Raw genomic sequence first — 144,179 nt, forward strand, 5'->3', positions numbered from 1 at the left:
TGGTAATTACTGTGGCTGAAGGAGAGGTATATAGAAGTTTAATCCAGTTAATGAACGACTCCCAAGCCAAACCTCCCTAATGTGGAAAAACAGGAAATTCCAGTTCACCCTATCAAAAGCTTTTTCTAAGGTCCAGAGTTGCTATGATGGTATTATCTTGAAAATTTGTAGAGTGATACATTATATTTAACAGTCTAAGGGTGTTGGTGGATGAAATTCTACCTTTAATGAAGCCTGTTTGGTCTGGGTGGATAATGGATGGGGTGACCTCTGCTAATCTGTGTGCTAGCATTTTTTGCGATTATCTTATTGTCCACATTGAGGAGAGAAATTGGTCGGTAGCTGGATGGCAATATTGGGTCCTTATTGGGCTTGAGGAGCAGTGAAATTGAGGCTGTGGTGGAACTAGTTGGAAGACGTCCTTTCTGTTTTGATTCATTAATCATTCTGATGAAAAGTGGAGCTAAGATGGTCCAAAATTGTTTGTAGAACTCAGCAGGAAAGCCATCCGGACCTGGTGCTTTATTATCGGCATCTGTTTCAGAGCATCAAACAGTTCTTGTTGAGTTATAGGTGATTCTAGGTTTTTATTTCGGTCTCATTGAGTTGTGGTAATTGATGCTGTTTAGGAAAGAGTCTATGAATTCCTGGTTGGGGTTTATTTCTGAAGAATATAGTTTATTGTAAAACTGGTAAAAACATGATTTATTTCTTCAGGTGAGCTGGTTAGCTTCCCCTGCTGAGTTCTTTATGACCGGATTGTTGATTTTTCTTTGTTACGCTGGATTTGATTTGCTAAGTATTTACCTGATTTATTGCTATGGTGGAAGTTTTCCTGCCTTAGACGGTGAATCATAAATTGAGTGTGTTTATTGAGTATTTCATTGAGTTTGAATTTATGTTTCCTAAGTTTTGCCTGTGTTTCTTCAGTTGGGTTGCTTGCATTGGTTTCTTCTAACTGTTTAAATTTATTGTTGAGTTCTACTTCCTGTTCTTTTTCCTTCTTTATTTTGTATACTGAATATGAGATGATTCTTCCTCTGAGTACTGCTTTTCCTGTTTCCCCACAGAAGGGAAGGAGATGATTCAGGGAGCCGCTCATTTCTAGAAAGAATGCCCACTCTCCCCAACAAAACTGATGAAATTTGGGTCTTGTAAGAGGGATGTATTAAAACGCCATTTGCTAATTGGTCGCTGTTGGTTCGTTATGTTCCATTTAATTGTAACTGGGGCATGATCGCTAATGACTATGGGATGAATAGTTGAATCAGAGATATTTTTCATTATAGAGTTGCTGGTTAGAAAATAATCAATACGGGAATAGGAGTGGTGGACCGGAGAGAAAAAAGAGTAGCATTTGGAGTCTGGGTGCTGAAGCCGCCAACAAAACGCCAAGGCCAGAATCGCCATGAACTGTTTTATTGTTTTTGTGGATTGCCAGATTCGTTTGCTTTTAGAGTGATCAGATCTGTCAAATGTGGGGTCTAACACTGTATTAAAGTCGCCTGCAATTATGATGGGACAGCCCGATAGAGTTGAGATGGAGGTGAAGAGGTTCTGAAAAGAAAACTGGGTTGTCTGTATTTAGGGCCATAAACATTAACAATTGTTACAGGGGTATTGTGAATTGAGATGTTTATGATGACAAAAACGTCCTTCTGGGTCTGTGATGGTGGCGCTATGGATGAATGAGATTCTTTTGTTAATCAGAATGCAAACTCCCCTTTGTTTTGTATTGTAATGAGATGAGAAAATGTGATTGAATTGTCTTGATTTGATGCGGGTGTAGTCTAATTCTGAGAGATGAGTTTCTTTGTAGGAGACATATGTCAGCTTTTAAACTATCCAAATGATTTAAGATTTTCAGCCTCTTTGCCTGAGATCCAATCCCACGGATGTTCCAGGTCAGGAATGTAAGTGTTACCATGTTGTGATTGTACAGTTATGAAAATGTTTGATAAGGTGGGTATTGTGTGTGTGAGAGTGTGTGCAGGTGTCAGTTAGATAGGAGAGGGGGAAGGGGGGGTGGAGGAATAGGTGTGTAATGTGGTGTGCGAATGAGATGTAAAGGGTAGGGGCTGAGAAGAATATAGAGCATAAAGAGGTAGGAATTTGGTTCTGGAGTGGTGACAGCATGAACATTTCCTGTTTAGCATTGAAAACATACAGATCATAATTTGACTTTAGCCTATAGACATAATAAACAAAAACAGACAGGACACACAAGCAAACATGTATAGACAAAACACCATGAATAACATTAAACATTGAGAGAGCAAAAGAGAATGGGTGGGTAGGGGGAGCAAAAGGAATGAAACATAAGAAGAGAGAAGAGAGAGGTGATCCAAGCATCAGTAGGCAGTGGGTTAGAGAGAGTTGAGGGTGACAATGTTATAATCAAGATGTATGTTGGCATGATGTATGATGTGCTATAGCCAGGTGGTGATATTGGGGTTGCGATACAGAGTTCCATTGACATACAGTTTATCGACTGACAGTGCTGCTCGTTTGCCCTCTTGCCTGAGTTGTTTCATTATGGGCAAGAGGGCTCTTCTTCTTTCCTGTATTACTTGTGGAATTGGTCGTTTAGTCCGAATGAAGTGCCTTTCAGTTCTTTCCCTTTGCTTTTGATGAGTTCTTTGTGTTTGAAGTGTTCGAACTTGGCGATAATTGGAGGAGGTTTCTTATTGTCTTTGGAAGTGAGACGGTGTACACGGTGGAAGGTAATCTTGTCAACTGTTTCTGGCGGTAGTTTGAGAGATGACTGCAAGAATTCTTTAACTGCTTTCTCTGGGTCGTCGGGTGTATCTTTAGAAGTTGGCAGGGGAATTCCGGAAAAAATGAGGTTATCGCGCATGCTGCGGCACTGGAGGTCTAGGATTGTTTCTTTCATGATCCGATTTTCGCTGGTGAGTTGATTAACATGGTCGGATAAGTTTGTAATATTTCCTTTGAGTTCACGGTTTTCTAATGCGAGTGTGTCGATCTGTGATTGGGAAAATTCGAGGCTGGCTTTTAAGTCCTTAATATCTGCGTGCAGATGTTCCAGTATTGCAAGTTTGTTGTTTATGGATTGTAGTAAACTGACCTCGATGGATGTAGAAGTAGCGCAAGCGGTAGGTGATTCTGGTTCAGTCTCTGTTGAGTAGTCACGGGTGCGTTTCTTGCTGGGTTCAGATGACATAACGTCCAGAATGAAGAGGTTGCCGTTGGAAAAGGTGGAGAATATAATCCGGTTTTTGATGAGAGTTGTAGAGAGGTAGTGGTTGTTTTTAGTAGAAGAAAAATAAAGTTTTGTATTTCTGTTTACAAGCGTCAGTGTTCAGTGCGCTGCCATTTTGGATCTCACCCAAAGTCTCGCGATGTTCAGTCAGATGATCATTTATTCACATTTTAAATGTAAAGTTGGATGTTGGAAACCCAAAATACCCGTCCTCTTCAATAAAGTATTCATAAGTTACTTTGTAAATATTTATTCATATTTTAAATGTAAAGTTGGATGTTGGAAACCCAAAATACCCGTCCTCTTCAATAAAGTATTCATAAGTTACTTTGTAAATATTTATTCACATATTAAATGTAAAGTTGGATGTTGGAAACCCAAAATACCCGTCCTCTTCAATAAAGTATTCATAAGTTACTTTTAATACCAAGGTCAACTACAAAATAATAATAAAAATAAGTGATAAGCACTGTAGCCACTCTCAGGTATACTTGCTTATTGCATATACTTTTATATATATGTTTTATATGCTTTTTTTCTATGTGTGTGTGTGTGTGTGTGTGTGTGTGTGAGTGTATATGTGTGTGTGTGTGTGTGTGTGTGTGTGTGTGTGTGTGTGTGTGTGTGTGTGTGTGTGTGTGTGTGTGTGTGTGTGTGTGTGTGGGTGTGTGTGTAGTGTGTGTGTGTCTGTGTGCGTGTGTGTGTGTGTGAGTGTATATGTGTGTGTGTGTGTGTGTGTGTGTGTCTAACATATCTGACTTCATTCTTCCCCCATGTGTCGCTATTTGATCTGAGCTGTAGCGTAATGACCCCAGAGTAAAGTCTGAGAAGTCTGGATACAACACAGAACCTGTTTGTGTGAAATGTGTGTGTGTGTGAGAGGGAGAGAGAGAGTGTGTGAGAAGGGTGAAGTGTATGTGTGGAATGGGGTTAGTTGTTGTGTGCATATGTAAAAAATGCACACAGATAACTCTTTGGAATGAGTGATACAACACGACAGCCATTGAAAAAGAGATTGGTCTCATAAAACACCTGTCATGTCTGCCTTGTCTGACTCTCTCCTGCCCCCTTGTGTCTCTAATATGCACTGCAGCTTGATGTCACTGGTGGACCGGGTGTGATGACCACCACATCAGGAACAAACCTCCTGCTGGGGACCAATCAGGCTCTGAATAAGGACTATAAAAATACCGGATACGACAAAGGCCATCTGTACCCCTGCTGCAACAACTGCGATCAGAAACAGCAGGAGTCCACCTTCACCCTGACCAACGCCGCACCACAGAGAAATGCAGATAACATACAGTGGTACCACCAGGTGGAGAAGTTACAGCAGAATATTAACACTTTGTGTAGCAAGAACACAGCCTATGTAGTGACTGGGGTCATTCCAGGGAACAATGTGATTAAGGGAGGAGTGAACATTCCTATTCGTTTTTGGTCAGCTTACTGTTGTAGGGATGTTAATAATAAGAACCAGTACATATCTCAGGGCTACACGCTAGAGATGACTGGGGTTGGGAAATCAAAGGCTACCTATCCAACAGTAGCTCAGCTGAATACTGATCTCACAGCTATGTACAACACCTTTAAGGTGTTTGGGACAATCCCAGGCTGTTCTTAAAGCCTATGTGTGTGTGTGCGTGTGCGTGTGTGTGTGTGTGTGTGTGTTTGGAAATATTCCAGGCTGTTGATTTGAGCAATGAGGTATAATTTCCGGAATCATTATTCCAGTGTGGATGTAATGCACAGTATAACAGTGTTTCCTATGTTAATTTTAGCGGCCCGCCACGGCTAAATTAATGCCGCCACGGTATCAGAATCAGGGCAGATGCACAATGTAGTTGCGGTTGCCTGTTAAATAATCCTGTCGATGTATCCTCCCCCCGCTGGCTGCCTGTCACATTGCAATTTAACAAAAAGTAAAACTAGTCAGAGGTTATTATGGCCAGTCCAGTTTCACTTCACATATCACATATTGTATTATTGTAGCCTATTTAAAACATTAACTTTCTACCCAGTGTTTCCTCTTCATTTTGTAGCGGTTTGACAATAAACTGCAATACTAATCAGAGTTACCTGTCTAGTTTTATTCCATATATATAATGTTTTTTCTAAAGATGTTAGTGGCATGCGCTATCAAGTGCTTCCATGTGCTACACGTTTGTCAACGTCACAAAAACTGCGGGTAAAATTTTCACACAATTTGGTGGAAAGTCCATACAACTTCATTTCAATTTTTTTTTTTTTTTTTTTTAAACGGCAACGAAATTGTGAATTTCCAGAGCAAACTTGGCAATCGACTCCTACAGCAGCAAAGATGGCAACATTTCCGGAAAGGTACTGGCTTGATGAAATTCTGGACTCTATCCGACCACATAAAGACCTCGGGATACTTCGGTTTGGCTTTAGGGACCCTCTACTCACTACCACGTAAGTGCAATGTTGTTTGGAACTGTAGAAGAGGTATAAAAATAGCGTTTTGTAGCGGCAAAATAATATGCCCTTCTCACTTCCACGCTAACGAGCTTTGACTAAAAACTGTAACATCGAACTTTCTCAAAACACATCCGAATGACATGATTTGGATGTCAACTCAACGTATGTACTCCCAATCATCCGTAAATCGATCTAAAGTGCATTTGACTCCGGATAATTCCTTTAAGGCAGGACAGGCATATTTATATTTTAAACATCACAAAGTTCAAATAAATTAAATAAAACGACCCACAGAAATGTGCACAATACAAATCCCATACAAAGCTGGCAGTAGACATCCTTAGGCGGTAGATACTGCTGCGTAGGCTACTGAATGCAACGTTACCGTAAGACAATAATAGACGCGCACTCCAATAGGAGTGCACTGGAATTATTTGCAACGTTACCGTAAGACAATAATAGACGCGCACTCCAATAGACGCGCACTGGAATTATTTTCTTTCATTTCCCGTTTCCCGTCATAACATTTCCCGGGAATCGGGAAATAGTTTTGATCAGATTTCCTGGGAATCCCGTCTCCCGGGATTAAATCCTAATACACACCTGTATGTGAAAAATGTGTTGTGCCTAATTGGTCTATTAAATCAGTGGTTCTCATCCGAGAGCAATAAACTAGACTACAGAGAGACTCCTGAGGGGTATTTCATCAACGTAGCTAATGCAGGTGGTGTTCAACAGAAATAGCCTGGATTGAACTAGCGTAAACTGAACTGCATCTTGCCATCGTTTATTCAAGTGAGGTTTAAGTCAGCTTCATCTCAAGAGGTATAAAAAGTAGACCAAAATAGTACTAGATTGACAAAAAGAGGATATATGTTGTAAAAGTAAGGGAAAACTTGAGGAAAACATGCAGGCTATAATCTTTGCATGGAAAGCGGATATGAGACCGAGCAAGAACGACCGCTCTGATATACTGTTGTGCTACTTATTGCACCACTATATGCAGATAATGGACGACTGCCATTCAGTGCATGTTTGATTTTAGTAAACATATGCCTTGTCAAACATTGTTTTATGTTATTTCACTCAAGGGACTCCAAGAAGATCAATCTCTAGGTTCATCATCCCAAAGGCTCGTACAAAAATAAGGTCGATCTCTAGGTTCATCATCCCAAAGGCTCGTACACAAATAAGATCGATCTCTAGGTTCGTCATCCCAAAGGATCATAGAAAAATAAGATCGATCTCTAGGTTCCTCATCCCAAAGGCTCATACACAAATAAGATCGATCTCTGATCTCTCATCAACGCAAAAAGAACAAGATCCGCACACAAGTAGCTCATATTCACCCGTATAAGATCCGCACACAAGTAGCTCATATTCACCGTTTAATTGATTTTATTTTGTTTGTGATGTTTCAAACACGTTTAATAAATGTGAATCAAGTGCAGTATTGTAACATTATGGCTGCTTTTTATGTAGATGGAAGAATTGCACCAAAGTATACAGGTATATCTTAATATATATTGCAGAAAAGTTTTTTTTATAAGCATTATGAGCACAATCCTTTGCAGCAAGCTAAATTATTACCATTATTTTAACAGCGAGGGATGCTATCAATGGACTATATAGCGTCATAAGCAGTAATGGAGGTTGACAGTTAACAACCACACTAAGAATACCTGCAACAAAATTACTAGGCCCTATTGGCTAACACCATTCAAAACCTTCAAAACTTCTTGGCCTATGATTGGTTAAAACAGAAATATAACCTTCAAAACTACTATGCCCTATTAGCCTGGCTAGCGCCACCACTTCTCAATGAGACGTGGTCTGGGAACCAAACGTTCATTTTCTCGTATTTGAAAAAAATACCCAGATCCGTTTATTGGGTGCCACGGATGTCTATCAAAATGCGCCTGTGCATAGCTCATCATCGTCTTGCTCTTCCCCTGTTCTGTGATTGGTTCCCTATCTCAGGCGAAAATTTGCTCCATGGTCTCCAGGCTGCCTTAGCAGCGTGAATCAAATCGCGCGCAAGGCAGCATGGGAACACCCAGGCTAATGCCCTATTGGCTAACACCGAAATATAAAGAAAACATAAAAAAAAAAAAACTAAAAGTTGTCTTCTACAACTCTTGTGCAATCGGTTCAATTCTGAATGGCTGTGCAGGTGGGGGGCTAATCCCCTAAAACTGAAGTTTCTTACGCAGGATTAAGTACGTCAGCAGAGTAAATAAAAGAAAATAGGAGTAAATGTGAGTAAATATGAGTCGCACCTCTACTACATTGGTGAGACAATAGGGTCGCACCTCTACTACAGTGGTGAGACAATAGAGTCGCACCTCTACTACATTGGTGAGACAATAGGGTGTGTGCATGTGTAAGTGTAACCTGACTCTCGCCAGATGAATTTCGTTCTGCCTAGCTCCACTCATCCACCTGGGATCGATCCATTGGAGTGGTGCTTCAAAAGGCAGGGCCTTATAAAAAAAATCCTTGCATAAGATTGGATAAGCCACTTGTCCATCATCTATTGACGTGCTACTTCAAGTACTCACATCGAAGCCAACCCGCTGATGCTGATAACAGTCTCACAGTCGCTTCTATGCTACGTCACATCTATGAAACTCCCGCCCTGCTTCCTGATTGGCTCTACCATACAATCTTGTGCTGAAATCACTCTCAACGGAACCGATCCCAGATGGATGTGAGTGGAGCTAGGTGGAGCTAGACGAAACGAAATTCATCTGGCGAGAGTCAGGTTAGTGTAAGTGTGCCACCTTTTCAGGGTGGTTGGATGTGTAAGTGTGCCACCTTTTCAGGGTGGTTGGATGTGTGCATGTGCATAATCAAAATCAAAATACAAAATCCTATTAGGCTCTAGGTCCAAACCTATGAGTCTAAGCCTTAGTTAAAAAAAGAAATCGTAAAAAGAAAGTAATTACTCAAAAGAGCCATTGCATTCTATGTAATATAGAGGTTAACAAAGATACTCTAGTTTGTAATATAAATGTTGGAGACAAATGGAGTCATACCACACATCTAGGGGAGCATGAAGGAGTTTGTCTCTTTGTGAGTGATGCTGCAGGAAGTGTGTGTGTGTGTAAGTTTGTAAGTTTGTGTGTGTGTGTGTGTGTGTCTGGTGTGTGTGTGTGCAGTGTTTCCGCTAGATTTTTTTTTAACAGTGGCGGCGGCGGCAGCGCCCCCCCTGCCCAAGAAAAAAAAGGTTAGTATAAAAAACTGGTCGGGTGTCACACCATTTAGCCTAACGTGATTTGAGAGGGACAGGATTCAGGAACTAAGACAGGCCCATCTTTTGTCTGACTCACGTCAGGGTAACCCATGCATTAAACCACATTGTCACTTGAACGCTTGAACATACCGGTAGTTCACGGTGACAATGGAGAAACGCTTAGCTTACTTCGTTTATGACAGAAATTTCGTTTTGTGCCAACACGTTGTAAAAACACAAATCAAACACAAGTTGACAAACATGCGTAGCACATGGAAGCTCTTGATAGCGCATGCCACTAACGTCTATACAAACAATATATTTATGGAATAAAACTAGACAGGTACCTCGGATTAGCATTGCTGTTTATCCATAAACTGCGATTTTCAGCAGCCAGTGGAGGGCATTTAGCCTACTATGCGTCCAGACAATATTGTGCTTCTCCCCTAATTCTGAAGCAGTGGCACCGCTAAATGAAGAGGAAACACTGAGAAGCAAGTTAATGCTTTAAATAGGCTACATCAATACAATATATAATATGTGAAGTGAAACTGGACGGGCCATAATAACCTCTGACTAGTTTAGGCTACTTATTGTTAAATTGCAATGTGAGCGGCAGCCAGCAGGGGAGGATACGTCGCAGGATTATTTAAAAAGCAAATGTGCGTCTGCCCTGATTCTGATACCGTGGCGGTATTAATTAAACCGTGGGGGGCCGCCATGCTGAAATAAACGTAGAGGAAACACTGGTGTGTGTGTGTGTGTGTGTGTGTGGAGGTATAGGTGTGTGTGTGTGTGGAGGTATAGGTTTGTGTTTGTATATGTGAGGGTATAGGTGTGTGTGTGTGTGTGTGTGTGGAGGTGGAGGTATAGGGGTGTGTGTGTGTGTGTGGAGATATAGGTGTGTGTGTGTGTGTGTGAGAGGTATAGGGGTGTGTGTGTGTGAGTGAAGGTATAGGGGTGTGTGTGTGTGTGTGTGTGTGTGGAGGTATAGGGGGTGTGTGTGTGTGTGTGTGTGTGTGTGTGTGGAGGTCGAGGTATAGGGGTGTGTGTGTGTGTGTGTGGAGATATAGGTGTGTGTGTGTGTGTGTGTGTGTGGGAGAGGTGTAGGGGTGTGTGTGTGTGAGTGAAGGTATAGGGAGTGTGTGTGTGTGTGTGTGAAGGTGTAGGGGTGTGTGTGTGTGTGTGTGTGTGAAGGTATAGGAGTGTGTGTGTGTATGGAGGTATAGGGGTGTGTGTGTGTTTGTGTGTGTGTGTGTGGAGGTAGGGGGTGTGTGTGTGTGTGTGTGTGTGTGTGTGTGTGAAGGTATAGGGTGTGTGTGTGTGTGGAGGTATAGGGTGTGTGTGTGTTTGTGTGTGTGTGTGTGTGTGTGTGTGTGTGTGAAGGTGTAGGGGTGTATGTGTGTGTGGAGATATAGGGGTTTGTGTGTGTGTGTGTGTGAAGGTATAGGTGTGTGTGTGTGTGTGTGTGTGTGTGTGTGTATAGGGGGTGTATGTGTGTGTGTGTGTGTGTGTGTGTGTGTGTGTGTGTGTGAAGGTATAGGGGTGTATGTGTGTGTGGAGATATAGGTGTGTGTGTGAAGGTATAGGTGTGTGTGTGTGTGTGTGTGTGTGTGTGTGTGTGTGTGTGTGTGTGTGTGTGTGTGTGTGTGTGTGAAGGTATAGGGTGTGTGTGTGTGTCAGTGTTGTATAAAGTACTAGAAAGCAATACTTGAGTAAAAGTACAAGTATCGTACTAGAAAAAGACTTTGGTAGAAGTGAAAGTTACCTTTTAGAATATTACTTAAGTAAAAGTCTTAAAGTATTTGATATATACTGTACTTAAGTATCAAAAGTAATTTTCTTGTATTTAATGTACTTAAGTATTTGAAGTAAAAGTAAAAAGTAAAAAGCAAGGGGTTTTATTTTGAACTTTTATTTGAACTTTATTTTGGCTTTCTTACTTATAGTAAAGCATAAAGCATATCCAGGGTTCCCATATCTTCTTAATCTCACTCATCAAATCAAAATCACATTCTTTTCTAGGACTTTTCAGGCACAATTTTCTTAAGTTCAAAGAACAAACTGCATATTTTTAGAGCTGACATCAAAAAAAAAGAAACAGAAATTTCACTTTTGTATGAACTTCAGGTAAAAATGAAAAATAAATAACTTATTTCTTTAAAAATGATCTGCTGGTAGGGAGAACATTTTGGTCATGTGGTATGAGCATTTCTAGGGCTTACTCCCCTTGTGTCTACTGTAGGGCCGGCTCGGCTATCCGTATCTGAGAAAACTTTTTGGAAAAGACTATATGGACCCAACCAACTCTTTTTGGGAGAACTCCCTCACGTAGGCTACAACCCATGCAGAGACATTGCATTGGTGTCATGCACAGAATGCGGAACGTGTCCTACTTTAAGAAAAGATAGACTAACGTGACAAATGTCAATATTTTTTCCTCGACCGGCCCAAAAGTGAAGCGACCCACCGGGAATTCTCCCAATTCTCCCGATTACCCAACCTGGGCCTGATTCAGTCTTACTCTTCTTGGACTGAAGACAAGTCCTGCGATGCTAAATAGCCTTTCACAGGCCACTTGGCAGGTAGTAGTGTTCAGCTTCACAGAAAGCTGCCAATGTACAGAAACATTTCTTGCAAATACGGCCACGGGTGTATGATGTTCACTTCACCACTACCCTGTTCACCGAGTTAACCATTATCGTCGGGGTGGTCGTCTATGATAACGGGAGGTCCTCCAGTAGGTGCTCGTGCTTCCATGGCGGTTTCAGTTGTGCGTCCTCCTCCTTTAGCAACAAACAAACGCTAAAATAGAGCGCGCAGCGTGCATAATGCAATCTAAGAGCAGTGATTCGCCAAACCTCCCTTATTGCAGTCGCACACATTTCTTCTAATTTTATGTTTTAGTAACGAAGATGCTTAGTGGAAATATAACGGAGTAAAAGTATACATTTTATCTAGGAAATGTAGTGACCATTACCAAACATATATGACAAGATATATAAACTCACGCTATTGTATTATCAGGGGCATCGCCAGCTGATTTTGCCGGGGCTTCAGCCCCGAATGTTTCGAGTGTAGCCTCGAATGTATTTTGCAAAGTTGACTAACACATATACCATTATTCGGATCATGCATTGGAACTCTGAGAAGAGGTGGACCTATTTGTCAAATATAAAAGCAGGACACGGGTTTCCTCTCACTCTCCTTCATGCAGCAGATCTAACTTGAACGTTACCTTAGGCTACCATAATTTGAAACGTAGGCTGCTTAGAGCACGCACAAGAGAGAGAGACAGAGAGTCAGTCAGTTCCAGTGTTGGGCATGTCATTGTTTGCATTTCCTGTTTAGTATTAGAAAGTTATAAGGAAATCATAAAGGCAACAAGGCAGGGGCGCCAGAATTTCCGAGTTTCAAAGTGCAGCCCAAAATCGCGTGTACAGTATTTTCTCTTTCTTGCGTAAACAAAATGTGCAAATAGCCTGCGTACTTCTGCTTCATAAAGTTGAACAAACGCATGTGGTAAATTTACAGATAAATAGAAATAGCCTACTGTCATGCAGTTTATGGGGTAGGCCAACTTGGAGTGAACTTACACACGTGGAAGCAGTGGAAAAACTGCTGACCACCACCCTCCGAAAGGAGATTTCAGAGTTCAGGTCCGAGAAACAGTGTGCTAGCCTGCTTACTGAAAACCAACTTCTCCACCAGAAAACTGATGACCTCGAGAATCGTTCCCGTAGGATTGTTGGCATTCCTGAGGGTTCAGAACACGGCCGACCCACCGACTTCATGTCCTCATTCTTTGTTACTTTATTTGGGGTAAAGGCTCTCTCACGACGTCCAGCTATTGATCGAGCCCATCGCACCCTTAACCCTAAACCTGCAACCGGGTAACCCCCACGAGCCATGATCGTACGCTTCCACCACTTTCAGATGAAGCTCGTCACGCTCGGAACCATCAAGACCAGCTCTCATTTAAGGACTCTCCTATCCGAATTTTCCCAGACCTCTCCGCCGACCTCGCCCGACGCCGAGGGAAATTGTAGGAGATAAAATCCCAGCTGTACGACGCAGGTATCAAGATCCGTCACAGATATCCTTCCAAATTATTGAAGACGAACAGAAATGTGATATATGAAAGATTTGTGTTTAATGACTGCAAACAAAGCCAGTGTGAAACAACAGAGCAGTATGTGGCCAAAGTGAGAAAGCTAGCAGACACATGTGAATTTGGCGCGCTTAAGGAAGACCTCATTAGGGATAGACTGGTCATTGGCACAAAGGATTCAAGCTTAGAGAACCCAATCTCACCTTGACGAAAGCTATTAACACTACTCCAAATTAAGAAAATAGGAGGAGAACAAGAGTCAGTACATTACACATCCCGGAGGAGAACAAGAGTCAGTACATTACACATCCTGGGCACAGAATTCAGAGTCAAGCCACAGATATGCCTCCCGTGAACGTCAGTCAGAACCACGTACCCAGAAGGGGCCCAAACAACACAATGTAACCGATAACAACAAGGAGAGGCAAGATAAAGAATCAGTCTGTCAATACTGTGGATCGATGCACACAAGAGGCAAATGCCCTGCATATGGAGTCACATGCAAGGTATGTGGGAAAATAAATAATTTTGTATGGGTGTGTAGGAGTGCACAAAACAAACCTCAGGTAAATCTTGTAGAGGATGACAGCCAGTCAGAAGAATCAAAAACAATGTGGTACATATGTCAAGTGAACTGTCTAGACAATGTTCCAAACAAATGGTTTATAAATCTCAAGCTAACCACACACAATGAAGAGTCACTGGACTATGATCCTGGACAGACTTTAAAATGTCAGCTGGACACTGGATCTACGTTCAATGTAATGCACTGTAACAAGATTCTGTGATTTTCACAGCATCACTGCTGTTTTTGAGGAAAATGTGTACTGTATTTGTGAATACAGTATGTTGCTATATTTTGCTATGAATTATGGTCAAAAATGGTCAAACTACAGTAATAAAAATTTGCTGCGAATCATAACACAGTAATAAATCTGACTCCTCCCTCACTTGTCAGCTTTTGAAAATTTTGAAAAAAAACATGGCGGAAAAAATCAGTTGGGGTTTTCTGTTTTCTTTTTGCACATAAATACAAAGTTAAGCTCCCAGATAGCAAGGTGACATTGATATTATGTTGATTTTCCATCCAAATCATCATTTTGAAAAGATATTGAAAAGTCATGGATTTATGGTTTACTGGGAAATTTTGACGTGGTGATTGAAACGTGCACCGCGCGGCGGCGTTTGAACTGTCGGCGGGGAGATCATTTTGAGCAACAGTTCTGTCAGTCAGACCAAAGGTGTTCAGCACTCTGTCAAGTTAAGCAGCTCCACCTTAATGGTAAGCAAGCATTTATTTATGTAACATTAATGTTTCATTGTGAAATTGTACTACATTAAATTCGGGCATGTGTACAGTCTATGTACGTTGTACTGTCTAACTTACAAACTCATCCATGCTAAGTCATCAACTAAGTAAGTAAGGTTAGGCTAGCTATCATAGTTGCTGTTGCTGTGAAGGTGGCATTAACGTTAATGTTTTATGTTACGTTAACGTTTTGGCAGTCTCATTTATATTAGGCCTAGCTGCTACCTTAGTTCTCAGTAAGTTACAGTTTATTATATTCATATAATTTATATAAAACATTAAGCTAGTAGTGCTAGGCCTAGTATGTTACTGTCACAATGTTAGGCTGAAGATGATGTGCTGCTGGTTAGCGTTAGCGTGGAGGTTTAGCTGCTACCAGCTAACTTATGTAGCGTTAACTCATCGTGAATCAGTACATATATCTATGTGTTGCTGCAAGCAAACATCATCAATGAGCTCACCCAGCTGGCTAACGTTAGCAGCTAAATATACCTTCTGCGAAACTGAGTTATGCTAACACCATCTTCAGCCTGGCATTTTGACAGTAAACTCAAAAACATACAGTATATATATAAATGATTATTCTAAAGTTTCACTTGTAAGTAGCCTTCAGTTTCAGTTGAAAATTGTTATCTAACACTGTTTATCTTTTTTTTCTTCTATTTCTGCTAGGTGCTGCTTCACTCTGCTACTGGTGGTGGATCAGGCTGACTGCAACCGTTGGTCTAACGTTAGGATGCAGCACCACGAGAATTTCTAAACGGAAAAAAGTGAATAAATGTACTTGCTTTTCAAACTGATAACAAGTTGTCAATGGTTATTTATTCAAGTTTGTGTAGCCTAAACCATACCTAGGCCTAGTCAAATTTATCCTGGCTGTAGATAAAGCAGGATATGAATTTCCCAAAATTACTGTATATAATATTACAGCACTGGTATTACTACTGTACTAAGTTACAGTATGATCCATAAGTACTGTGATTAAAAATACGGTAGACAATTCAATACTGTATACATTACAGCACTGGTAGTACTACTGTAGTTTGCATTTACAGTATCAGGCATAGGTACTGTGATTTCATATACAGTAGGTGTACTGTAGAGTAAAATACAGCAACTTGCTGGTTATTTGCTGCCAGCAAGTTGCTGTAAATTTTACGTTAAACTTTTTACAGTGTGGGCTTCACTGACCTACAACGCATACTACAAGACGGTAACCCAGCTCTGTTACCCAGTAAAGCAATGCTGAAATTGCATGATGGCACATTGATAAGACCCAGAGGACAATATGAGCTCAAAGCAGAACATAATGGCACAACACACATCCTCAAGTTTCAGATAATGGAGACATCACAGATACCGTTACTCTCAGCCGACACCTGCCAGAGACTGGACCTAATCCACATACAGTGGGTCCCAGTTAAAAATTGACACTTCATTCACGATCATGGTGATTCACACAGCTGGGTGAAATGTAAGTACAACTGCATCCGCTTGGGGGCAGCATAGTCTGCTGTGGCGTTCCACGGTCGAACCGGACGGCGCATTCGACAGCAAGGGCTGTGATTGGCCGAGTTTTCAGCGTTTCTCTGTGTTTTTAGCAGCCCCTGCAACATGCTAGTCCACTGTAGCCTAAGCTTTGTACATAATGTTTAACATAGTTTTGGATTCAGTGGCAAGATTTCTTGATTGTACAGTGCCTGTCTCTCAGTAATGTTTTAAAATGAGAGCTTAGTCAGCTGGCAGTAGGCTACTTTGTCGGTAGTCATGAGAAGTTAAACTTGCTAACAGAACATAAATATGCTGCCCAGAAACCTTGTGAATAGTTCTGATTTTTTTTTTACTACACTAAAGAGGTTGAAATAAAGCCTTTGCCTACAGCATCTCCTTAACAGTAATGTTAACAAAATGACAGCATTCATATGACAAAGGAAAACGAATTCGGTCACTCAAGACTGTGCCACAGCAACCAGTGTAGGCTACATTCCTGCCTAATAGGCTACTCGAAGCAGAAGGCGTTGTCTGACAGTCGAGTGGGTTAATGCACGTATATCCAGAACAGGTCTGCAACTTTCAGGCAGTTCTGAGTTCGAATCTAGGCAGGAGCAGAGCCATATAAAGGCCTAGGCCTATTGTTATAATTTTTTGCAAGGTGTTGCTCCTGGCAATACTTGTTTATAAGACGTTTGGTGATTAATTGATAGCTGTTTTTGGGGCACGTTAAACGTTCTTTATAATGAGCGCATACGGGGAGTAAAACGACTGTTACGCGCTGTTACAACTGTAGGCTACAATGATTGCAATACAAAAATATGTGCGTGTTAGTTTAGTTAGTTTTGTGATTTTTTGCACTTTTGCCTCATGTGTTTTCAGGTTTGAGGGCTTTTTTGGCAAGATTGACCTTGGTAGACTCTGCATATGTTATTTCTCCGTATGGAAAATAAAGACAATTTTCGACACACGTCTGTTATTAGTTCAATAAGAAGTGTTGCTTGTTAAAACATGTGACTAGTGAAACTCAAATGATTTTAGAAATATTTAGCCAAAACCAAAAGGTGTTAGTGAGGAGGAGAGACGCCGGTGCAGCTCAGATGTCTTCTTAATTTTCTTTATTCTTTAGTAAAAGGTGCAGAACATTATTAAACTTTAAAGACAGAATACGCACGCAGGCACAACTAGGCTACTTGTTGTTTTCTTTTACTTGGCTATCTATATATGGTTATCAGCACACAATGTTGGGCTAATTCACTAGTTATGGATATCACAAGTTTAAACAACGAAAACAGAAAGGATGGAGACAGCAAAGCTAGAGGAGTTATTCCAGATGGGCAAGAACAAGGTAGGCAATCTGTGTGCTTGTCAGAACGTTAGATTACAGCTGTTTAAAGCCAGAAGTCACGCTAGAACAAAACTAAAGGTAACTTTAGCTATAGGGCTGTATCAATTTGTCCAAATGAATAGGTCATCGTAGACGTTGTTGTTGTATTATTGCATGTGGATATTGTTATGCTATTGTTATGCACAGACCTAAAACCGGGAAACGTACAAATATTGTACACGCGTGAATTTGTTTTTGCTGGGTGGGGGTGGGTGGGTGTACGTACCATAGCTCTCTCTCTCTCTCTCTCTCTCTCTTGCTCTCTCTCACACACACACACACACAGTACCTTTCTTAGCCACAGTTAATTTTAGTGGTGATATGTGTTATGGACATTGTTATGCACATTATTGACTGCAGTTTATTCTCATCAATGTCAGTCCATGAATGCATATTGATCAGTTGTTAACTAATACTGTAGGCCTAGAAGTTGCATTTGAAAATGTTACTGTTGTAGGCTGTTTGTTTTTTATTTCAGCAACACTGTTTTAAAGTGGTTATGACCATTACTCACCAATTTTGAATAAGCCATACTGCAATACCGATTTCATGGTTGCACCATGCACATGTTCGCCGATTATGTGGCCCTCCATAACCTATAAATTCAATGATGTGGCGCTCTATGAAAATGAGTTTGACACCCCTGCTCTAAAATATCTGTCCTGGCCTGGTTGCACCGGATTGTGGCCAAACGACAGAAGCGCGGAGAACCCTCCTTTGTCTACCAAAAAGTGTTATTTTGTAACCCGCGCTCCCCCACTGCTTGTGAAAGAAGGGGGTGGGGGAGGGGGGCTTAACGTGAAAAAGCTTAATGTCCCAAAACGGCAAAGTCATAATGGTAGGCTACAGGAAGTGGGGGGAGGGTATGGGATGACCAGAGCCGTCTTCGCTGTGCTATTCAGAAAGCATCTTATTGTCTTTCCAGGCGCAGTTTGTTAAATAAAGCGATGCAGATTACATTATTTATTTCTGATTAATTGCGTCTTTTTTGCAACATCTGCTTGTTAGGCTGGGCTACTGTCAATGTCCTGTACAGGTATATGTTCAACAATTGCTGGTGTAGGCCTACAGGCTATAATCAATTAGGGACTGTTCGTTATTTATTTAAGGGGCTACTGGAGGAGTTTTGGGAGCGTTAGTCAAAAAAGACGTGACCCTCCCTCGCCAGCAAGACATTTTTCTATGACACTCCAATGTGATTGAGAAAAAACGCATGACCCTCCCCAGTCCCAACAATTTAGGCTATTGATGCCTTCTGTAGGCTACTGGGTCAATTTGGGAGCTTGCATGCTACGACTCCTTCCTTGAAATGCCTTGAAAAGGCTGTCGTTTGCACAATTTCACAAATAATCACTGGGACCGAAACAAACCTGTCAACTTTTCCCGGGTTTATCGCGTATTTTAACTTTTTCCTCGCTGTCTTAGGAGGAGCTGCAGGGCCGTCGCAAGGGGGTGCGAGGCCCTGTACGAACTTGACAGATGCATGAACTTACGTGCATGAAATCATGCGATAGCTTACTTTACACATAGCCAAGGCTACCGTCGGTGCATTTTAATAGTAGCCTAGTCTAATAAGCTACACCAGATTGTCTTTAAGAGGGGAAATTGTATAGCCTATAACATTAGCTGAGTATTTGGCTGGTGTTTATCATAGGCTACATCATGAAACCAAATAGTGTAACAAAGGCGAACACTTTAACAGGGGAAATTAATTGGGCATGAATCATTGTGCTGAACGGTATTTGTCAATGCAGAAACACACGACATTCAAACTGTTGATAAGATGTGCACTATGGAAATTGGTCTGTAGGCTATCAATGTACTTGTACAGATAAATGTTCAACAATTGCTGTACAGGCTATAATCAATTAGCTAAATCATTTGTCAAGCTGTTTGAATTCGTGCTACATTCAAACGCAAAAGGTGCTTTGATATATTTTTCGTTTGAACGTCGGCAAGCAGGCATGCTGCGGTTGCAATGAATGAGGATAATTGGTTTTATCTGCGGATTTATTTTTTGCATTATTTTGAATATGACTCGCTCCAGTTTCAACAGCACTTTCCACACGCATCTAAGTTCTAACACATATCCCCTCTCGCGTTCTCTCTCTCCATCCCTGCACACGGTGCTTTCTTAAAGGAGCTGCACCATCTTACAACAATTGCATCTACATTTTCATATTAGAATGTTTTGTCAAGTGTAAGCTTAAACTACCGTGATCAATTTAAGTTCCCGTGCCCCCGCTGAAAGTCTCATGCGCTTATCGTTACACTATCAAATAAGTAACCGTGACAAATAGGGTATAAGATATATAAACTCACGCTATTGTATTATCATATATGTTTGGTAATGGCTCAGCTTTCTCTGATTGTTCTACTGACTTGGAAAATGCATCATGGAAGCAGTAAGTCAAGTCGTATCAAAAATAGTAGTGGCAGAACTCCAAAGTGACACCTTGTGGTTGTTTGTGTCAACTGCAGTTTGTGCCATTTCTGCTGAGAAAATGGGGTGCGTGATTCCTGAAGGAACCCGTCCAAACTTAACGGGGACCCACTGTAGACCCCAAGCATGTCATACATAGTGTCAACACCCAAAATCTCCCAGACACAGTCACACCCAAAACAGCGGAAGAAATCGTCTCCACATACGAGGACGTTTTCGACGGACTGGGATGCCTCAGGGGTGAGTTGCACCTGGAGATAGACCACAAGGTGAGGCCTGTGCAGCAGTTACCTGGGCAGACGCCAATCCCGATAAAAGAGTAACCACAGCCATAAGGGAAATAGAACAGAAAGGGATCATTGCCAAGGTCACAGAGCCGACACCCTGGATCAGTAACATGGTGGTGATGGAGAAGAAAGACAAGCTACGTATATGCCTGGACCCGGGTCTACTGAACAAGGCCCTACTGGCCCTATTCTATATTTCCTATAGAATTGATTTTAAGGTTATGTTAATTACTTACAAAGCTCTGAATGGCATAGCACCTTCATATATCTCTGAGCTTTTAATATCTTATCAACCACAAAGGAAACTTAGATCATCCAATTCTAATCTTTTAATGCATTACCCAAAGTGCTCCACAAACAAAGTGGAGAAGCTGCGTTTATCCATTATGCCCCAAACTATGGAACACCCTGCCTCTGTACATCAAGCAGGCGAGTTCAGTAAATATTTTTAAAAAGATCTGAAAACATACCTGTACAGGAAAGCTTTTAGTTAACTCATCTTATCCTGTAGACTACATTTTCAGATTATTCTACATCTGCTACTATTGGAGGGCGCAGCCAGCCAGAAGCAGATGGGCTCCCCCTATTAAGTCAGGTTCTGCTCAAGGTTTCTTCCTGGAATATGGGAGTTTTTCCTTGCCACAGTTGCCATATGGCGTGCTTGTGGGAGGTAAGAGGGTTAAGGCTGCCAGTCTTATGACGTCATTTTTTCTATATTTTTGATATGTTGCTGAGTATAACATAAACAGCAAAGACAAGTGATTGATAATGACTGACTGACTATTATTGTGTTACATGCTTCAAATGTAAAGCACTTTGAGCTGCATTCTGTGTATGAAAGGTGCTATACAAATAAAGCTTTATTATTATTATTATTATTATTATTATTATTATTATTACTGAGATCACACTACCAGATGCCCACAGTAGAAGAAATACTGCCGGACAAAGGCCAAGATATTCGCAGTATTAGATGCTAAAGATGGCTATTGGCAAGTACGACTAGATCAAGTGAGCAGCTATCTGACCACATTCTGGACCCCAAAAGGACGATACAGATGGGTGAGAATGCCATTAGTCATAAAACCAGCAGCGGAGGAATATCAGAGGCGGCAACACGAGGCACTTCAGGGCCTGAAAGGCGTAATAGCGGAAGACATCTTGGTGTATGGATGTGGAGATACCAATGAGGAAGCCATGGCAGACCATGACAACAATCTTGAAGCCCTATTACAAAGAGCCAGAGAAGTCAACTTGAAGCTCAACAAAAAAAAGCTAAAGCTGAAACTTCCCAGTGTCACATACATGGGTCATCGCCTCACATCAGAGGGCCTGCGTCCAGATCCTGACAAAATTACAGCTGTGCAGAACAGGCAGACACCAACAGACGTCAAGTCTCTCCAGAGACTATTAGGGTTTGTGAACTATCTATCAAAGTTTCTCCCTAGCCTATCAGATGTGTGCGAACCTCTCCGACGTCTGACCGACAAAGATGTAGACTGGACATGGCTGCCAGCACACGACGCAGCGCTGGAGACCATTAAGCGCCTAATCACGCACCATCCAGTCCTCAAATACTATGACCTCCAGGAAGAAGTCACTCTGCAGGGTGATGCTAGTGAGACAGGCTTGGGAGTGGTCCTTCTACAGAATGGGCAACCAGTGGCGTTTGCATCGAGAACACTGACGGACACAGAACAAAGGTACGCGCAAATTGAAAAAGAATGCCTGGCCATTGTTTTTGCATGTGATAAGTTTGACCAATACTTGCTTGGCAGAGAATATGTCACAGTTCATACAGACCATAAACCATTGGAAACTATTTTTAAAAAATCTTTGCTTTCAGCACCAAAGAGGCTACAGCGGATGATGCTCAGGCTACAGAGATACCAGCTCAGAGTGATCTACAAGCAAGGTAATTAACTAATGAGTGGCTCCCCCTGGTGGCAAGGAGCTACACATCGCAGACTTCCTGTCCAGGGCACCTCTACCGAATACAGAACACGCCCAGATGCTAACCCCGACTACAGTCTATGCCATGGGTCTCACCCAGCCAGAGCTGGAACAAGTGAGACATGCCTGTGATATAAACTTCACCACTCAGACACTAGAGACTATCAAGATGCACACAACACAAGACCCAGTGCTTCAGACACTTCAGGCAAGCATCAACAGAGGCTGGCCTGAGAATAAAAAAGACATAGGACAGTCACTACAGCCTTTCTGGACATACAAAGACGAACTCATAATAGACAAGGGCCTCATTTTCAAAGGGACCAGAGTGCTCATCCCTGCAACGCTGCGCTCCGAGTTCTTGACAAAGATTCACACGGGCCATTCAGGAATAGAGGCCAGCCTCCGGAAAACTCGCGAGACTGTCTTCTGGCCAGACATGACGAAGGATATAAGAAACTTCATAAACAGCTGTTCCACCTGCAACTCTGTACAACGACGACAACAGAAAGAAACACTAGTACCCCATCAAGTTCCTCGCATCCCATGGTCTAAAGTGGGAATGGATTTGTTCTCTCTAAACAAAAACACATACCTGATCATGGTGGATTATTATTCTGACTATGGGAGCTGGAAGAACTGACAGACTACACCGCATTCACTGTTATTGACTGCTGCAAGAGACAATTCAGTAGACATGGAACTCCCCACATCGTTTTCACTGACAATGGCCCACCGTTTTCAGGAATGGACTTTCAGCTCTTTGCCAAGGCTTGGGACTTTAAGCATGACACATCATCCCCCTATCACAGCCAGAGCAATGGAAAAAGTGAGTCTGCCGTCAAAATCGCCAAAACGCTGCTCAAAAAGGCATACCTGGAGGGAAGTGACCCATGGAAAGCTGTTCTGGCATGGAGGAACACTCCAACGGAAGGACTGGGTAGCTCCCCAGTACAAAGGCTCATGTCCCGACGGACACACACACTCCTGCCCATCATAGAAACACAACTAAAGCCCAAAGTGGAACAGAAGGTCACTGAAAGTAAGCTGGTAAGGGGACAGACAGTGAAACAGCACTATGATGCCCGGGCACGGAACATGACTGCTATCATTCAAGGGCAGACGGTGAGAGTCCTTCTTCACTCCAAGGACCAAGACAAGCGGTGGTCCCTGGGAATGTGCATAGACCAACTCAGTGGACGTTCCTATGTAATTCTAGTGAATGGAAAGACATATCGTAGGAACCGAAGGGACATTCGTACCAGAACAACTTGAGATATCTCCAACTGGAGAACATACCACTCTGGACAGTGACTGGTATCCAGAGCCTTCCACTGAAACAGAACAACAAGTTGCAGAGGGGGCAGTGGTAACAGAGGGTTCACAGGGCACAGAAGGACTGCACACTAGGACCAGATCGAACATACGGAAACCCTTGAGATACACAGACTATGTGCCCTGAGAACGACAGGAACAGTGGGGACACTGAGGAGGGTTGAGTATTGAAAAAGTGTTTCGTAAATAGAACATACCAGCATCCTCTGATGATAAGTGGATATGTTACACCAGTGTAAGATACACATGAATTGTTGTTTTCTGAATGTGAGTTTCCAATTACATGTTCATGTTAACCAGGCTTGTTCTAATAATAGCCAGAGATACAGTTATAAAGTTGGTAGACATCTTCAATTGTTATGTAAAGAGAGATGTTACAATACCATCTGGCCAGCGGATGGCGCTAGAGGCCTGACAAGTACTATATAGGTTCTAGAGGGAATGTAAGCATGGTCAATGTGATGACAGCGATGTGTTGATGTATTGTCGTGTGCTGCATTAAAGCTAGTCCACTTGCTACTACAAGCCTCCTTATTTCAGAACACAAAACATGGCCCAGGATCATGTGTGTATGTCAGGGGACATGGGGGCCCATATTGTGGGGGGGGGGCTGATGACTTCGGTACGTTCTGACTCGTTCTGAAACCGGCTTTTATGGATAATGTGTAGCATCCTGCTGTTCTGTTCAGGTGTCCTTGCCATTTTGCCAGCAGACTGCTATCGGACAATGGCAGAACGAGGGGGAGAGCCCAGTAAATAAAGGGGGAGAAGGCCTGCGGAACTTGTTGACCCTGTATGTAAACTCATGAGTCCAACAGTACACAGAATAAGTTTATACCAGAGTATGTACTTATTAGCCTGGCCTTGGCCTGTCTACGTACTTCCGGTCGATTTCTTTTCCCTACAGTACTCCGTCTGGAATAGGTTGATTCGCGCTCGTTTACTTCGGCAGTTGGGCAGCCGACTCCGCCTTAACAATTTTGGACCAACCAGCGACCAAACAGAGGGCGTCCCTGAGAGCGATTACATACCCAGGCATGGTGTTTCAATTACTACGTCCCTGCCCCCGAAGCAGATCGCTTGGAATACATCAACGTAGGGAGAGAAAAGGGCTTATACTTATGAAATCTTTGAGCAAATGTGAATAATAGTTTAGTCTATTAACAAGAGTGTCACGAACGAAGTCACAGTGGAGTAGGATGTTATATCGTCAGCTAAACTTTAGTCATAGATTTTGTCACTTAAAAAGGTTACGAACATACCCGAGTCAAACTGTAGTTTAGTACGCTACATGGTCGCGTCAAAATCGTTATTTTTCAAACACTAAGAAGGCTCGACATAATTTGAAACTTTGATGTTTGAAAAATAGCGATTTTGACGCGATTGTATCAAAAAAAGTAGTGGCCCATTTGAATCCCATTCAAAAGGTCATTTCACCCGAAAACGACAACGCATATAAGCTTAAAAGTGGCGCTTTGGACGTACTTATGCATTTTCATGAAAGTTTGACTTGGGTACATTCACAAAACACTATATGATGCATTTTGGCGAGAGTTACGCAGATGAAACGTGTGATTGTTTGCTGATAAGATGCACCCGTGCTTGTTATGGGCGTGCTGCAGAGAAACTTCTCTGTATGACGAAACGCCGGTTATTAGTGATTGGTTCAAAGGAACTCTGAATGATTTTAAACCTCAAACTGTGCCCTCCCACCCGGAAATAAACGTACGCCTATGGAGTCTGGTTTCCAGGCTATGTACTTATGAGTCCAACAGTATTTTAATGCTCTTCCGGTCAAATCTGACCGATTTACAACTTTCCTAATGCATTGCAAAGTACCTCCAACATTTGGCATTTAACGGCGTATTTGAAAGAAGGCTGCTTGCGAGACTGTATGGAATAGTCATTCCTAAACCATGCTTTACTAAAACCTAGCATAGCCTTCACGCATTTCCACTCGTCTATTATTTGAACTCATTGGCAAAGTGAAACTTCACCAAGGAGTCAGTCAACGACAAGACAGTTATATGCAGTTACTTTCACTTTTGACTGACAATGGGTTACCACCGAAAACATAGGCTGGAAAAAGCAACACTTACCCTAATATTGCTCAAATGACTGAATAAAACAACATTTATCCTGCAGAGGAGTTGCTTATATCTCGTGACCGTGCGTCTTCAGCTGTGCTCCATACGTGTCTCTCGCCTCTCCCCTAATCACTTTTAACCGTCATTACCAATTTGCAAATGATGGTGAATAACTACTCATCATGAGATGTACAGTATTTCATAATATCTTTATTCTAATTATGTTTCCCATTGTAATCGTGCAATTTGTAATGCTTTGCATGGACGTGCGCTGGTGTGCGTTCATGAATGATAGAAGGATGGTGCATGCACCTGCCAATATGACTGTTGACATGCGCTCTTAAAATAGCATATGAACAACTCGCCATTGACTTCTGACCAGGTTTAGGTGGTGTACGATAGCGATTTTTAGACAACACGCTAGGACCCTCCCTAGGTTGTTAATTGCCACACCCCTGGGCGCAATGCTTAAAAAATAAACGTGCAAAATACCGAATTCAACTTTGCGCGGGTGAAAAACGAACTTTACGCCATGCGCTGGTGCCCAAAATACAGCCCATAGTATAGAGTATGTTAAGTTATGAGTCCAACAGTCCACTGATTTACAACTTCCCTAAACCACAGATATTGCATTTCTCATCTGATTCTCTTAAGACCCTTTCACAATGGGCATTTGAACATAGAATATAATAGGTATAATATCCTATGAGAATATGTTTTATTATATTTATTTCTAAATTTAAATTATATGGGTTTTTCATTGTACTGAGCAAGACCATATGCTGTAAACATCTTGTTTTCTGTCTATTCTTTGACCATTTGAGTAAAAATGGTTTAAACAACCATTATTACAGTAAAGTAGAGTATTAAATCATTATCCATATTCATTGTTTTGTACATTATTAGTATTTTAGACAAAATACTGGTTACACCAATAAATCGTTTACACCAGTTGACCATAAAACGTTTATAGCAATAGGACAGAAATTGACACAGAAAATAGGCATCAAGGTAAACTGAATTGGATATTTTGATATGTATTCATGTCATTCCTCATTTTCTATATCAAATATAATTTCATAACATCAATGAAGAAACTTGTGTTCTATTTGATTTCAATTCAGTTCTCATACAATTTCAGTCTATCTCACCCCTTATTTTCAAAGAGAGTGAGATAATGGGCCCTATTTTCGCAATGCAAAACCTGGCGCCAAGCGTATTATTATTCTGACGCAAAGTTTTTTCCTATCTTACACTTCACTTTTATTAAATAATGCGCCCAGGGGTGAGGCAATTACCGACATACGGTGTGGTCTGGCACATGATCTAAAAATCGCTATCTTATACCGTCTTAAAAGCATTATGCCACTGACCAAGAAAAGCTTGGTCTATAGCGAAAGGCGCATATGAAACACGTCACTGTCACGAGATGTAAGCAGCAATTCCTCTGCAAAATAAATGTCCTTAGGTTATTTATTCAGTCATTCGAACATTATAGGGGGAAGTTTTGCTTTTTACAGGCTATGTTTTTGCTGGTAACCCATTGTCAATCAATATTGAAAGTAATTAACTGTCTATAACTGTTTTGTCGACTATGACACCACAGTGAAGTTAGTTTCACTTTGCCTATATGTTCAATTAATAGACTAGTGCAGATGTGTGTAGCCTATACTCTACTCGGTTTTAGTAAAGAATGGCTTAGTGGAATACCTGTTCCATACGGTCTTGCGTACAAGCAGATTCCTTCAAATACACAGCTGACTATCAAATTACTGATGCGCTGTTTAAATTTGCCCTGCTTGCTGTTAAAGGGAATGACAGATGTCCTGCTCATTGGTTTAAAGGATGTTAAGCCCAAAACACACCCATGACTGATTAAGAAACATAAGAGCCACCTTTTTGCGCCAGACACCTGACGTTTGATATCAAAACCACCCCGAATGTGGACTGGGCAAACCCCTAAATGTATTTACACTGAGAATTTCTTAACAACCAACCAACAGCAGGATCTGCGTTCACATGCACTCTGTGGCGAGACAAGTTTTTCTTGCTTGTAAGTGGCATCCATTGGGGGACAAGAGGTACATTTTATATATAATAAATGTATTTATATTATTTATTTATAATTTGAACATACTATTTACATACATCATAATAAAATATAAAAAAATAATTATGGAAGTTTAAATTTAAAATGAACCGGTTACACCATTTGACATTTCTATTTAAAAGCAAAATTTGCAGGCATTATTATGGACAACTATGTACACACTTCACCTTTATGTGAATATTCAAACACAGTTTTTACATTAAATTGAATATTTTATGATTATTATGATTTATCAACATTTTTAAAAGGTCATACCATTTGACATGTAACCTAAGCTTGCCTGGCCATGGCCTAAAAACACTATTATGTTACTTTAAGAGAGTTGCTAACCTTGACTCATAGCAGTTGGGGTCTTGAAGGGTCCTTCTCTATTACATAATTTCCTGTCACATGATTCTCTGACATAATACATACAAAATTGCTCCTTAAATGGTGGTTACACCACTTGACATTTTAAGTGGTTGATGTGACAGACACGATTCCCCATATTAATGCAAACATTCAAAACAATGGGGTTTCATTACTTGTATTAAATATAGAAAAGTTCTTGTGCAAGATCATGCCAGATTATTTTAGCCCTTTCGTGCCCGTGCCAAACATTCCATTTTTGGTGCTGGATGACCTCCTTACACAAAAAACCTTATTTCTTGAGTATAATACATACCATCAATGGGATATACATACCATTGTAATCAGAAGGGTCAGTTCTATCAAATGATGTAAAATGCATATGGTAATGTTGATATAGTAATGAACAGTCTTTGAAAATCCTCTCCAAATGTATACCGAAATTCGTTAAAATTGAATTTCATTCGCATAAAAATGAATTTTCATCATATTTCTATACGAGATAGAGAAAAATATAGAGTGTATGACATGTTCAGCAAGTTGTGGGTTATTTAACAAAAAAGACTGAATTGGAATATCATTAACCTTTCAAAAGTTATGATAAATTAAGTGATAAGTGTAAAAAAATGCAGGAAACGGGATTTAGAATGTTGACAGAATTCACATTCTCTTTCTCACCAAAAACATAAAAGTATGCATAAAAACTAATAATGAAGTCAGACACAATGGTTTAGATTTATTTGGTCCATAAGAATAAACCATTTATTTGTATATAAGCAAATGCTACAGTCAACAATAATGATATATAAAAGAAAAACATGTACCTTACCAGTAATACAGGAAGTAAGTATACTGTATATTTATTGAAGATCAATTCTGAAGAGACATAGAATACATTTGATTCAACAGATACAACTTCCTTATATAAATTAGTGTAATATGAAAAGTATATACATCTATAAAATGTATTATTTATGAAAAGCTAGGAATACAATCAACTTCAACATCACTCAAAAATCAATGTGTCTAAACATTTGAAAGTGGATTACATAGAACAAGCCTGTTGAGAATAAACACATACACACATATAAAACACAAACTCACACACACACACAGAGGAGGATAGGGAAGGTGGGGTGGGGGACCTGAAGGTTAAACACAGAGGACCTATGACTCATAACGAAACGCATCCCCTTCTGTAGAATGCCAAATCTGACAGCAATTTTGTTTACCAAAAAAGCAGTCACCTACCGCTAAACTCCAGGCCATACAAGCTACTTTAGTGTTATTATGTATTGTTTTTATAACAAAGCCAACAATTTTTCTTTGGCTCCTGCTGTACAGGAATATGTACTTGATGAAAAGATGACAGAGTAGTAGTTGGAGCAGCTGAAGGCGAGGCTGAAATTTTGACGGAAATGCCTGCCAGCTGTTGTGATAGATTTTAAAAAATCTTTCTGGCTGTAGCTACCAAACCTAGGTTCAACACCAGATTCTGCATTGCCAAACTTGAAATAATAAGAAACTATTGAAACAGCAATGTCAATGGAGAAAAAGTGTACACAATATGTATTTCTCATTTGGTCAACGCTCCCTGATCCTTGAGACTTGGTTCCCCAGTAGCAATGGATATTAGGGAGGGAAGTGAAGTCCCATGTCAATGATCAATCCCAGAAAACTGTGAAACTCTTCTGGGGTCTCTTCGTCCCATGCCCCTGCACTGTGTGTTTTGCATACAACGGCCTACTAAGCACAACCTCCCACCCGTTCGGTTGGTAAAACCACATATGCCTGGGACAACAACATAAAAATCAACATAACAAGTCTATTTCACAGTGTTTTAGTGGCAGTCTACACCACCCTACGCACGCCACCTAAATCTATACCTTCTTCCTCCATCCTCACATGGTCTTCAACATTGTGAGCGCAAGCTCATCAGCAGTCAGCCACCTCTTCAGGCCTGCAAGGAGGTCTGTGTAGGTCTTGTCATCCTCCATCTGAAACAACAGTAAAATCATACAAATGTAATACATTTATTAATTAAAAAAATAAAATCACAAAACTACAGATGTGTGCGTGTGTGCACATACATACACAAGAAGAGGTAGCCTAAACTATTGAAGCATTTTGAGTAACTCAAAATATTTAGAAGTATGAAAAGTCATTTTATTACACATGGGTTTAGCTACCCTAAATCTGATTGCCTGGCTGGCATTAAGATAAAGACAGATTACATTTCACCTAGTAACTAACTGCTTAAATGCAATAATGACATTTCTGACATAATATGTGATTTCACATCATGTTTTCTATAAAACTACATATTGAGAAGAGTAGAATATCAAGTCATGCCATCTTAGAAAATGTTGAGACAAGCACGTCTGATGTTTTTCATTTAGAAGCAAGGTAAAACAGTTCACTACAAACTGCCTAGCGAGGTAACAACCCGATGAGAGGCAATACGTTAATTAGCACTACATTTCTGACAGAATCCGTGATTTCACATCTTGTTTTCTACAACTACATATTGAGAGGAGTAAAAATATCGCTCAACTTATTTCATGTAAGAGAACGCAACTTAGAAACGCGGCGCCCATTGATTTATTCAGCTTTGGTATGCTATACTGACTTGCCAATATAATGCTTACCTAACAAGCAAATTGGTACTAGAAAACAAACTTACTTACAGGTTATATACTAACAGGTTTTTAAATGAAATTGTCAAATGAAAATAACTGATATAAAAAGCAAACGAGAATACTGCAAGCAGTTCAGAGTAATGCAGCTAGCTAAAGTTACATGACGATGCACTTAGCCCCCGCTATGCCATAATGTTGACGCTGATGAGAAAGCATATTACTGTCAAATAACATGATTTTATGACTACAAATTAAGATTAACCATAACTACAAACGATGTAAAATATATATTACCTCAGTTTATCCAGCTGTGTGGTTTCCAGTCGAGGTAAACTCCAACGAAGTGCAGGTGGCATCTGGCGGTCCATGTTAAAATGTACGACTGAAGTGAAAAGTTATTTTCACGACTCATCTTCAAGTATCCAAAACATTTCGCACCATAAACCCCTTAACCAATCATATCAAATTGAAGCTTATGTTGTCAGCATTACGGGGAAGATTTCAGAAATAAAATCAGTCATTGGACAGCTGAGATATTAGATGATTGGTCATCGTTAAAATTTTAACGAAATTAGAACGGTCGGGCTTGTAAGGGTTATTTTAGAAGGGATTTTGGAGAGAATTTCACATTTTTTTCAGCAAGTGTAATTATTTGGTTCGTGTTTTTGTGGTTACACCGTGTTGACAATTTTACCCAAATTCAGTTAATACTCTTTCAAAATTAAATAAATCCAAAACTTTAAGATTAGGGTTTGATGAAAATGATATTTGATATCATTTGTCAAATTATTCTCAAATTTTAACCATTTAAAATGTATGTAACCCATATGTACACAAAAAAACGTCATTGACCCTTAAACGACCCCTCACCTTCTAAATCTATTTTGTTCCTCAGTATAAACCTAAATCTAAATTCTAAATTATTTTGTTTCATATTCAGCTGATTTTATTTATACAGAGATCAAGAAAAGACATTTTCAAGAACTTTTCCTTTTAATTCCTTTTCAGTCCAATTCAACTTAATCTAACTTGTGTTCTTTATCATCAATCCTTCTCATGATGATCTTCATCCAAAAACTTCAGATTAAGCTTATCGCCAACCTTGCGTTCTGTTGAAAGACACAAAAACATTTACAACGTTTATAAAATGGAGGAATGATTCATCATTTGAAGCTCACATGTGGCTAGATATTAATATCTACCTCTTGAGCAGATGATGGTAAGGTAGTGGCAGACAATGTATCCGATTTCAGCATCTTGTACCATAATAGTATAAAATATCAACATAGATTTACAGACTACAGACTGCCATCTGATTGTGTGTTATATTAGTAGGTTCAGTCAAAGTGATCACTACATCATACAGCAACCACAATACACAGTTTAGAATTGTAAACATTGTGAAGACAGCACAGTGGAGGGACAACTTAATCTACTGTATACAAATATTAATAATATACTCACAAAAGTGACATTGAAAAACATCAGTAATGATGTAATGACATTAAACATGGAAAATAAATCCCATTCCTAATGTTCAACAATGTTTGTAATGTCTTCACCAATATATATACACAATAGTATCACTCACTGTTGTCCACAATAATCACTCACAAAGTGGAAAGGGTTTTAAATAACCAACAGACAAAGTGAGTGCAGAGGTGAGATTATCTCAGTTAAGAGAAGAATTTGCACAGAATTGCAGAGAACACACTGGCTTGTGTGGTGTTTTTCTATTACTTAAAGGATGCATTTATGGTTTTTATAAGCTTTAATATTACTGCAGTATTATGAGCATGTCAAGGCTATTACACATCTTGAACAGACCAGACCAACAGTCAAGGAGTGGGGTGCCGGAGGATACAGTATACAGTAGACACTAGGCCTCTCATATGAGGGAGGATACAGTAGACACTAGGCCTCTCATGTGATGGAGGATACAGTAGACACTAGGCCTCTCATGTGATTGAGGATACAGTAGACACTAGGCCTCTCATATGGTGGTCAAGAGAGAGGGGATGATGCCAGCTGGTCAGGATAGGAACAAGGCCAAGTAACAGGTGGGCATTGGATGCTATGAAGTAAACACGATAAGAAAGCCCTGCTTACACCCAACTGGATAGAGCCAGAAAGACCCAAAACTATACAGTTTTGCATATATGTTTATGCATGATGGGAAGATGGTTTCCACCAATATTAGTAACCCTGTCAGATGCTGATTGGCCAAGAGATGTCTTTCGAGAATGGCGTGAGGAGAGGGCACTTCTCGAAGGCCAAGGGGTATAAAAGATAGGCCGCAGTCATCTTTTAGTCAGATCTCATCGGGGGGCGCCAGCTGATGACATCTCACCTTACCCTATTGCATGACTGGTCTGGACATTGTTTAGGCTGGACTATCACTGCAATACGGTGAATAAAGATCAACAGTCTTCAGAGATCTCCTGTCTGCATTGTCTCCTTCGGACGCCTTGTTCCAGAGTGCTAATTAGTAAATAGTTAAGTGATTGATTGTTAATTGGATTCGAGAGTGGACATTTTTTCCACAACACTTGCTTTCCACAGGGCTTCACTTCAGAAAGGACATATTTGAAAAGGTAATATTATCATCTACAGTAATTTTATACTGCAACTGTGCATGTTTTGGTGAAAGTGGGTTGATCTGTGACCATGATGGTATTGTACTGGAAATTTGTTACCACACTGTGTGCAGGGCCTACAAGAGATTAGTCAATATTTATTGATTTGCCATTCAGATCAGAAACGATTAGTTATCCATTCCTAAACATCATGCAAGAGACTTGTTTACTGATCTTATTTCTGACGTTTTGGGCAGGGATAGAGAATATTTGTTTACTGATGTTATTTCTAACGTTTTGGGCAGGGATAGAAGAGACTTGTTTACTGATGTTATTTGTAACGTTTTGGGCAGGGATAGAGAAGACTTGTTTACTGATGTTATTTCTAACGTTTTGGGCAGGGATAGAAGATGGCATGGGTGTGGAAATTGTTCACATGATTACATCATAATATTGCCACACAAATGCATACTCAGAAAGCAGACCAAACATGCAAATATTGCGCACTCAAGTCTTTAACCCAATAACTTTCAGTGTCCCGCCGGCGGGACGGTTACCCCCCTCCCCCACCTCCCCCCAACATTCTAAATCAATTGTATGCACCATATTGCTATGTAGCATAGTAATGTTATACACCATTTCAAAGCTTTGACTGTTGGGAATCCAAAAATGACAACTTTTTTCATGTACAATCTGTATAGTGCTTTACATTCTCAGATTAATTTTATTATGTCTCAATTAAATTTGATCCAAAATGCCCCCCTCCCCCTCCTCCGCTTTTGGTGCTACCCTGACTTCTGGCTGCAGTGTAGCTGCAGCACAATAAGTAGATGCAACATTGGGTACTGGAATTTTCACAAGAATCCATAGAAATTTAATCTTCATGTTGTATTATCCAATATTAGTTGTACAGATGTATAGTATATCTTATACACACTCATTGAACCAACAAAGTCAATGCAAAAATAGAGACTTTTTTGTAATTATTCCATATTTTGTGTAGTCAGTATATATCAGAACACCTGACATACAATCTAAATAGTCCACAAGAAACCTCAAAGTGTTACCTTTCATTTGGGACCAGGATTATGCTTCTACACAAAGGGGTTCATGTGCAGTAAGTATTTGATTGTCAGAATGCATTTTGGATAACAAAAAGTCTAATGGGGAGTATCCATAGGCATTTTACAAAACGCATGGGCATACCTTGGCAAATAATAGTCTAAAGCACTCATATTTTCATTCTATATTGATCTACTTTTGCACACAGCTTCACAAGACCTAGTGCTAGGGCTCAGTTATGTTTCTAAGGGATATCAAGTGACCAAGAGGGCTGAAATGTGGTCAGTTCAGAGATGCTTGTAATCCAGCAGAAAAAAAAAACTATATTCTAGCCTCTGTAACTCTTTGTCAGTACATCACACAGTTATTTTGACTATTTTTACGAAAACTACAGGTTCTCAGCCTTCTATAGAGGTCCAGCATTTGATGGTTGACCCCAAAAGAGGTGGGAACAATGCCCTTGTAAATAGGCACAGTGCAATTTCAGGCAAAAACTTGAAATTTTTACTGAGATCAATGTATATTTGCTAAACTTTGGCCACAATATCTGTACTTATTTTCTACACCAATGCACACATTTATTTTCATTAGATAGAATGACACACAAAAAAGGAACTTTTAGACATCATAGTTCATAAAAAGAAATCATAAATAAACATAATAAAATATCAGGAACTGATTTCAATACAATTTTGTTTGAAATTAGTGCACACACACACACACACACACACACACACACACACAATGCAGGGCTTTGTACTTACTTATCTCATTTACGAGGTCTATGCGAAACATGCTTTTCAGAATGAATGCGGTGATCCGCACAGCACCATCGCGGTCATATGCCTGTGAGAGACACACACACACACACATGAACACTCACACACATACATATAAATACACCATTAGCCGTGGCCCACTGGTTAGCACTCTGGACTTGTAACCGGAGGGTTGCCGGTTCGAGCCCCGACCAGTGGGCCGCGGCTGAAGTGCCCTTGAGCAAGGCACCTAACCCCTCACTGCTCCCCGAGCGCCGCTGGTTGCAGGCAGCTCACTGCGCCGGGATTAGTGTGTGCTTCACCTCACTGTGTGTTCACTGTGTGCTGAGTGTGTTTCACTAATTCACGGATTGGGATAAATGCAGAGACCAAATTTCCCTCACGGGATCAAAAGAGTATATATACTTATACTATATACATACTCACCTTCAAATGTACTTAAAGGTGCCATGTGTAAAAATTGAGGTAAAAATATCCAAAAAATGAGCTACACGCATCAAAAGAATGAGAAGAAATAAGGGCGATGATGTCATTAAAAAAATGACAAGGTATAGTGCTGCAGAGATATCAACTTGAATTAGCATGCTAAATTACTAGCCACAGCCCGACAGGTGTCATAATACCAGTTTCGGCAGTATGTGGGCAACATAACCGCTAGCCAAACTGCAATTCACGTGTCTTGTTTGTTACTCTAGGGTAGACCAACTCACTTTCTGGAGGTATACTGCCCCCATCTTTTATGGAATGTGGAGTATGAATTGATTTTTGGTGGACATTACACATGGCACCTTTAAGTATCAAAAGTAAAAGTCCTAAAATGTATTATGATTAACAGATGCATTTACTATTGTTGAAATGATTCGGCACAGACATAGGCATTCCTTGAGCCTTTCTCCTTCATTCAAGGACAAAATGAACTAAGAATTGTTGTATGTAAAAATAACTAAAAACAAACTAATGTGATATCTTATCTTAGATACTTCAAAGTAACCACTTTTTGCTTTGTTGAATGCTTTACACTTTCTGACCAGATCAAGACGTTCCCTTTTGTCTTTGACAGTGTCAGATTGTCTATCATTGTATATCATTGTATATCTATCTATCATTGTCTATCATCATTTGCTCGTTGGTGTCATGAGGCGTAGTGGAGATTGAGAGGACCCATATCATCATTGCATGTAACATGCTGTTGCTGCATTTTGACATTGTAAACGTTCGGATGAATGAAAAGCAGTTTGAAGTAAAGCTGCGGTATTTAACGGCTAAATGTTGGTGCCCCCGACGCCCCTTGGTGCCCTACGCACAGTGCGTGATGTGCGTGGTGGTAGCGGCAGCACTGCTAGTTATGGTGAAGGGGTCAACAAGGTACAGTAAATAGTGGATATAACAATAACATAGGTTAGGCAACACCATTTTTTAAAGCCTAGCTCACTTAATAGAAAATACACATGTAAGTACACATGTATTTGGACAGTCTTTTTTCCAAAAGGAACTTCATCTGTACTTTAGGTGTCACAAAATGTGGAGTAAAAAGTTAAGATATTTGGCCTAGAAATGTACTGGAGTAAAAGTAAAAAGTTTAACAAAATTGAAATACTAAGTAAAATACAGATACAGATACAATAAGATACATGAAAAAGCGACTGAAGTACAGTAATGGAGTAAATGAACTCAAGTAATGTCCACCACTGCCTGTGAGAGACACACACACATGAACACTTACACACATAAATACACACACCATAACACACACTCACACACACAATAACACAATCACTAGCAAGAGTTTCAGTTTTCTAAACTCTTAACACAGCAACACACCTTCTTCACACAACTAGCCAAACCAACCCATTCCATTGTTAATTAGTCTACAAAGCAAAACATCAACAAATCTACACACATATACTGTACACACACATTCTCTCTCATAACATCAACAAAAATACCTGTGACATCTGGGTGATTATTTCTGTGGCATCGTCCTTCTCCAGTCTTGCTTTAGGAATGGGTTCATAACCGTCAAGGTGTTTCTCAGACAGGAACGCCTTAAACCTATTACGTTCTGTCTCTCCTAGATCATCAATGGTCTTGAATAGCAGATGCTGCAGTTCAGACTTGATGTTCCTTTGATGTGGAGACACAGTGTATACAGTTAGTGTCTACATGGTAAAGTGAGACAAATCATTGAAATATTTTATCAGCAGTCGCTTGTGATATGTCATCAATACTATAGCACCAAATATGGATATTTTAATTGAAACAAAATCAATTTAACGTATACTCTCTACTTCATGACTTCTCTGGTGACTGTATCAAATTAATCAATTTAACGTATACTCTCTACTTCATGACTTCTCTGGTGACTGTATCAAATTAATCAATTTAACGTATACTCTCTACTACTTCATGGCTTCTCTGGTGACTGTATCAAATTAATCAATTTAAAGTATACTCTCTACGTCATTACTTTTTTTTGACCAAATCAATTTAACATATACTCCCTACTTCATGACTGGTGACGGATATCAAATTAATGAGGGCAAATTTGCAATAAAGAAGAAACTGACTGAGAGAAAATAGTATACTTTATTACATTAATACACAGGATTAGATGTTAAAATCCAAGGTAAAAACACATTCAGAAGCCCCTGCTCAAGTTTAACTTTAAAAAGCACACTACCCACAAATCCGCCAACAAATGGTCACAAGCACAATACAAATGGCCCATCCAACAGCAGTATATAGTATGCAGCATGTCATTGGGGTTATCAAGTGGGCACCCTCATTCACTGATGTTTCGTTAAGTTAGGCCTACGACACCTAATGAAGGCTTAACAGTGAAACCAGCGTCCTGGAGACACTCCCCTCCATGCTGCCACCATATTACCACATTGAAATATCCAGTACCCAAAATACTCTTAACCAGCCCAGGCATGGTCAAGGTTGGCTAGGTTGGTCCGTCCCGTTGATGTGGACTGAACCATCGCCATAAAAACCCTGGCCAACCAACCATCAACCTAGGCACAGTCCATCACAAACACAAAACAAATGAGCCAGTTAGCTTACCTTAGCTTGCACCCCAGGAAGGGTAATTTCTCCTTACCCACAACCATTCGCTTGCCCGTTCTGCTGCTAAAGACATGTTACTAACCACCTGCCTTAGACTTCTCACCACAAATGCCCAATTCAGACAGCAAGCCAATAGCAGATCTGGCCACAAACCCACGTGCACCGATTTCAATAGGCCTTAATCGTGCACTCCAACCTCGCTTAGCTGCCTCCTCTGCTATTTCAGTGTATTTAGTTCTCTTCAGCTCATTGGCCACTTCCACTCTGTCTTCCCAAGGAACAGTAAGTTCAATGAAGTAAACTATCTTCTCTGAATCCGACCATAGAATCACGTCGGGTCGTAGCTTAGTACTCACTATATGTGGAGGTACCGCCATCTGCTGGCCAAGATCAACCTTCATTTTCCAGCCCGCCCCCATTTTTCAACTGGCCGGTTTTTACACCTGGCCTTCAAGGAACAAGGTTTATCCCCTGACGCATACAAAGTTAATTTGCCTTACCCCTTTACTAGCTGCTAATAAATTGACTTCTCTCCTTTTATCCTCTATTGCCGCTGCCCACATTTCAATACCTGGTTATGACGCCATCGATACCGCCCCTGGGTGAGACTTACCTTGCACCCTGATAGGATATGGTGGAGACTGCCCACACACGAGCAAAGTATGCATTTATCATCCTCACCAAACCATTGACTTCAATTCTTGGGAGATGGGAGCACATCATATGTAGCACCTAACATAAATCTGATCTTACCAGCTTCCATGCCCCATAGATCTTTCCATTTAATCCGTCTTTTTTCCACCCCTTCCCAGTTCACCCACTGCCCTTGTTTTGCCTGCGACACTGCCTTAGTACATCTTACAGCCTCCTCCTGTCTATGCATTTCCTCCACTACCATTTTCCTCTTTTCTCCTGCAGAAGCCTTACTCCACAAGGGTTTACTTACACCCACCCCTAGACCCTCCCGTCCGTGCTGCACATGGCCCATTATATCCCTATGCTTCAATGCTGATTGAGCTTGCTTAACTGCCTGCTCTGGGTTCCACTTCCTCCCTGCATTAACTGTGGGTGCAACTTTCCTCACCACTGGGTCCTTGGACTGAGTAAGAGTCAATTTCAATCTAGCCTTAGCACACTTAAATTCCTCTGTCAGACTAGATATTGGCAACTCTACAATACCCTTCCCATACAAGGCTACACTGCTTAAGCAGCGTGGGACTCCGAGCCATTTTCTGACAAAGGAGTTGATCATTTTTTCCAACCTCAATGCAAATACAATGCAGACATGTCTTGTAGATGAAATACATAATTTTGCCAATTTAGGGGTATTATCTGCCTACTTACGTATTTTTTGTGATGAACTGTAGATGACATTCTATCAATGTACTGAGTATCACAGAGTTACTAGATATATATACCAAGCGAGAGTTTTGCTTTTGGAGTTACCCATCTCTTTATATTATTGTTATCATGAACCAAGTGTTGTGGCAGTATTGTTTTTGGAGTTACCCATCTCTTTATATTATTGTTATCATGAACCAAGTGTTGTGACAGTATTGTTTTTGTTTACCCAAGCTCTCTTTATATTATTGTTATCATGAACCAAGTGTTGTGACAGTATTGTTTTTGTTTACCCAAGCTCTCTTTATATTATTGTTATCATGAACCAAGTGTTGTGGCAGTATTGTTTTTGGAGTTACCCATCTCTTTATATTATTGTTATCATGAACCAAGTGTTGTGACAGTATTGTTTTTGTTTACCCAAGCTCTCTTCATATTATTGTTATCATGAACCAAGTGTTGTGGCAGTATTGTTTTTGTTTACCCATCTCTTTATATTATTGTTATCATGAACCAAGTGTTGTGACAGTATTGTTTTTGTTTACCCATCTCTTTATATTATTGTTATCATGAACCAAGTGTTGTGGCAGTATTGTTTTTGAGTTACCCATCTCTTTATATTATTGTTATCATGAACCAAGTGTTGTGACAGTATTGTTTTTGTTTACCCAAGCTCTCTTTATATTATTGTTATCATGAACCAAGTGTTGTGGCAGTATTGTTTTTGTTTACCCAAGCTCTCTTTATATTATTGTTATCATGAACCAAGTGTTGTTTTTGTTGTTGTTTTTGTTTACCCAAGCTCTCTTTTCTTCTTCTCTTCCTCTCTTTCTTGTTCCTCCTTTCTTCTCTCTTCTTCTCTTTTCCTATCCTCCTCCTGTCTCTTTCTCTCTTGCTCTCTTCTCTTCTCCTCCTCCTCTCTCTGGATTCTTTCCCGATCTCTGATTGGCTTATAGAAACAGTTTGAGCACTCATATGCATTGTCATGGCCAACTGGCCTGAAGTATTGTCCTCCGTTGAAAACATAGACATGGCGCTCATTCAAAATTTGTTTACGGTAATCTTCATGAGAAGTGCATGGGGGCAAGACTGTGTTACACTTGCAGCATCTCAAGCTGTCGCCCATATTGTATTCTGATGGTCCGTTCCCCATTGTGGATGTGTTGATGAAGATTAAGTGCACCCAGTGTTTTTTTTTCTAAGACAAAAGATTGATAAAATATGTTGTTAACCAGGTATACTTCAATAAGCTTAAACTATATCTTGTGTTTGTTTCTAGTGGAAAAAAACAAAAATTGATGATTAATTCTGTGCATAATGTAACGCAAGATAAACAACAACAAACAACAACCGTCCCTGCAGGTTATGCAGTCACAAATGGTGGATTTAGATTGGATTCAACTTTATTGTCCTTGTGCAGATTACAAGTATAGATATGTACTTGTATTCTGCACAAGGACAATAAAGTTGAATATAATCTCGAGACAACGAAATGCAGTTAGTATATCAGGGACATTTATCTGCTTGTCCACATTGCAACTACCTACCCAACGACCATACGTTATTACACGGTTTTATCAGGTTAACTTACCTACCCAACGACCAAACGTTATTATCGTATGACCTTACAAGGTTACCTGCACAGTTTTATCAGGTTAACTTACCCAGTGTTCTTATCTGTTGTGCTGCCGAGGTAAAAAATGTAAAAACTCCAACCGTTTATGTTCTAGATCCAATGAGGAGGAACAGCTAAACCTCCACCTGTTTCTGTTCTACGTCCAACGTGCAGAAAGTCTCGAGGACTAGTAGGAGTTTGCTGTGTGCTGTGTGTGGTCTGAAAGAGATCTGAAAGAGATCTGACTTCTCGGAAACCCAGAGCGCCAAACACTGACTTTTGACCGGCACTATCTGTGCAGTAAACAGGTTGAACGCCCTGCATTGGGTGAATGGCATGTCTCCGCAGAACATAAACGTTAGGCTAGGCAATCAAGGACATGGGTAGATGGAGGACAAATCAAAAATAATAAATAAAAAGTTCTATGGAGATGTGCAAAAGTTGGAGAAAGTCAGATATGTGTGTGTGTGTGTGTTTTGACGTGTGATGAAATAAGAAAATAAATAAAAGGGAGAGGGATGTAAAAGAGCTAAAAGTCTTGTAGGTGTGTGCATGGGGGGGGGGTGTCATGAGTGCTGGGGAGTGAATGAGTGCAAAGTCAGTATAGTGTGAGTTCAGAGTTCGGATGGCCTGGGGATAAAAACTTCTCCTGAGTCTCTCAGTTCTGGCTTTGTGACTACATAGGCGTCTTCTTGATTTCAGCGGTAGGAATAATCCATTGTTAGGATGAGAAGGGTCCTTCAGAATCTTTTGGGCTCTTAGGAGTACTCTTCTGGAATAGATATCTTGTAGAGCAGGGAGTTGAGTTCTTATAGTACGTTCAGCTAAGCGCACTACTCTCTGCAGAGTACTACAATCTCTAACTGTGGAGTTCTCATACCAGGTGATGATGCTACCAGTTAGAACACTCTCAACTGCTGAAGTGTAGAAGGCCTTCATGATGGATGTAGAAACTTTGAATTTCCTTAGCTGACGAAGGAAGTAGAGTCGTTGTCTGGACTTCTTCAGAACATATTGAGTGTTAACCGTCCATGTTAAGTCTTCAGTAATGTGGACACCAAGGTCCGAATCAATGAAGCATCCGCCTCAAGATTCAGATGTTTGTTGTGTGCCATGTGGGAAGTGTGTTGAAACGATCTGACTTCTCAGAAAGTCAGACCGTTAAACTTTGACTTTGACCAGGCTGTGGCCATAAATGCGCTCTCTGTACATAGTGTGGCCATAAATGTGCTACATTGTCACCAGGTAGGAGAGAGCCAGTGCCATGCCAAGGTGTCTCTGCAGAACAGAAACATTATGAAAAACCACACTATGTGTGCTATACAAATCCCCAATCAACAGAGTAGACAATATGTGACAGGTCACATGGTTTTCCAGAGAACTTTCTCTGCATTTACAAAATGTCACGTGTTCATGAGAAAGGTTTACTGGGTGATAGTTGTTTCGTATTTGTAAAAGTAGTGCGGCCATAGTAACCAGAATGATTAAGCCAAAAGTGTCTACCTCAAGTTAGATCCATTGGCAGTGACCTGAACACCACTTTGTAAGGGGGGCAAGGGGAGGGGCTACTTCCTTACAAAGTAGCTGTGTGGGTTAGGTTACTTAGAGACAGTATCCTGGTTACTGATTAATGCATTCTATTACAGTGTAGTAGTCAGGGGCTGTCAGGACCTGAGATAAGGTGTACTGTACAGTGTCACGTCATGAGACAGGAGGATAGAGAGGGAGGGAGGTAGATAGAGAGGAAGGGGGGAGGATAGAGGGAGGGTGATAAAGAGATGGAGGGGCAAGTCATGAGACAGGGGTATAGAGAGGGAGGGGGGTAGATAGAGAGGGAAGGGGGTAGTTTGCACTTTTCAAGTTAGTGTACTATCAAAATGACACATTCATAGCTCTTACATTAAGGTATAAAACTTGCATAGAATGCGTTCATCCGGCCCACACATTCCACACTCACACATGCTCACACAAACACACACACACACGCATATTATGCATACGCACACACATATCACACACCTCAATGATGCATACCTTCCTCAACGTGAGGAATATAACATCAGGATACCTGCAAACACCAAATGTGAAATGAATCCAGTAATAATAATAATAATAATAATAATAATAATAATAATATATTTTATACCCCAATATATTATAAACCCAAGGTCGCTTTACATAGTAGGAAACACAACAACAAACAAACAAAACAAAACAATACAACAAAACAAACAAAATGTGTTGGGTGTGGAGGAGAAGTGGTCATTAAACAGAAAGGTCTTGAGATGAGCTTTGAAGAAAGGAAGAGAAGGACAGGCACGAAGGGGTTGGGGGAGGGAGTTCCAGAGTTTGGGGGCCAAGGCACTGAAGGACCGGCCACCCAGGGTGGAGAGTCTGGAGCGGGGGGGAGGTTTTGGTCAGAGGATCTGAGTGAGTGGGAAGTGTAAGGGGTCAGGAGGTTGCGGATGTAGGGGACAAGGTTGTGGAGGGCAGGGTGCTGCCACACACACTTGACATCATCTGAGCCAAACAAGTTGATCTTGGTCTTGTGTGCTGAAGACAAGCGGATTACTGGAACCATGTCCTGTGGTCTGATGAGACCAAGATAAACTTGCTCAGATGATGTCAAGTGTGTGTGGCAGCACCCTGGTGAGGAACACCAAGACAACGGTCTCTTGCCTAAAGTCAAGCATGGTGGTGGTGGCATCATATCTAGGGCTGCATGAGTGCTGCTGGCACTGGGGAGTTGTGGTTCATAGAGGGAAACATGAGTTCCAAGCAGAGCATGACCACCTCTCCTCGGAAACTGGGCCGCATGCATGGAATGGCCGTTTTACACATGATGATGACCCTAAACACACCTCCAAGATGACAACTGTCTTACTGAGGAAGCTGAAGATAAAGGTGATGGACTGGCCTAGTACCTACACCCATTTGAGCGCCTGTGGCTCATCCTCAAGTCGAAGGTGGAGGAGAGCAAGGTGTCTAACATCCACCAGCTCTGTGATGTCATCATGGAGGAGTGGGATAGGATTCCAGTAGAAACCTGTGCAGATCTGGTGATTTCAAGCCCATAGGGGTTAAGGCAGTACATCATAATAGTGCTCACACAAAATATTGACAGTTTGGGCACAATTAGGACATGTTCGCTGTGAGGTGTACTCACTTTTGTTGCCAGCTGTTTAGACATGAATGGCTATATGCAGAGTTATTTTGTGAAAGTTATTCACTTTTGTGAGATACTGTAGATGGATGGATGGATGCATAGGTGGATAGATAGAAGTAAAGATAAATGGCTGTTACATGATTAGAGGATGAAGTTGAATGATTGTTGTGACAAAGGCCTAAGTTCAATTATGTTGAGTTCACATCCAACCTACAAGTCTGATAGGATCTAGTGTGTACATACGCCTATGGATGTATCTGTGTGTAGATACTTTACAAAACACATTCACAGTAATCAGTAGGGGTGGGCGATATGGACAAAAAATAATATCTCGATATTTTGGTGATTTTGACGATAACGATAATTAGTCGATATCCTTTAAAAAACTGTTTATAAAAGTCCAAGTTACTTTACAGCTCATTATTTATGAATAGCATCATTACAATAATAACCAATAACCTAACCTGTGACTTTTCTAACCAAACCAATGCATTGTCACTCTATGACACATTTCCAATTCTGCCCCCACTTGTGTGTGTGGCAATGACATGGTCTAGCCAGCTACATTACAGAGGATAGATAGGCCTGACCGTTTCCCAAGAGAAAGTCTGAAGCTGAACTTCCTTTCAAACTTTTACTTAGGTTTCACTGTAAAACTAAGCAGACCTTTCAGAATAGAAACTAATGCATTAGCTTAAGGCTAATGTATATGAGAAATCCCATAGAGATGCTAACGGTTAGCATAATCGCTAAAAGTTGATATTTAGAGTTTAACTTTAGTCCATTTACAAAAAGGTAACATAAGAAGATATCTTTTGCAACTGACTATTAAAATACTCAAAGGCTAGCCTAATGTTGACATATAATACTGTGACTAACTCATCAATGCCACTTGAACAAAGTAGCAGCACAAAATAAACATTAGGCCTGCGTATGACAACGTGGACCACTAGCAATCACTTGACTTGCTCTGCTGCAGCCAAGGGCTTCTCTCGCATACACCTCCTGGCTTAGTGAATGTATGGGGGTTCAATGCGTGATTTCGATTGTTTTCCCCCTAAGTAATTTAAATACTCGATAATGTCAATTTGCACATCGTTAAAACAGCAATCACTATATTATCGCAGACGATATATATCGCCCACCCCTAGTAATCAGTGTGTGTAGCAGTCAGGTGTAGCAGTCAAGTATATAGCAGTCAGTGTGTAGCAGTCAGGTATGTAGCACCAACACCTGACTGTTACATACACTGATGACTGTCAATGTGTGTTGTAAAGTATCTAGACGCCGTCCTCACAAAACCTACACCTGACTGTTATATACACTGATGACTGTCACTGTGTGTTGTAAAGTATCTAGACTGAAAACTGTCTTCACAACACACATTGACAGTCCACAGTGTGTGTAACAGTAAGATGTAGGTGCTGTGTGGACAACGTATAGATACTGTACAACACATATTGACAGTCATCAGTGTGTGTAACAGTCCAGTATAGCAGTCAGTGTGTAGCAGTCAGATGAAGTTGTTAGGAAGACAGCGTGTAGATACTTTAGGGTCCGTGTCCACCAAAGAAGCTATTTATACAGAGAGCGCTCAAAAACTCATTTTCTGAGCACTTCGTTCTAGTCTTTACTGTTGCTAGGTTGCCAAAACTGTCTGTCAGCACGTCATTTCTAGAATGTTGCGTAATGCGAACTAACTAGTCACCTAGCTAACGGAAAAGGCAGCAATCATTCAGGACTCAGCTGATCAAATGACCTCGACAGACAAAACGAGTTCACGTGGGATTTCAGTGAAGTCCATCCCTCTAGGAAATTACTGTTTACACTTTGTTTAATGTGGACTTTTTATATTTATTTTTATATTTGACTGGGCTGAAGGAAGTTTTCCCCTGCAACTCACCAGACAGTGTTAACAATGCATGTCCTGCATCTTCCTCGATTTTAATTGGCTAAGAAGGCTAGTATCTAGACGCTGTCCTCACAAAACCTACAAATTAACATTTAGCCATTTTTCAATTTTTAGCCAAAAAACACACTTATGTTGTTCCGATCAGCATGAAATCAGACTATGTTGAACAACGCGAGATTACAAACAATCCGGGCTCAGTTTGGAGTCGGTGGATTATTCCCAGTAGGAGGTAAATGGTTTGAAACGTACAGGGTTTCCCCGTTCTGGTGCGATAATGCTGCATGCTAGAGGGACAGGAACAAGATGCACGGCACCGCCTCGAGGCCCCCGAAAAATGTTCCAAAGGAGGGATCTCTGAGACACCCACAAAAAAAAAACACAATGGAAAAACTTCAAAAAAGTTGACCTCTCCCACTTCAGAGGTAGAGTTGTGGGTGGTAGCATCGAGCTAGGAGGCTGAAATTCAAGTCAGACCTTTTGCACATGGCCTACATGGAGAGTGCCAAGTTTAATCTCTCTAGCTGTAAAGCAAAGTGTTGTGTCTGCAAAAAATTCCTTTTTGACGAATTAAACTAGCATCCATATCTCGCTGTTTGTGGCACGACAGCTACGCATACGTGTGTTTGAGGATAATATAGTAGTCGGGTAGCAATGTAGCAGTCAGGTATGTAGCACCAACACCTGACTGTTACATACACTGATGACTGTCAATGTGTGTTGTAAAATATCTAGACGCCGTCCTCACAAAACCTACACCTGACTTTTATATACACTGATGACTGTCAATGTGTGTTGTAAAGTATCTAGACGCTGTCCTCACAAAACCTACACCTGACTGTTATATACACTGATGACTGTCAATGTTTGTTGTAAAGTATCTAGACGCCGTCCTCACAAAACCTACACCTGACTGTTATATACACTGATGACTGTCACTGTGTGTTGTAAAGTATCTAGACGCCGTCCTCACAAAACCTACACCTGACTGTTATATACACTGATGACTGTCAATGTGTGTTGTAAAGTATCTAGACGCCGTCCTCACAAAACCTACACCTGACTGTTATATACACTGATGACTGTCACTGTGTGTTGTAAAGTATCTAGACGCTGTCTTCACAACACACATTGACAGTCCACAGTGTGTGTAACAGTAAGATGTAGGTGCTGTGTGGACAACGTATAGATACTGTACAACACATATTGACAGTCATCAGTGTGTGTAACAGTCCAGTATAGCAGTCAGTGTGTAGCAGTCAGATGAAGTTGTTAGGAAGACAGCGTGTAGATACTTTAGGGTCCGTGTCCACCAAAGAAGCTATTTATACAGAGAGCGCTCAAAAACTCATTTTCTGAGCACTTCGTTCTAGTCTTTACTGTTGCTAGGTTGCCAAAACTGTCTGTCAGCACGTCATTTCTAGAATGTTGCGTAATGCGAACTAACTAGTCACCTAGCTAACGGAAAAGGCAGCAATCATTCAGGACTCAGCTGATCAAATGACCTCGACAGACAAAACGAGTTCACGTGGGATTTCAGTGAAGTCCATCCCTCTAGGAAATTACTGTTTACACTTTGTTTAATGTGGACTTTTTATATTTATTTTTATATTTGACTGGGCTGAAGGAAGTTTTCCCCTGCAACTCACCAGAGTGTTAACAATGCATGTCCTGCATCTTCCTCGATTTTAATTGGCTAGGAAGGCTAGTATCTAGACGCTGTCCTCACAAAACCTACAAATTAGCCAAAAAACACACTTATGTTGTTCCGATCAGCATGAAATCAGACTATGTTGAACAACGCGAGATTACAAACAATCCGGGCTCAGTTTGGAGTCGGTGGATTATTCCCAGTAGGAGGTAAATGCTTTGAAACGTACAGGGTTTCCCCGTTCTGGTGCGATAATGCTGCATGCTAGAGGGACAGGAACAAGATGCACGGCACCGCCTTGAGGCCCCCGAGAAATGTTCCAAAGGAGGGATCTCTGAGACACCCACAAATAAAAACACAATGGAAAAACTTCAAAAAAGTTGACCTCTCCCACTTCAGAGGTAGAGTTGTGGGTGGTAGCATCGAGCTAGGAGGCTGAAATTCAAGTCAGACCTTTTGCACATGGCCTACATGGACAGTGCCAAGTTTAATCTATCTAGCTGTACAGCAAAGCGTTGTGTCTGCAAAAAATTACTTTTTGACAAATTAAACTAGCATCCATATCTCGCTGTTTGTGGCACGACAGCTACGCATACGTGTGTTTGAGGATAATATAGCAGTCGGGTAGCAATGTAGCAGTCAGGTATGTAGCACCAACACCTGACTGTTACATACATTGATGACTGTCAATGTGTGTTGTAAAGTATCTAGACGCCGTCCTCACAAAACCTAAACCTGACTGTTATATACACTGATGACTGTCAATGTGTGTTGTAAAGTATCTAGACGCTGTCCTCACAAAACCTACACCTGACTGTTTTATACACTGATGACTGTCAATGTGTGTTGTAAAGTATCTAGACGCCGTCCTCACAAAACCTACACCTGACTGTTATATACACTGATGACTGTCACTGTGTGTTGTAAAGTATCCAGACGCTGTCCTCACAAAACCTACACCTGACTGTTACATACACTGATGACTGTCAATGTGTGTTGTAAAGTATCTAGACACTGTCCTCACAAAACCTACGGATTAACATTTAGCCATTTTTCAATTTTTAGCCAAAAAACACACTTATGTTGTTCCGATCAGCATGAAATCAGACTATGTTGAACAACGCGAGATTACAAACAATCTGGGCTCAGTTTGGAGTCGGTGGATTATTCCTAGTAGGAGGTAAATGCTTTGAAACGTACAGGGTTTCCCCGTTCTGGTGCGATAATGCTGCATGCTAGAGGGACAGGAACAAGATGCACGGCAATCGCCTTTGAGGCCCCGAAAAATGTTCCAAAGGAGGGATCTCTGAGACACCCACAAATAAAAACACAATGGAAAAACTTCAAAAAAGTTGACCTCTCCCACTTCAGAGGTAGAGTTGTGGGTGGTAGCATCGAGCTAGGAGGCTGAAATTCAAGTCAGACCTTTTGCACATGGCCTACATGGAGAGTGCCAAGTTTAATCTATCTAGCTGTAAAGCAAAGCGTTGTGTCTGCAAAAAATTACTTTTTGACAAATTAAACTAGCATCCATATCTCGCTGTTTGTGGCACGACAGCTACGCATACGTGTGTTTGAGGATAAAATAGCTGTATTGACAGTCATCAGTGTGTGTAACAGTCCAGTATAGCAGTTAGTGTCAAGCAGTCAGGTATAGCAGTCAGTGTGTAGCAGTCAGGTGAAGGTGTTATTTAGATAGTATCTACATTTTTCTGAACTGAAGAATTTCTCCATGAATCAGTCTTAACAGTTTCTGACTAAGCAACACCTTCCATAAATATGTAATCAGCTGTGAAATGTCATATAGTCTCAACTTACCTGTTCAGTGTTGTTGACATCACTCTCTGTTCCTGCTGCATTAGGAACTGGAGGAGCTGCTTCAGTTGAAATCTTGTGTGCAAGGATTAAAAAAAGTTGTCATTTACAAATAAAACAAGTTTGTTAAAGGAACACACCACCGTTTTTCCATACTGAAATATGTTCTTCCCTTATCTTAAACCAGTTGATACATACCTATCTCGTCTTTGTGCATGCACTCAATCGCTCTGGTGCGCGGCGTTATTTTGCTAGCATGTAGCATAGCTCAGAACAGTCTATGGTTTCATTAGGATCCCAAAAGGGGTGAAGTTAGAAGCGACCAAGTGCTTCCACGTTTTCCCTATTTAAATAAGGTTACGTGGGTAGTTACACGACCCAAGTATGGTTATACAAAATAAAACTTGGCGATTATCTAGGCAGATAAAAAGGATAACTACAATGTATTTCGGAATTGCACTTGGGAGCACTTCAAGGTCAGTGCAATAATGTCATCACTCCTGAAACATGAAGGCACCGTATACCTACAGAACAGACAAGATTCAAGTGAAGAAACTTTAATGTCAGAACTCAGACTCAGTATCAGTATGCAAAATGAGAAGAACAATAGGCAAATACGCAAAAACACACACACACAGGAACAAACAGGAACAAACAAACTTGCTCTCTCTCTCTCTCTCTCAACAACAGGCCTACATCTGAAGGCCAAGACAACAGAGATTCTCCTCCTGACAGACTGTCTCCTCCTGCAAGAGAGAGACAAAGCAATGAGCACATGATAGGTCGTTGTGTTCCGTTTCTGTTACCATGGCGGGGGATTATGAGGTCACAGTGAGCACATGACAGGTCTCTTCACCACCGTAACTATTGATTGACATGGAGAGATCATTCACCGGAAATGTGCCGTTTTTCTGAGAAGTTCAAAACAAAGATCACATCTCCCAAGTCCTGAACCATCTGGTTCATAAGGAAAATTACTAAATAATAGAAAAAACACAGAAGCCCTGATCCATCTGGTCCATGATGAAAATGACTAAATAATACAAAAAACACAAATACCCTAGTTTTCTTTCTAAGCTTTGGCTCGATCAACAGGCTTACCTTTATGCTTGTGCTAGCGCTAGTCAAATCTAGAGCGCTGGCTGGATCACTAGGGCTTACCTGTATGCTTGTGTTAGCGCTAGTCAAATCTAGAGCGCTGGCTGGATCACTAGGGCTTACCTGTATGCTTGTGTTAGCGCTAGTCAAATCTAGAGCGCTGTCTGGATCACTAGGGCTTACCTGTATGCTTGTGTTAGCGCTAGTCAAATCTAGAGCGCTGTCTGGATCACTAGGGCTTACCTTTATGCTTGTGTTAGCGCTAGTCAAATCTAGAGCGCTGTCTGGATCACTAGGGCTTACCTTTATGCTTGTGTTAGCGCTAGTCAAATCTAGAGCGCTATGGTGGGGCTCGTCTGCATCTCCCCCCTCCTCCAAGCCTGTCTAGGCTCACCCGCAGCCAGGCCTGAATGGCGGCCTCCACCTCGGCTTCTGTGGCGCTGGATAGGGTTTTGTTTTTAAGCACTGACACTAGGAGAGAAAACATACAACAAGACTAGGGTCAAAACACTGCCGCTAGGAGAGAAAACATACAACAAGACTAGGGTCAAAATACTAACACTAGGAGAGAAAACATACAAGACTAGGGTCAAAACACTGCCGCTAGGAGAGAAAACATACAAGACTAGGGTCAAAATACTAACACTAGGAGAGAAAACATACAAGACTAGGGTCAAAATACTAACACTAGGAGAGAAAACATACAACAAGACTAGGGTCAAAATCTAGTATTTGGTTGGACTCATTTCTGGTGTAGTCAGCGTTAAGATTTTACGATTTGTTTTTATTTTGTGAGTGGGAGAGAGAGTAAGGGTGGGATCCAGAAAGGACCACGGGGCGGGAATTGAACCCGGGTCGCCGGTGTACGGTGCAGGTGCCCCAGCCAGTTGCGCCACAGCTGGGGCCAGATTTTACGATTTTTAATCCTTGAATACAAAAAGCTAGCGCAAAAAAAAACAAAAAACAAAAACACCTTAAACCTGGGAGCCGTTCACACTGACAGGCTTGAGAATGCTGAAAGACTTACTCAGTAGAATTTCATGAATCGGCCGTGATTTGATGCCCGTCTTCTGGCCCCTCCCACACCAGTTTAACTGGGTGCCTAGTTTAGCGCCGATGACCTTCCTGCACACCCGCAACACTGTTTTTTTAACAGAGTCTCCTCCGGTTATGGACAACCTTGTGATCTGTAAAGAAACAGAGAATTTAAAGCCAGCATTACCAAAGTCCTTTTAGACAAGTCCAGGCACTCGGTGGCCATCTTGGTAACGTCTCTGGGCAGTTATTTCAGACTAACAAGGCTGGCTCTCATCTAAATTAATGGGGAGAGATCTGTAACTCCTAATATGAAGGTCATATGGATAGTAAATGAATGGGGAGAGATCTGTTAAAATTCTACAACGATCCTAGAGGTCTGCACTCAAGGACACCCGCGGGTCGCGACTCAAAAGAGTAATAATAATAATAATAATAATAATAATAATAATAATAATAATAATATTCCAAAAGAGTGCGGCGTGGGACATGTTTTGAAAGCTCTATGCGGGAGTGGGCGGGATTAGAGAGGTGTGTTTGAGAGTGCGGAAGAAACAGATGATTCACTGCGCTCCCAAAAATGTAAATATATGCGTTAAATAACATATAGAAATGATTAAAGTAGTGTATAGAATTAAAGTTGAGCTGGATATTGTCTTAAGGAGCTTGCACACTGCTCCAACAAACACCAACAGTTGGGTCAGAGTGGACCAGCCGTCTGTGCTTGTTGGATGGAGACACCATAGTGTGGACCAAAGATTCTAGAACAGAGCTATGTTCTAAAATCTTTGGTGTGGACTGGCAGTTGTGGGCTACAATGCAAAAAGTCAAAAGCTGGGCCAAATATCCAGTCAAGAAAATCTGGCTGTGTACAGGTGACTTATTGCTGCTATACTATTATATATATATATATATATATATATATATATATATAAATCAATAATAGTTTTCTCTGTATGGAAATACTGCTTTGTTCTACTACTGGCTCACAAACACTTTGTTCTCTTAACGTAGATTCATACACCAAAGCTATGGAAAAATGTCAGCGGCTGATGGACACTTCCAGCATTGAGGCGGAAGAAGATGCGAGCATCCACAAAAGGCAGTGCAGCGTCAAGTGATGGTAAGACCTCTTAAGTACAGACTACATTATTTACACAATTCAAATATTCTTTTTGCAATCAGAACAGATTGTATGGTCTTTCATTTCAGAGGAATCCGTTCCGCAAGCAAGAAAGCATTCCAGGATGGTGGGTGTGCCTGGAAGCCCTGTCTGTAAGTTAACATTTATACATGTATTTAAGAAACCAGTTGAGTCATATTTCCTACCATGGAACTACTGACATTCATGTTTAATAACCTGGTTCATATCATGTGACTGTGCTGATGTATTTGAGACTCCACATGTCCTACACACTCTTAAATCTCCTCCCCTCTGGCAGGCGCTACAGATCCCTGCACACACACTCTTAAATCTCCTCCCCTCTGGCAGGCGCTACAGATCCCTGCACACACACTCTTAAATCTCCTCCCCTCTGGCAGGCGCTACAGATCCCTGCACACACACTCTTAAATCTCCTCCCCTCTGGCAGGCGCTACAGATCCCTGCACACAAAAACAACCAGACACGAGAACCGCTCTTTTCCCACTGCCGTCACTCTCTTAAACTGCGGATAACTGGAGTCATCCCCACTTTAGCCCTTCACCTGCACACAGGGGCGTAGCAGTGTGTGTGTGTGTGTGTGTGTGTGTATGTATGCAGGGGTGTAGCCGAGTGTGTGTGTGTGTGTGTGTGTGTGTGTGTGTGTGTGTGTGTGTGTGTATGTATTCAGGGGCGTAGCCGAGTGTGTGTGTGTGTGTGTGTGTGTATGTATGCAGGGGCGTAGCCGAGTGTGTGTAGTGTGTGTGTGTGTGTATGTATGCAGGGGCGTAGCCGAGTGTGTGTATGTGTGTGTGTGTGTGTGTGTGTGTGTGTATGCAGGGGCGTAGCCGAGTGTGTGTGTGTGTATGTATGCAGGGGCGTAGCCAGGATTATTTTATAGGGGGGGCCAGCTGGGTCCAGACTTTTTATTGGGGTGGCACTTGGGAATCAAAACTACTATTTGAAAACTACTCAAAAAGTTTTGAAGATTAGGATACCCTGTTTTAATAATGGCAATAAATTGTGTAAAGCCAACACTGATACACAGGTCAGTTTGTTGTCCACTCCAAATTGTTTTCCATAAATAGGCCAATGCTATAAAAAAAGTACATTATGATAATGCACCTTACTTAATAAGTCTTATTCAAATGATGTTAAAGAACAATAATAAATACTACAAATATTGTATGCAGATATTTAATCTTATACTGATGGCCAAACTATATTTCTTTCTGATATCCACTCCAAGTACTTGGCTGTAAGTAACATGGCTCTGAATTAAGAAATTAACACTTAGAACCCTAGACTGTTTTATGGGCTTTTTCACTACCTTTAGTTAGAAGCATTTATCCTGGTCAATGTAAGTGCCATACACACATGCTATACATTGTTTTTTTCCCCCAGCAGAGTCTAGGCTACACAGATCTGCCACAATTGCATGTATTAATACTTCCATTGATTTAATTTAGATGTTTAAATAATATATTTTAACATGTATCTCACCACTGCAAACTGTCAGCTGGCACATGTGTGTGTAAGGCAAACTGTCCTGAATCTGGCAATATCATTGCCATGGTGGAGGGATTCTCTGGGGCTGAGCAAATGTGAAAAATATGTGGTGTGTGCCTTACGGAAATAAATGCCTTTTTTTTTTTATTTAGCCCTATGAGCCCTACTCTATTTTTGGCCATTCTCACTACCTTTAGTTATAAGCATTTATCCTGGTCATTGTAAGTGCCATTTACACATGCTATATTGTTTCAGAACAGTCTAGGCTACCCAGATCTGCCACCAATTCATATTAATACTTGCATTGATTTAATTTTGATGTTTTAAATAATAGGCTACAAAGACAAAAAGCGTATTATACCATTCTTATTTTGAAATGTATCTCTGTCAGCTGGACATGACGTTCATGTATGTGTAGGGCAGACTGTCCTGAATCTGGCAATATAAGAACCATGGTGGAGGGGGGCTTTGGGGCTGAGCAATTTACAGACATGTGGTGTGCGCCTTACAGAAATAAATGACATTTTTTTTTATTTAGTAATGAAAAATGCCCTTTCTGCGCTCCATATCTGTGACACGAACTGATCTGACCTGACTGAACCCGAGTTTGCATGTTCTGTGTGTACACTCATGATGATTCTAAAACAACTTTACTGCATTGTCGTGAACAAAGTGAAGGCAAAAAGGTGTTTCTTTGTCGAATAAATTGGGATGCAATGTGAGTCTCGAATTGGATGCCAAAAACGTGGGGTAAGTCGAGCTATATGAAGTTATTATTTTGATGTCATTTCGTCTGTTTTATAACCCAGAAGGATGTACTTGGTATCAAATGATAGCTCTGTATCTCCTCTTTCATCTGACGTGGCATATCCATCCGATCATGGTGTTTGTAGTACATGTTATTTTGCAGTCACGTTGTCTGTTTTTATAGCCCAGAAGCATCGATATACTTGGTACCAATATATAGCCATGTATCCCCTCTTTCTTCTGATATGCTTGCCATATCTATGCGATCACGGGTTCGCGAGTAATTCAAACGAGAGTAATGGGTGACCGCTGTCTCGCTATCCGGCAAAAGATTCTTTGGACGCCGCCATTGGCCGAATACCGGCGCCCATTGACTTACATTGAACACATGTAAACAAAACCTCAATTATGTGCTCAAACTAACGCCGCTGACTTACGACAACAACCATTCCACTTTGATACGAAACTACATTTTTGTACAACATTTATCCAGCAAAAAATACAGAATTTGGATCAAGTAATGTGGAGAAATGTCGATATTAAGAAAATTGCCGCTGCGTGACGCCGAGTTAATGGCATTTCCCCTTGTCCATGAATCACGTATAACAGGTCACGTCGGTGGCCGTTATCCCTCACATGTCAGAGTAATGACATTCAAAAACGTACCTTTATATTACATTACAATTTATAAAGGATCGAAATGTCAAAAGAATTAAGCAATATGTTAGCTGGATGACACGAATATTATAAGGAAAAACAAGATTTGTACCGTAATGTCCAGTGAAATTACATATGTTGTGGCGCTATTGCGCGGCACGGCCAGCAGATGACATCATTGCACTACAGCAACCAGGAACCAGCAATAAACCTAGACACTCGAGATTTTAGGGCCGTTGTCAGCCACAACGCACCATCTGAAAATCTGAATTGTGAAGTAGACCTACTCCATAGTCACGTGTGCCTGTTCATTCATTCCATGTCAATAGAACAAACCAAATTAGAATAGGCTAGTAATGCAATACTACATACAATACTGTGTGTGTGTATATATTAGAGCCCTGCACTTGAGCTTATGGTTTGCTAAGAGGAACCATAGACAGTAAAAGATAGGGAGTAACCCATTGCTTGAAATAGTGGAGAGCTGGGATGAGAACATTGTGTCAAATCTTCGCATTGTATCGCGGAGTGATTTATTATTAGCTGTGCAAAGTCTGAGTTGAAATGTCCAGGGATATTCCAACTCATGGAACGTCTCTCAGCCAATCAGAAACAAATAAATAGTTCCATAGAACCCAATTGTTGTATAAATATATATATACAGAGAGAGAGAGGGCAATACAGAAGAGTTTTTGCTGTATGTAAACACACTTGTCACGCTACATTTATATAAATGCACAAAAAGGCTGTCACCAGATATAATTTCACTGCATTTCTTACTTCCAGTAACTATATGCATGTGACAATAAACTTCCTTGTATCCTTGTAACAGCTGTGCTGCTACAACCATGTTACTCTTTGATACAGTGGAATAAGCCTATTAAGTGTACCAGTTAATTACTTACATGTACATATAAACCTGGTTATCTTAAGTGGTGTTAATCGGTACTACGACGCTGATTATGAAGTTGATTTGTTGAGCCGGGGTTAACCTGTGCGCGTTCACATAAAAGGGGCGGGTTGCAGTGCAAGTCACCACTTTCAATGATTACGAAGAAGAAACAGGTGTCTTCGAACACTACTGTAGGAGGAAAGGCACCAGCGTGTTTTACAGTTGCAGAGGAGTTGGCCATAGCAAATAATAGTGGAAGGCCGATTATGGAGGGGGTTGAGGGAGACATTCGGTCGGATTCTGGTGCTGTGGAAATGTGTAGCCTTTATGTGCAGGGTACAGTAATATGACATTCAATTCAACAAGTTTGTTAAAATGGTGATTTTATTTATTAGGCCTACTGTAGGCTATGTCCGATTTATTTTAGGCTATTCTTGCTCAGATGTTCAGCATACTGTAGGCCTATGTCCGATTTATTTTCGACATACAGTATTCTTGCATCACCGATTGAATACATGAATGTCCACGTATCGGCATTGCTATGAGACGCCTTCCTAGATCATCTGACAAAGATAACGAATTCCCTCGGCTGACAATCTATATCTTCATAGAGAATATCGTCCGGTAGGCTATATATATTTTCTGGCGGTCTCTAAAACCCCTCGCCCTGCGAACAGAGTCCCTCACGATTTAGCTCCAATGTTGTATGGATCATCCAGGTACGCCGACATGTCTCGGGAGAAATTGTTAGTGGAGGGGTGGTACTTATAAAGGGTGTGGTTAACGGAAACCTCGGGTTAACCAAGAACATAACCTGGTCGGAGCAGGTTTGAGATGCAGCGTAAATTGCCATGGCAGCATACCGGGTTAAAACCTATCCACATTTCGTAGTAACGGGTTAATCGGGAAGTTACGCCACACGTGATCAAGTTACTCTTGAAGTTACCCAGATAAGCCAGAAACCCCGCTTCGTAGTACAGGCCCCTGGTCTACTAATTCACATGTACTGTGTGGTGTAACCTGTTGTTACTGAGGTTAAGTAGTAGGCTAGTCTACTAAGTGTTTTTAACAGATGACTTGAATTGTCCCGCTGCTGTTGCTGCTGCACTAGGCCTACTCACGATTTGATCATAACCGTGGGCTACACTTCCTGACTGGGCCAATGGTCGTAGATAGAGTGCAGTAATTGGTTCAGTCCCTGCTTTGCAAAGTGTTGGCAAAGTGCCGTCAAAAACGGCAGCAATTTTTTTTTTTTTTACTTTTCACTGAACGGATTCCAATATGCATCTTCCAATGCCTACAGTATGCTGAACATCTGAGCAAGAATAACCTAAAATAAATCGGACATAGCCTACAGTAGGCCTAATCAATTAAAATCACCATTTTAACAAACTTGTTATTGAATTGAATTGAATTGAGTGTCATATATTGAATTGAATTGAATTGAATGTCATATTACTGTACCCTGCACATAAAGGCTACACATTTCCACAGCACCAGAATCCGACCCGAATGCCTCCCTCAACCCCCTCCATGTCGGGCTTCCACTGTGTTGCGATGGCCAACTCCTCTGCTGCTGTAAAACACTCTGGTGCCTTTCCTCCTACAGTAGTGTTCAAAGACACCTTTTTCTTGTTAGCTGTAAAACAGAGGCCAAGTGAAGGCTATAAGCTAGGCCTACATGTTTTCATAATTAAGAAATATTAAGGCAAGCTACTATATAAACCTACTATTCTGAATAATGTTTTGTGTTTCATTTTGACCTGCTGCCATGTGCGTTTGGCAATGGTGTTGCATCTGAAATGTTCACAGGATTAGGCATACACTAAATCAGTCAATGGGGGCTACTTAAATATTCAATTATCCTTATTACTGTAATCTATATGCCCACTTCTGAATTGGGTGGCATCTGTAGGCCTTTCTATGAACTCAAAATAGGCTATTTAATTATTTCAACTCATTTCAGACATTCCGCAAGCTACTAATCCTCCGTAACACATATTTGAAGAACATGTGGGAATAAAACTTTACTTTTAGGCATTTAGGCTACCCGATCTGCAATACGTTGCCAACAGCCTTGCTTTGTTCACTGCCGAAGTATTTGATTTTTGTCGTAGATTGGGTTTTAATTCCCCATAACATTGAAAGTGGTGACTTGCGCTGCAACCCGCCCCTTATGTGAACGCGCACAAACTCCAATTAGGTTAACCCCGGCTCAACAAATCAACTTCATAATCAGCGTCGTAGTAGGTATTAACACCACTTAAGATAACCAGGTTTTGTCAACCCCCGTTTAACAAAGTAGCCCTGGGTTACATCTGGGTAGGTTAAGCTCCCTTCGTAGTACAGGCCCCAGGTTACCGCCCACGCCCCACAAATGCCCGTGTGTGTGTGAAAGAATTATGTCGTTGCCTAGCTCCGCCTTTTGGTAAAACTCTGCTGCTGCTCCATTCCATCTTTCGGTTAGCGTAGGACTTTAAAGTAGCCTAGACTAGCCTAGCTAAAGAATCACAGGCTTTGTAAACAAAGGTAGGCTAACCTTCCCAACAGCAGAATCGATTTTTTTTCTGTAGGATAGGTGAAAACTTAGGCTACAATATATCTTCGCAGTAGTTCGATGGATCGGTGTGGTTTGTTGTGCTTTTCTTCTTCTACACTTCTACTCAAGCCATTGCCTTGAGACGGTTTAGCATGGAAGCCTATCGTCCTCTAGCGTACAGAATGAGAAATGCGTGAACCTTGCGCCCCATGTCATCCAAAATGTATCGGGATGGCCATCTCACCATGAAAAAACATAAGTGACAGTGCTAAGAGATCAAAGCTTTGGCATGCTTGGTAAACATTAGTCTAGTGGAAATAGTGCTGATATATAAAAAGTCGCCTATTTAGAGGCGCAGTCTGCATTTTAAGTTAATCCTCTCCATTTAGTGTGTGCACTTGTAAAACTAACAGTTAGGGCCTACCATTTATTTTAAGAGGAGAGGTGCAGTTAACTACAGAATCTTTGACCCAGCTGTTGTTAAAAAAATATATAGCAACTTCTCATCCTGCACGGTAGAGGGCGATAAACTTCTATGCTCAACTGAACCTTGTAAAGGCAGTCGAAGAAGAAAAGCCAAACAAACCCAACAGTCAGTTTACAGAGAGCAGCCTGGTTGATGTGAGCGGCTTATGCTTAGATATTTAGTAAGGAGAAGTTGTGTTAATCTATGTCTAAATATATATATATATATATTATTTAATCACTTAGGAGGTTGTAGTCTTTTTTTCCAAATCAGTATTTTAAAGTCATCCGTTAATCTCAATTGGAAGACGACATGCAGGGTTCGACTTCGCGCCGGCAGCCTTGGTCGGCGTCAAACCATACCGATTCCGGGAGGCTACGAAGAGTTGGCACGAAGGTGGGGGTCGTGCAGTTGTTTTGGGATATTGTTTGAAGGAAATACACCATCTAGTGGTTTCTGCGTAGTCACACTGCTAAAAAACATCAGTGAACACTACTAGCCAATATGTGTATGAGGCAGTAGAAGCTCTAGCTCCCCAGTACGTGTGCAAAGTCAGAGATTCTCTATTTTCCCCCCGTACTTTTACCACGCCAAGCTTTTTTGTTTTCTGCGAGTTGGTGTTGTGTCCTTTCAGATTTACCACGGTGTCACACTAGCCGACAAAATATTCTGTAGTCACCGTTTAGTCTTCGATTTTCGGGGGACAATGACTTCCTGTCTAGCCTGGTCATCACCAGACCGCTTGACAATTCTCAAGTAACAGGTTCGTCTGGGATCTCCCCAGGCTACACATCAACCATTTCACTTTGATAATACTCTATTCCAGATATAAAGACGTTTTGCACAGATTAAAACAAATTGAATTGGCTTTGAGAAATATAAAATAACTGATATAATTTAGACAATTACAATAGTGACCTTGCATGTCTGAGGTTTGGAGCGCTGGTATTGTGTTGTAATAGAGACCTATGTGTGTGTGTGTGTGTGTGTGTGTAGATTAATGAGGTTAGTCAGCATATGGACATGAGTCACAAGCAAGCCTGCATCGACCTGGAGAAAGCCACCCAAATAATCACACAAGCATTACAGGTAACTCTCACACACCATCACACATGCATTACAGTGGGGTATACTACGAAGCACGTTAGACAAATCTAGGCTATGAAGACATATCGAGGCTTCACACTCAGCCTTGACTCAGGGTGCGTTAAGTGATACTCGATAGCAGTTATGTGATTTTATTTGTCAAACTAGGCTTTCAGCTCAGATCTGTCGCGGCGTTCGGTGTTGGGATGGCGTTGGCCAATCGCGGAAGCGTGGAGACGCGACAAGACTGCCTATATTTAAAATATAGTGTAATTTACACTGCGGTCATTTTTAGTGGCTAACCTACAACATCAAATAAATCGATTGTCATCAGTTGTTGTATGGTATGCCGTCCATAGTAGGATATTTGCCGCACAACACTATTAAAAGCATAACGATATCCAAAATGTGTGTAGAGGCGAGCTCCACCTGTAAGATATGAATCCTACATGTGAGAGAACGTTTTCAAGACAATTGATTGGTCAGTGGGCGGTGGAATTAACGATTTGAGCTATAACTTAGCACATAACCTCTCCGACCAGGTTTAGTTACAAGTATAAGATACCATGGTAATATAGCGACACTAAAACAGATCCCTCGCGGTCACAGCATACCCTGGCTTTGAGGTAACATACCCTCGCTAACCCACTAATTGAGATTCAGTAGTATGCCCCACAGGTACAATAATAATATTGTCTTTTTTGTCTGTTCACGAGAGGCCACCTCATAACAGACACAAAAAGGTGTATATGATCGTATCAATGGTGTATCGACGGTGATTACAAACTGTGATCATGCCGGTGAGCTTTCTATGCATAAAACGCCATTCGCGAAGAATGTTGTTGTGTTTGTGTGTGTGTGTGTTTACCTGTTTGATGGGTTGTGCCTTCATCGGCGTAAAGGAAGTCGGAACCAGGGCTCTGCATGTTGATTAGTAGTCTGGAAGAGAAGGAGGCGGAGACTGGTAGAGCCTGATGACAGAGCAGGTGGAGTCAAACAAGCAGTTGAAGCTGAAGATCGATGAACTGCAGAAACACCTGGAGCAGAAACACTACTCACTGACACAGGCCAACCAGGTGTGTGTGTGTGTGTGTGTGTGTGTGTGTGTGTGTGTAGTGTGTAGTGTGAGTGTGTGTAGTGTGTGTGTGTGTGTGTAGAGTGTGTAGTGTGTGTGTGTGTGTGTGTGTGTGTGCATATGTGTGTGTGTGTGTGTGTAATTATGTGTAGTGTTATTGGCCAGTGTGTGTTATTGTGTTATTGGTGGTAGCCGAGGTAGTAGTATTATTATTGGTGTGTGTGGTGTTATTGTAATTATTATTGTGGTGGTATTGTGAATTATTATTGTGGTGTTATTGTTATTATTATTGTGTGAGGTGTGGCAATTTGTGTGTGTGTGTGTGTAGTGTGTGTGTGTGGTGTGTGTGTGGTGTGTGTGTATGTGTGTGTGACAAAACAAAGTCATAACTCGCTTTATTGCTGGCTTCAGTCAGGGGAAAAACAATTAAAATTGCAAAATAGGCTGTATGTGAAAAAAATCAGAGATTGTTTTTATAGGCCGTATCGCCCTACCAAGAGCTTATTAGACCTCTATGTGTGAGAGATAGAATGGAAGAGAGGGAGGGAGGAGTCATATTTTACTGAGTAGAGCTGGAAGAGGTCCAATTGACGGTCAGTATCATTTATTATTTGTTTTTTTGATTTATTCACATACTGTAAGCTGTGTAGGTGTGTGTGTGTGTAAGGTTTCGGGATACAGACTGTGGCTTTCCTGAAGAATGAGCTTAAGTTCACCATATCGTGCCAGTAGCAATAGGTATACATACACACACACACACACTCACAAACATACACACATGTACACACACGCTCAAACACACACGCACACATCACACACTCTCTCACACACACACACACACACATCAAAACAGAGACCTTTTTCGTTATTTTCAACCCCCCCCAACAGGACGGTTCAGGAAGTGAATAAGTGGCCACAAGATGGAGAGAGAGCTAGACTACAGAGATGTACACACACTATATATATATCATATACACACACACACACTATAATAATACACACCATACACACACACATCACACACACACACACACACACACACACACACACACACTACACACACACACACCACACACACTACACACTACACACACACACACACTACACACACACTACATACACACACACACACACACACACTACACACACACTACACACACACACACACACACACACTACACTACACACTACACACACACACACACACACACACACACACACACTACACACACACACTAATAATAATTAATATTATAATACACACACACACACATATTATTAATTAATAATAATTAATAATAATACACACTATAATATTAATAATTACACACACACACACTAATAATAATAATAATTAATATTAATTATTATTAATTAATAATATTAATTAATAATTATATTAATTTACACACACACACTACACACACACTGCACACACACTACACACTACACACTACACACACTCTACACACTACACACACACTACACACACACCACACACACACACATAATAATAATAATAATAATAATTACACACACACTACACACACCATACACACAACACACACACCACACACAACAATAATAATTACACACACACCAAATACTATATACATAATTTATACTCATAATAATAATTATTAATAATTAATATTAATATAATAATACGTTATTACTCATATAATTTACACACTATACACTTCTATACATATCTATAATAATAATTAATACTACATAATAATAAGTTAATATATACAATACTATACACACACACACTATAATAATAATACTAATGACATCTATATAATAAATAATTAATAATATTTATTAATTACACACACAATACTACACACACTACACACTCCACTTATTAATTAAACATTATTAATAATTTATTAATTAATAATAACACTATTACACTACACACACATTATTAATTATAATACACTATAATAATAATAATTATTAATAATTACACACACACACACACACACACTAATAATTTACACACACTAATACTACAAACTCTACACACACACCACACTACAATACACACTACACACACAATTTATCATCACACACAACACTACACACACACACTCACACACAATACCACACACACTAAACACTACACACAATACTCATATTATTATCTACATAATAATAATTACATAATAATATATTTATTATTATATTAAATACTACACACTACACACACACACTACACACAATATCATATATTATTAATTACACATCATATTAATTTACCATATTATTAATTAAACACTACACAATAATATTTATTAATTACACATAACACTACATAAACACGACACTCATACACACTATAATATTAATATCTAATAATTACATTAATACTACAAACTTACACACACTACACTACACACACACTATTAATAATAATAATTTACACCACACACAACACCACACACACACACCACACACACCACACACACACTAAACACTACACACAACACTAATAATAATTAATAACACACTAATAATAATAATAATTAATACTCATACACACACTACACACACACACCACACACACACACACCACTCACACACACACACTAATATTAATTACATACACTACACACACTAATAATAATAATTAATAATTTCTAATAATAATTAAGATATTAATAATTAATAATTAATAATTTATTAATAATTTCTACACACACTACACCTACACACACACACACCATATTAATAATTACACTATAATAATAATAATTTTATAATAATAATTAATAATAATAATTCAATAATAATTATAATAATAATTACAATAATAATAATTAAACACTATAATAATAACACACACCACACACACTACACTAATAATTTACACACACCACACACACACCACACACACCACACACCACACACACACCACACACACACACCACACATACACACCACACACACACACCAATAATAATTACAATAACAACACAATAATAATAACACAATACACCACACACACACACGTTATCACTAATAATAAAAACCACACACACCACACACACACAAACAAATATTAATTTTATACACACGCATAATAACACTACACACTACATAATAATAATTATTATTAATTTTTATATATTAATAATAATAATAATAATAATATAATTAATAATAAATATAATAATTACATACACACATATTATACACTACACACACACACTATATAATAATACACACACTAATAATATCTACATAATAATAATACACTAATTAATTACACATAATACACATAATATTAATAATAATTACACACGTATTACCATAATAATAACACTACACACACTAGCACACTAATTACACACACACTATAATAATAATTAATAATTTTTACACACTACACACACACAACACACACACTACACACACACACACACATTACACACTACACACACACACTAATAATAATAATAATAATTACAATAATAATAATTATTAACACACACACACACCACACACACACACACCACACACACACCACACACACACACCACACACACTAATAATTACACACACACTATATTAATAATTATAATAATAATACTGTAATAATTTACATAATAATAATAATAATATTAATTACACACTGTACACATAATTAATAATTACACACACTTATTAATAATATAATTAATAATAATACTCCCACACAACACACACTACACACACACACTACACACATTACACACTACACACACACTACACACACTACACACACACTAAACACTACACACACACGCACACTACACACAACACCACACACACTACACACACCACACACACACCACACCACACCACACACACCACACACACACCACACACACACTAACACACACTAATACCCTACACACAACACCACACACACACTGCTAACACAACACCACACCTCCATACTAATAATAATACTACACATCATATTAATAATGCGATACCTTCATAATACAATACTATACACACGCACACTACACACTTCACATATTATTACTCAACACTACACACATATTTATTAATTAATAACACTTACACATCATAATAATAATACGCATACACATTAATATAATACACACTACACACTAATAATAATTAATAATAATTATATAATAATTAATAATATTATCATATTAATTACATACACATTTATTACTAATAATAACACTACACACACACACTACATTAATAACACTAAGACACTAAACACTACACACAACACTACATACTACACACACTCATATAATAATAATAATTATATTAATTATACATAACACTACACACACACACTACTAATAACACACACTACACACACTACATACACACTACACACTCTACAAATAATTAATTTCTATTAATAATAATAATAATAATTATAATAATAATAATTTATAATTACACACATTAATTACAAACACTATATTAATAATAATTATTAATTATAATAATAACACTACACACATTACACACACACGCACACTAATATTACCATACACGCACACTAATAATACTACACACACTACACACTACACACACTATTAATACACACTAATAATAATAATATCACATTACTCACACACACACGACACCACACACACAACACCACACACACACACACTACACACAACACTACACACTAAACACTACACACAACACTACACACTAATAATAATATTTAATTATACACACACTACACACTACACACACACACTACACACACACTACACACCACACACTATACAATACACTATTAATAATTTACTCACACACTACACACTCTACACACACACACACACTACACACACACTACACTACACACACACTTTTATAATAATACTTAATAATAATTATATATTAATTTACACACACTAATAATTTCTATTAATAATATTAATTACACACACTAATTTTATTAATAATACTCATAATAATAATTAATAATATTAATTAATAATTTTAATAATTAATAATAATAATAATTACACACACACACTAATATATACACTATACACACATAATAATTAATAATAATAACACACTACACACAACACACACACACCACACAACACACACACTACACACAACACACACACTACACTACACACAAATAATAATACACACACTACACAATAATACCCACACCACACACAAACCACACACACCGATATATACTCACACACGCATAATACCACACACTAATAATCACAATAATCGCACACTTGGCTAATACTATAATAATAATAATAATACATATAATTACACATATTATACACACTATTAATACACACATTATATCATAATAATAATAATTACACACACACATAATAATAATTATATTAATAATAATTATACTACACACACACTATTAATAATATATTAATAATATAATTATTATTTATTACTACATATAGACTACACACACACACTACACCACACACACACTACACACTATATTATTAATTACACACTTTATTAATTAAGCATACATAATAATAATAATTAATAATAATAATAATATTACACACAACACACACACGCACACCACACACAACACCACACACACCACCACACCACCACCACACACACACTACACACACCACACACTTTACACACCACACACACACTACACACACACACTACACACACACACACACACACTACACACACACACACACCAATAATAACAATAATTAAGCAATAACACACACACACACACTACACACACACACACTTACACAATTACACACACACACACACTACACTAACACATACACACACACACACACTACACACACACTACACACACTACACACTACACAACACACACACTACACACACACACTACACACACTACACACACACACACTACACACCATGTACACACTAATTACACACACACACATACAATAATACTAATTACACACACACACTACACACACACACACACAATACACTGCCCACACTTTACAATGTTAGCCGTACCAAGCCTCAGAGGTAGCTTAACACAGCTGCCCTTTTTTTACACACACACGCCCCTATACAGCCTCAGAGGTAGGAACACACACACCGTAGCCTCAGAGGTAGGGAACACACACACACAATAATACTACATACACACACACTACACTACACAATCCCAGAGGTAGCGAACAGCGGCCCTTTATACAGCCGTGTAGCCTCAGAGGTAGCGAACACAGCGGCCCTTTATACAGCCGTGTAGCCTCAGAGGTAGCTTAACAGCGCCCTTTATACAGCCGCAGCCCTCAGAGGTAGGGAACACCGCGGCCCTTTATACAGCCGTGTAGCCTCAGAGGTAGCGAACAGTACCCCTTTATTTAAACACACGGATGCACATACAAATATACAAACATTCACACGTTCACACACGTTCTAACATCTGTCATGTGTTTTGCAGCAAATCAAGAGTCCCAGCCCTCCTGTCCAATCAGATCAGCTGACTGCAGCTGAGGAGCCACTGGTCTGGTCAGAACAGCTGGTCTCGCCTGAAGTCCAGAGCGTTCTGCGCTCATCTGACGGTCAGATGCCGCTGGTGTCGCCTGACGGTCGGATTCCGCTGATCTCTGGGATTAAAGAAGAGAATGCTGTTCATGGATATGAGGAGTGCAGCCAGTATGGTAAGGAGTTGTGGGGAGGAACACACACACACACACACACACACACACACACACACACACACACACACACTCACATCACACTACATACACACACACACTCTTACCCACACACACACACACACACACACACACACACATTATTTATTTCACTTCTTTCACATATTACACTTACTACGCCAAGACACACACACACACACACACACACATTTATTTACTTCTTTCTTTCTTTCACACACGCCACACACACACACACACACACACACACACACACACACACACACACACACACACACACACACATTATTACACACATACACTTTATTTCTGAAGGCTCCTTTCTGTGGCCAGGCTCAAAACCATAATTCTAATTAGTTTCAATTGGTTTCATTCCCGGCTGAACCAGTGTCTTAATGTTCTTCCTAAAGGCTTACTTAAACTCATGGGTCGGGAACCTGTTCGCGAGTCACCAGTGGCTCTTTTGCTGCATGGCTGGGGCTCTCGATCGAAAATGGGCTGCAAAGATGAACAAAAAACAATGGCAAGGCTTCGCGGGCAGATATGTAGGATATGATATGTCGGCCTATCTGAGTCATTTATTATACATTTCCACCTCACTTGACTCCGTAACTGTAGCTTGCACAATATTGTTACATTCATGTTCGCTGCCATGTCGATATCTAACAAAATCACCCATTTCCATTTCAGTCAACGGTGAACACTTTAATTGTTATTGTTGATGCGTATGGTTGCTGAAGACTAGATAAGGAAAAATGTCAAAAGGAAACGCTAGTGAGCACAGCTTGCGAAACACAAGAGGGCTGAAATGGGAAAGTCTCCATCCGAAGACTGATTCTGAAAACGCAAAATGAACTGCCCGTTATATATCGCACACTGCAACGAGTTAGTATTGCTGTGCTAACCCTGTTCTGAAATGAACTGCCCGTTATATATCGCACACTGCAACAAGTTATTGCTGTGCTAACCCTATTCTGAAATGGACTGCCCGGAATATATATCGCACACTGCAACGAGTTAGTATTGCTGTGCTAACCCTGTTCGGTTCAACTTGCATGTGAGAAATTTTTCTCACATATGAAAAATATAAAGTCAAACCTGCGCTCATGTTTAAGGGCAATTCCGTGCAAAACTGTAGCCTGCTTAGTTGGCGTTATGGATATGACAGTTTTGCGTGGAATTGCCCTTAAATGATGACAGCCTCAATTCTTGCATGAAACTTCAACTCACTGAATATGAGCCCGTGAGACTACAAGGCCATCACCAAATCTAATCTCTAGTAGGCCTAATGTTCAATGACATTGAAAATTGTCAACGAAAATTTAATGTTGTGTTGTTAACTATGATGTTACTTTGCATACCAAAGGACACTGGGAAAATAGGGGGTGGTGTTTAGCCTACATGGGAAGCCTAAAGGCCTATACTTATGTCATTCCACTTTACATTTCAAGTTACTTGCACATTACTTTTAAAACTAGTAGAAAATGTATAAAAAAATCTTCTGTTGAATGAAAGTAACTGTAAGTTAAATATCCAAACTTTGGCCCCAGCTGTGGCGCAATTCAATTCCCGCCCCGTGGTCCTTTCCGGATCCCGCCCCTGCTCTCTCTCCCATTCGCTTCCTGTCACTCTCCACTGTCCTATAACTAAGGCAGGGGTCTCAAACACTGCCCGGGCAAATCCGGCGGCATCCGCCCAATTCGGCCCGTGGCGATTTCAAAATAATAATGTAATCCGCCCTTGAGACTTTTTTAATTGGCGACAAAACAACGATACTGATTAAAATAGACGATAGTTCCAAGTATGGTGACAAATCTCATTTGTACTCTGCTCCACTATGTGCTAGACATCCAGAGCTTCATTCAAACCCAAAATCGCTGCACAAAGTTTTCAGGAAATACTTGTATTACACGCTGGAAACACAAAGACGTGCATTTGTAATGACGCCGAAAAGCGATGCAGGCCATAGTGTTGCATAAATTAAAGCAGAAATTAAGCAGAAATAGGCCTAAACCAAATGTTGAAAAAACGTTACGTGTGATGAAGTCTTAGGTAGACTATGTTATTCACCTATTCTAAATCTGAAGGAGAATATCCTTTTGGAGATTATGAACGATCGTCTATTGAATGGTGGTGCGTCTGCGTGTATACAACGGTGTCCACTAAGCATACCATGCTTATTTCGACCCTCTGCCCAACATAGCTTGGAGGTTGCAGTGGTAATCGTGATGATAGTGTCCGTAATGGACGGGTACAGACAGCAGGGCTAGTAGAAATAGGGCTCTAAACTACAAAGTCACCCGCAATATGATCACGAACTTCTGGGTACTCAGATTACCCGCGATAGAACTGATTTGACCAGAATACTTTATTGTAGGCCTTGTGGTTTAGAAACCATATACATCTTAGGTGTTGGTATACATCTTAGGTGTTTTCCTGTTAATTTGTTATGTGGGTAATATGAAAAAAGGAAAGTAAACCTGCTCAAATATGTTCATCCAGTATTTACTGAAAGGTGCATAATTTGAGGTGCTTGCCATCCAGTGGCAAATTAGATGGGTAAATTTACCCCCTTCATAAACTTTTGTTTTACCCTTAACCCTGACGCCTGTAGTTTGCCAGGTTTAAAAAAGTTATGAGAGGAAAATATTTTTATTTGGTGTGAAACACACACATACCTGTTTTTATGCTTTTCATTTGTTTTATAATTTGTACTAATATTTATTTTATCATTATTTTATTTATAAGCTAAGGTTGCAAGCACAGGTGTCTAAAACTAGATAAAAACACTTGCACTTTCTGTTTGCAGTTTTGTGTGGTATTTGAAAAAAAGAACATTGCATTTTCAGAAATAGCCGGCCCTCCAATCAGATGACGTTTGCAGAATTGGCCCCCAGCTCATTTGAGTTTGAGACCCCTGAATTAAAGGCATAAAAAGCCCCAAAAAATATACTTAAAAAAAATATATATATATATATCCAAACTTTGTCTTGTAACCGTCTATGTGGCTCTTGAGATAAAAAAATTTTTTTAAAAAATGGTAAAAGTGGCTCTCCAAGCAAAAAAGGTTCCCGACCCCTGCTTTAACTTAACGTTTCCAAAGTAATTTTGATGCCACATAACCTCATAACATGACGAACGGCACATCGCAGACCTAGCGATCACTGACCTAGCAACTTTCTGTGTTCAGGTAGGAACATGACTACCCCCTCAGAAATCAAAATGGAAAAGAGCTGCTATGCTGCAGGAATTCAGAGATCTCTTTCTACAGAATACTGTTGGTGCATTCCATCTATACTATGTCGGAAAATTGATTGAGAAATTAATGATGTAAACAAGCAGTTCCAGTCGGAATGGACCGAGAAGTATTGTTTACATTGCCGTCAACATCATGTAATAAACAAAATGTAGTAATAAAGTGTTTATTGTGCAACAAATGCATTTTGGTAATGAAGGAATATACTGTTGAGTGGCTAAGGAGTAAAGTAGCCTAGCCCTCGGTCACTTTTGTACGGAACAAGAGAGAGCTATGACCGCATCCCTTCGTGTAGTCTGGACATTGACCTATCACCCGACGCAAAATGCCTTTTACCGAGGCTCTTTTACAAAGACTGCGTATGATATTGCTGCGTATTGAAGACCTTTTACATAGGCTCTTTTACAAAGACTGCGTTGGGTACGAATGTTATTCCATCCTATGACACTGTTTTACTGTTTTACTGGTATAATTTGGAACTGCTCTATAAGCCCCTTATGTCTGTTTGGAATTGTCTTGAGAGCCTATGCATCTCAGAATAAAGGAATGTCCACCACATCCAATGACCCAGTGGTTGTCCTCTCTGGCCTAATGAAGTTGAATAGCCCTGCTCTATATTATATCGGAGTTATGTTATTATTGCGTAGGTTATTTAGTTATGTTCATATTTATTTTGCAAAAGATGCATATTTAGTTATTATTGCGTAGGTTATTTAGTTATGTTCATATTTATTTAGCAAAAGATGCATATTTAGTTATTATTGCATAGGTTATTAGTTATGTTCATATTCTTTTGCAAAAGATGCATATTTGGTTATGGTTATGGTTATGGATTTAGCAGACGCCTTTGTCCAAAGCGACACATAAATACAAAACAACATAATAATATTTAAAATTGAACAGGGAACAGATTAAAATGTAGGTCAAATATAGTAAGGAGAATAGTTGTAGTACACAATAATATCAATTCAAGCAATAGCCTAATAAAAGCAATGTAAAAAAAGGGGAAAGGCAATAATAAAACAATAATGTCAATTCAATCAATAATATAAAAACAATGACATGCTAAGACTACATTAAGGAGAATATCAATAATAAACAATAATGTCAAATTAATTAACAGCCCAATTAAAATAAAACAACATTATATAAACCATAACACATAAGCGCTTAAACAACTAAGTATATGTTGAATAGGAATGTCTTTAGACCCCTCTTAAACGACCCAAAACTACCACAGGAACGGAGAGCACTGGGCAACTCATTCCACCAACATGGAACCACTGAGGAATAGAGTCTGGAATTAGACCTAGTTTTCATGACTGGTCGACACAACATACGCTCACCAGAAGACCGCAGTGGGCGGTAGGGGATGTAAGGCTTGATTATTGAATTAAAATAACTAGGAGCAGATCTAGTTAGTGTCCTATAGGCCAAAGTGAGAGATTTAAATTTAATTCTGGCTACTATAGGGAGCCAATGGAGAGTAACTAGGAGAGGAGTTACATGTGTCCTCTTTGGCTGATTGAAGACCAGGCGTGCTCCAGCATTTTGAATCAGCTGTAATGATCTTGTTACACAAGCCGGGTAAGCCAGCTAATAGTGAATTACAATAGTCCAGCTTAGAGATGACCATGGTCTGAACAAGAAGTTGTGTGGAATCTTGTGTCAGATAAGGTCTGATCTTCCTAATGTTGTAAAGCATAAACCGACATGATTTTGCAATAGAAGCTATATGCTCAGAGAAGTTAAGTCGGTCATCAATTACAACGCCCAAGTTTCGCGGGCCGATCTAGTTGGGGTCAGTGAAGTTGAGTCAAGCTGGATGTTAATCTGTTGGGGAATAGCTGTTTTAGCTGGAAACACCAAAACTCTGTTTTGAGAGATTAAGATGAAGGTGCCGATCTTTCATCCAGGCTGAAATATCCTTAAGGCATGCAGAAATCCGGTGGGAAACACTAGAGTCATCAGGTGGGAAAGACAGGTAAAGTTGAGTGTCGTCTGCATAACAGTGATAGTCAAATCCATGGGAGCGAATGGTATCACCTAAGGAAGTGTTATTAGTTTATAGTTTATTAGTTATGTTCATACTTAAAAGATGCATATTTAGTTATTATTGGTTATTTAGTTATTAGTAGGTTATTATTGTGCTTCTCAACTATAGGGGGCAACTCTTCTTTAGTGCTGCTTTAAAACAATCATATCTGAACCTGTTAGTGACTTTTGACTTTACCGGACATTTAAACTCAAAATCCCTTGTTAACAATGTTCTTGATGATCTTGTGTTTGACAAAATGTATTTATTCTGAGGGCTTTTGCCAATTAATTGTAGTTAATATAAATCTCCTATATGCCTGCTTTAGAGACACACACACACACACCACACACATGCATGCACACACACAGATACACAGACACACACACACACTCTCTCTCTCTCTCTCTCTCTCTCTCTCTCTCTCTCCTCTCCCAACTCAAAGACCCTTGTTAAAACAATATTCTCGATGATCTTGTTTTTGTGTGTGTGACCAATGTATTCCGATTCCTGCTTTAGAGAGAGCTGACCCCAGAGTGGAGTACACTGTCCCTGATAGCCTATAATATAATATAAATCTCCTCTATTCCTGCTTTAGAGAGAGCTGACTGCAGAGTGGAGTACACTGTCCCTTCAGATGCAGACATTAAATTTGAACAGATTCAGGTACTGTATTGGATTTTTGTGTACATAATATCGTAATTGCAACCCTTTTGATCTGACATGCTAACGCTAATATAACTGCTAAACCATTTGATCTGACATGCTAACTGTAATAAAACGGCCCATTTGATTTGACAATGCAATGCCATTACACCTGTAAACTCATTTCATAAAACCATACCATGCAACAACCTCACAAACTCTGATGAACGAACGTGGTCAGACAAACTAATACAAGTCTCGTCCCAGACTCCGGTCTCGTCTGACGGTCAGAGGCTGCTGGAGGCGCCAGTCTCTGAAGATGAAGATGGTGATGATGACGAGTATGGCGAGTACAGTAATTCAGGTAGGAAGTGCTGAGCAACACACACACACACACACATTGGGAAAAAGTCTCTGATATTCTGGGTGGAATGGACGTTTCCAAACCGTGCAGCAGGGGCGAGCTAGCTCTCTGTTTTGTTTGAAACATCAACAGAAGTGACGTTACCCAACTGTGCTTAATGAACCTTTAAGTGCCTTGCTAATTTCTATATTTACAAGTTAATGCAGCAATTACTGCTTGTGTAGAGTCGTGTCAGGTTTAGTCAAGTGGGAAGTGGCAGAATTAGCATGGCATGTTGTTGATAGTGCTAGGAGAGGAGGTACTCTCTGAAGAGCTGGATCTCAGGAGGTTTTTGAATGTAGAGAGGGAGGCCCCTAACCTGACTCTCACCAGATGAATTTCATTCCGCCTAGCTCCACTCACATCCATCTGGGATCGCTTCCATTGGGAGTGATTTCGGCACCAGATTTTATGGTAGAGCCAATCAGGACGCAGAGTGGGAGTTTCATAGATGTGACTTATCCAAATCATATGCATGGATTTTTGATAAGGCCCAGCCTTCTGAAAGACCTCTCCAATGGATCGATCCCAGATGGATGAGTGGAGCTAGGCGGAACGAAATTCATCTGGCGAGAGTCAGGTTAGTAGTGACCCTGCTGTGGGATGAACTGGTAGCACATTCCACCAACAGGGAACAGCTCAAGGCCACAGTGGTGGAAGCCGAGAATTGGACCAACAACAACAACTTTCTGGCTACTACCGGCTACCACTATGGACATCTCCTTAACCACGCACGCTACCACTACATGATAGCCCACCTCCTTAACCACTACGCTACCACTACATGATAGCCCAGCTCCTTAGCCACTACGCTACCACTACATGATAGCCCAGCTCCTTAACCACTACCACTACATGATAGCCCAGCTCCTTAACCACTACGCTACCACTACATGATAGCCCTCCTCCTTACCTACCACCATGATAGCCCAGCTCCTCCACTACCACTCACATGATGGCTCCAGCTCCTTAACCACCACTACCACTACATGATAGCCCAATCGCCAACCCTACCACGATACAGCCCAGCTCCTTAGCCACTACCACTAAGCATGCTAGCCTGTTCTCGCTACCACTATGCTCGCCCAGCTCCTTAACCACCACTACATGATAGCCCAGCTCCCTACATGATAGCCCACCACTACCACTACATGCTAGCCCAGCTCCTTAACCACTGCTCTACCGCTACATGATAGCCCAGGCTCCTGCACCACGCTGCATAGGCCAGCTCCTCAGCCACTGCCACCACACTACATGTAGCCCAGCTCCTCGCTGCCACTACATGCTAGCCCAGCTCCTTAGCCACTACGCTACCACTACATGATAGCCCAGCTCCTTAACCACACTCGCTACCACTACATGATAGCTCAGCCCACTCGCTACCACTACATGATAGCCCAGCTCTTAACCACTGGCCACCACTCACGATACCACTACATGATAGCCCAGCTCCTAACCACTCACGCTACCACTACATGATAGCCCAGCTCCTTAACCACTACCACTACATGATAGCCCAGCTCGCCGCCACTCACGCTAACCACTACATGATAGCCCAGCTCCTAACCAATTAATTTACCTGCCACATGATAGCCCAGCTCCTTAACCACCACTACATGATAGCCCAGCTCCTTAGCCACTATGCTGCCACTACATGATAGCCCAGCTCCTTAGCCACTAACTACTACCCAGCTCACCACTACCATGATAGCCCAGCTCCCTCCATGCCCACTACATGCTACCCAGCTCCTTTAGCCATACCACTACATGATAGCTCAGCTCCTACATGCTACATGATAGCTCCAGGCTGCATGATGGCCAGGCTCCTGCATCCTAGCTACTACGCTACTACTACATGATAGCCCAGCTCCTTAACCACTTACCACTACATGCTAGCTCCAGTGCTTCCTAACCACTGCATGCTACCCAGCTTACTCCTACGCTTACTACTACATGCTAGCTTCCAGCTCCTCAACTACTAAGCATAGCTCCAGCCTTCCTAACCACTACGCTACCACTAAGCATGATAGCTCCAGCTCCTAACTACCACGCTACCACTACATGATAGCCTACAGCTCCAGCCACTACATGCTCCTCAACCACTACATGCTAGCCCAGTTCCTTTAACCACTACGCTACCACTACGCGGTAGCCCAGCTCCTCCTTAGCCACTCACGCTACCACTGCATGATAGCCCAGCTCCTCCTTAGCCACTACCACTACATGCTAGCCCAGCTCCTTAGCCACTATGCTACCACTACATGATAGCCCAGCTCCTTAACCACTACCACTACATGATAGCCCAGCTCCTTAACCACCACGCCACCACCACATGATAGCCCAGCTCCTTAACAGCCCAGCTCCTTAGCCACTACCACTACATGATAGCTCCAGCTCCTTAGCCACCACGCCACCACTACACCACTACATATAGCCCAGCTCCTTACCACTCACGCTACCCTGCTGTTCCCAGCTCTCTTCACCACTACGTACTGCGGTAGCCCAGCTCCTTAACCACTTTCACGGCTACCACTACGCGGTGATAGCCCAGCTCCTTAGCCACTCGCTACCACTCACGATAGCCCCGGCTCCTAGCCACTACGCCCACTACATGATGGCCCAGCTCCTTAACCACTACGCTACCACTACATGATAGCCCAGCTCCTTAACAGCCCAGCTCCTTAACCACTACGCTACCACTACATGATAGCCCAGCTCCTTAACCACTACGCTACCACTACATGATAGCCCAGCTCCTTAACCACTACATGCTAGCCCAGCTCCTTAACCACTACGCTACCACTACATGATAGCCCAGCTCCTTAACCACTACGCTACCACTACATGATAGCCCAGCTCCTTAGCCACTACGCTACCACTACATGATAGCCCAGCTCCTTAACCACTACCACTACATGATAGCCCAGCTCCTTAGCCACTACGCTACCACTACATGATAGCCCAGCTCCTTAACCACTACGCTACCACTACATGCTAGCCCAGCTCCTTAGCCACTACCACTACATGATAGCCCAGCTCCTTAACCACTGCGCTACCACTACATGATAGCCCAGCTCCTTAGCCACTACGCTACCACTACATACTACCACTACATGCTAGCCCAGCTCCTTAGCCACTACCACTACATGATAGCCCAGCTCCTTAGCCACTACCACTACATGCTAGCCCAGCTCCTTAGCCACTACCACTACATGATAGCCCAGCTCCTTAAAGGGGTGGTTCAGGATTTTGGAAATAGGACCTCATTTCCAAGTTTGCAAGTGTGAGACCGTTTTCATCTAGTCCTTCTAATTGCAGAGTTCGCAGGTGCTAGGCTAGCGCAAGTCATCAGTATGTGTTAGCCTGCCACTAAAAACAGTCTTACCCACTCCACAGTACACCCCAGGCAAATAAATTATAACGCCAGACTTTATCAATGTAAATGTCTGTGTTGATAGTTTGTCATGGAGGATTCTTTAAGTGTGTTTGAGTCGAGTCTCCTCATGGAGGCTTGAACCCTGTTAATGTTGTGTTTGTGTGTCTTACAAATGTATTGATTCTGCTACATGACTATAAATCTCCTGTATTCCTGCTTTAGAGAGAGCTGATCCCAGAACAGAGTATACCGTCCCTTCAGCGGCAGACATACAATTCAAACAGATCCAGGTACTGTATTGGATTTTTGTGTGGATAATATCATAATCGCAACCATTTTAGGGGCACGGGCACTTAGTCTTCAGTTGGGCATATTTGGTGGGGGGCAACAAGGCCACATGTCAGGGCAACAAGGCCAAAGTTAACCTAGTTTACCTAGATGGCGATCGCGAGCGAGTCCAAAATACATGGGGTCCTGGGGAGCTATAAAATTTATTGTTTTCACCTATTTAACAACTGAACAACTGAAACCCTCAGATTTTATTTTATTTTTCGCAAAATGGATATGGATTATCAATCAAAAGTGAAATAATCCGGGAGTCATGTCCTTTCGTTTTCTTACAGGTTGGGTCGTTGTTGCCCATAACACGCTAGCATTGTGCTAATGAATGACGTCATTGACACGTTTGAAAGGCTTTTTAGAACAATTAAGTGACTTTAAAAAATATAATACTCAACCAACTGTATTGTCTTTGCCTCCCCTTTCGAATACAATATTCAAATTACTTGAAAAAAAATTATATCCCGAGAAAAGTGGATTTTGAGGGGTACAGCTCCATAGACCTCCATTCATTCTGGACTCGCCCGCGAGCGCCCCTAGATGCAGTACCACACCGGAAGAGAGTTCAAAGTTGTATTTAGCCTATTCACAGCAGTAGACCTGCATCACTGTATTATATAGAGCTGTAAATCATCTAATCATCTAATATTTACAGATATCTAGGCTATATTTACTATTTATATTTATTTTATATTTGGCCCGTTATGAAATCATATATTGAACAATTTAAGCACAGCTCAGCTTTAAGAACCTCAAATAGCCTAGATGCATGCTTAGCATTTTTTGATCATTAAGGCTCCTTTCACAAACTCTTAGTCAGCTGTATATCCTCTGATTTTAATATTTACCTATATTTAGGCAATATTTATAACATTTATTTTGTATTTGGCCTGTTGTGAAATCATGTAGAACGATTTAAACACATTTTGAAACCTAAAGACCAAAGTTGGAGACATGAATGTTAGAGATGCACCGATATGGAATTTTAGGGCCGATAACGATAACCGATATTTATTGGTTTGTTGTGGCCGATACCAATACGATAACCGATAATATTACTCTTGAAAAAAAATTGTGAAAATTGATTTGGAGAAAGCATTTAATAAGCATAATTTTATTGTGAATTGCGAGTGTGTGGCTAGAGAGTTTGAATCGTTTTCATTTAGGACTAAACGCTCATAAACGGCTCAGCTTGGAATAAGCTACAGTATAGCGACCAAATCAGAGTTTGTGAGGGAAACTTAGGTTTAGTTTCAACTGCGGGTAACTGAATAAAGCTGCAACTCCTCAGACTGTATCTTATGTCCGTCTACTCTGTTGGCCCGTTAGCCCCGAAGGTTTTAATAACTTATTATGATGACCTGTCTGGAACTGAAACACGAATGGTTAGCATATTTCTAGGTAATAATACAAAACCCAAGGGTCATTCCACGTCAATTCAACCAGGGCCCACGCACTTAGGTCTCAAAAAATTCTGAAAAAAAACAGGTGTACCTATGTTACCCAGGAGACACACTGTAAAATTATTCTTATGTAAGATCAATACTTTCCAAGATACAGCCAGTTTTACAGGGGGAGGGGGGTGTCGATTTTGTTCGGCCTCTTTTTTTTTTTTCAAAGTTCACAAGCCCACAGCGCATGAACTAAACCATGTAGGGGGCTCAAATTTTGCATGCTGGTACATAAATATGTAATAATATGTAGCAAAATCGTCACGTTTGGTCTGAATAATCCTGCATGGTCATACATAAAAATTGTATTGGAGTTTTTGGCTGGGCTCTGTTTAAGCCTTCAGAAGACATATTTGTACTCAACATAGGCTCTTGATTTATTTTCCTTACTGAGATAAGTAGAAACACTCTAACAAAAAACAATGAACAGAAAATAAATTCCTTCAGGGTCTGAACAGCAGACCTCACAAGTCTAAAAAATCATTTTGGTTCTCATTTTCAGAGCACCCAAACACCTTGTGGGAATATACAAAGATTTTTTAAATATTTTTTTCTTTATTCTCCATGATCTTTTCTTTTTAAAAACACCAATGATCATTCACGAGAGGATTTTGAGATGCACAGATTCCCAAATGAACGCATATCCACAGATTTTGTTAGAGTGGTGAAATACATTCACACCGCTGACATTATATTGAGGAAAAAGTATAGCCAACCAAGCTCAAGTAGCTCAGTGTAGCCAGACGCACCTATACGTAGGCCTAAATTAGGACTTAAAAAAATATCGGCGCAAATTATCGGCCAGAATTCTGTTATCAGACCGATAATAATATTTTAGTTAGTTAGTTAGTTAGTTTATTTGTCCTTACATAGGACATTTGTTTTCACATACCATACAAGCCTCACAGACATGAAATACATAGATACACACAGTCACGGTTCTTCACCCACCACCCTGCCACCACAATACAGTTTCTGTCGTCTTTTATTTGCCATTTTGTAAAATCCCATTGATTTCTGTCATTGCACGTTGATATTACTGCGCCACCGTCTATGCTTCAGGTTCAAATACGAATCATACATTGCGCCGATATATTTGCTTTTAATAGTCAACGAACTCCACTAATCACTTGGTGAGTTGAGCTAGTCGCATGCCGCACCCTTCTGAGCTAGAGGCTGAAGCCTACATTTAAACACAATTGTTGCTGCCAGGCATCAGCCTATGAATTTGATAAAAAAGTAAATCATGCATAATTTAAAAAAATAACTACATTTAGGCTATCTTAGACATCTTTGGCTATCTGGAATAAGGTTTCCCTTGCAGCACAGCACCGAATGAATGAAAGTCACGGATACCTTATCTACGCAATAAGTGGATGGCAATCGAAATTCCCGACACTATGAAACTTAATAGTAAGCCATTAAATACCCCACAGATTTCAGTGGTCATCAGTCCCGATATTTAGCAATATAATCAACAGTCCAAACGTAAATTAAATCTCAAATTAAACATCTGCTTTTGATAGCCTACCCATGCCGCTCCAAGCGAAAAGTAGGCCTATGTCTCACAATAAAAGCGCAAAGAAATAAAGAACTATTATAGCTGACTCGAATACAAGCCATGGCCAAATAAAGGTGCTGTGCTTTTCCATGGCCTAAATTTGAGGATTTACGAGTCTCCTAAACATCCCTCACCTGTTATCTAGACATGCATGAAAACATTTGAAAACAAAACGCACTGCCATGTAATATTTGATCGCTGTTTTGCTACTAATTATCTTTCACGTAATGAATGCGCACAGAAAGTGAAAGTAGGCCTAATGTGGCTCCGTGTCTGTAGCTGTCTGTTCCGTCCATGTCAGCGTCAAATAGAAAAGTCATCCATGTTCTCTACGTTATAGCCTAGGCGGTCATGATTCTGTATTTGAAAAATTCCTGACGGTTCCTGATCGCTAAATGTTTGTTTTCCTTTGTCGATAGCGGTTGATGTTGAAGCACCTATAGGCTATAATTTGACTTCAGCGGTGACAAATCCTGCTGAGAGAGAGAGAGAGAGCAACGAAAGAGAGACCTGCTCGCGTGTGTGTCTCTGCATGGGGTTCAATTGAAGTCAGAGTTGGTCCGTCAATAGTCCCGCATTCAGGCCGCTCCATTATTATATTAATGTCAGACAGGGTAGGGTAAAATGTGTGGGAATCTCTCGCATTATGATGGCTAGATTTGCGGGACTTTTATTATTATGCTTAATACTAAGTAATAATTTATTCGCAATACCCGCAATTCTGCGCTGGAATTTAGACCCTTTTAAATGTGAATTTTTTTTTCTCTCGCTCTCTCGGAGGTGGCCAGCCAAGCAATTGTTCTGCTGCATGCCAGCCTTTGCCAATATATCATACAAAATGATTGATTGCATTGCATTCTCCACATTTTTAGCTAAATTTTCATGTACCATATCAGCATTTGAGTTCAGTGATTTTTTGTAAATTGCTTTACAATTAGCGTCTTGCCACTATTCACTCCTTCTTCTTCATTAACATTCCCTGTAGAATTCTCAATATTTTTGGCCTCAATGTGTAGGCTACAGTTACATAGTCTGTCTTGGATTTTGTGAAATACATTTCTAAATATCACCTGCTTGCTGCAGCTTCGGTCTGCACGTCAATTTAAACCCGCATCCTTTTCTCTCTTGAGCATTTAATCTGCTGCCAGCTTGTATCTCCACATCGTCCAAAATGCTTGATTGCATTGCATTCTCCACATTTTTAGCTACATGTTCATGTACCACATCAGCATTTTTGTTCTGTGAATCTTTTGTAAATTGCTTTACAAATACCGTCGGGCCTATTGCCATGGCTTGCCTCAGCTAGGTCACGTCCTTTTAAAACCGTCTTTTTCTCTATCGTGAGCATTTAATCTGCTGCCAGCTTGTGACTCCACATCGCCAAAAAAGGTTGATTGCATTGTATTCTCCACATTTGTAGCTAAATTGTCATGTATCATATCAGCATTTTTGTTCAGTGAATCTTTTGTTAATTGCTTTACAATTACCGTCGGGCCTATAGGCCTGTCGTTTCGGTCACGTCTAAAACGGCATCTTTTTCTCTCTCATGAGCATTTAATCTGCTGCCAGCTTGTGACTCCACATCACCCAAAATGCTTGATTGCATTGTATTCTCCACATTTTAGTAACATTTTGGTGCACCTCATGGCATTTTCTTTCAGTGAATCTTTTGCTTTGCAATTACCTTCCTGCCCTCCTCTTGGCTGCCTTCACTCCTTCATCTTCATTAATCTTTTTGGCCTCAATAATCCAGTTATATAGTCTCTGTTTTTGGTTTTGGATTTTGTGAAATACTTTTCTAAATAAATGCGACTTATAGTCCGGTGCGACTTACATATGTTTTTTTCCTGCTCATGATGCATTTTTTGACTGATGATACTTATACTCAGGAGCAACTTCCGGAAAATAGGTACTTCTGAAAGTTCACAGACACTCAATAAGTTGAAATTAGATAGGAAAATGCTTCTATTAGGTTTTGTAGATTTTTCTAGGGGTGCCAATAATTGTGAGCAACGTGTTTTCATTAACATTATTTATTTCTTTATGAGATTTTCCTTTTTCTCAGAATAAATTGTCTTCCCTTCAAGAGTGGTAGGGAGATGGGCGTAGAACCTTATGTAGACGTTATGATTAAATTTAATAATATTATTTACTTTTCTTGCGAACAGCAATTAGCGGCTAACATCGTTTAAAAGCTGAGAAAAAGCTCTTTCATGTGATGTGATACATGTGTCTGTGTGATGGGTAGGCTACTTAGCATCGCGAGTATTTCAACTGAGAAGAATGGGTGAATTTGGACGCACTTTCTTTCTTGCCATGTTCTGTCATTTTCTCCACTGCGTAACACTGAATTAATTTGCGCTGTGATGCTAAGTAAACGGACGCAAAGCAGAATATTGAAAGAAGGGGGCACCAAGGCCACAGTGGCCTGTAAACCTTTGATTTTCAAAGGGGCATCACGGCCAACGCAAGGGGCAACGACGGCCATGAGCTTGTTGGATGAATTTTTGATAACCCTTAAAGCAACACCAAAGAACTTTTCCTCTGTCACACGCACTATTTGTTTATCCAGCACCAGCTTTGCAAATAACAATGTCCACAGACAAGGTAGAATATGTTGCATGATCTTATGAAAGTACGATGTATTGCGACATCAGATGCAAGTCAAATTTGTAGTGTCTCATGTCTCATTCCATCGAACTACAGATCCGCTACCCGATCCGGCAAACTTACATAGTGCGGTTATAGGCGATAGAGGGCCGCGAAGCGGATGCAGAAAGTGCCGTTCACCCTGTTACGAGTTGATGAACCACTGAAATAATTTCGGAAACATTATTTTAAGGTACAAAAAACTCTTTGGTGTTGCTTTAACTGCCTGTTAGAAATTGCTAAAAATGAAATTAATAATATGGCACAACAAAAAATGTCATTTGGACAAACGGTTTTACCAAATGACATGTTGTTATCCCAAATTACAGAGCATTTAACTGAATTATTTAGTTCTTTCTCAATTGTTATATCTCATTTATAGCTTGTACAACTATTTTGTAACTAATATTAACATGTATAACACATTTCTGCCTATATTTCTTTTTTTTCCACATTTTTACAGATGCCTCTTTCCAGTAAAGAGAAGAGCGCTCGTTTCCATGCAAAGATCAGAGCTGATCCCGCCGCTAGAGCGGAGTGGCTTGCAAAGAGGAGGGAAAGGTATAACCAAATGTGTAAAGCAACTACCATATTTTCCGGACTATAAGTCCCACTTTTTTTTCACAGTTTGGCTGGTCCTGTGACTCAGGTGCAACATATTTATATGGTTTTTTCCTCTTCATGACACATTTTTTGACTGGTGCGACTATATTCAGGTGCGACTTATAGTCCGGAAAATACGGTAAGTAGAAATACTTAAGTATGAATGGGCAGTATAACCAGAGGTGTAAAGCAACTAAGTAGAAATACTTAAGTACAGCACTTAAGTATGAATGGGCAGTATAACCAGAGATGTAAAGCAACTAAGTAGAAATACTTAAGTACAGCACTTAAGTATGAATGGGCAGTATCTGTACTTTACTGATGTTTTACTTTTCTTCCTACTTTTACGTTTACTCCACTACATTTTCACTAGCAGCATCAAGTATAAAGTGCAGATGAAAACAAAAGCCACAGTCTCCATTCAGCATGTTAGTGACCACAATGAATGAAGACATATAGGCTAGTGACAATGGTCCCACATTTTTGAGATACCCCTACCGGAGGTAGAACTAAACGCAACAATGTTTTTCCTTATCTCTAAGGTCTCCCATATATGAAATGGATTCTTAGCTTAAAATATTTTACTGCTAAGATTGTTAAATTAACAGATATTGTTATACACCCCAAAACCAAAAAAGGACTAAAATATAGCCTGTCCGTATTGGAGTTAAGGCATATAAACTAGTGCAGATCAATCACACAAGCTCTGAGAGCTTTGAAACTTGGCATGTTTATAGTCAGGAAGTGGCTTTACCTACTAGAAAAGACTGGATGTGAATATCTTGATGTATGGAATGAATAGAGACATGTAAACATACACCTAAAATAAGCGGACATGCAAAAAATGAATATCTATGCAGAATGTTTTCATTTACTTTGTAGCTGCTTTACCAGGGATTATCATAGAAACACATATGATGGCTTATGGGAAAGGTGGGGTTGTACTGAATCCAACAATACCAAATATGTAAATATAGTATGACGAATAAGGGTGTTCTGTCACTCAATGTATGAGGTGTCCAAAATGAAAGAAAACAGAACACTAGCAAAATACAGTCTCCAAACTGTAAAGTCCAAATCACATTATCAGTGGTGAGAAGAATGTTGATAAATTCATTGTTACTGCAAGGCAAGTGCTAATCTATATTTACATTTAATAATGATACATTTCATATGAAACACAGATCCAATTGAATCAGGTTAACACTGGAATGGAACACCTTTATTAAAATATTTACATTCACTTGAATTTTGTTTTGGTCAAGTCATTACTGAATAATGGAAAATAATATTGTTAGCTTTGTGTGTCCAGACCAGCAGTGGACAGTAGAGCCTACACTGCTTACTTCACCCCTAAGTAGCTAAACAGTTAGTTATAGAAACTACTTTCCCTAGCTAAGAAAGTACTTAGCCCTCTGACTAATGTTGCATGTGTAATTCAACTTGATTTGCATTTCGATGAAAATTCTGAAATGTATACAATTTTTCCTTTTCACTAGTCTCTTGAATTATGGAAAATGTCTTACAGGCATTGGATCCAAAGCTTTGTATCATTTGTGGGAAACATTTTGAAAAGGGCAAGAAAAAAGATCCCTATGTCCAAAACCCCACAGTAGAAGGCCTCCAACGCATACTTACCCTTGCTCAGCAGAGAGAGAGATGGTGATGTCCATAAAACTCTGGCTCCATATACAGATGATATTTTCTCCAAAATCAAAGTTTCATATCATGTATCATGTATAGCAAACTACTGCAGTAAGACAAAAATCAGTGAGCAGCAGCAAGTTGCAAATGTTGAGAGTGAGAGCACATCTGCACCAAGAAGGCTGAGTAGGGCTGATACAACATAATTTCAAAAGCGGAGAGATTGTTTCATTTGTGGGAAGGCCAGCTCTAAACCAGAACCTCTGACAGCAATTTCAACTGGAACAGTCGCAAGTACCAGAGACAAGGTCCTTCGGGCAGCTTCTGAAAGGCTTGTAGATGTATATCTTCGAATTCTTTCATGCCCAGATTTTTTTGCATGATACCAAATACCATAAAATGCCTTGCACACTACATCTCTAAATGAAATATAGCAGAAGCCATAGAAAAGAATGAAAAAAGCAGACCAATGTCTGTAACAAAGCCTTTATTAAGCTCACTGAAGACATTGATAAAACAGTATTGTCCAAAGGTATGAAAGTGAGGACTCAACTCCTTGACTGATAGCTATGAGAACATACTAAAGACCATTGCTGAGCAAGAAGGTGTGTCAACACAAGAAATATAGATCAAGGACAGTGGTGTCTACATCCCAACTGTTCTCACTTGAGTTGCTGAACATGGAATTGTTGATGCAGCCATTGACAACTTTTACCAAAATGAAGACCCTGGATGGGAAGTGTACAACTTATGCTATGACGTCTGTTGTGTTCCGAAGAGGCCAAGTCTCCACAGCAGATAAATGCCTAGCACAGGTTCCCTCAGGTTCAGAGGTCCCTCACCACCTTAAACACGATTGATATGAATGGATGGAGATAAACTTTACAGGTACATTTTGTCCATTCTTTTACGCTTCACATCCAGGGTGTCTTCATTTTGGTCAAAGTTGCTGATGGCTGCATCACAAATTCCATGTTCAGCAACTCCAGTGGGGCCAGTTGGGATGTAGACACCACTCTCTGTCCTTGATATCTGGTCTGCTGCAACAGATGTGAGAAGTGCCTAACTTCTGTATAGGAAACACAGTGTCCCATTGCACTGAGCTCATTGATGACTGTCTTACTACCAAACTCATGATGTATCAAAATGGGAAGTCCCAGTGTGATTGGCGTATGGATGTGACAGCTCTGTTCAATGAGATCATGACAAATTAACACACAGATTCTCTTTTGAAGCTGGGTCATCACCACATGTTTGGTAATTTCTGTGGGCATGTTAAGCAACACACCAGTTCACAAAGTCATACAGGATGTTGGGTACATACTTGCTGCATTGGAAACATAATAGACAGTCACTGCTGACATATTACTCACTGTCATGCTCTACCTGATCCATGCTCTTCCTCAATATGTCTGCAGCCCTGTGTAATATTTGGATTTTATGTCTGTGAGTTTAGCAGCTTCCCTCAGTGCACAATATGGTCATAGTATCTGAGCAGGTCAGATCTGACTGTCCTGGACGTGGAACAAATGCAAGCCTGTCTTTGTGCTGTATCAGCTTTTCCTTTAGTTTCCAGGATCTATATTTCTTGTGTTGAACTATAGACTCACCTTCTTGCTCAGCAATGGTCTTTAGTATGTTGTCATAGCTATCAGTCGAAGAATTGAATCCTCACTTTCATATCTTTGGACAATACTGTTTTATCAATGTCTTCAGTGAGCTTAATAAACGCTTTGTTATAGACATTGGTCTGATTTTTTGATTCTTTTCTATGGCTGCTGTTATATTTCGTTTAGAGATGTAGTGTGCAAGGCACATTTTATGGTATTTCCCATCATATGCGAAGAGATCTGGGCATGAAAGAATTTGAAGATGTACATCTTCATCAAGCCTTTCAGAAGCTGCCCGAAGGACCTTGTCTCTGGTACTGGGGACAGCCGTGGCCTACTGGTTAGGGGTTCGGGCTTGTAACCGAAGAGTTACCGGTTCGATCCCCGATCCAGAAGGGAATAAGGCGGGGGAAATGGTTGAGCACTGCTCTCCCATGCCCACATCCATGGTGCCCTTGAGCAAGGCACCCAACCCTTCACTGCTCTCCCATGCCCACATCCATGGTGCCCTTGAGCAAGGCACCCAACCCCTCACTGCTCTCCCATGCCCACATCCATGGTGCCCTTGAGCAAGGCACCTAACCCCTCACTGCTCCCCGAGCGCCGCTGTAATAAGGCAGCTCACTGCTCCGGGTTAGTGTGTGCTTCACCTACTGTAATTGTGTTCACTGTGTGCTCTGTGTGTTCACTAATTCACGGATAAATGCAGAGACCAAATTCCTTGTATACCCAAGTATACTTGGCCTATAATTTACATTGCCCCTGTACCAGTCGAAATGGCTGTCAGAGGTTCTGATCTAGAGCTGGCCTTCCCACAAATGAAACAATCTCTCAGTATTTGAAACTCTCAGTATTTGATACTCAGCCTTCTTGGTGCAGATGTGCTCTCACTCTCAACATTTGCAACTTGCTGCTGCTCACTGATTTTTGTCTTACTGCAGTAGTTCGCTATACATGATACATGATACATGATATGAAACTTTAATTTTGGAGAAAATATAATCTGTATATGGAGCCAGAGTTTTATGGACATCACCATCTCACTCTCTGCTGAGCAAGGGTAAGTATGCGTTGGAGGCCTTCTACTGTGGGGTTTTGGACATAGGGATCTTTTTTCTTAAGCAGTGTAGGCTCTACTGTCCACTGCTGGTCTGGACAGACAAAAGCTAACAATATTATTTTCCATTATTCAGTAATGACATGACCAAAACAAAATTCAAGTGAATATAAATATTTTAATAAAGGTGTTCCATCCCTGATTCAATTGGATCTGTGTTTCATATGAATTGTTTAGATAAATGAAATATATCATTATTAAATGTAAATATAGAGCAGCACTTTACATATTTGGTATTGTTGGATTCAGTACAACCCCACCTTTCCAACAAGCATATGTGTTTCTATGATAATCCCTGGCAAAGCAACCACAAAGTAAATGAAAACATTCTGCATAGATATTAATTTTTTGCATGTCCGCTTATTTTAGGTGTATGTTTACATGTCTCTATTCATTCCATACATCAAGATATTCACATCCAGTCTTTTCTAGTAGGTAAAGCCACTTCCTGACTATAAACATGCCAAGTTTCAAAGCTCTCAGAGCTTGTGTGATTGATCTGCACTAATTTATATGCCTTAACTCCAATACGGACAGGCTATATTTTAGTTCTTTTTTGGTTTTGGGGTGTATAACAATATCTGTTAATTTAACAATCTTAGCAGTAAAATATTTTTAGCTAAGAATCCATTTCATATATGGGAGACCTTAGAGATGAGGAAAAACATTGTTGGGTTTAGTTCTACCTCCGGTAGGGGTATCTCAAAAACTAAAGCCCTTTCTGACCATTTGTCACTAGCCTAATCGTGACAGAGTTAAGGCCTAGCAAATATAGCTAAGACTCGTAGCACAAAAGGCCTATGCCTAGCAAATATAGCTAAGACTCATAGCACACCAAGGCCTATGCCAAGCATTTATATAGCTAAGACATAGCACACCAAGGCCTGTGTAGGCTGTTGTAAGGGGTGGAGAGTAACTAAGAGGAGGGAAAGGTATAACATAAAGTGTATGATTGCAGTGATGTCAGTATGTGTCAGTTGTGTCAGTATAGGCTGCTGTCTAAACGCCTGAATCGAAGTCGCTATCAGCATCACAATGTTTCTGTAATATGCCTCCAGTGACTTGCCATAGATTAATGAATGAATGAATACATACATACATACATACATTCATACAGACAGACAGAAATGTATATATTCATGTGTGTCTGCAGGTATCAGCAGAGAAAGCAAGCTGGACAATCAAGCCATCAAAGAGTCAATTATTATCAAACCATCAAAGAGTTGACCGCATCGGAAGCTGCAAATAGGAGGGAGCAGTGGCGACTCTACCAGAGACGATGTAGAGAGAGACAGAGGCAGGTGGAAGCTGTGATGAATCTTCCACCATTGTGATGTCTGTGGAATCTTACACCATTGTGATGTCTGTGGAATCTTACACCATTGTCTGGCTACGGACCCTTTCAAGAGAGTTCCATTATCAGCATCATAGTTGGCCCCACAAGACTTCCTTTTTAACATTCCATATGTTTTCTTAATGCAGAGGAAGTAGATTGGGGCCCAAATAGAACGTTCAAGCATTGTTTTTGTTTTTATTGATGAAAGGGTCTATACCAGAGACGATGTGGAGAGAGACAGGGGCAGGTGGAAGCTGTGAAGAATCTTACACCATTGTCTGTGGATTCTTTTGCGGAGCCTTCTCAATCTCACCATCCTGGGCTAGATATTTAACATTAACTTGTTTAGTGACCTGGGGTCACCCAGCACCCCATCAACACCCAAATGACTCCAAAATAGTTTGAATCGTTTGTGCTTTGTTTGTGCACGATCGTGCAGGCAAAATAAACATTTGTGCACCATTGTTGCTTGGGTTATTCGTGATATTTTGCTGGCAAGTGACGTCACACAGCACTTCATTAACACCCAAATGGCACGAAAATGGTTGGAATCATTTGTGCTTCATTTGTTCTGGCAAAACAAACATATGTGCTTTATTACGTTTAGAGTTATTTCATGTCTTAACAATTAATTTCATTACCCATGCCTGGTAGCCTATATACCCTGGAAATCCTGGAATGGAGTTCTCGCGGGAGCACAATTTGAATTTGCTCAGCGAGTCACTCTGGCAATGAGTAATGATGCTCATTACTTATGTCCCTTGTATTGTGGGGCACCAAATCACATCGGTGTATCTGATATAGGCGGGCCAGAGACAAGCTAAACAGATGACGACAGCGCTGCAACAATTCAGTCGGTAAACATTGGTCGTAGTGTTATCCAATTGCGCCGAAGTCCGGAATCAGTCAGTAAACATTGGTCGTATATTGTTATCACAATTGCAGTGAGATTTTCAAATGCATGCTTGGTGCCGCCCCTCGAGTTGGGCCATTACATTATTCATGGCCAGACCCTTAATCTTTTGGATTTGCTTGTAAGTTGTTCATAACTTTTGGCAGGTGAAAGTGTTACTGTTGTTTTTAAATTGATATGAGATTAGGTTGTTCATAACGTTTTGATAGCAGGTAAAATTTTTTACTGTTTTTGTTAACACAAAAGCCACAGTTTCCATTAACCATGTTAGATATTTGCAATCTCAAGATTTTCTGACCTGATGTCACCACGGGACACAGCAATGAATGAAGACATAGGGACAGAGTTAGGGCCTAGCTAATATAGCTAAGGCATAGCACACCACGGCCTATGTAGGCTGTTATAAGGGCTTTAGAGTCTAACAAAGAGGAGGGAAAGGTGCGTGATTGCAGTGATGTCAGTTGTGTCAGTATAGGCTGCTGTCTATACGCCTGAGTTGTGTCAGTATAGGCTGCTGTCTATACGCCTGAGTTGTGTCAGTATAGGCTGCTGTCTATACGCCTGAATTTAAGTCGCTATCAGCATCACAATGTTTCTGTAATATGCCTCCAGTGACTTGCCATAGATTAATGAATGAATACATACATACATACATACATACATACATACATAAATGTTTATACACATGTGTGTCTGCAGGTATCGGCAGAGGAGGCAAGCTGAACAATCAAGCCATGAAAAAGTAAATTATTATCAAACCATCAAAGAGTTGACCGCATCGGAAGCTGCAAATAGGAGGGAGCAGTGGCGACTCTACCAGAGACGATGTAGAGAGAGACAGAGGCAGGTGGAAGCTGTGATGAATCTTCCACCATTGTGATGTCTGTGGAATCTTACACCATTGTGATGTCTGTGGAATCTTACACCATTGTCTGGTTCTACCAGAGACAGATTCTTTTGCGGAACCTTTGTTTTTTTTTTTTTTTTTGCTTTTCTTGCTTTGTGTTTGCACAGTTGTGCAGGCAAAATAAATATTTGTGCACCATTGATGCTTGGGTTTTTAGCGATATTTGCTGCGTGACCTCAGCACTCCATTATCACCCAAATGACTAGAAAATGGTTGGAATTGTCTGTGGTTCATTTGTGCAGGCAAAACAAACATGCTTTATTACGTGTCTAACCAATGTCTAACCAATTAATTTCATTGTTAAGTGAGGTTTACCAACGTTCCACAAGCAAAGCTAAGCTAGCTGTCATCCATTGCACTCAACCTCCTAAACCTCACTCCCAATCCGCGTCACAGCACCAATGTAACCTGCATTGTGTTGAACCTGAGTGATTCAGCCCTGCACACGCCCAGACTCGAACCCGCGAACAGCAACACCTCGGATCAGGAGGCGAGTGTACTGACAGTTGAGCTAATAGCCCAGGCTACTGGCTCGCATGCCAGCAGCACTCTTGAGGCGTTGGGGAATGAGGTTTACCAACGTTCCACAAGCACAGCTAAGCTAGCTGGCATCCGTTACACCTGGTAGCCTAGTGAAAAACTACAAAACAGTGTGATGAGTCTTTTGATATGAGCGGCTATGAGCTGTTTAAATGATATTGAATTAGGTTGTTCATTACCTTTTGATAGCAGGTAAGAATGTTATTGTTCTTTTTGAACTGACTAATGAATTTCTCACAATTCATCCCATCATACTAAATCTGATTGATATCTTCATGTATTGCACAGCACCAACTGACTGTCTTGTATTCAAAGAGAGTAAAGAAATGTTGGAGAATATATTAAGAGCTCTTTTCCAAAACACTATATCCACCACTTTAATGCATTTTTAAGTAATTTCAGTGGAACTATAATTGGGCTTTTGTAATTTCATCTTTATTCACAACACACAACACAAATCACAACAACAACTGCCGCCTTGTGTGTGTGTGCTTGTTTGGTGCACTGGGTGGCGTCCTCCAGGTCGATGCAGGCTTGCTTGTGACTCGTGTCTGTATGGTGGCCAAGCGCATCCATCTACACACACACACCAACCATTTATTTCCCTTTATTACAACAAAGGGAACAGACTTCCAAACAACAGAATATAATAAATCAATTAAAACCAACAACTAATAAAAATGCAATTCTGTCATTGCCTCATACAAATACTACTGGTGTTACTGGATACTACTGATTTTAGCCCAGTTAACAGCTTCATTAAACTACATCACTCATTAAACTACATCACATCACTCATTAAACTACATCACTCATTAAGTTGCATCACTCATTAATCACTCATTAAACTACATCACTCATTAAACTACATCACTCATTAAGTTACATCACTCATTAAACTACATCACATCACTCATTAAACTGCATCACTCATTAAACTACATCACTCATTAAACTACATCACATCACTCATTAAACTACATCACATCACTCATTAAACTACATCACTCATTAAACTACATCACTCATTAAGTTACATCACTCATTAAACTACATCATTCATTAAACGACATCACTCATTAAACTACATCACATCACTCATTAAACTACATCACTCATTAAACTACACCACATCACTCATTAAACTACATCACTCATTAAACTACATCACTCATTAAGTTACATCACTCATTAAACTACATCACTCATTAAACTACATCATTCATTAAACTACATCACTCATTAAACTACATCACATCACTCATTAAACTACATCACTCATTAAACTACATCGCTCATTAAACTACATCACTCATTAAACTACATCACTCATTAAGTTACATCACTCATTAAGTTACATCACTCATTAAACTACATCACTCATTAAATTACATCACTCATTAAATCACATCACTCATTAAACTACATCACTCATTAAATTACATTACTTCAATTATATCACATCACTCATTAAATTACATCACTCATTAAACTACATAACTAATTATCACTCATTAAAATACATCACATCAGTCATTAAATTACATCACTCATTAAACTACATCATTCATTAAACTACATCACTCATTAAGTTACATCACTCATTAAACTACATCACATCACTCATTAAACTACATCACTCATTAAACTACATCACTCATTAAACTACATCACTTCACTCATTAAACTACATCACTCATTAAACTACATCACATCACTCATTAAACTGCATCACTCATTAAACTACATCACTCATTAAACTACATCACCTCACTCATTAAATTACATCACTCATTAAACTACATCACATCACTCATTAAGTTACATCACTCATTAAATTACATCACTCATTAGGGACAGATTACCCGTTCGCACGGCTTCTCATACCACTGCTATGCAGACGACACACAGCTCTATCTGTCCTTTCCACCTGACGACCCCCTGGTTTCAGCACGGATCTCAGATTGCCTTTCAGACATAGCTACATGGATGAAGGCACACCACCTCCAGCTGAACCTCTCAAAGACTGAACTGCTGGTCATCCCAGCTAAACCTACCATACACCACGACATCAACATCAAATTTGACTCTTTGTCTGTTTCACCGACCAGGACTGCAAGAAATCTAGGAGTTGTTCTCGACAACCAACTAAACTTCTCAGATCATGTTGCCTCAGTCGCCCGGTCATGCCGTTTCGCACTCTACAACATACGGAAAATCAGGACTTACTTGACTCAAGATGCTACCCAACTTTTGGTTCAGGCAATAGTCATCTCATGACTCGACTACTGCAACGCCCTTCTGACCGGTCTCCCAGCCTGCGCGGTGAAACCATTTCAGATGATCCAGAACGCGGCGGCGCGCCTGGTCTACAACCAACCCAAAAGGGCACATGTTACCCCGCTGCTCATCCAGCTACACTGGCTACCTATGGCGGCCCGCATCAAATTCAAGTCTCTAACGCTTGCCTACAAAGTAGTCTCCGGTTCTGCTCCCACCTACTTGAATGCCCTCATACAGACTTACACTACCTCCAGACCGCTCGCTCCTCTGACCTAACGGCGTCCTAGCTCTACCACCGATGCGCTCAAGCCAATCAAACTTTTTCTCATCTGTTGTTCCTCGTTGGTGGAACACACTGCCAGTTCCTACAAGGGCAGGGACATCCTTTTCCACTTTCAAAAAACTCCTGAAGACCCAGCTCTTTAGAGAACATCTACTCTCATAGCAACACTTACAACAAGTCTTACTGATCCTAGCACTCACCAGCCGTTAAACTGACAAGTAACTGTTAAAATACAGCACTCACCGACGCACTTATTCTTACTGTACTCTAATGTGTTTTTTTTTAAACTGTCCTAAAATTGTGAGAATTGTTCTAAAACGTACTGTTTACCATGTTGTTAGTCGCTTTGGTTAAAAAAGCGTCAGCCAAATGTAATGTAATGTAATGTAATTAAACTACATCACTCATTAAACTACATCACATCAGTGATTAAATTACATCACTTATTAAATTATATCACATCACTCATTAAATTGCAACACATCACATGTTATAATGAGTGTCTACACTAGGGATGTAACGGTATGAAAATGTAACCTCACGGTTATAGTGATCAAAATTATCACGGTTTTCGGTATTATCACGGTATTTTTAAAAGTGTGTTCAATATGTTCAGAAAGCACTGATAGGCCTACACAAGCTGAAATAGCTTCAAAAAGTATCCCGTTTTCCATGGACATGTTTAATTGGCTATGCGCTTATAGCTTAACCCTACTATTTCTTGAAGTTTGCTATTTCTGTTATTTGGATCCAATGAGTGAGACCAAAGTAAGTGTTCGAAATAAAATTTAGGCTGCTGTATTCTCCTGATAACGTGAGTGGAATGGATTAATTCCACTGGGGCAGCCGTGCCCCACTGGTTAGCATGCCAGCCTTGTAACCGGAGGGTTGCCGGTTCGAGTCCCGACCAGTGGGCTGAAGTGCCCTTGAGCAAGGCACCCAACCCCTCACTGCTCCCCGAGCGCCGCTGTTGATGCAGGCAGCTCACTGAGCCGGGATTAGTGTGTAATTCACCTCACTGTGTGCTGAGTGTATATACTTACTTATACTTCTTATATACTGAATATAACACAGTTAAAGCTGCAGTAGGCAAGTCTGACTGATTGAAGGGACCTATCCAAAATGTCTCATGCCCCTCCCCTACTACCACTGAGCATCCCCTCATGGAGTTTGTGCTCCTCAGTGCGCACCAGACTGCACCAGACTGTGATTGACAGTTAGATCTCACACAGCCCTGCTCTGATTGGACCAGAAGAACTGGGAGCTGTGGAATTTTGCAAAAACAATTGACAGGTTCTAGGTGGAGGTAGAAGTGTGTTTTTTTTTTCTAAAACCGGCTGATTTATGTTGTTCTGTCGGAGCATAGTGTCGGTTTCAGTGAATATGATCAAAAAAAATCTTGCCAACTGCAGCTTTAACGCTCCACCGGAAATAATGAGCGTACAGGATGAGCCATTCGTGCACCTAGTCTATCAGCCGCATCCATCACCCACTATGGCGTGCCACCCCAAGATTTGCAATGGCCTCCCCTGGCCACCTCTGTCAAAATGTTCTGCTGACACCACTGCTTGCAATGCAACTTGTCATACTGTAGGTAGTTAGCTCAATTAAAACCCGAAAATCCTTATATTGACAATAATGGCAGCTTTGGGTACTTTTTGGCGAACCTTACCCGCATTCGTCGCAGTCAATTAAATCAGTCCAAATCAGTCCCGGCTGATTAACGATCCAATCAGTCCCACATTTCAAACACAGCATCCTTCCAGGCTGATGGGAGATGGCGTTGATAATCCCATCTCACGTGGACTACACTGAATCAGGCTCTGATTAGTGGCCACCTGGAAATCCGGAGCAGATAGCTACTGACGCAGCCATGGAGACAGTGAAATAGGCTACTGCAAAATCATAATATTCCCGCTTATCTCTAAACACATAGACACAGCCGTGCAGAACAGTGAAACACTGCAAAATCATAATATTCTCGCTTATCTCTAAGAACACATAGACACAGCCATGCAGAACAGTGAAACATCTCTAAACATACAGATATAGCCTACAGAGGGACACAAAACGTATCCAGTCTCTTAGAATCAATCCCTCCGAAAAAATAATGTGTGACTGTAGTTTTGAAATAGCTAGTTTTGTTAATAAATAGCTTTGCAACTGTGCGTCATTGGCACAAGCATTTTGAGGACCAAGGACCCAGCTGTTACTCACAAAAATATTGTAACAAACTGCTAAGTTGTCTCAGAATTGTTTTATTGGTTATGCACCAAAACACACGAACGTCATTACACAGGCAACACAAGGGAGGTCAATTAAACAAGCACGATACACAAACAGGGTAGTCGCATACAATACACGGGGTAAACACATGAGGTACAACATAAAGAAAGACTATACCAGCTAACACATACATGACAAGGTAAACGCAATTAGTCTCACTAAAACCAACATCAACATTACACACACACACACACTGCGCAGCATTATGGGAGTTCAGTCATGAACCAGCTAGGCTCAGTTCACTACACAGCCCCCCGAGACTTAGTCTATGTCCCTCTGACTCAAGTCTTACCCCACGTCAGTCCATGAGCCTGGCTGGGACGCTGGCGGCGTTGGCGTTGGGCGCCCGCTGTCAAGGGCGGTGACTTCTGGGGACGGCTGCACGGTGACTGGTGTTAGAGCCACAGCTCCATTGTCACCAAGGTCCACAGAATCAGTATCCAAGTCTCCACGACCCTCAGCTGAGGCCAGGGGTCGATACGGTGCCAGTCGATCACGGTGGAGAGCCATAACTCTCCGACGCTTAATCAGTCTCACACGATAGACCACGTCAGACAGCTTCTCTAAGACATCGCACGGCCCGACCCACTGGCTAGTGAGCTTCGGGGAAATGCCTTTCTTTCTCTCCGGGCAGTACACCCAAACTTTATCGCCGGTTTGGAACTCCTGGCCGCGACAGCCAGATCGTGAACTTCGCTTTTGATCGTATTCCAGCTTCACTCATAGCCTGCCTGGCCAACTCGTGTACTCCTTTCAGTCTCTCGCGTAGCTGCTTGTAGTATTCCAGCCCTGGCTTACCTCCAATCTCCGCTTCCGGAGGCGAAACGAACACCAAGTCCACCGGCGTGCGCAGCTCTCGCCCGAACATCAGAGCTGCCGGCGTGCATTTCGTTGACTCTTGCACCGCTGTGCGATATGCCCAGAGCACCAGGGGCAAGTGTAAGTCCCAGTCCTTTTGTCGGCGATCGGCCAATATGGCCAGCTGCACTGCTAGCGTCCGATTAAACCGCTCCACTAGCCCGTCGCTTTGTGGATGCAGAGGTGTCGTTCTCGTTTTCCGGATGCCCATGCGCTGGCAAACCTCAGCAAACACCTCCGCCTCGAAATTCCGCCCTTGGTCGCTGTGGAGCTCTTCCGGTGCCCCGAACCGGCAGAAAATTTCAGTGACCAGTCTGTCCGCTGTCGTCTGGGCGCTCCGATCTGGCACTGCATACGCCTCCGGCCACTTAGTGAAATAGTCCATGGCTACGAGCACGTAGCGATTTCCCCGCTCTGTGACTGGCAGTGGGCCCATGATATCGACGGCTACCCGCTCCATGGGTATTCGACTGCGTATTGCTGCAGCGGAGCGTGCGAGCGTTGCGTGGGGCCCTTCTTCGCTGTGCAGGCGTCACAGCAGTGAACATGCAGTTCAACGTCCAGCCTGCTTCCCGGCCAATAGAAGTGGCTTCTCAGCAATGCCGAAATGAGCCGCCCCCACTGCCCCATGTACCCGTTCCAGTACACAGGCTCGTAATCCAGCAGGAACCAGCAACTGGAAAATGTCAGATTGTCTATCGGGGGCTCGCCGGTGTCTATACAACAGTCCTACAACAGACGTGCTACTATTCCCGGCCACTGTGAATAAATCGCTTTGGTCTCTGGATCGAGTGCTGATACGTCAGTCCATGGCGGTCGCTGACCGGCTTCGATCCATGACCACTCGCCGAAGCGTGGCGTCTTCGATTAAGCCTTCGGATCTCCTCCCTTGACATCACGTCCACCGGCGACTGCGCGTCCGTGGCCCCAGCTGCCACTCTGCAGTGCTGCGTTGTGGCGTTGGGCTGCGGTGCGTTGTCTCCGGTCTCTCGATCACTGTAGCTGGTAGCGGAAGGCGGCGAGACGACCTCGGGGTGCTGCTGGCGAGCGTTGACTCTCTCGCTGGCGTAGTCCTGGAGCACCTCCAGCCAGCGAGCCAGCTGGCCCTCTGGTTCTTTGAAGTTCAGCAGCCAGGTGAGCGATGCATGGTCCGTTCTCAGCAGGAACCGTTTGCCGTAGAGGTAGGTTCGGAAATGGCGCACTGCCACCACCACAGCCAACAGTTCTCTGCGGGTCATGCAGTAGTTCTTCTCCGCTCGGTCCAGTGAGCGGCTGAAGTATGCGACCACCTGCTCGCCCTGCTCGCCTGCTTGAGAGAGGACGGCGCCGACGCCCACGTCGCTGGCGTCGGTGTCCAGGATGAACGGCAGTTGAGGGTCAGGGAAAGCGAGCACTGGGGCCTCACATAGCGCCCTCCGCAGCCGCCGGAATGCCGCGTCGCACTCTCGCGTCCACTCGAAGAGCTGGCCTTTGTGCGTCAAACGATGCAGCGGGCTGGCGACTGTAGCAAAGTCCCGGATGAAACGCCGGTAATATGACGCCAGGCCCAGGAAGCTCCGCAGCTCAGCACCATCGCGCGGAACAGGCCAACGTCTCACCGTCTCCACCTTAGCTGGGTCGGTGGCCACTCCGGCGGCCCCCACGACATGGCCCAGGAATCCGGTTTGCCTCCGGAACAGGTGGCACTTTTTCGGGTGCAGTTTGAGCCCAGGACCCAGTATGGCGTCGAACACCTTTTCCAGATGTCCTATTGCACCGGTGAAGTCTGTTGCATGACACAGAATGTCGTCCAGGTAAACCATGCAGCATGTTCGTGGAATGCCCGCCAGGACACGCTCCATCAGCCGCTCAAAGTTCGCTGGCCCGTTGCATAGGCCGAACGGAAGTACCCTGAACTGCCACAGCCCTTGCCCAATGGTAAACGCTGTCTTCGGCCGAGCTTCCGGGGCTAACTCAATCTGCCAGTAGCCACTGCGTAAGTCCAGCGAGCTAAACCAGCAGGAGCCGGCAATGCTGTCCAGCGCATCGTCAATGCGGGGGAGCGGGTAGGAGTCTTTCCGGGTTACCTGGTTGAGGCACCTGTAGTCAACACAGAACCGCCACGAGCCGTCCTTCTTCCGGACGAGTACAGCCGGCGCAGCCCAGGGACTACTGCTTGGCTCTATCACTCCTGCCGCGGCCATTTCCTTGATCTTGAACGGTAAGCGATGAGGCTGAAGTCGGATGGGCCGAGCATTTCCGGTGTCGATATCGTGTTGGACCAGGCTCGTTCGGGTGCAGTCCTCATCTCTTGCAGCGAAGATGTCAGTGTACGCTGCTAGTAGCCTCCGCACCTGGCTACCCTGTGCTTCACTCAGCCCCTCACAGCTACGAGTGCAGAGTTCATTTATGGCTTGCCTTGTCTCTAAAGAGGGCCGCGCTCTCTGAGCGGAGAGTGGTGTTTGCTCAACCCGCTCTCTTGGCTCCTCCCTGGTGGGCGTGAGCTGAGCAGTGGCGTCCTCAGCGAGCGGACCTGGATGAGACCTGTTGTTTTCGCGGGCTTGAGGTTCGCGGGCTTGTGTGGGGAGGGGCGGAGTCTGGGATGACGAGTACTCTTTGCGAGTTCGCTTCCTGCGGACTTGTGTGGAGCGAGTTGGAGAGTTCTTCGTCGTGCCAGCTCTCCGCACTTCATGCTCTGTTTTCCCCGCCGTGTGCAACACTACGCTGCTCGTCCCCAAGTGTAGTGTGAACCGGGAAATGTCCACCACAGCCCCCCATTTCTCTAGCACGTCCAGGCCGAGAATGCAATCATCCTGAATGCTAGCCAACCAAAGCCGGCGGCTCGCCGTCTCACCGTTGATGCCCACGCACACCACTTTTTGTCCATACAGTTCCGCTCGCTCTCTGGTAACTGTTGTGATGCGCGTTTTTGTCTTTTCCCAGCCTCTGGGTCTGGCTACCAGCGTGCCGGGTATGAGACCGGGCGCATTGCCGATGGTGGAGCCAGTATCGATCAAGGCGCGACACCGAGTCCCATCTAGTGTGCAGTCCACATACAGTCCTCTGGTTTGGCCGAGCCGGCCCAGCCGTATGCAATCCATAGCCCCTCCCGCCGTGCCACCTTCTTCTAGTAACTGGGGCGTGAGGGGTGCCGGGGCTGGGCAGTACCACGCGATGTGTCCCGGCTTGCCACACCGATGGCATCCGTCTCCGCTGGCCGGCCCTTCCACTTGCGTAGGTGCCGTTGTGGTGGCAGGTCTTCTAATACTTGTAGCGCTTCCCCCTCCAGAGCCAACGCCACCTGTACGCCCGTTCTCTCCGCCGACCAGCCATTCAGCTCGGCTGCCAGCCAGACCTGTACTAGGTATGTCGCCAGCGGCCTTTTGCCATTGTAGTGGGGCAACTTTACGCTGGGGCGCCCTTCTACCGCCACCGTCGCACCTAGGACCGGCCGGTTTCCATCGCTCCCGTGTGGAGCGGGTTCAAGTGGCGGGATGCTGCCATCAGCCCGGTACGTTTCTTCCTGTGGCCGGGGGTGGGTCTCTTCACAGTCACGCTGCAGACTGGCTCCGTCTGCTGGGCCCAGCAGGTGGCCATGGGCGAGCGCGCTGTCGAAGAGCCGTCTTGGCAGGAAACTCATCGACGCCAGGGCATCAGTTGCAGCTTTCTCCTCCCGTCCAGTAGGGGTCATCATCCCACTTCTGTCACCAATGTAACAAACTGCGAAGTTGTCTCAGAATGGTTTTAATGGTTATGCACTAAAACACACAAATGTCATTACACAGGCAACACAAGGCATGTCAATTAAACAAGCACAATACACAAACAGGGTAGTCAGATACAATACACGGGGTAAACACATGAGGTACAACATAAAGAAAGACTATATCAGCTAACACATACATGAGAAGGTAAACGCAATTAGTCTCACTAAAACCAACATCAACATTACACACACACACACACTGCGCAGCATTATGGGAGTTCAGTCATGAACCAGCTAGGCTCAGTTCACTACAATATACTGTATATGCAACTTCTCATCCTGCACGGTAGAGGGCGGTAAACTTCTATGCTCCACTAAACATTGTAAAGCTGTAGAAGAAGAAAAGCAAAACAAACCCCACAGCCAGTTTTAAAAGAGCAGCCTGGTTGATGTGAACGGCTTATGCTTAGATATTTCGTAAGGAAAAGGTGTGTTCATCTATGTCTAAAGCCATATTTTTCAATTCTGTCATCGGGAGATATTTTTTAAGTAAATATTTAAGAGATATTTTTCCGACATGCAGCAGAGTTCGACCTCGCGCTGGCAGCATCTGTCCCCGTCAAATCACACCGATTCCGGGAGGCTACGACGAGTTGGCACGAAGGTGGGAGTAGCGCTCCTGTTTGGATTTATTGTTTGAAGGAAATACACTATCTATGTGTTGAATGAAATGACACCCAGACGACATCAGTGAACAGCCAATATTTGTCTGAGGCAGACGCTCTAATTCCCCAGTACGTGCAGTCACAAGTCAGTAGATGCTACTGCGAGCAAGAGTTGTGACCCTTCAGGTTTTCGTCACCGGTGTCACGCTAGCCGACAAAATATTCTGTAGTCATCGTTTAGTCTTCGATTTTCGGGGCACGTTGATTTCCAGTCCAGCTTGGTCAACACCGCTTGTCAAATCTCAATCAGTTAACTTGGTTCCCCCCACCAGTCTGGGAACCGTGAACCCCTATACATTTGTAACTAACACTGCTTGATGTTCACTGTTACTGAGACAGCACATCGACCATTTCACTTTGATAATACACTATTTCAGATGTAAGGACGTACACAAAGAGTAAAACAAATCAAGAATCAGCATCCAGAAAAATAGCTTGTATATAATTTCCCTTTGCGTAGACAATATCGTAGTGACCAAGTCTTAGGTTTGGAGCTATAGTGTTGTATAATAGACCTGCCCTTTGTGTGTGTGTGTGTGTGTGTGTGTGTGTGTGTGTGTGTGTGTGTGTGTGTGTGTTTGTAGATGAATGAGATTGGTCAGCATATGGACATGAGTCACAAGCAAGCCTGCATCGACTTGGAGAAGGCCACCCAATGCATCACACTAGCATTACAGGTAAGACGCATGCACGCGCACACACACACTCACACACACATAGAATGTGAACCTTGTGTTGTGATACATCCTCTGTATGTTGCCATCTCTGCCGTATTTCTGTTTCCATACTCACAGGATAGTTTAGCCTCACACACACACACACACACGTGAGCGTTGACACCTAGGTTGCACCTGTCTGAACAAGTCTTACAGAATCACTATGGTTTGCAATCATGAGAGCTCCTCTATGCATGAAATGCTATTCATGAAGAATGTGTGTTTCAGTCTTTGGACTGTGTGTGTGTGTGTGTTTTCCCTGTTTGATGAGTTTCTGCCTTTATCAGCATGAAGTGGTTAAGAACCAGGAGCTTTGCATGTTGATTCGTCGTTTGGAAGAGAAGGAGGCAGAGACTGGGCGGAGCCTAACAGAGCAGGTGGAGTCAAACAAGCAGCTGCAGCTGAAGATCGATGAACTGCAGAAACACCTGGAGGAGACACACAACTCACTGACACAGGCCAACCAGGTGTGTGTGTGTGTGTGTGTGTGTGTGTGTGTGTGTGTGGGTGTGTGGCACAGTTATAAAGACTTCATGCAATCAAGACACACATTCACCTGCTATCATAAGAGTTACACATTAGGTTGCAGCGTAGACTTATTAACGTTTTTCATGTGACGTATTCTAGGTTCTATAGCTTTGTTTACATCCAGCTGGTAGGCAAGGGACAAGTTGAACCCATTGAACATCGTTGTCTGCAGCTGCCTCTCAGTAGGCTACATCTCTGCATTTCAGCAATGTCAACATTTCAGGCATCAATAAAGGTGATGATGAAACGTTATCCCATTGTTCAATATTTGATAGCCTGTCACAGGAACGTTGTTTCGCTAAAATCGCCCTGATTTGGTGCATTGATCTGTATCGATAACGTTATGGGAGAACCTGCATGTAGCCTAATGGTAGCCTAACTTTTTTTCTCTGTTCAAAACTCGGTTTACACGAATAGCCTTTCTTAGAAGCTGTGAAATTTGACCAGAAAGGAACATGTCTTCCTTCTGAAAGCTGACACAAAATCAAACAATATTTGATCATTTAACTTCAACTGAACAGCGACAGGTCTTGGTAGGCAGTAGACTCAGCAGACGTTAAAACGGTAGCCTACTGTTATAGCCAGAGTCAGTCAGCATCATGTAACATTAATGGCGTTAGTCATGAATCCTGTAACATATTATATCATATAACAGCGATGGCTTATTCGAAGATGATCTGCATGGATATATAACCACCCAGAAAAACTCAGAATGTGAGTGATAAAGTTCATTAATTTTATGAAACATTTTATTAGTTATCCATTGCAGCATCGCCTATATTAGGCTGTTATGCTAGCTCAGCCTTTAAATATGTTGTTATTTTGGTCATGTGGACTTGATTAAACGAATAAAGATAATTCATAAACTGCTTATTTCTTACATGACTGAAGCAGTAGCCTAGGTTCAACAGTGGTGTTTGAGGTTGCTGTGTTAAGTTGTTGTGTGTGATCGCTAAACAATTAGGATCAAATCAGTTTATTTTGACATACGGGAGTTAGCCTGACCTGTAACGTTAGCCTATAGCACATAAACCTATTCTGTTTTCATTTATTAGCATTTGTTGTGATTATATAATCAAATGACACTTATGATAACTTGAAATAGAAGGACAGTGATTGATGTCCACAAGCACGAATTTCCGAGAGACAAATTAGAACAAACTGTTCGGTAAAAAAATAATCTTGCCATGTTTAAAATGCTGCACTTTTTCCCCTTCATAGCCTATCTCTGGCAATTCATTTTGGATGACTGTAGATAGTAGTATTTTAGCCTACGTCTTCGTAGACAGTAGGCTACACCATTAGGCTATCTTGAGAATTAAAGACTTCACAGCTGCTAATGATCATCCTCCACAACCACACGAGGATAGGTAGGCTAAACGGTCGCTCATCGCCTTTTGCTTCTTATTGTAAAACCAACTGTTAGGGCCTACACAAGTGGTCGGCATCCCGGTCAATATTTGATATTAAAATTTCAATTTTAAAGCTATTTGTAACTATGTGTAGCCTATGCAACCCGACTGTTGTAGGCTTGCCTACCACTCTCTGCAGTGCCTTGCCTGCATTCTTGCCTACCACTCTAGTTGTAAACAAACGGTCACATGACATTAGGACGTAGGTGCAAAACCTTAATAGAACTGGGTTTCATTGAAGTAGAGTTACTCAGTAGAATTGGGTTTGGTTGGAGTTACTCAGTAGAACTGGGTTTCATTGAAGTAGAGTTACTCAGTAGAACTGGGTTTGGTTGAAGTAGAGTTACTCAGTAGAGCTGGGTTTGGTTGGAGTTACTCAGTAGAACTGGGTTTGGTTAAAGTAGAGTTACTCAGTAGAACTGGGTTTGGTTGGAGTTACTCAGTAGAATTGGTTGGAGTTACTCAGTAGAACTGGGTTTGTGGAGTTACTCAGTAGAACTGGGTTTGGTTGAAGTAGAGTTACTCAGTAGAACTGGGTTTGGTTGGAGTTACTCAGTAGAACTGGGGTTGGTTGTAGATACTTAGTAGAACTGGGAGAGGTCCACTGATTTGCCGTACTGTTTATTATTTGTTTTTTATTTATTCGCCATACTGTGTCTGTGTGTGTGTGTGTGTGTGTGTGTATTTCGATACAGACTGTGACTTTTCTGAAGAATGAGCTAAGGGACCTGCATCAACATCTGCAAAGCCAGCAAAGTAATAGGTATACACACACACACACACACACGTGTGACGCACACTCACTCTGTTTTCATTATAGAGCACTCTATTTCAATCTCTCTTTTATTAAACGAATCCCCCCCCCCCCCCCCCCCCCCCAACAGGACGGTTCAGGAAGTGAATAAGTGGCCACAGGGTGGAGAAAGCCAGATCAAGGTGAGATGTACACACACACTACACACTACACACTACACACACTACACACACACTACACACACTACACACTACACACACACACACACACACACACACTACACACTACACACACACTACACACACACTACACACACACACACACACTACACACTACACACACACACACTACACTACACACTACCTACACACACACACACACACACACACACACACTACACACTACACACACACACACTACACTACAATACACCTACACACTACACACACACCACACACACACACACACACTACACACACACACACTACACACACACACACTACACACTACACACTACACACTACACCACACTACACACTACCTACACACACTACACACACACACACACACACACACACTACACACACACACACACACACACAACACACACACACACTACACACTACACTACACACTACACTACACACTACCTACACACTACACTACACACACACACACACTACACACACACACACACACACACTACACACCACACACACACACTACACACACACACACACACACTACACACACTACACACACACACACACACACACACTACACACATACACTACACACACACACACACTACACACACACACTACACACACTACACACACACACTAATACACACACACTACACACATACACACACACAATAACACACACACACACACTACACACACACACTACACACACACACACACACACACACACACACACTTCACAGTCTTCCTGTACTGGCCTCACAGAAGGTTCTTATTAACTAGCCAGCAAGCTAAACACCTCCACATAGTAAGTCCCGGACACAAAGGGTGAAGTTGACCGTTTATGTGATGAATAGTGTGAAACTGAAATACAGACACATACACCAGTAAATACATGAGACATGAGATACACCAGTAAATACATGAGATACATGAGATACACCAGTAAATACATGAGATACATGAGATACACCAATAAATACATGAGATACATGAGATACACCAGTAAATACATGAGATACATGAGATACACCAGTAAATACATGAGACATGAGATACACCAGTAAATACATGAGATACATGAGATATGAGATACACCAGTAAATACATGAGATACATGAGATATGAGACACCAGTAAATACACCAGTAAATACATGAGACATGAGATACACCAGTAAATACATGAGATACATTAGATATGAGATACACCAGTAAATACATGTGACATGAGATACACCAGTAAATACATGAGACATGAGATACACCAGTAAATACATGAGATACATGAGACATGACATACACCAGTAAATACATGAGATACATGAGACATGACATACACCAGTAAATACACCAGTAAATACATGACATACATGAGATATGAGATACATCAGTAAATACATGAGACATGAGATACACCAGTAAATACATGAGATACATGAGATATGAGATACACCAGTAAATACATGAGATACATGAGACATGAGATACACCAGTAAATACATGAGATATGTGTGTGTGTGTGTGTGTGTTAAGAGTATCGGTATCGTGAATAAAGCTTCAGTCTCACACCAGTTGTCTTGGAATAATTTTGACCACAAAATTGGCGACGAGGATGGGATTACCTATCTCTGATGTATAGCAAGGAGGACCAATGGTGCAGGACCCAACAAAGTTGCAACTGAGGGAGATCTCTTTGTGATCTTGGGAGAAGGCCGACTTTGCGGCACCCAGCCTGACCAGAGGGAATCCTCCTGTGTCTTGGATACGGTAATGCCTGTATTCGGTGGTCACAGACAACTTGGTTTTGACCACAGTGTCAAAATAAAAGTCTCTGATAGAAAGAAAACTGGCAAGGCCAGAACACTTTCCCTGCATCTACACACTGTTTCAAGCAGGGGGTTGGGATTTGGAGGATTAGCTTCAGCCAATTAGCATTGAATTTGGCCGCCAACATTTTTGAAACATGGCGTTCTATGGTTGCCACCTCCAGTGACTGCCTACTTGGAATAAGCTACAATGGGGTTCTATGGAACTATGTATTTGTTTCTGATTGGCCGAGAGACGTTCCATGAATAAGCTACAAATTAAAATTGATTTACTGTCTGCATGGTTTAGGCTGCATTATATCAGGCTTTGTGGTAAATAAGAGAAAAGTAAATGTTGTCATATTACTAAAATGTGCATTGTTTTTGGGTCAGCAAGGTAACTGACTATGACAATACATTTTAGCAAGTGTAGTAATGACCTAAATCCAATTATTAGCCTACTCACTGTGTCGTGTAGACTACGATACGAAGACTATTTTAAAATGCACAGGCTGTAGTTTGTACCTGTAGTCCATGACAACGCAGCGTTGGGATATGTCTCCCTGTCATTGGTCACACGTACATACACTCAAACATACAAACACACATACTCATATACACTGTTACACACAAAAACATGCAAACACGCACACGCACACACACACATACTGCATTCAAAGTTACACACACAAACATGCAAACACGCACACTCATGTACACAGTTACACACACACATACAAACATTTACATTATACATTCGTCTCAAACACAACGTCTCTCATGTGTTTAGCAGCAAATCAGGAGTCCCAGTCCTCCTGTCCAATCAGATCAGCTGACGGCAGCTGAGGAGCCAATGGTCTGGACAGAACAGCTGGTCTCGCCTGATGGTCAGATTCCACCGCTCTCTCCTAGCGACCAGAGGCTGCTGGAGAGTTCAGTCTCTGGGATTAAAGAAGAGAATGCTGTTCATGGATATGAGGAGTGCAGACAGTATGGTAAGGAGTTGTGGGGAGGAACACACACACACACTTTCAGTTGGTTTTTGTTCTGAGTTGAACCCATATTTAATGTTCTTCCTTAAAGGAACCCTAACATAACATGTCTAAAAACATGATCTAGCAATTACAGACCTAGCAATCACTTTCAACTTCCTGTGTTCGGGTAAGAACATTGCCCCCCTTCTGAAATCTATAGACCCTTTCAACAATAAAAACAAAAACAATGCTTGAACATTCTACTTGGTTCCCAATCTACTTCCTCTGCATTGAGATAACATATGGAATGTTAAAACGGAAGCCTTGAGAACAACTATTATGCTGATAATGGAACTGTCTTGAAAGGGTCTATATGAAATAGAGCTGCTATGATACAGAAATTCAGAGATCTCTTTCTACAGACTGCTGCAATCTAAATGGGAAAAGATCTGTAGATCTTATGCTACAGGAATTGAGAGATCTCTTTCAAATCTAAATGGAAAAGATTTGCTATGCACATATTTAGTTAGTTTATCATTGCGCTTCTCAAATCTAGGGGGACCCTGAGAACAAATCTTCTTTAGTGCTGCTTTAAAACAATTATTTCTGAACCAGTTAGTGACTTTTGACTTTGCCTGACATTTAAACTGAAAGTCTCTTGTTAAAACAATGTTCTTGATGATTTTGTGTTTGACAAATCTATTGATTCTGAGGGTTTCTGCTAAATGAATTAGTGTGAATATAAATCTCCTTTATTTCTGCTTTAGAGAGAGCTGACCTTAGAACAGAGTATACCGTCCCTTCAGCTGCAGACATTAAATTTGAACAGATCCAGGTATTGTATTGGATTTTGCATAATATCATAATAGCAACTCATTTGATCTGACATGCTAATGCTAATATTACTGCTAGCCCATTTGATCTAACATGCTAATGCTAATATTACTGCTAGCCCATTAGATCTGACAGGATAATGCTAATACTGCTAACCCATTTGAGCTGACATGCTAATGCTAATATAACGGCTAACCCATTTGATTTGACATGCTAATGCTAATATAACGGCTAACCCATTTGATTTGACAAGGCAATGCTGTTACACCTGTAAACTCATTTCATAAAACCATGTCATGCTAATGGGAATCAACCCCACATCATCAGACAAACTCATAAGAGACTGAATATGGTCAGACAAACTAATAAAGGTCTCGTCTCAGACGCCGATGGTCTCGTCTGACGGTCAGAGGCTGCTGGAGGCGCCAGTCTCTGAATATGAAGGTGATGAAGAAGGTGATGAAGATGGTGAAGAAGATGATGATGAAGATGATGATGATGAGTATGGAGAATACAGTCATTCAGGTAGGTAGTGCTGAGGAAAGAGCAACACACACAAACACACACACACACTGGGAAATGTGAACTAAAGATGCAATTACAAAGCATGATTATTGCAGTAGGCTACTTGAACTGGTCACATTATAGACAGGATAATTCATACTTTTCTTTCACCTTTTTCATTCACATTATTAGTAATTATTACTTACATTATTATTAGAAATTGAAATGAAATAAAATGAAAACAGAAAATTATTATTTACAATTAATTGAAAATTAAAGCTTAATCATATGCCACATCTCACCTGTGAGCTAAACTATTATTATATATAATAAATAAATTATATAGACTTATCTTTCATGTCATTACACTGTATTGGTGCTGTGCAAGTCAAATTGAGTGCTTGTCACTTCAAGGCCAGCCTGTGAGGCTTGCTTGAATCTCACCGCTTTTAGCTAACTTAGTAGCTTTGTTGTGCACTGTGCATAAGGATATGTGGATGAGATGAAATTCATTATGTTTTCCATAGCATTTGTTAAAATAAATGCTCAAAAGCCTAAAAAAAGGGTTTTAGGCCATTGTCTGTACCTTATTTTCCGAACTATAAGTCGCTCCTGAGTATAAGTCGCATCAGTCAAAAAATGCATCATGAGCAGGAAAAAAACATATATAAGTCGCACTGGACTATAAGTCGCATTTATTTAGAAATGTATTTCACAAAATCCAAAACCAAAAGCAGAGACTATATAACTGGATTATTGGCCAAAAAGATTAATGAAGATGAAGGAGTGAAGGCAGCCAAGAGGAGGGCAGGAAGGTAATTGCAAAGCAAAAGATCCACTGAAAGAAAATGCCATGAGGTGCACCAAAATGTTACTAAAATGTGGAGAATACAATGCAATCAAGCATTTTGGGTGATGTGGAGTCACAAGCTGGCAGCAGATTAAATGCTCATGAGAGAGAAAAAGATGCAGTTTTAGACGTGGCCGAAACGATAGGCCTATAGGCCCGACGGTAATTGTAAAGCAATTAACAAAAGATTCACTGAACAAAAAAACATTTAGCGATCAGGAACCGTCAGGAATTTTGCAAACACAGAAGCATGACCGCCTAGGCTATAACGTAGAGAACATGGATGACTTCTCTGTTTGACGTTCGATTGCGGACGTGAACAGACAGCTACAGACACGGAGCGCACATTAGGCCTACTTCACTTTCTGTGCGTATTCATTACATGAAAGATAATTAGTAGCAAAACAGCGATCAAATATTACATGGCAGTGCGTTTTGTTTTCAAATGTTTTCATGCATGTCTAGATAACGGGTGAGGAATGTTTAGGAGACTCGTAAATCCTCAAATGTAGGCTGCGCAAAGCACAGCACCTTTATTTGGCCATGGCTTGTATTGAGTCAGCTATATAGTCCTTTATTTCTTGCGTTTTATTGTGAGACATAGGCCTACTTTTCGTTTGGAGCGGCATGGCTATCAAAAGCAGATGTTCAATTTGAGATTTAATTTAGGCTACGTTTGTACTGTTGATTATATTGCTAAATATCGGGACTGATGACCAATGAAATCTGTATGGTATTTAATGGCTTACTATTAAGTTTCATAGTGTCGGGATTTCGATTGCCATCCACTTATTGCGAGATAAGGTATCCATGCTTTCATTCGTTCGTGTGCTGTGCTGCAAGGGAAACCTAGCCAAAGAGGTCTAAGATAGCCTAAATGTAGTTATTTTTTAAATTATGGATGATTTACTTTTTTATAAAATTCATAGGCTGACGCCTGGCAGCAACAATTGTGTTTAAATGTAGGTTACTGCTTCAGCCTCTAGCTCAGAGGGGCGGCATGCGACTAGCTTAAGAGCAATGAGAGCAACGTGTTGGAGACTCATGGTTTTCATTGGCAACAATACCAACCAACAATATAAAATATTAAGAAGAGCTCTTTTATGAGTTAAATTGAAACAAAATTATACTGGCTTTTATTTGTCCAAATCTGAGGCCCGGCTATAAATAGAATCCCTGCCATAATTTGATGATTTAGGTATGTATGAGTGTTAGTGCAAGCACTAATCTCTGACTGAAAGTGCACAGGACTTTTAAGAGCATTTAAGAGCGCTCTCTCGCGGCTGTAGACGTAATGTTTCATGTAGGGTTCATGTCAGTTAATATAAATTAACATTTAAAAACATGTTCAATTATATATTTTTTCATATATAAGTCGCACCTGAATATAAGTCGCAGGACCAGCCAAATTATGAAAAAAAGTGTGACTTATAGTCCAGAAAATACGGTATATAGAACAAAAAACAAACCCTGTCTGGAATATACCGGTCCTATAAAGGTCCTGTAGGGGCGAGCTACCTCACTGGCGTATTTCATTTGGCTCCTTGGTTAAAATATAACTTTGCCACGTTTTCTGAATCGGGTTTAGCAACAATACTAACTAGTTTTGAATGTTGAGAATAAAGACGAAATGTCAAGATTAAAGCTGACATGATAGTTCAACTTATTTGTCGACATTTTTTAAAGTTTAATGTCCACGTCGACTTTAAAGTGTTTAATCTAGTCATGGCAAAAGTATTTACATTACAGTACAGATACATCAAGTCATAAAAATCTATTTTCTACATAAAAATCTGTACTGTACGTATACATTTGTCCCATGTGATTCGTCCCTTGACCTAGTCAACCGTGTGGGTTTCTAAGAGCACAGTGTTAAATGTTATTCTACTGATGTAGTGATATCTTTGTAGCTTATAAGTATAAGTATATAAATACTTAATATATATATAAATTTGGTCTCTGCATTTATCCCAATCCGTGAATTAGTGAAACACACTCGGCACACAGTGAACACACAGTGAGGTGAAGCACACACTAATCCCGACGCAGTGAGCTGCCTGCTACAGCGGTGTTTGGGGAGCAGTGAGCTGCCTGCTACAGCGGTGTTTGGGGAGCAGTGAGCTGCCTGCTACAGCGGTGTTTGGGGAGCAGTGAGGGAAATAAAAAAACGAATGTAAATAACAGCTTGGGCCTTATGTTAAAATGCTTAAATGTTAATTCCATGGCTGTAAGTCGCTTTGGATAAATGCATCTGCCAAATGAGTAAATGTAAATGTGTCTTGCATATCGTCTCTTAACTCTATTCGTCTGCAAAGGGTTAACTCTATTTGATGGAAGTGTGTGCTAAATTAAATGTAAATGGAATGCTGAAATGGAATGGAGGATGCAACAGGCACGCAACTGAAGCGTTCCATAGCGTCAGCTGCAACAATTAGCTTCCACTGTAATCAATGGAACTGGCTACACTAGTCCTGATTGGCGGTTAGAGCGTTCCATTGCGTCAGCTGCAACAATTAGCTTCCACTGTAATCAGTGAAACTGGCTACACTAGTCTTGATTGGCGGTTAGTGCATTCGTAGTAGACCTCTGAAACTATTTTTGCGCTATGCAAATGGATCATGCCTCAGCTACGTGCCCTTTGTAGCATCCCTGTAAGTCTAAGAGTAAATCCCCCAACAGAATGCAGAATTTTTTTCAGCAGCAGAACTTTAAGATGACCTAATCCAGTATTTGTTTAGGTGACTGCGTCTTCCTTTTTATGTTAAACAGGAAAAGGATCATCTCCCTCCCCTTCAAACAAGCACACAAGGAAGAGGCCATACTGCTGTTCTCAGTGTGGGAAGAGTTTCACTTTCAGTCATCATCTCAAAGCTCACCTCCGTATTCACACAGGAGTGAGACCATACCAATGCACTCAGTGTGGCAAGAGGTTCACTCTACGTAAGCATCTCGATGATCACAAGCGCACTCACACAGGAGAGAAGCCGTATCACTGTACCCAATGTGGCAAGAGCTTCACTCAAAAGGGAAACCTTAAACTGCACCAGCGCACTCACACAGGAGAGAGGCCATACCAATGCACTCAGTGTGGCAAGACTTTCAATGATAGGGCCACTTTCAAACGACATCAACTCATTCACACAGGAGAGAGGCCGTACCAATGCACTCAGTGTGGGAAGAGTTTCATTCAAAAGACAGATCTCAAAGTACATCAGCGCATTCACACAGGAGAGAGGCCGTACCAATGTACTCAATGTGGGAAGAGCTTCACTCAAAAGGGATCTCTCAAAGTACATCAGCGAATTCACACAGGAGAGAGGCCGTACCAATGTAATCAATGTGGGAAGGGTTTCTACCAAAACAGTAATCTCAAAGTACATCTGCGCACTCACACATGAGATACCATACAAGTGCACTCAGTGTAGCTAGTGTCACTCAATCATGTACACTCAAATGACACCAGCTAAGTCACAAGGGCCGCCATACTGTACTCCGTGTTTCACTTGAGAGGTCAAACTCAAGCAACACCACCTCACACAAGAGAGTAGCATGTTTGTTAGGCTGGAGTTTAATTCAAGAGGTCAAACCAACCTCACACAGGAGAGAAGCATGTTTGTTAGGCTGGAGTTTCATTCAAGAGGTCAAACCTGTGTTGCATTTTACATTAGTATCTTGAGTGCTCTAACTAATGTTTATTTCTTAGTCAATGCTGCTTACAGTAGTGATGGGCAAATGAAGCTTTGGTGAACCACTGAACCACAGCAGTGTGAACCTAGCGATACTAGCTGAAAAGCAAAAAGATGGCCGCCACACATACATTTTTCAACATAAAAGTCCTTAGCAAACCAATATTTTTGGTTACATATACTGGTTTGGGTAAGGACTTTTATGTTGAAAAATCTACATGTGGCAGCCATATTGGATTTTTTCATTAGTGTTTCACACTGCTGTGGTTTAGTGGTTCACCAAAGCTTCATTTGCCCATCACTAGCTTACAGGTCATAGAAAATACAAAGAGGACACCTAGTGGTGTACATGGGTATCGTTAATATTTTTTTGCTATTTAGTAGATGTCGGCAACAAAGTTGTCTCTCACGTTCAGAGCCTTGTTAAGTGAAATGTATAAAAACTATTTCTGTAAAAAAAAAAAAACGTATTTTTTTTAGTAACACTACTGACTAGCCTGGAACTCGTTTGTGTTAGTGTTGGTTTACTGTGTGGAAATGATTAACATGTGACATGATATGTAATATTTCGGTTTAATTAAATGAACAGCTGTTTTTATTGATTAATATTGACAGACTGTAATTAATAGTAAATGAACAGCTGTTTAGGAAATGGGAAATAAACGACTGTATAACCCAGATAGATCTTCGTCCTGCTGGAGCATTCGTGGTCATGTTTGCTATCTGCCTAGGCCATTAAGGGAGCAATCCAGCGAGTTTTCATAAAGATCTATGCATACATGGGGTCTCTGGGATATGAGAACTCGCCGGATTTCTCTAAGGTGCTCTAAGCAATGTCGTACTTTTTTTAAGCTAAAACATTTTTTGTCAAACAGCAAACATCACCTCACCACCTGTCATGAATATACTGTAAAAAAATGTGATCTCTCTGGACCACCCAGGCTCCAAAAACGACCACAAAAGAACTTGGGCAAACCTTACCCATAAAAACAAACTGTTCCAGCAAATCACAGACAAGATGCGCTTTTAAAAGAGTTTCAATTGCATGGGAGGGAGGGGGAGGGAGTAGCGAGCTAGCTTTCTGTTTTGTTTGAACATCAACAGAAGTGACGTTACCCAGCATCGCTTAGAGCACCTTTAAGGACACAATTGCGAGGGCAGAATAGTGTTTTTGTATGCTAAAGGCCCAAGGGACCTTTTAGACTTCCACATGCCTTCCTTTATATCCTCCATCTTTATGGGGTGTCGTAGGAGAAGATTATGAGCTGTTTTATTGGCAAATTGAGCCTTAGCAAGGCTTCACATGCAAGTCAAGTCAAGTTTATTTATATAGCACATTTCATACACAGAGGTCATTCAATGTGCTTTACATAAACAAAACCAAACAATAATAACAAATAAAAGCATAGAAGGGCAATATAGTCAAAGAATAGTTAAAAGGTAAAGATCATAATAAAAAGAAAACATAAAACACAAGGTAAAATCATTTAAAAATAAAGAATAATTAGTAAGCAGAAACAAAGGCAAAAGTAGTAAAAAAAGTAATAAAAGACAAAGTAGAATAATTATCGAGGCAGATTCAGAATTTGTAACTTCGCACAGTTAGCAGAAAGCCGCCTGAGAACAGTTTGGTCTTAAGTCTAGATTTAAAACTGGCTACAGTTCGGCCTTTTTAATGTCATCCCAAAGTTGGTTCCACAGCTGAGCATAGCAGCTAAAAGCTGCTTCACCATGTTTAGTTCTAACTGTGGTTTTACTAGCAGGTTTTTCACCTGGGACCTGAGAGGACGAGAAGGTGTGTACTGCTGAAGCATGTCTGACAAGTATTTAGGTCCTGCTCCATTTACTGATTTATAAACAAGCAATAGTGCTTTAAAGTCAATTCTGTGACTTACTGGAAGCCAGTGCAAGGACTTAAGAATTGGAGTAATGTGGTCAGTTCTTTTAGTTTTTGTTAGAGTCCTAGCTGCTGCATTTTGTATCACCTGAAGCTGTTTAATAGTCTTTTTAGGAAGGCCTGTGAACAGTCTATTGCAGTAATCAACCCTGCTGGAGATAAATGCATGAATGAGTTTTTCTAAGTCATTTTTTGACATCAGCCCTCTTGAGTTTGACAATATTTTTGAGGTGGTAAAAAGCTGATTTAGTTATCGCTTTCATGTGGCTGTTGAAATTTAGATCACTGTCAATTAATACACCAAGATTTTTAACAGTATCCTTTGCCTTCAACCCTTTTGTGTCAAGGAGAGTGGCAACCCTAAGTCTTTCCTCATTTTTACCAAATATAATTACTTCAGTTTTTTCTTTGTTCAGCTGAAGAGGACCATAGTTGTTTGGTGATAGAGCTAAGTAAATTTGTGTGTCATCTGCATAGCTATGATATGAAATCAAATTATTTTGAATGATTTGTCCAAGTGGGAGCATATAGAGGTTGAATAATAGTGGCCCCAAGATCGACCCCATGGGATATTTTTGCTTCTCAGAATAAATGTGATTCCCTTCAAGATTTGGTTTCTCCTTGCTTTCAGCTTTTGGTGATCCATCATAATCTTACATGTGTTGTACTTTTTGGAAAGATTGGGATTCATTTAATCTAAAAACGAATCTGCATTATCTTAAAACATATTCAACTGTATTGTCATTGTGCAGACTACAGGCACAGTATGGAATGTTTTTTGTGCCAAAATTAAATAAATAAATGAAATATGAAATCAATAAATGAAATATGAAATAAATAATTAAAAGTTGAAATAATTCAATTAAATATGAAATGATTAAATAAATAGTTAAATAAATAAAATAAAAAATACATAAATAAATAAAAGATTAAATGTAAAAACCATATATACATTGACATTGACATTTACATTCCATATGCACGGTCTTGCAATGTGCCATGAAACAAATAAATACTTCAGTCACCCATCAAGGCGGGACCTAGCCTCTGATTGGTTGCTGCCTGAAAAAAAAAAATCTAACTTTGTGAGCATGACTGGCTGATCAGAATAAAGTCATTGATAGAAGCTAAAAGCAGAGAATGTCTAGACGGGCTCTGCTAAAAGCTAGTGCTACTGCTAACAGCCATAACCTAGGCATTTTCATTCAGAAAGATTGTGTGTTCTATGTTGCTATGTTCTATGGGACGTAAAAACATAGCATCTAGTGCTGTCAAAAATCCTTGTAGGCTGCTGAGTTATACCCTCATATTGAGAGCTAAAAAGTCTCTGCAAAGTTGTGGACACTATTGGGCAATGTAAAAAGCTGGCACTGACACTCGCATAATAAGAGTTCACGGCATGTGCATCTCAAGCTTTATTGTTTATGTATCATATAACAAATGAGGTGAATTCAGCTCATGTGAAGTTAACTGGGACGTCCGGGCACCCTACTATAAATAGAAGCAATAGCAAAGTCGTTTGCCATAGATAGAAGTTCGCTTTCTGTAGATGTGGATAATTAGCTAACGCTTGTGCTAACTGTTAGCGCTAGCTCTAGATGTGCACATAGCATGTCTATCAACCCTCAGACACAGCAAACAGACCCATCAAATGACAGAACGCTTTCACGCCTGATATCTTCCCAAAAGTATGAATTTAGAATGAAATCCTTGTTGTATGTTTCGTGAGTTATGATACAAGTCTGAGCCATGTCCTTAGTCCAGTGTGGTTCACAGGTAGCAAGCCAGTACAGTCTGACTCAGAGCTGGATTCGTGCAATCAGTGGTTAGGTCCCGCCTTGATGGGTGACTGACGTATTTTTTTTTATTTAATGGCACATTGCATGACCGTGCATATGGAATGTAAATGTAAATGTCAATGTATATATGTCTCTTACATGTAATTTTTTTATTTTTTTATTTCACATTGTATTTATTTATTTTACTTTTTATTTATTTATTTAATCTTTTATTTATTTATTTCAACTTATTTATTTCATATTTCATTTATTGATTTCATATTTCATTCATTTATTTAATTTTGTCACAAAAAACATTCCACAGAGACAAAGGAATGGAATGTAAATGTATTTACTTAAAACAGGGACAATGCACAAATAAACATTGATCTTGTAATGCAAGAGAATATGTCTTGGGCCAGGTCACAATTGACCTGTCGCTAAGCGCCACCCTTAGAACGTTCAGGTCACAATGGCTCATTAGAGTGCATGAAAATGCAATCTACTGTTATCCGATTTCTTCTTATTATTATTCTTCGTCTAACGCTTTTTCCGCGTTTAATGCGGCTTCAACCGTTTAACGTAGAAACTTCATTCAAACTGTGTTACGTAGGTCTTACTTAGGACAGGTGTGGAATGTATTTCTCATATTTGTAACTTTTATACTTTTTGAACTATTAATTAAAAAATTCCCCATAGACCTAACATTGGCAATTATGGCATCACAATAGGGCACTTAGAATCCTATGCCAAGTGTTCCGGCCAGAGCTATATGGTTCCGGCATCCCCCAGCAACTGTCTGTCTCAGGCTTTAAGCATTCAATCTGGCTCTCTTAAGACTACAGATCCTGTTCAACTGTTTCCTCTGCCCACAACTGTTTCAAAATAAAAGTCTCCACTACAATAATTTCCTATTAAATAATTCAACCATTTAAACTATCCAACGATTTAACTTTTCAACTATTCCAACTGTCAGTTATCATCAACTATGCCTCTAGCCTACTATATTAAACCACCACCTAACTAGCAACCAATTTAGCAACCATTGAAATTAAGCATCTATGTCAGTTTCCATAGCAACCAAGATGATTATACTAGCAAACCACTGTAGTAACTCCTTTATCTATGATAGTAGCCACCACGGACACCCTAGAAACAACCTAGCAACGACTTCAAGTACCCTAGCAACAGCCTAGCAACCACATTCACAGTTAAAACCTAGCAACCAACATCAGTAACCTAGCAACCGGCATAGCAACCACCATAACTACTCTAGCAACAGTCATCAACTCCCGTCAACTGTTTCCTCTGCCCACAACTGTTTCAAAATAAAACTCCTCACTACAATAATTCCATTTTAAATAATTTAACCATTTTATCCAACTATTTAACTGTTCAGCCTTTCAAACTGTCAGTTGTAATCAACTATGACTCCTGCCAATTGTTTACTCTGCCCACAACTGTTTCAAAATAAAAGTACTCACTACAATAATTCCCTATTAAATAACCTAACCATTTTCACTATCCAACTATTTAACTGTTCAGCCATTCCAACTGTCAATCGTCATCAACTACAACTCCTGCCAACTGTTTCCTCTGTCCTCAACTTCAAAATAAGTCCTCAATACAATAATTCGCTATAAAATAATTTAACTATTTAAACTACTCAACTATTTAACTGTTCGGCCATTCCAACTGTCAGCTGTCATCAATTATGACTCCCCGCCAGGTTTTTCCTCTATCTGATCTTTTTACTTAGATTATATTTTAGACCATATTCAACAATATTTCATTCAGCAGCCATTTTTGCATTTTCATGCACTCGTAATTCCCTGGAATTACATTCTCTTGTTTTCACCTGTAGTCCCTGAACAGGTATTTAGAGCAGAAATTTCACAGAGCTATAGATCACATGGTGGCCATAATAATTAAAAACTATCAGTCTGAGAAACAGGAGTGCCAGCAACCCACTCACTCTCATTATAATATACTACACATATCCACAAGCCTGGAGTAAGGTTCACAGTGAGGATGTGTGCAGTATATTATGATATACTATGTTATAACTGTAGCATTATAAGAGCAAAATAAATATGGAATGTGCAGTATGAACAGTAGCCTATAGACAGATGTGTAGAGAACAATTGTATCACTTTTCTATTTTCTCAGTTCAGTGGCTGCTGATGTATTGCTCACAGAGTAGTCATATTAACAACATTACTAAGCAGTTTGACTATCTTGATCTAGAACAATAGCGTAAGGATTTGTCATTGATGTGATGATGATGATGGTGGTGGTGGTGATGATGATGGTGATGATGATGATGGTGGTGAAGATGATGGTGACGATGATGATGGTGACGATGATGATGGTGATGATGATGATGGTGACGATGATGATGGTGGTGGTGATGATGGTGATGATGATGATGATGGTGACGATGATGATGGTGGTGGTGGTGGTGAAGATGATGGTGACGATGATGATGGTGGTGGTGGTGGTGAAGATGATGGTGACGATGATGATGGTGACGATGATGATGGTGATGATGATGGTGGTGATGATGATGGTGACGATGATGATGGTGACGATGATGATGGTGACGATGATGATGGTGGTGGTGATGATGATGATGGTGATGATGATGATGGTGATGATGGTGATGGTGGTGGTGATGATGATGATGGTGATGATGATGGTGGTGATGATGATGATGATGATGATGATGATGGTGATGATGATGATGGTGATGAAGATGATGGTGATGATGATGATGGTGATGATGATGATGGTGGTGATGAAGATGATGGTGATGATGATGATGGTGACGATGATGATATATACTTTATTGTCCCAAAGGGACATTTGTCTTGGACTCATGTGCTGGACACAACGCCTACAATACAATCAAAACTCACAAGACAGACAACACAGTATAAATACCCCCCCCCCCCCTATATTGCACACATCCCATAAATATACATAGCACAAACATAATCACCATTGCACACATCCCATAAACATACATAGCACAAACATAACATAAACACCATGGCACCATTGCACACATCCCATAAACATACATAGCACAAACATAACATAAACACCATGGCACCATTGCACACATCCCATAAACATACATAGCACAAACATAACACCATGGCACCATTGCACACATCCCATAAACACTTTAAAGACAGATTTTAATTCCAAGACGCTTGCTGAGTTCTGGATTTCAGTCGAGAGGGAATATCCACAGCTATCCAAGGCCGCGATGGACGTACTGACGCCGTTTGGCTTCACATACCTGTGCGAAAAGACTTTCTCTGCACTGACATATATTAAAAACAAATACAGATCGCGTCTAAATGTGGACGATGATCTCCGTGTAGCCGTCTCCACAATTAAACCAAGAATGGACTTGCTGTGTTCCATCCATCTCATTAGATGAGATTAACGCTGAAACATAGTTGCCAAAATGTAAATTTGCGCAGCAACAATATATGTTCACAACAGTTTGTGGATATTACCCTGACTGAGATATTCTTCTGTTAAAGCAACACCAAAGAGTTTTTTGTACATTAAAATATTGTTTCCAAAATTATCAACTCATAACAGGGTGAACGGCACTGCATTGTCTTCGCGACCCTCTATCGGCTATAACCGCACTATGCAAGTTTGCCAGATTGGGTAGCGGATCTGTAGTTCGATGGAATGACACATAAGAAACTACAAATTTGACTTGCTTCTGATGTCGCAATACATCATACTTTCATAAAATCATGCAACGTACTCTAGGCCTACCTTGTCTGTAGACATTATTTCCAAAGCCAGTGCTGGATAAACAAATAGCGTGCGTGCGACAGGAAAAGTGCTTTGGTTTTGCTTTAAAATGGAAATTAAAGTAAAGTATTAAAGTATTATTTTTTAAAGTATTAAAGTATTATTTTTTGACTAAGGTATTCTGCTTTTATCATATAGTAGCCTAAAGTTCTATATGTAAAATCATAACAGGCTGCTCTGTTCTTTTTTGTCGTTAAGCCCGTGTTTGGATAAGCCTAGTGCGTATGGCCAGTGCGCACATTTTATTTTATTTTTTGAGTCACATCCAGGGATAGTGGGGGTCGCCAGTCTCTGGCACGGTTATTTTGGGGGTTATTTTATTTGTTTATCTAATGTTAAACTGTGGGCAACAGGTGTCCTACTGTCGCTAGACGCTTCCGAGTAGTTGGTGGGTAGATCTACTACTGAAGGTACACTATTTTAATCATTGTTGGTTTAACGTCAGGCTATCATGTTTGTGAGGTTGTACGTATATTTAATAGCCACATTGTAACGTAGGTCTCGGGTGAAAAGACGTTTCAACGAAGCCCTGCACTGTTTACCAAGGAACCTAGCCAACAAAGGTACATTTATTTGTATCTCTCGTTAGGGAGAGAAATATTTGTCTGTAAACCCTTTTTGCTCTTATCTATGTCTATTTACTACCTATATGTGATTGTTGCCGCTTTAGTATGATGTAGCACATGTGAGCTAATCATGTCCTCAGTCTATGATGCAAATGCCTGTCTCATTGTATCTGACATATGCTTGTGTACAGCAGTGTTCTCATGCCAGCTTGTGGTGACGGGCGCCAGGGTCCCCTTGCCATGTTGTGTTTGCTTTTAGGATGCACTGAGGTAAAGTAGAATGATGCCTAGTGTGAAGGTGTAAATCCTGTCAATGGAAAACTGTTATTTGTTGATTGTGTATTGTTTATGGATGACTGATTCTGACTGTTTTGTGTCTCCAGAACCAGTTGCCACTGCTGTTTTGCCTACTGTAAAATTAATGTAAAGTAGCTTTTAAGCCCGTTTTGTTTGTTTTCTTTCTGTTTAGTTGGTTTCATTTGGTATTATTTGACTTGGCCGTTACCTTTTAGCTTCCTGTTACCTCTCTCCTTCACGGCATTAGGGCATGTGTGGTACTGGCTGCCCCAGTAGTTTGCTACCAGTAAAATCCTTCCTATTCAGCTTGCTCTACTGTTTTCCCAGTCACTGAGTGCTAACCATCCCCTCCCCCTTCTCTCTTCTCCAGAGTAATAGTGAAGCTGCTCACGGGCAGGTCCGGATCTGAGTCCTCCTCTTCGCACTGCTCACAGTATTTTGTAGTGGTAACGTGCACCTCACCATTTGCTGTGATCACATTGTTGCAGTAGTTGTGCCTATGCGTGTGTGTGTATGTGTGTCTGTGTGAATAGGCACCAGAGTCAAGAGCACGAGTGTTGTGTCGGCATCACACTTCTCCCAGGACAGGTAACCGCTCCCCATCAGCTGACTAGCTATCTCTCCCCTACTACTGTCCCAAAGAGTAATATCCCTGGTGGCAGCCATTACCACTTCCCTTTGCCGTTCACCATAGTGGGTCTGCGCTCTAGTGCTTAACCGCATAAATGGCCTTTTAAGTGAATTCCATATTAATAAATCTTGTTTATTTTTGTACTGGAATCACTTCTCTGTCTTTACTCATCTTATCTGTGTGTCTCATCGAATATACTTGGGTTTACAACATATCTTGGTGTGAAAGGCCCCAAGTGGCGTAGTCGTGCACTTATATGTACCCTATAGGTACAGTCGGTCACACATGGCTATTTGTTGCCCATTTTCTCTCAATGCAACCCAAATACTGGGTTTAGAAAACCCGACAACTGGTTATTTTAACTAGCAGTTCTGTTGATATAACCCAGTGGTTTGGGTTGAATCTATACCCAATATTAAGGTTTTGCACCTACGTCATAATGTCATGTGACCGTTTGTTTACAACTAGAGTGGTGGGCAAGAATGCAGGCAAGGCACTGCAGAGAGTGGTAGGCAAGTCTACAACAGTCGGGCTGCATAGGCTACACATAGTTACAAATAGCTTCAAAATTGAAATTTTAATATCAAATATTGACCGAGATGCCGACCACTTGTGTAGGCCCTAACAGTTGGTTTTACAATAAGAAGCAAAAAGGCTTAATTTAATCGACCGCTTAGCCTACCTATCCCTCGTGGTTGTGGAGGATGATCGTTAGCAGCTGTGAAGTCTTATTCTCAAGATAGCCTAATGGTGTAGCCTACTGTCTACGAAGACGTAGGCTAAAATACTACTATCTACAGTCATCCAAAAATGAATTGCCAGAGATAGGCTATGAAGGGAAAAAGTGCAGCATTTTAAACATGGCAAGATTATTTTTACCGGAACAGTTTGTTCTAATTTGTCTCGTGAAATTCGTGCTTGTGGACATCAATCACTGTCCTTCTATTTCAAGTTATCATGAGTGTCATTTGATTATATAATCACAACAAATGCTAATAAATGAAAACAGAATAGGCTTATGTGCTATAGGCTAACGTTATAGGTCATGCTAACTCCCGTATGTCAAAATAAACTGATTTGATCCTAATTGTTTAGCGATCACACACAACTTAACACAGTAACCTCAAACACCACTGTTGAACCTAGGCTACTGCTTCAGTCATGTAAGAAATAAGCAGTTTATGAATTATCTTTACCCGTTTAATCAAGTCCACATGACCAAAATAACAACATATTTAAAGGCTGAGCTAGCATAACAGCCTAATATAGGCGATGCTGCAATGGATAACTAATAAAAAGTTTCATACAATTAATGAACTTTATCACTCACATTCTGAGTTTTTCTGGGTGGTTATATATCCATGCAGATCGTCTTCGAATAAGCCATCGCTGTTATATGATATAATATGTTACAGGATTCGCCATTAATGTTACATGATGCTGACTGACTCTGGCTATAACAGCAGGCTACCGTTTTAACGTCTGCTGAGTCTACTGCCTACCAATAACGTCTGCTGAGTCTACTGCCTACCAAGACCTGTCGCTGTTCAGTTGAAGTTAAATGATCAAATATTGTTTGATTTTGTGTCAGCTTTCAGAAGGAAGACATGTTCCTTTCTGGTCAAATTTCACAGCTTCTAAGAAAGGCTATTGTCTTCGTGTAAACCGAAGTTTTGAACAGAGAAAAAAAAGTTAGGCTACCATTAGGCTACATGCAGGTTCTCCCATAACGTTATCGATACAGATCAATGCACCAAATCAGGGCGATTTTAGCGAAACAACGTTCCTGTGACAGGCTATCAAATATTGAACAATGGGATAACGTTTCATCATCACCTTTAGTGATGCCTGAAATGTTGACATTGCTGAAATACAGAGATGTAGCCTACTGAGAGGCAGCTGCAGACAACGATGTTCAATGGGTTCAACTTGTCCCTTGCCTACCAGCTGGATGTAAACAAAGTTATAGAACCTAGAATACGTCACATGAAAAACGTTAATACTGTGTGAATTTTACTCAACATTTATATAGTTATAACCCAGCACATTGGTTACCTTTACCCAGTCTATTGTGCCAATTTAACTAACGTTGTGTTGATATAACCCAGTGTTTTGGGTTAGAATCATACCCAATCTGCTGGGTTTAATAATGTACCCAGACCATTGGGTTAGGATAACTCAATGTGGTGTTGGTCCAATAGTTAACCAGCGGCTGGGTTATATTTGGGTTATTTTTAACCCAACATTTTTTAGAGTGTATTTCTGAGAAATAGGCTTATGTACATGTGTCTTTATGCTGTTGGCTAAGGATGGCTGTGTCATCTGAACATTTAAAAACATAGTTCCCAGGGTGACTGCTTGAGCATCACTTGTGTATTAAGGTTTTGCACCTACGTCATAATGTCATGTGACCGTTTGTTTACAACTAGAGTGGTAGGCAAGAATGGTAGGCAAGGCACTGCAGAGAGTGGTAGGCAAGCCTACAACAGTCTGTTGCATAGGCTACACATAGTTACAAATAGCTTCAAAATTTAAATTTTAATATCAAATATTGACCGGGATGCCGACCACTTGTGTAGGCCCTAACAGTTGGTTTTACAATAAGAAGCAAAAGGCAACGAATCGACCGTTTAGCCTACCTATCCTCGTGGTTGTGGAGGATGATCGTTAGCAGCTGTGAAGTCTTTTATTCTCAAGATAGCCTAATGGTGTAGCCTACTGTCTACGAAGATGTAGGCTAAAATACTACTATCTACAGTCATCCAAAAATGAATTGCCAGAGATAGGCTATGAAGGGAAAAAGTGCAGCATTTTAAACATGGCAAGATTATTTTTACCTGAACAGTTTGTTCTAATTTGTCTCGTGAAATTCGTGCTTGTGGACATCAATCACCTATCTTCTGTCCTTCTATTTCAAGTTATCATGAGTGTCATTTGATTATATAATCACAACAAATGCTAATAAATGAAAACAGAATAGGCTTATGTGCTATAGGCTAATGTTCCAGGTCAGGCTAACTCCCGTATGTCAAAATAAACTGATTTGATCCTAATTGTTTAGCGATCACACACAACAACTTAACACAGCAACCTCAAACACCACTGTTGAACCTAGGCTACTGCTTCAGTCATGTAAGAAATAAGCAGTATATGAATTATCTTTATCCGTTTAATCAAGTCCACATGACCAAAATAACAACATATTTAAAGGCTGAGCTAGCATAACAGTCTAATATAGGCGATGCTGCAATGGATAACTAATAAAAAGTTTCATACAATTAATGAACTTTATCACTCACATTCTGAGTTTTTCTGGGTGGTTATATATCCATGCAGATCATCTTCGAATAAGCCATCGCTGTTATATGATATAATATGTTACAGGATTCATGACTGACGCCATTAAGGTTACATGATGCTGACTGACTCTGGCTATAACAGTAGGCTACCGCTTTAACGCCTGCTGAGTCTACTGCCTACCAAGACCTGTCGCTGTTCAGTTGAAGTTAAATGATCAAATATTGTTTGATTTTGTGTCAGCTTTCAGAAGGAAGACATGTTCCTTTCTGGTCAAATTTCACAGCTTCTAAGAAAGGCTATTGTCTTCGTGTAAACCGAGTTTTGAACAGAGAAAAAAAGTTAGGCTACCATTAGGCTACATGCAGGTTCTCCCATAACGTTATCGATACAGATCAATGCACCAAATCAGGGCGATTTTAGCGAAACAACGTTCCTGTGACAGGCTATCAAATTTTGAACAATGGGATAACGTTTCATCATCACCTTTATTGATGCCTGAAATGTTGACATTGCTGAAATACAGAGATGTAGCCTACTGAGAGGCAGCTGCAGACAACGATGTTCAATGGGTTCAACTTGTCCCTTGCCTACCAGCTGGATGTAAACAAAGCTATAGAACCTAGAATACGTCACATGAAAAACGTTAATAGACCCTTTCAAGAGAGTTCTATTATCAGCATCATAGTTGGCCCCACAAGGCTTCCGTTTTAAACATTCCATATGTTATCTTAATGCAGAGGAAGTAGATTGGGACCCAAATAGAACGTTCAAGCATTGTTTTTGTTTTTATTGTTGAAAGGGTCTATACAGTGTGAAAAGGACGGGAGAGTTAGCACACCCTCACACGTCATTCTGATTCCACTGACAGTTTCAGTGGCACCATGTATTTCCTTTTGAGACGATGGATTGAGTGCAGTCGCACGTCTTCCCTCTGCGGCGCAGATAACCAATTGCTCCTATTTTAAATATCCCCCTCGGAAGTTGATCAGGCTTCCGTGGTGGATTTATTGAGATGTTTATGAAATAAGGAGCGACTACGCCTAGGTCTCGAACAGTTGTAACGTGCGAAGATGTTTGACCCTAGAAGTTATCTAGAGACACAGGTAATAGGCTACTTCTTGCTCAGGTTTTATAAGGATGGAGATTTTGTTACCGTCCAGCAGTACTCAAGTCCAACTAACCCAAGTCTTAGACAGAGCAGATGAATAACCACAGAAGGAACCAGTTATCTTACCCTCCTGCTGGAATTCGTAGAAAAACCAAGAAAAGAAAAAATACTGCTTGAAGAATTGGATGCCAAGGTTAAATGAGTTCTTTACTTTTCAGCACTTTAGTGATGTTACAAAATGCGGCGTAATATCCACTTGCAGGTTACAATGTTATAGAAAATATAAAAAAGAGTAATCCACAAAAGAGAGTACAATAAAAATAGTAATCCACAGATGGAGAAGAAAATACAATAGTAAATCCACCAACGGAGAAAAGGGGTATATAAGGGAAAAAAGAGTAAGTCCTCAAAAAGTGGAAAAAATCCGCTGATTATCGTTCTGCAGTCTCTCACTGTCGGCTTCTCAACGAAGTGCGGACAACGCATCCTAACAATCAAGCGTAACAGCAAAAAGCACGTAGCAGTAGAAGAAAAAAAGAAGAAGCAGCCCCGATCGTTTAGTTCGGCCCCTATTTATACTAGGTGGACTTGACCTCCCCCACACATTCCTGAGACAAATCAATCCTATTTTCTCATGACAGTTTAGAACCTTCTAGAAGTTCCCACGATGGCTGGGAAAATTCTCACAATAGCTGGGAAAATTCTCACGATAGCTAATACATTCTAGAAGTTACTGATCTCAACCCACAATTTAAGATGACACGCATTAACATACTTCTCCGGGTTACATTTCGGAGATGATACATTACATTCAGGTTTACAGATAGTTACACAAACAGTTTACATTCAATGGAAATTATAACCATGTGACACATTACATTTAGCAACATACACTTTTACAGTCATCAAGAGAGATCGGTTTCATTCTTACAGGTTACAAACACTTATGGCATTAACTCTTCACACAATGCATTCTGAATACATTCATTTAAACAGTTTAAGGCACTTTACCCATTTCACAGTTTGAGACATACAATTCTTTCCATGCATAATTCCCTAGACTTTACAAGGTCAGGCTACTAAAATACTTGTAATGATACATTTCATTCATCGCACTTTATTATTTATTATGAGGTCATTGTTTGCAGTTATGGTTCATTTTCCATTCTTTTATTCACATTCAATAATCATCAACTATTTCTGAGGTCAAGGTGATCTGGTTTAGTAATCCTGCACATTGTTCAACATCTGCTTCAACACATTCATTCACTTCCACGCTTTCAAGTGAACTTAATTCAAGAGTAGGTTGCAAGGTCATTGGTTTAACATTACGATTCAATTCCTGGTCAGTTTCTTTCCTAATTTGTCTAATCATATTTTCTAGATCAAAGAGATTACCTTGATAGCTAGCGCTGAATCTAGCCTTTCTGCGTTTTCGCCTTGTAAGGCGTATTGATTTTGTGCTATCGCTCTGGGGTCCATACGGTTGGTGTTCTGGAAACACATCATAACTCATAACATTGTGTTTCAATGGTGCACTGTTATAGCCTGGGGGCATTGTTCTATCGTCCTAGTTCATGTCTATGAGGGCAAAGTGGAGTTCAGTCAGAGACGGGCTCTGGTTCAGTCCCCGCCTGCACAGGGGTGTGTCACTGACGTATGACTGACGTTTGAACGCCTCGGTTCCACGCCAGACAGAAGCCGATTACAAAACAAACTTGGTGTACACCTTCATTAATGTTGATTTTCTCCCGACTGGAGGGTCATACTGTCACAACATTCTCCTGAAATGGGGAGGAGGGTTTGGAGATCATGATACCGTGTCCGAAATGTGCATCCATTGCTCAGAAAAATAAGGCTTTGACAAATTCTGGGAAATTCTTGGATTCTGCCATAGACCTCAATGTTAAAAAGGGAGCCCGATCACTGCAAAAATGTGGGATAGTGCTCCCCCCTTGTGCGGGGCATGTACTACTGCTGCCCTATTTGCATAGATTTTCGGGGACAGGAAATGGCCTCTCAGGAAGTATCTTCGTAATCAATCATCTTTGACAGAGCCCACCAGATAGCTTGTCTGTGACAAGATGGCCGCCGGTGATGCCGTTGGAGACTCCGCCATAAGACATCTAGCCATTCTATATAGATCTATGGCTGCAAGGACCGAGAGGACAAAATAAATAACTTCTCATCCTGGACGGTAGAGGACGGTAAACTTTTATGCTCAACTAAACTTTGTCAGTCGGAGGGGCCTCATGGCGTCAGCCTTGGTGGTCGTTCCCCTCGGCCGTTTATACATGAGGGCTGTTCAGCGATGGGTGGCGTCGCTGGGATTGAATCCCTCGCGTCACTGCCATCGCCCTGTCGCAATCTCAGCAGCCTGCTGCGCTGCGCTAAGGCCCTGGAAACGCCCACTCTTCCTCACAGAGGGAACTACGATGGGTGCTGTCCTACACAGGAAAGTAGTGACGATGGATGCCTCGCTGAGCGGCTGGGGAGCTACTCACGAGGGCAGGCACACCAGTGGCCACACGTCCTGCTCTATACCTTCCCTCCGTTGGAACTGATCACTCCAACGCTCGCCAGGGTGTGGGAACAGAGCCTCTCACTCATTCTCGTAGCCCCGCGCTAGCCAGGGAAACACTGGCTAGCAGAAATAATCCCGTTACTCCACTCCCCACCGTGGCCGCTGCCCCCCCGCAGGGACCTGCTGTCCCAAGCGAACGGGGAAATAGTTCTGGGTCTGGCCCGTGAAAAGCTGCAGGACTGCCCTGCAATGTCATAGCGACCATTCAGAGCGCTAGGGCGTCATCAACTAGGACGTTGTATGATAGCAAATGGCGTGTATTTAATGACTGGTGTATTAAAACAGGGACGATAGCCTTCCAGTGCTCTGTGGACGTTATCCTTACGTTTCTGCAAGACTTACTGGATAAAAACAAGTCCTTCTCCACTGTCAAAGTTTACCTGGCTGCCATGTAGGCTTTGGGGACAAAACAGTGGACCCTCTCATACGTCAATTTATGAAAGGGGCTCGACGCCTCTGCCCGGTTTCTAAACCACTGGCCCCTTCATGGGATCTGCCGATGGTTTTGGATGTTCTGTCTCGCCCTCCCTTCGAGCCATTACAACAGTTGGATCTTAAAGTGCTCTCACGATCAGGGTAGTCCCCTTCGAGCAAAGCCGTCACGGTTTTTACTCGAGGTATTTTCTGGTCCCAAAGAAAGGGGGGGGCTTGCGCCCGATATTGGACCTGCGTGCACTGAACAGATACCTAAGAAAGTACAGGTTCAGGATGTTCTGTCTCGCCCTCCCTTCAAACCATTACAACAGTTGGATCTTAAAGTGCTCTCACTCAAGACGGCTTTGTTGGTGGCTTTGGCTACAGCTAAAAGCTAAGCGATATTCATGCCCTATCTGTGAATACAGCCTGTATGCAATTTTTCCCGGGTGACTCGAGGGTTGTATTAAAACCCAACCCAGCGTTCATTCCAAAGGTTTTCAACCCGTCACTGTCGTCGGTCGGCCCGATTGAAATATTTATGTTTAACCCACCGCCTTTTCAGCCTCCCGGAGCAGGAGTGGCTGAATGCTCTGTCCGGTCAGGGCGCTATGCGTGCGTCACGTGGACAAAACAGCGGAGTTAAGGAAAAACGGAACAGCTGTTTGTGTCTAGTGCAAAGTCACATCTGGGTAGACCGCTCACTAAGCAGCGTCTATCACAATGGATTGTGGCGGCTATTGCCCTGGCCTATACGGCTAAGGGGTTACAACCCCCAGTCGATTTACGAGCCCATTCCACTCGAGGAATGTCGACATCATGGGCTTTATTTCAGGGCTTCCCCATTGAGGATGTATGCTTGGCAGCGTGTTGGGCAAACCCGACAACGTTTGTCAGGTTTTACAGACTTGATGTCACTGCCCCGACTTTGGCACATTCAGTGTTAGGCACTGGGACGCCGGGGGCGCACTGATGTTGTTGGGGATCGCAAGCTTGTCTGGCAATCCGGGAGTCACGATATCCCATATTGAGATACCGAATGAATGCTTGAAAGGGAACTTAAGGTTACTCACGTAACCCCGGTTCTCTGATAGCATGAGTGAGGTATCTCACCAGACCACCCTCCTTGCCGGTGGCGAGAAGAGGTTGGTTAGCTAGACTGAAGCAATGACGTTGCGCCGTAGAATATAAGGGAGGAGGAAGTACCTCCTCCACGTCGCATACGTCAGTCGTCCAGCCAATGGTGGCTGGCGTAATGAAATAATGGCTTCTGGGGAACTCGCGAGGGGGCGTGTCCCCATAGTGAGATACCTCACTCATGCTATCAGAGAACCGGGGTTACGTGAGTAACCTTAAGTTCTCCCCTTATTAGACATTCTCTGGCTGTACTCACAAAAATATACTGTATATGCAACTCATCCTGCACGGTAGAGGGCGGTAAACTTCTATGCTCCACTAAACATTGTAAAGCTGTAGAAGAAGAAAAGCAAAACAAACCCCACAGCCAGTTTTAAAAGAGCAGCCTGGTTGATGTGAACGGCTCATGCTTAGATATTTCGTAAGGAAAAGGTGTGTTCATCTATGTCTGAAGCCATATTTTTCAATTCTGTCATCGGGAGATATGTTTTAAGTAAATATTTAAGAGATATTTTTCCGACATGCAGCAGAGTTCGACCTCGCGCTGGCAGCATTTGTCCCCGTCCAACCACACCGATTCCGGGAGGCTACGACGAATTGGCACGAAGGTGGGGTTAGCGCAGCGCTCCTGTTTGGATTTATTGTTTGAAGGAAATACACTATCTATGCGTTGAATGAAATGACACCCAGCCGACATCAGTGAACAGCCAATATTTGTCTGAGGCAGTAGACGCTCTAATTCCCCAGTACGTGCAAAGTCACAAGTCAGTATAAGCTACTGCGAGCAAGAGTTGTGACCCTTCAGGTTTTCGTCACCGGTGTCACGCTAGCCGACAAAATATTCTGTAGTCATCGTTTAGTCTTCGATTTTCGGGTCACGTTGAATTCCAGTCCAGCCTGGTCAAGACCTCTTGCCAAAATCTCAATTAGTTAACCAGCTACCAGCCTGGGAACTGTGAACCCCTATACATTTGTAACTAACACTGCTTGATTTTCACTGAGACATCACATCAACCATTTTACTTAAAACACTATTTCTAAGGACGTATACACAAAGAGTAAAACGAATCTTCCAGAAAAGCTTCCAGAAAAATAGCTGGTATATAATTACCCTTTGCATAATATCGTAGTGATTTAGGTTTGGAGCAATAGTGTTGTATAATAGATCTGCCCTTTGTGTGTGTGTGTGTGTGTGTTTGTAGATGAATGAGATTGGTCAGCATATGGACATGAGTCACAAGCAAGCCTGCATCGACTTGGAGAAGGCCACCCAATGCATCACACTAGCATTACAGGTAAGATGCATGCGCGCGCGCACACACACACACACACACATAGAATGTGAACCTTGTGTTCTGTATGTTACCATCTCTGCAGTATTTCTGTTTCTATTCTCACAGGATAGTTTAGCCGCACACACACACACACACACGTGAGCGTTGACACCTAGGCTGCACCTGTCTGAGCAAGTCTTACAGAATCACTATGGTTTGCAATCATGAGAGCTCCTCTATGCATGAAATGCTATTCATGAAGAATGTGTGTTTCAGTCTTTGGACTGTGTGTGTGTGTTTTCCATGTTTGATGAGTCTCTGCCTTCATCAGCATGAAGTGGTTAAGAACCAGGAGCTCTGCATGTTGATTCGTCGTTTGGAAGAGAAGGAGGCAGAGACTGGGCGGAGCCTAACAGAGCAGGTGGAGTCAAACAAGCAGCTGCAGCTGAAGATCGATGAACTGCAGAAACACCTGGAGGAGAAACACAACTCACTGACACAGACCAACCAGGTGTGTGTGTGTGTGTGTGTGTGTGTCTGTGTGTGTGGCACAGCTATAGAGACTTCAATGCAATCAAGACCAGGGCTTGAATTTCACTGCGGGATTGCGGGTATTGCGCATAATTTGTTCAAGTCCCGCAACTCTAGCCATCATAATGCGAGAAATTCCCACATACACTTTTACAGCATGTCTGATGACGTTAATATAATCATGAAGTGGCGCTTACACAAATAGGCTACGCAACCATGGCAAACTTTTACATCTGGAAAGAGCTCCTTGGTAACTATCCTGCTAGTTCAGGTCACGTCAACACTTGATCCCAGAAAGATTGTCTTCGACTTGTTTAGTTTTTTGAACATTTATTGTATCTAATGACATAGAAAACATAATGATTTGCATCCACATATCCTTATGCAATATGCACAACTTTTATTCACTAGCGACTAGCCTAAAACCGTCAGGCTAAAGGGAGGCACTCAATTACACCTACTCATCACCAATGTGCACTCAATTAGACCTACACATCACATTAAAGATATGCCTAAAGTGTTCTAGGTTAAACGTCAAAATGAAGCATTCAAATGACTAAATATGTTTAGCTACTAGTAATTACTAGTAAAATGCTATACATTAAAAAATACATTACTAACTAAATACACTCTATATGAATTAAAAAATATATGAAATAGAAACATATCACATTAAGCCATCATTTTCAGTGTGTGTTTGTGTGTGTGTGGAGAGAGTCAAGCAGAATCTACACTGTGTGCAAAATTATTTGGCAAGTTGTATATCTGAGGATTAATTGTATTTTTGAACAAATACAATGATCTCAGTCAATCAAAAATGTTAATAAACCTCAGACCTGAATATTTAAGAAAGGGAAAGTGACTTTTGGCTTTCTCAGGAGAAAATCTATGTGTGCAGAATTCACTGTAAATCTCACATTTAAGAAGGGTCCACAAGTTCTCAATGGGTTTAGGTCAGGTGAAGAAGGGGGCCATGTCATTATTCTGTCATCTTTAAAGCCTTTGCTGGCTAGCCATGCAGTGGAGTACTTGGATACATGTGATGGAGCATTGTCCTGCATAAAAAATCATGGCCTTCTTTGAAGGATGTAGATTTTTCTGTACCACTGTTTGAAGAAAGTATCTTCTAAAAACTGGCAGTAGCTTTGGGAGTTGATTTTAAGTCCATCTTTAACCCGAAAAGGTCCAACTAGCTCATCCTTAACAATAGCAGCCCATACCAGTACCCCACCTCCACGTTGCTGCCGTCTGACTACTGTAAGTGGAGCTCTGTACCCATTAGTGATCCAGCCACGGGTCCATCCGCTTGTCCGTCAAGAATCACTCTTATCTCATCTGTCTATAAAACCGTTGAAAAATCTGTCTTCAGATATTTCTTGGCCCAGTCTTGACGTTAAACTTATGAGTCTTAAGTGGTGGTCGTGTTTCAGCCTTCATTACCTGGGCCATGTCTCTGAGCACTGAACACCTTGTATTTCTGGACACTCCAGGTAGGTTGCATTTCTGGAATAAGGCCGCACTGGATGTCAATGGGTTCCTGGTAACTTCATGTTTAATTATTCTCACGTATCTAGCAGTCATTCTGCCCCTTTTTTTCTTGCAACCCTTTTGACTATTTGCAACAAAACGTTTGATTATTCGGTGATCACGCCTCAATATCTTTGCTTCTTCAAGAGTGCTGCATCCCTGTGAAAGGCATTTTAATTTTTTTTGCTTTTCAGAGTCTGTTAAATCTCTTTTTTGGCCCATTTTGTCTGAAGTGAAGAAGCTGCCTAATAATTATGCACACCTTGATTGTAGGGTGTTGATCACTTTAGGCCACACCCTCCCTCATTACACAAATACACATCAACTGATGATGCATAAATCCAATTAGCAGTCAGGTTTATATAGGTTGGAGTTGGAAAAATTCTCACTTGCCTAATAATTGTGCACACGGTGTAGGATGTCCACTGTTGTGAATGATCCCACTACAGTATATATTACTGATGACGTCAGGGTGGGGCACCAAAATCAAACACTTTTTTTAAAAAAGTATCGAAGTATCGAAGTCGCAATTCTTGACTTGGTATCAGAATCGACACCCCCCCCCTTCCCCCCAAATTGTGTAAATCCCCCCTACATGAATAACCTAAGAGGGGAATTGCCCCCCCATTTTGAAAAATGAATTTTAAGTCCTGAAGACACCCATTCACCTGCTATCATAACAGTTACACATTAGGTTGCAGCATAGACGTATAGATCTGGTTTTCATTGAAGTAGAGTTACTCAGTAGAACTGGGTTTGGTTGAAGTAGAGTTACTGAGTAGAACTGGGTTTGTGGAGTTACTGAGTAGAGCTGGGTTTGGTTTAAGTAGAGTTACTGAGTAGAACTGGGTTTGTGGAGTTACTGAGTAGAGCTGGGAGAGGTCCACTGATTTGCTGTTTATTATTTGTTTTTTTTATTTATTCGCCATACTGTGTGTTTGTGTGTGTGTGTGTGTGTGTTTCGATACAGACTGTGGCTTTCCTGAAGAATGAGCTAAGGGACCTGCATCAACATCTGCAAAGCCAGCAAAGTAATAGGTATACACACACACACACACACGCACGTGTGACGCACACTCACTCTGTTTTCATTATTATCATTATAGAGCACTCTATTTCAATCTCTCTCAAATTTTTTTTTATTAAACAAATTCTCTCCCAACAGGACGGTTCAGGAAGGGAATAAGTGGCCACAGGGAGAGATCAAGGTGAGATGTGTACACACACACACACACACACACTCTTCACACTCACACACACACACACACACACACACACACACACACTCTTCACACACACACACACACACACACACACACACACACACACACACACACACACACACACACACACACACACACACACTCTTCACACTCTTTCTTATTATCTAGCCAGCAACCTCCACACAGTAAGTCCCGGCCACCAAGGGTGAAGTTGACCGTTTATGTGATGAATAGTGTAAAACTGAAATACAGACACATACACCAGTAAATACATGAGATACATGAGACATGAGATACACCAGTAAATACATGAGATACATGAGACATGAGATACACCAGTAAATACATGAGACATGAGATAAACCAGTAAATACATGAGATACATGAGACATGAGATACACCAGTAAATACATGAGACATGAGAGAAACCAGTAAATACATGAGACATGAGATAAACCAGTAAATACATGAGATACACCAGTAAATACATGAGATACATGAGATACACCAGTAAATACATGAGATGCATGAGATACACCAGTAAATACATGAGATGCATGATACATGAGATACACCAGTAAATACATGGTGATATGAGATACACAAAATGAAACCAGTGTGAAATAATACAATATAGGCTAATTGGCACTAAGGTTAATTAGAAAATAACACAAAGGCTGCTAGAAACTACCGCAGGAAATCCAAGTCATTTAGCAAGTTAAACTCATAACAGACTAACATAGAAATCACTGTAATGTAATCGCATTCATTATAGATAAAAACATCGTAACTTATATCATCTTAAACTTATATTTAAGTATTTTACTTACAGGGAATTCCTTCAAAGTGCTAAAAAGGAGGAGGAACTCACACACTACACACACACACACTACACTACACACACACACTACACTACACACACACACTACACACACACATACAGACACACAAACACTTCCCTGCTGCTTTCAGTGTTGCCAGATTGGGTTGAGTGATTTCCGCCCAATCACGTTCAAAATCCCGCCCTCTTCAGCAAACAGCCCCAACAACGATTTTGGCATAGAGAAGCATTTAAGTTAAAATTTGATTTGCCTGCCTAAAGCTTCTTTTCTCCCGCCCGACAAAGTCGAAAGAAGCCTGGCAACACTGGCTGCTTTAATATGTTTCTAATTTACTTCCCAAGTAGCGAGCTACCTGCTGCTTCAGCGTAAACCGTGTCAAAATAAAAGTCTCTGATAGAAAGAAAACTGGCAAGGCCAGAACACTTTCCCTGCATCTACACACTGTTTCAAGCAGGGGGTCAGGATTTGGAGGATTAGCTTCAGCCAATTAGCATTGAATTTGGCCGCCAACATTTTTTAAAACATGACGTTCGGTTGCCACCTCCAGCGACTGCCTACTTGGAATAAGCTACAATGGGTTTCTATGGAACTATGTATTTGTTTCTGATTGGCCGAGAGACGTTCCATGAATAAGCTACAAATTAAAATTGATTTACTGTCTGCATGGTTTAGGCTGCATTATATCAGGCTTTGTGGTATCATCAACCGTTTTTTATTCAGGGAGAAATTGACTGAACATCAAGCTCTTTTACAGCAATGCCCTGAGTTACAAAACAACAACAATACTCAAAACAACAAAACAAGAACAATAAAAGATACAAAAGGCAAGTAATAATAATAATAATAATAACAAAAATCAAATAAAAATAATAATAATAAATAGAAAGAAAAGAAGGGGAATGTATAAATTATAATAATGATATAAAAGGTCTAAAATATCAGTCAAAGCAAGAACATTGTGCAACAGCCATATCATCAATCATACCCTTGAATAGGTTTGTGTCACTAGACCAATCTAATTTCAATAACTCTTGCAATTTGTTCCATTTATTTGATGCAAATATATATTTGATTTGATGCTAAATTCAGATTTAATTTGAGGACTTTGAAGAGATATAAAACCCTGTGAGCGTGTATTGTGGCAGATTGATTTTATGTTCAGAAGAGAAGTTAGGTATAAAGGTAACTTTCCCAGTAATGCCTTATAAACAAAAAGGAGGCAGTGTCTTTCCCTCCTATCATAGAAGGAAGACCATCCTACATTTTGGTATAATTTACAGTGATGAGTTTTAAACCCATCTCCACTTATAAAACGTAGTGAACTGTGATAAACTGCATCAAGTGATTTCAGAGTGGAAGGGGCTGCATGCATATACACAATGTCACCATAGTCTAGGACTGACATTATAGTTGCTTGAATAATGGTCATTCTGCTTTCTAAAGAGAAGCAAGACCTAATCCTGTAAAGTGCACCTAATTTAATTTTTACCTTTTTTGTGAGATCAAGCACATGTGTTCTAAATGTTAGTTTGTTATCTAGCCAAATGCCCAGATATTTGTATTTAGAAACTTGCTCAATTTGTGCCCCATTTAGGGAACAAATGTTATAGGCATCAAGGTCACACTTTCTCTGTCTAGTAAAGATCATATATTTTGTTTTTGCTTCATTTAGAGCCAGTTTAAGATCTTTCAAGGATTTCTGCACACAATCAAATGCACATTGAAGATATGACACAGCTTGCTCTTCAGATGGTGCATAGGCATAAAGGATTGTGTCATCTGCATAGAAATGCACTTTACAATTTTCTATTGAAGCACAGATGTCATTGATATACAATGTAAACAACAATGGTCCCAAAATTGAGCCCTGTGGAACACCATTATTTAGTCTCAATGGCTCTGAGGTTGATCCTGTCACATCTACCCACTGTGTTCTATTTGAGAGGTAGTTTTTAAACCATTTAAAGGAAACTTCATCTAGACCAAAAGAGGTTAGTTTTTCAAGAAGTAACCTGTGATTTACAGTGTCAAAAGCCTTTGACAAGTCAATAAACAAAGCTGCACACTGTTTCTTACTGTCAACAACAGTAGCTATATCATTTACTACAGCAGTTGCTGCTGTAATTGTGCTGTGGCCAGCTCTGAACCCAGATTGATAAGGACTTAACATAGAATATGATGACAAAAAGGAACGAAACTGTTCATTTACAAAGGATTCTAACATCTTAGCTAAACATGGAAGCTTGGAGATTGGCCTATAGTTATTCAAATCACTTGGGTCTCCTCCTTTATGTAGAGTGGTCACTAGGGCTGATTTCCAGACTTCTGGAATAGAACCAGAGCAGAATGTTAAATTAAAAATGTGAGTTAAAGGTTCAGCAATGACAGGGGCTGCAATCTTTAAGAGATGTGGGTCTAACTGATCTGCACCCAGAGAGCTTTTCATACACTTGGAATCAGTGTTGCGCGGTCTGCCCGAAATTAAGCGGTCGCCCGCAGATGACCGCGGTCACCCGCGGTTATGAGTCGTAAACAAAATATTTTAATGATATTCGGGTCATTTGCGGGCAGGTCAGTTAAAATGAATTAAATATATATTTTCTACAAGTAGGCCTACTTAAAATATCACAAGAAGGCTAGCTAGCATCAATACAGTAAAGCATCAATACAGTAAAGTCAACAGTAAAGAAGCTGAAGACGCGAGTTAAAATAATAAAGACACCCCTTCAGGAAAAGCGATATAGGCTATGGGAAATATTGGGAAAAGTTCTTAAAGAAGATGACAGTAGTACAAGTTTCTTGTACTATGGTATATGGTCTATGTAGGCCTACTTCTTGAAGCCATTTAAGTATGACAGCCAAAACGGGCAGCCTACAGGAATAAATGTTATGACACAGACTACACAGCCATATCTACCGTATAGGTTCACGCGATGCATAAAAGTTACCTTAGTTCGTTGTGTTTGTGACTTTAAACAGTGGATGTGCTTTAGTAAAGCTTTGTGCTTCATTCAGCATTATAAACCAGATCTTACGCTTAACGTTTTGACCAGCAATGTATCTCTTTGCCTACCTTGCCTCACCATTTCTGTTTTCGAAAGAACGATGTATGTCCATGGCCTTCAAATCTTATCCTAGTGTTCTAATCCTTGGTGGTTGCGTCGTGCTTTTGCGCTCTTATTCTCATTCTCTGTCCTGCAAAACATATGTCCTGCATGCCTACTGCGTGTAGTTCTACTGCATAAAGTTTCGCAAATAAATTAGTTTGTTTTACAGAAATGGCCTACTGTCACACTGTATGCCGGCTATAACCAAAAGCACACATTTTGTAAATAAGCCGGTCGGATCGCTGGTCGGGTATAATTTTGTCCTAATTAATATTCAAGGTCCGAAAGGCGGTCGGGTTGATTAAAATATCGGGCGACCGCGGGCCGCTTGTGACCAAACCCGCGCAACACTGCTTGGAATTACACAGTCCATAGAGAACCTCAGATTGGTTTACTGGTCTAAATAAGAAGGAAGGGTCATTAGGCCTATTTGAAAATAAAAACCTCTCTTCTTCAGGCCTAATGACACTGAAATGGACTTGTGTCTCTGGTGCCATATCCACATTATTCAATTGATCAAATAGAGTACCACATTTGATAAAGTGATCATTAAAAGCATTACAAATCTCCATTTTGTCATTTACCACTTTAGAATCCAACATAATTTGTTGAGGAAGAGTGGTAGAAGAAACACCTTTAAGTGACTTAATCACTTTCCAGAATTTCGCTGGATTGCTACCACAGTCAGACAGATTGTTCAAATAATAGGTACATTTACCCCTTTTCACAAGGTAAGTACATGTATTTCTAAGATGTCTGAATGTTTGCCAATCTCCATCACTACCAGTGGATCTTGCCAATGCCCAAGCTTTGTTTCTTTGGGAAATAATCTCACCTAGATCATGACTAAACCAAGGGTTACATCTATTTTTTTATCCTAAATCTCTTAAAAGGGGCATGTTTATCTGCTAAGGTGTTAAAAATAGTTTGGAAGTATTCCAATGCAAGTTCAGCATCTAGAATACGATTTAAAGAAGTAAGGTCACTGGCATGTAGATCTTGTAAAAATGCCTGCTCATCAAATCTTTTAAAAGATCTCTTATTTATATACAAAGGCCCTGACCTTTGTCTTCTGCCATCTCTAATGCAGCCCACGGGACAATGATCACTGAAATCCATTGGGAATACACAGCTATGCATATAATTATGAGGCTTATTTGTAAGGATGAGATCTAACAGGGACGAACGACTGGGAATTTTCATATTAGGTCGTGTGGGTTCTGTGACTATTTGGGTAAGATTTAACTCATTACACACATGTTTTAAGTCATCAGCTGCTGGAGACATCCAATCTAGGTTAAGGTCCCCTAAAATGACAGCTTCAGAATTAACTAGAGAAGTAAATTGCTCTGAGAGACTGTGTAGAGCATCAGGATTGGCAGATGGTGGACGGTAAACGCCCACAATAACCAGAGAACAGCCACCGAGTTTTACGCTAATGGCTAATAAATCAAACTGACCCGGGACAGAGGTAAATAAGAGAGAAGTAAATGTTGTCATATTACTAAAATGTGCACTATTTTTGGGTTAGCAAGGTAACTGACTATGACAATACATTTTAGCATAAGTGTAGCAATGACCTAAATCCAATTATTAGCCTACTCACTGTGTCTGTGTAGGCTACGATTCGAAGACTATTTTAAAACGCACAGGCTGTAGTTTGTACCTGTAGTCCATGACAACACAAACATACAAACACACTTAGCATACTTACTAACACACACACACACACACATACAAACACACTTACACACACAAGCGTACATACAAACACACACACACACACATAAATACTCACTGTGTCGTGTAGACTACGATTCGAAGACTATTTTAAAACGCACAGGCTGTAGTTTGTACCTCTAGTCCATGGCAACGCAGCGTTGGGATATGTCTCCCCGTCATTGGTCACACACACATACACTCAAACATACGGACAGACATACAAACACACATACTCATATACACTGTTACACACAAAAGCATGCAAACACACACACACATACTGCATTCAAAGTTACACACACAAACATGCAAACACGCACACTCATGTACAGTTACACACACACACACATACATACAAACATTTACATGTTCAAACACATTTGTCTCAAACACAATGTCTGTTATGTGTTTAGCAGCAAATCAGGAGTCCCAGCCCTCCTGTCCAATCAGATCAGCTGACGGCAGCTGAGGAGCCAATGGTCTGGACAGAACAGCTGGTCTCGCCTGATGGTCAGATTCCACCGCTCTCTCCTAGCGACCAGAGGCTGCTGGAGAGTTCAGTCTCTGGGATTAAAGAAGAGAATGCTGTTCATGGATATGAGGAGTGCAGACAGTATGGTAAGGAGTTATGGGGAGGAACACACACACACACACACACACACACACACTTTTAGTTGGTTTTGTTCTGAGTTGAACCAGTATTTAATGTTCTTCCTTAAAGGAACCCTAACATAACATGTCTAAAAACAGGATCTAGCAATCACAGACCTAGCGATCACTTTCAACTTTCTGTGTTCGAGTAAGAACATTGCCCCCCCCTCTGAAATCTATATGAAAAAGAGCTGCTATGCTACAGGAATTGAGAGATCTCTTTCTACAGACTGCTGCAATCTAAATGGAAAAAGATCTGCTTATGCTACAGGAATTGAGAGATCTCTTTTCAAATCTAAATGGAAAAGATTTGCTATGCACATATTTAGTTTATCATTGCACTTCTCAACTCTAGGGGGACCCTGAGAACATATCTTCTTTAGTGCTGCTTTAAAACAAACATTTCTGAACCAGTTAGTGACTTTTGACTTTGCCTGACTTTAAACTCAAAATCCCTTGTTAAAACAATGTTCTTGATGATTTTGTGTTTGATAAATCTATTGATTCTGAGAGTTTCTGCTAAATGAATTGGTGTGAATATAAATCTCCTCTATTTCTGCTTTAGAGAGAGCTGACCTCAGAACAGAGTATACCGTCCCTTCAACTGCAGACATTAAATTTGAACAGATCCAGGTACTGTATTGGATTTTGC

The 144,179-nt window shown here is 41.0% G+C and overlaps 3 protein-coding genes and 2 long non-coding RNA genes across 7 annotated transcripts in view; 4 read left to right on the forward strand and 1 right to left on the reverse strand.

Moving 5' to 3' along the window:
* Positions 1-49,921: 49,921 nt before the first annotated feature.
* LOC125297456 lies at positions 49,922-59,679 on the reverse strand. The gene is made up of 4 exons (XR_007194046.1): positions 58,999-59,679; positions 51,506-51,665; positions 50,782-50,949; positions 49,922-50,126 (listed from the first exon to the last, which is right to left on the reverse strand). It is a non-coding gene; the product is annotated as an uncharacterized LOC125297456 (long non-coding RNA).
* An 8,311-nt stretch (positions 59,680-67,990) lies between these two features.
* Positions 67,991-92,305, forward strand: LOC125297400. The gene is made up of 7 exons (XM_048247764.1): positions 67,991-68,305; positions 74,210-74,277; positions 74,524-74,620; positions 78,258-78,325; positions 84,499-84,596; positions 90,163-90,306; positions 91,958-92,305. Exons 1-7 carry the CDS (start codon positions 68,212-68,214, stop codon positions 92,136-92,138), a joined length of 750 nt encoding a protein of 249 aa, XP_048103721.1. The 5' UTR covers positions 67,991-68,211; the 3' UTR covers positions 92,139-92,305.
* A 10,200-nt stretch (positions 92,306-102,505) lies between these two features.
* LOC125297330 (zinc finger protein 37-like) lies at positions 102,506-115,208 on the forward strand. The gene is made up of 9 exons (XM_048247641.1): positions 102,506-102,764; positions 103,410-103,502; positions 103,829-104,008; positions 106,177-106,244; positions 106,366-106,417; positions 109,038-109,242; positions 109,989-110,056; positions 110,439-110,580; positions 114,179-115,208. The coding sequence occupies exons 1-9, from the start codon at positions 102,678-102,680 to the stop codon at positions 114,805-114,807; spliced, it is 1,524 nt and encodes a 507-aa protein (XP_048103598.1). The 5' UTR covers positions 102,506-102,677; the 3' UTR covers positions 114,808-115,208.
* A 7,604-nt stretch (positions 115,209-122,812) lies between these two features.
* LOC125297441 lies at positions 122,813-123,399 on the forward strand. 2 transcript variants are annotated; one of them, XR_007194027.1, is made up of 3 exons: positions 122,813-123,023; positions 123,112-123,176; positions 123,374-123,399. It is a non-coding gene; the product is annotated as an uncharacterized LOC125297441 (long non-coding RNA). The 2 variants fall into 2 exon arrangements; XR_007194026.1 differs by having other exon boundaries at positions 122,815-123,023; positions 123,371-123,399.
* Positions 123,400-133,004: 9,605 nt separating this feature from the next.
* Positions 133,005-144,179, forward strand: part of LOC125297325 (zinc finger protein 417-like) — a 31,715-nt gene continuing 20,540 nt past the window's right edge. The window contains exons 1-7 of one of the 2 annotated variants that reach the window (XM_048247633.1): positions 133,005-133,258; positions 133,853-133,945; positions 134,256-134,435; positions 136,953-137,020; positions 137,148-137,190; positions 143,290-143,494; positions 144,093-144,160. In XM_048247633.1, the coding sequence (XP_048103590.1) occupies positions 133,172-133,258; positions 133,853-133,945; positions 134,256-134,435; positions 136,953-137,020; positions 137,148-137,190; positions 143,290-143,494; positions 144,093-144,160 (744 nt within the window). In that variant the 5' untranslated portion in view covers positions 133,005-133,171. The remainder of the gene's footprint in view (positions 133,259-133,852; positions 133,946-134,255; positions 134,436-136,952; positions 137,021-137,147; positions 137,191-143,289; positions 143,495-144,092; positions 144,161-144,179) is intronic. The other variant, XM_048247634.1, reaches the window with a different exon arrangement.

This window comes from Alosa alosa, chromosome 7, assembly GCF_017589495.1.
Source record: "Alosa alosa isolate M-15738 ecotype Scorff River chromosome 7, AALO_Geno_1.1, whole genome shotgun sequence".
In the NCBI taxonomy this organism is placed as follows: Eukaryota; Metazoa; Chordata; class Actinopteri; order Clupeiformes; family Clupeidae; genus Alosa; species Alosa alosa.

Bases quoted from the DNA above. Each gene is read 5' to 3' on its own strand.
- LOC125297400 (XM_048247764.1), top strand. From the start codon at position 68,212: ATGCCGCTGGTGTCGCCTGACGGTCGGATTCCGCTGATCTCTGGGATT. The intron at 68,306-74,209 runs GTAAGGAGTTGT...TTCCTGCTTTAG, and splicing joins TGAGGAGTGCAGCCAGTATG to AGAGAGCTGACTGCAGAGTG. The intron at 90,307-91,957 runs GCAGGTGGAAGC...GTGTGTCTGCAG, and splicing joins CGATGTAGAGAGAGACAGAG to GTATCGGCAGAGGAGGCAAG.
- LOC125297330 (XM_048247641.1), top strand. From the start codon at position 102,678: ATGCAGCAGAGTTCGACCTCGCGCTGGCAGCATCTGTCCCCGTCAAAT. The intron at 106,418-109,037 runs GTGAGATGTACA...TCATGTGTTTAG, and splicing joins GTGGAGAAAGCCAGATCAAG to CAGCAAATCAGGAGTCCCAG. The intron at 110,057-110,438 runs GTATTGTATTGG...GTCTCGTCTCAG, and splicing joins TTAAATTTGAACAGATCCAG to ACGCCGATGGTCTCGTCTGA.